General features: G+C 43.2%; 1 protein-coding gene across 1 annotated transcript; it reads right to left on the bottom strand.

The window, feature by feature from the left end:
- Positions 1-51,276: 51,276 nt before the first annotated feature.
- LOC132882751 (CD209 antigen-like protein C) lies at positions 51,277-109,165 on the bottom strand. The gene is made up of 5 exons (XM_060915856.1): positions 108,928-109,165; positions 82,230-82,406; positions 53,830-53,954; positions 53,609-53,718; positions 51,277-51,418 (listed from the first exon to the last, which is right to left on the bottom strand). Exons 1-5 carry the CDS (start codon positions 109,082-109,084, stop codon positions 51,277-51,279), a joined length of 711 nt encoding a protein of 236 aa, XP_060771839.1. The 5' UTR covers positions 109,085-109,165.
- Positions 109,166-144,179: the final 35,014 nt, after the last annotated feature.

The following is a 144,179-nucleotide window of genomic DNA, read 5'->3' as shown; positions in this document are numbered from 1 at the left end:
TTCATGCGGTGGAGCCACTGGAGAGGTGCATGATCCGAACAGAGGGTGAAAGGGCGCCCCAGCAGGGCGAGGACCGCCCACTTGATGGCCAGGCACTCCTTTTCAATGGTGCTGTACTTGCTTTCATGCATCGAGAGCTTGTGGCTGATGTACAGCACGGGACGCTCCTTGCCCTCCACCTTCTGGGACAAAACGGCTCCCAGCCCTCTGTCTGATGTGTCTGTCTGTAAAATAAAGGAAAGAGAGGAGTCAGGGGAGTGTAAAAGTGGCCCCCACACAGTGCAGCTTTTACCCTAGTGAAAGCCTGTTGGCACTGCTCCGTCCATTAGACCGGATCTGGTGCTCCCTTTTTAGTGAGATCAGTCAGCGGGCTGGTGACCACCGAATATTTAGGTATGAACCTACAATAGTAGCCAGCCAGCCCCAGGAACTTTGGTCTTGGGCCTTGGGCAGACCGCAATTGCTGCAGTCTTGTTAATTTGGGGATGCACCTGGCCATGACCCAAGTGGAAACCCAGATACTGTACTTCCACCCAGCCAATTGCACACTTTTTTGGGTTAGCTATAAGACCTGCATGCCTCAGCGACTCTAGGACGACCCTAAGGTGTTCCAGGTGCCGAGGCCAATCATTGCTATAAATGATTGTCATCGAGGTATTCGGCTGCGTAGGCAGCGTGAGGGCGGAGGATCTTGTCCATGAGCTGCTAGAACGTAGCAGGTTCCCCAAATAACCCAAAAGGAAGCGTGACAAATTGGTGTAATCCAAACAGTGTGGAAAAGACCGTTTTCTCTCAGGATAGAGGAGTCAAGGGGATCTGCCAATATCCCTTCGTTAGATCTGTGTCAAATAAAAGCGAGCAGCGCCTAACTGATCCAGCAACTCATCAGTGCGAGGCATTGGGTATGCATCAAATTTAGACACCACGTTGACTTTTCTATAGTCCACACAGAACCGGGCTGACCCGTTGGTCTTGGGAACCAGGACCACTGGGCTGCTCCAGTCACTGTGGGACTCCTTAATTATGCCCATTTTGAGCATGGCCTTGAGTTCATCCCAAAGCACCTTTTTTTTGCGTTCGGGCTACGCACCACCACCCCGGGGGCATCTCAGTGTGGTGTTCTATGAGGTGGGTGCAGACGGGAAGGGGTGAGAACACATCAGAAAATTCCTTCTGCAACTTGCCCACACTGTGAGTTGTGCCGGTAAGAGGTGGTCTCCACAAGGGACCGGAGTGGTTTGAGATATTACTTTTTCTACCTTTGGCCCCAGCTCTGCCTTCTTTGGAACTACCGACACCAATGCCACGGGGACCCCCTCATTCCAACGTTTTAACAGGTTGAGGTGGTAAATTTGCAGTGCCCCACCCCTATCCATTCGCCTCACCTTATAGTCGACATCCCCGACTCACTGTGTGACCTCAAAGAGCCCTTGCCACTTGGCGATTAATTTGGAGCTCGATGTGGGCAATAATATGAGCACTTTTTCTCCCGGTGTGAACTCTCTATGGTGCATGCCTCTGTCATACAGCCGGATTTGACATTCTTGTGCCTGCCATAAATTTTCCTGGGTTAAGTGTGTGAGGGTGTGTAGTTTTACATGCAGATTGAGAATGTATTGAATTTCATTTTTGCTAGGCGAAGGTCCCTCCTCCCAATTTTCTCGTAGCACATCCAAAATGCCACACAGCTTACGCCCATATAATAACTCAAACGGTGAGAAACCTGTGGTGGCTTGCGGGACCTCTTGTACTGCAAATAACAGGGGCTTGAGCCATTTATCCGAATTACGTGCATCCTCACTTACAAATTTCCGAATTAAGTTTTTGAGTGTTTGATTAAACTGTTCCACTAAGCCATCCATTTGTGGGTGACAGACACTGGTGCGGAAATACTTAATTCTCAATAACCCACCCAGTTCATGCAGTGTGTGTGACATAAATGTAGTGCCTTGGACTGTCAGGATTTCTTTCAGAATCCCGATCCAGGAGATAATACGGAAGAGCGCTTCTGCAATACTGCGAGCAGAGATATTGCGGAGAGGCACTGCTTCCGGATATCACATTGCATAGTCCACCAGAACTAAAATAAAGTGATATCCCTGTGCTGACAGATCTAATGGCCCAACGAGATCCATACCAATTCTCTCAAAAGGGATCTTGATTAGAGGGAGAGGGTACAAAGGTGCTTTGGGGGTGGCCGTGGGATTTACTAATTGGCATTCACAGCATGCTGCACACCACTAACGGACATCCCCACAAACCCCTGGCCAATAGAATTGGGCCATTATTCGGGCTAGTGTTTTATCCTCCCCCAAGTGTCTGGCCATGGGATTAAAGTGAGCCGCATGGAATACGAGTTCCCTACAGCTCTTTGGGATCAACAACTGAGTTATCTGTTCACCGGTTTGAGTGTCCTGCATCACTTGGTACAATCTATCCTTAATAATAGCGAAATATGGGAAGGCTGGAGTCACCCTTGGCTGGAGAGTTTGACCATCGATTACTCTCACTTGGTCAAACGCATGACACAGAGTCTCATCTCACGACTGCTCTAACGGGAAATCCTCAAGGGAATCCCTAAGAGAGGGAGGAGGGGCGAGCTGCTCCTCACTCTTTGTATTGCCCTGACGTGGTGCTGACGTAGATGGCTCTGTGACAGCTTCCCCAGTCAATGCCACACCGGGATCTTCCTGTGACATATTAATGTAGGACCCACCTCTCACTATATGTTCCATCAGTTCTTTCAACCCTGGCCAATCAGCCCCCAAAATCAGCAAGTGGGGGCGACGAGGATTAACTGCCGCCTGAGTTTTATGCTTTTGGCCCCGGAATAGAATACAGATGGACACTACAGGATAATTGTGAACATCCCTGTGCACACACAACACCTTCACTGCTTGTGCTGTCCCCAGTGCCTCACCTTGCACCAGGCTTTGGTGAATTGAGGTCTGACTGCAACCGGAATCCACCAACATGTGATATGTATCCCCTTGAACACTTACCGGTCTGCGATACATTCCAGCCCGATTAGGGGCAGTCTTTGGTACGTCAGGGATCCAGATCACAGCTCCCACCTCCATTGCGAGGCCCTGACTCTGGAGATGCTCCGGCCCCCCAGCCGTGCCAGCACATCAGCCCAGGCTTTCCCTCTGCACCGGCGTTATGCACGTCACTCACCTGAGGGGGAGAAGACACAGACACGGAAGAGGGAGATGGGAGGACACCACAGGTCTGACAGGCCGGCTGGGGAGGAGCCCTCCCTACTTACCCACACTGCACTGGCTCCCAAATCAAATTTAGCATTGATGATAAAATACTACTATTGACCTATCAAGCACTGAATGTTCTTGTGCCACAGTACCTAGGACCCATTACACCTACTTGGAGCAAGAGGTGCAGGCTATTTGTTGATACCTCAAATGGTGAAGGATACAGCAGGGGTCAGAGTTCTCTCTTATAGAGCCCCACACCTATGGAACAGTCTTCCAAGTAGTGTTCAGGATTCAGACACAATCTCACTGTTTAAGACTGAAAACATATTTGTTTAGTCAAGCCTTTTGTTAATAGCTTTTTATTGGGTAAAGGAGTAGATCTGGAGGGTCCTCAGGCATAGAGTGTTTTGATAATCTGGGATGTATGGATGCTGTTGCCCCCCACTCTCACGTGTTCACACAGGTTTGTTGACAGTGAAGTGGCTGGCTGTTTTATGTCCCAGGGCTCCCTCATGTCTGTGTTACCTTCTGGCTCTTCCTTTTAGTTATGTTGTCATAGTTAGTTTTACCAGAGTCCCTGCTTGCACTCAGCACACAATGTACAATGTTCCTAACTATTAAGTGACAACAGGCATACCTGATCTGTGTTTTTTCTCTCTTTTGAGTTACATGTCAATCCTGAGACACTCTCCTGTTCTTCAGACGTGCCTGATACATCCTAATGCTCTACTTCTGGCTGAGGTTCTCATCACTTCACTTTTGTGGAGGATGGCTCCATGTGGACAGCCTAAAGATACACTTAGAAGATGGCTCTGGACACTTACATTTTTTCTACAGTGGCTGAGGACTACAATCACCATGACAACTTTAGGAGGGCAGTTGACATGAACAGTTTTGCACTCTATTCTCCATCAATGGACAGTTGATAACTTCACCAAAATAGACTTCATGTTAAAACTACAGTATAATGAATTTCCTGGTTAAACAATTGCATTTTTTGACTATATATATATATATATAACACACTTAGAGAAGCAAGTTATTTATAATCATGTTATCTGTTATCACCCAAATGATGATGGGCTCTCTTTTAAGTCAAGGTTTCTTCCTCATGTCATCTCAGGTTTGCTCATTAGGGATACATTTATTCATTCATATGTTTAAAATCTTTTTCTGTAAAGCTATTTTGCGACAATGTCTATTGTTAAAAGCACTATACAAAGAAATTGACTTGACTTATACAGATACTAAACTCAAATATTTCTTTTTGTAACACAAAATATGATATGGCTGTTAATGCTAGACCAGGTTACTGTCCAGTTCCGGTGATATTGTGCCCATTGCAGCCTCACAGTCAGTGTTCTTTGCTGACAGGAGTGTAACTTGCTGCTGTTGTAGCCCAAAGTATCATCCATTCTGAGATGCTTTTCTGTTAACCATGGTTGCAAAGAATGTTTATTATTTAGTTAATTTTTTGTTTGTTTGTTTGTTTCCACACCATTCTATGCAAAGTCTAGAAACTGTTGTGTGGAAAATCCAAGAAGATTTCTGAAATCAGTAAATCAGCCCATCTGGCACTAACAACTGTGTCACTGAGACACCGCAATGTTTTTACATTTCACAATCGAGCCATTTAATTTTTTTACGTGGCAGATAGTTTGAGCCATAATAACATATAGTTAAGGCAGAATCCTATCACCAAGCCATCAAAGATTAACCACTCGACAGTCACTCAAATTGTTTTTAATTAATTAATTAATTAATTAATTAATTAGCTGCAGTTCTGGGATTTTGAACTCACAACTGTACCACAGCCAATTGATCTACAAAAGCTTTTTAAAGTAAATGTATTCCTCTACCACATCTTTATGTCCTAAACAGCAATAGCATCTGACATGGAAAATGCCTTCAGAAGAGTTATGTGAGTTACTCAAGGGTGTAATAGTGGCATCCGTTAGCTAACACCAAACCCCTTGACCAATCTGATTGTGGATGTGCCCTGATTTGTGGTTGGAGGATGTAGTTTCTATGTTTATCATAGACTCAGGAAGTGCTAGTGTGAATGCTCCACTTCTGCTTGGAGTTTCTGCACTTGTGTTGCTGTGGTCTTACTTCGATGGATAATCTTCAGAGTGGTAACAGTAATTTTGTTGTTCCTATATCAGCGCACCCTCAAGTGTTTTACTTCCTTACTTTATTTTTACCTTGATTCCTGATTAAGATACATGCAATGATAAGCTGTTATCTTATAAAATACTATAGTATTCAGGCACCGCAAATTACAGACATTAGTCCTTTGTGGCAAAGCTGTTATTCACGATTATGTAATTCTACTCATTTAAGCACTGTGGTCAAATTTTGGCTCATTCCTCTTGGCAAATTGTCCCCTAAAGGTCCCAGTAATGGACTCAGAATTTCAAAGCCCTCCATAAATCGAGCATAGCATAGTTCTGGCAGGCCACAAAGTCAAGCTCAGCCTTCAATCCCAGCTACATTAGCTGACTGCAGCTGATCTCAAGCCAGCCCACATCAGCTGTCAGCTCAGCTGATTCCCTTCTACGCATTCTATTGGTAAATCTCTCATCGAGCACCTTATATAAGTTGCTTTAACCTGCCTACCTTTGCTGCTTCCTCTGCAAGCCATTTTGCAAGCGAGCACCATTTCCATTCACTGGAACTCTCGTTTTCAAATAGAAATCCTCTGCTCCCAGGATTAACGAGTGGCCTGCACTGAAGCGCCTGGAAATCATGTTAATAATTAGCTTCGCAGCTCCAGTCGGCGCTTCCCTCGAGGAACTGTTTGCATTGCCGCGGGGGCATCCGCATTGAGCCCCCAGCTGCAGATATTTTCAGCTCTTCTGCTCCTAGGGAAGCTGTCAAAAATGAAAACACTGCCCACACCTACGCGCAGTCCCAGCTCCGGTTGCTCCACTGCCCGAGAGCCTAAGCCCCAGCAGCCACACCAATGGACCCAAATAATTCCTTGTCAGACTTGTCCAGCATGCAGCAGCACTTGCCACCATGAACTCCAGAATCCAAGTGCTGGAGTCTGGTCAAATCCTTCTACAAGTTCACGTTTCCTGGTCACAGAGGATGTTTACATCCTCCATGCTCCCAAATTAGCTGCGTCGCAGAACAATGATGTCACCACCCAACTACTCAATTAACTCGTGTTAATCCTATGAGATAGCTCCCTGTACATATTTTGGAGGGAGAGAAAAAGCCTAATAATCAATTAATCTGCTCTTCGTATTGATGAAGCTCAGAGCATCAATGAACAGTTGATAATTTCAAAAAACAGACCTCATGTTAAAACTATTATGATTTTCGTGGTTACACGGTTATACTTGTGACTACATAAGACACCATTATAGAAATAAATTATTTATAGTCATGTTGCCTGTTATCACCCAAATGAGGATGGGTTCCTTTTTGAGTCCAGTTCCTCTCAAGGTTTCTTCCTCATGTCATCTGAGGGAGTTTTTCCTTGCCACCGTCACCATATCAGGGATAAATTACAGATAAAATTAGTTCACGTTTAAAGTCTTTAATTTTTTGTGGGCTGCTTGCGACAATGTCTGTTGTTAAAAACACCATACAAATAAACTGACTTGACTATAGAATTACTAGGCATCACCTTAGCAACCAGATGCAAGCTTCACTGCTCCTTGAAAATCAAATTGTTTCAGAGAGGTCATAAGAAGTGGAGAAGGCAATCACAATTTCAAAAGGGAATTGTTCCTATCTTTGGACATCTTAATTATATAATGTGCATTATTCCCCAGGGATGCTCCTTTGTATCCAAGCTTTGACCTCTCTAAATCTGGGGAGAACTCAATGATAGGGTGAGCATGGATACAGGCTGCAGATTTGAATGCCAGTTCTCATCTCCTTCTTTTGGGTAAATGGAACAGTATGCCATTGTTCTATAATGAAAACCTGGAATCTCCATTTGCAATTAAGTTGCTCACAGACACAACCCCTTCCATTGTTGGGGGGGGGGGGGGGGGGGGGGGGGTTTAATAATCAGCAGTTTGCTTTTGCATGGCCAAAAGAATTGTCATCCTTGTCAGCTGACACTTCTTCCACTACTCTAATGGAATCTCCCCAATTGGGTAGCTTGTCTTCTGTGGGATAAACACTGGTCAAAAGCAAATCCTGTTTTATGACAATGAGGCAGCAGCTGTAAACATAATAAACAAGGGCAATCCTCAGTTCTGTTATTAATAGATTCATGATGCACCTCACATGGTCCTGTGCATTGGATAATTTCATCATTTGAACAGCCCATATTCCAGGCTTGGACAACCATGGCGGATTCTTGTCTCGCTTTGAATTTCAGAATTTTGCCAACTGTGCCCAGAGCCAGTGCCATCCAGCCTGACATGCCCCATTCATTCAAACTGCGCTAGATTAAACAATAATGTTATTGCATAGTTACTCAGGCCCTCTGTATAAACGTACTAGCTATATTACCCCAACAGCAATCTGCCAAGCTTTAGCTCACCTCATCGTATTTCATCTCACTTTAACTTGCTTCCTACTTAGTAGTTCAGTGAACTCCTCCTGCTGGCTCTTCCATGAATGCATGGAAGGCCAGGGAGGTCTGCTGGCATGGTGCTTTTGGGGGTTTTGCTGTGGCTCTCCCTGCCTTAGCCTTTCCATATGCCAGGCACATGGTAGGGCAGGGAAGCATGCTTTCCCTGCCCCAAGGCTTTCCACATATGCACATGGAAGGGCAGGGAGGTCCCAAAACAGAGCCACCTGCCAAATACAACTTGTTGCAAATATTGCAATGTAAATAATGTTCCTTGATGAAGTCATTCTGACAGAAATAAAGTCAGGAGATTGGCGAGGCCATGCAAGAATATTCACCTACTTTTTTAGAAACAAGTCTTGAGTCATTTTGGGTGCATGTTTGGGGTTGTTTTCTTGATGAAACATCCATCTTCCTCCCTGGTTCAGTTTCTTGTCTGAGGAATTTAACTTGGGGTGGCACGGTGGTATAGTGATTAGCACTGTCACCTCGCAGCAAGAAGGTTCTGGGTTCGAGCCCAGTAGCCAATGGGGGACTTTCTGTGTGGAGTTTGCATGTTCTCCCCGTGTCTGTGTGGGTTTCCTCTGGGTGCTCTGGTTTCCCCCACAGTCCAAAGATATGCAAGTTAGACTAATTGGTGGCTCTAAATTGACGGTAGGTGTCAATGGGAGTGTGAATTGTTGTTTGTCTTTATGTGTCAGCCCTGCAATGATCTGGCTACTTGTCCAGGGTATACCCCGCCTCTCGTCCATAGTCAGCTGGGATAGGCTTCAACTTGCCCATGACCCTGCACAGGATAAGTGGTTATGGATAATGGATGGAATTTAACTTCGCCTCTAATATGTCCTTTTACAGCTCTCCATTCATGTTTCCTTCAATGATGTCTAATACCCCAGTACCCTTTGCAGAGAAGCAGCCCCAGATCATGAAGCTCACACTTCATACTTCTCTATGGGTATGGTAGTATGGTGGATCATACGCATGGTGGATCATACCCTTCCTTATTAGATTAGATTAGATTAGATTAGATTAGATTAGATTAGATTAGATTAGATTAGATTAGATTAGATAAAACTTTATTGATCCCTTTGGGAGGGTTCCCTCAGGGAAATTAAGATTCCAGCAGCATCATTACAGATAAACAGAGAAAAGAAATAGAGAAAACTTCTAGATAAATTAAAATAAATTAAGTATTTACATATACAAATATAAAAAGAATAAGATATGGGGAAGAGAGGAAGGGGAGGGGGAAGGAGGGGGAAAAAGGTGGGGAGAAGGGGGGGCGGCGGCAGGAGAGATATTGCACTTTATATTGCACATTTACCGTATATTGCACATTGTCCGGTATTGCTTATTGTTAGGCTAGGCTACTGCTCCTTCCCATCCTCTGTCCTCCTGTTACCCCTAAGCCCCCCAGAGAGGAGTTGTACAGTCTGATGGCGTAAAGGACAAAGGAGTTTTTAAGTCTGTTCGTCCTGCACTTGGGAAGGAGCATTCTGTCACTGAACAGGCTCCTCTGGTTGCTGATGACGGTGTGCAGAGGGTGACTGGCATCGTCCATGATGTTCAATAGTTTGTCCATAGACCTCTTCTCTGCCACCGTCACCAGAGAGTCCAGCTTCATGCTGACCACAGAGCCGGCCCGCCTGATCAGTTTGTCCAGCCTGGATGTGTCCTTCTTGGATGTGCTGCCCCCCCAGCACACCACGGTGTAAAACAGGACACTGGCGACCACAGACTGATAGAACATCCACAGGAGTTTTCTGCAGATGCTAAAGGACTGCAGCCTCCTAAGGAAGTATAGCCTGCTCTGTCCCTTCCTGTATAAGTGTTTGGTGTTGCAAGTCCAGTCCAACTTGCTGTCCAGCCACAGCACTTGTAGGAATCCACAGCCTCCACCTCGACTCACTCGATCAGAACTGGTCATGACCTTGGTCTGGACCTCCCAAAGTCAATGACCAGCTCCTTGGTCTTCGAGGTGTTGAGCTGCAGATGGTTCCTGTTGCAACACACAGCAAAGTCCCTCACCAGGCTCCTATACTCCTCCTCTCTGTCGTCACTGATACACCCAACAATGGCTGTGTCATCGGCAAACTTCTGAATGTGACACAGCTCCTAGTTGTAGCAGAAGTCCGCGGTGTACAGGGTGAAGAGAAGAGGGGCCAGCACCGTGCCCTCAGGTGCTCCGGTGCTACTAATCACAGTGTCAGATGTGATGTCCTTCAGCCTGACATACTGCGGCCTGTCAGTGAGGTAGCTGGAGATCCAGGTGACCAGGCAGGGGTCCACTCGCATCCTGTTCAGTTTGTTCTGAAGCAATAGGGGTTGGATGGTGTTGAAGGCACTCGAGAAGTCCAAGAAGAGGATCCTCACTGTGCCATTTCCCTTATCCAGATGTGAGTGGGCTCGGTGTAGCAGGTAGAGGATGGCGTCTTCCACACCGACACCTGCCCGGTATGCAAACTGAAGACAGTCCTGGGCATGTTGTACCTGGGGTCTGAGGAGGCTGAGGAAGAGCCGCTCCAACATCTTCATCAGATGTGAAGTGAGTGCCACCGGTCAGAAGTCGTTCAGCTCGCTGGGCCGATTCTTTTTGGGAACTGGAATGATACATGATGTCTTCCAGAGGGTGGGCACTCTCCCCAGCTGCAGGCTAAGGTTGAAGATGCGTTGGAGTGGTTCATCCAGTTCAGCAGCACAGGTCTTCAGTAGTCGGGGACACACCTTGTCCAGGCCTGCTGCTTTCCTGGGGTGAAGCTTCCTCAGTTGACCTCTGACCCCTTTGAACCAGGGGGGTACTTCGGCTGTAGAAGAACCAGGTTGTGGTCAGACCTCCCTAGTGGGGGGAGGGGTGTGACTCTGTATGCATCCCTCACATTAGCATACAGCAAGTCAATTGTCCTGTTGTTCCTTGTTGGACAATCCACAGCCTGGTAAAAAGCAGCCAAAGTAGAGTCCAAATTAGCGTGATTAAAGTCCCCAGAAATGATGATAAATGCCTCAGGGTGCTGTGTCTACAGCCTTGCTGTGACAGAGTGAATCTTCAATTCTTTTCAATTCAATTGAATTGTCAATTCTTTTCAAATATTCAATTCAATTCAGAGTGAAATTCTTCAAAGATGACAGGCAGAATTATCTTCAAATTACTGTGCATCTCTGTGCCTCTTGGAATTTTGCATGAGGTGCAGGAACTTTGATGATTGTAGTGCAATTAATTGAGTAGGGGAGAGTGGGGTAAGATGAGCCAGAGGGTAAGATGAGCCACCCCCTGTTTCTAAGAAACAGTAAACAAATGTGACCATGTGACCACATTCAAAGGGGGGCGGGACCATTTACTTACACTTGTGGAGAGGAGCACCACATGTCAAACTAGGTGAGGGAGATATTTATAAAAATGTGTTTTTGTGCTTTCTAAGTCAATTCCATGTTTGTCCACAGTGAAGATAATTTAGAGAAGACAAAAGTAGAATAATATTTAGACACATTAGGGTTAAGTTAGTGGCTTTCTAAGCTATGATATGAATGCTAATAAAAATAATTTTGATTAGCCTAATCCCCTTTATTAGCATTTTTCTACAAAATGGTGGCCACGGGGTAAGACGAGCCATTAGATGTGGGGCAAGTTGAGCCACTGGCTCAACTTACCCCATTGGTGGCTGAGCTTACCCAATATGGATGACACTTAAGTTTTCACATTTACTGGTCATATATGACAACAACATATATATATGACATCAGATGAGGAAGACCAGTTGTTAGATGTGGGGGATTATGTTGTGGCAAAATTCACGGGGAAGAAGAAAGTGCATTTCTTCATTGGCCAGATAATCAAATTGGATGTCTTCGAAATAGAGGCAAGATTTGTCAAAAGAAGCCGGTCATGCCATGGCTCTGCAAGAAAGCCGACCTTTGTCTTCAAAGAGAAAGATAAGGCTGTCCTGTCAAGACAGGATATTGTGAAAAAATTGCCCCACCCCTTTACTGTTGGGGGGACAGCACGGAGGGAGAGGCAAATGGTGTTCCCTTGCAATTTGAATGCTTGGAACATTGAATAATGATGAAATGATTGATGGAATGATTGCTGCATGTTTTAGCAATGTTTTAACCTACTGAAAGAAATAAGATTTTTTGGCACTGTTCTACTGTTTTAGTAATTTCTATAATATAGTATATCTCTCATTCCCTCTCTAACCATCCCTCTTTCTATCTATCTATGCATATCTCTCTCTCTATCCATCTATCTATCCCTCCCTATCCCATCTCGTTCTATCACCTCTCTCTTCATCTCCCCTTCTCTATGCAACGGCCCTATCCCCCACTTGCTTGACTTGACTTGATTCACTGATTGCATTTCTAATAATAAAAGTTGTTTACTTTGTTAACCTAACATGTTTTGTGTTGGCTCAATTTACCCCACACAGTGGCTCATCTTACCCCGTGCATGGGGTAAGTTGAGCCACTTGACATTTTTTTTTCAAGAGGTAATATCACTCTAACCATAAGAGCTTATCAATTATTTTTTGCTCAGATAGTAACAGTACACTTTGAAATTTGGTATGGTGTGTAGACTGGAAGCAAAAATGGCTTTAACATGTAGTTATGATGAAAAATGTAAAAAGTGGCTCATCTTACCCCGCTCTCCCCTATTGTGTTCTGTATAACTGCTGTTCCTGCTGCTTTCAGGTTCTCCTGCAACTCTTTTCAATTGACTGCTGGCTTCTCTTGCTCCTTCTTTATCATTAGTCAGAGAGTGTGGAGTGAAATCTTCCTGTTTTGAGTTGATTATTGGAGGTTCCATGAACTTTCCACCTGCATATTATCAAACTAATTGTAGTGAAAAGTCTTTTCTATGACTCTGTTTTGCTCTTTCTATTTGAGTGTTGTTGATGAGAGAGAGTTAATGCTGTTCCTAGAACTTTAGCAAGCTCCTTCACCTTCAGTAGCATTGCTGTGTGTTGTGTGAAATCTTCCCAAACAATGGTAATGACTTTTCTAATAACACAAGGTGCAGTTTGTCTGAGAATTTTTGCAACTTTGTCATGTAACCTTTGCAATTTGTACTTTGCAAATTGATGTTTCAAAGATTCTTCCTCATAGTGTGTCAGGACTTTTCTCACTTAAAGTATACAATGAAGACTTCATATCTCCTTTCAAAATGACTGTACTAGGGCAACACTGAGCATGGAAGAAACTCTCAGTCCTTCTTCCTTCTCCTGCTTGCTGTTTCCTCCCATTTTAAAGTGAAAAACATTAGCTTCAATCAGTGAGTCTTGCTCACCATTTGGTAAGTGAGATGAAGCACTTTTCTGGCTACTTCAGTAATTAACAATTACATTAACATTAACAACAACAAAAAGATCACATGACCAACATAGCTCTTCTTACCCTTCTATTGATTCATGGTTGGCCTTTCATGTCATATTTTGCAGGTTCTTTTGGGTGTGTTTTTTTAATCAGTTGATGGTGTGTATTAGAGAGGGTCTAATATCAGAAATAACCCAAAGTATGCAGTTTTTTTAAATACAGTAAATGGGAAATTGACCTTCCCTAAGGGCTTATAGATCAGTATCTGTGTGTTGGAATGGAAGCTCTCTTGACCTTAAAGTAAAACCAGAATTGCTTAGCAACTTGCGAGCAAATTGAAGTTGTGGGTTGCGCTAATGGCAGCACACTCAGACCTCAACCAGATTTCAAAAGAACAGCTTGATGTTGCTTTTACAATAAGAAACTGCACTTGTACGAGAGGACAGTAGATACCAAAAAGCTTTGGGGAATATATGGTTTTAAAAACAAACAATGCAGCAATTTGGAGTTCAATTAGAATTGAATCATAATTTTAGCTTTCAAACTGACATTTGTTGAGACCCTTAACTACCAAGCTAAATGCATGGATGAGATTATTCCTCACTTGTAACTTGCTTTGGATGAAATTGCCTGCCAGAAAGATGGCAGTTAGAGCATAAACGCTATGGTTGTCATGCAACAGTAACCAAGTGAGGAGACTTTTTTAATTCTAGCAGCAAAAAAAAAAAAAGATTTGTGCAAAACTACCCCACAGGTAAAAACATACTGCAGGTCTAGAAAATGCTATGTTCAAAATTAATAGTAAGAACTGTATCAGATGCAAGAGAGTGTTTTAATGTGCATTTTGGGTTTAGGGAATAAAACACTTGAGGGCAGGCTGCTATAGGAAAATAAATCCTAATGGGTTTTATTCCTCTTATACCACAGCAATATGCCAAAGGTTACAATCTTTAATTTATTAAAGTAATGAATATTTTATCTACTTATAATTACTTTTTTTTAGAAGTCATTGACTGTCTATAAAACAAATGACTTACACTATAACAGCTATAAACAGTCAGCCGACCAAGAAACTGCAAACTGTTCTATCCTGAAGACAGTTCTCCATGTCCATGATACACTTGGGTTGTTGTTGTTCAGTTTATATCATGTATCCACCACAAAAGTCCCTGTGAACAAGCTACACTAAAGACTATTATTATACATCTCATCTCATCATCTGTAGCCGCTTTATCCTGTTCTACAGGGTCACAGGCAAGCTGAAGCCTATCCCAGCTGACTACGGGCGAAAGGCAGGGTACACCCCGGACAAGTCGCCAGGTCATCACAGGGCTGACACATAGACACAGACAACCATTCACACTCACATTCACACCTACGGTCAATTTAGAGTCACCAGTTAACCTAACCTGCATGTCTTTGGACTGTGGGGGAAACCGGAGCACCCGGAGGAAACCCACGCGGACACGGGGAGAACATGCAAACTCCGCACAGAAAGGCCCTCGCCGGCCACGGGGCTTGAACCCGGACCTTCTTGCTGTGAGGCGACAGCGCTAACCACTACACCACCGTGCCGCCTATTATTATACACACAGGGCACTTTTTTGATAGAATAAAAGCACATATTCTATTCCGTTCTAGCAGGATCCATTCATTTGGTTTGATAGCATGCAATATTGTTAACATATTGCTTATCCTATGTGTATTACATTACTCTACCCAGTGGAGAATGACCGTTGAATGTGGTTTATGATATTGCATGGTTGTCAAGACAACATGGCGTTACACGTCGGAGATGTAAAACTCCTGCGCTAGTGAGTGACTGTGACAGTTTGTAAACAAACATAGCCGCTAGGTTTGCTTCGTTAAATATGGAATATTTTGAGAGAATTTTGAAAGAGAAAGATATGTTGAACACCCGAAAGGAATGTATATGACTACTATTACTACTACTACTACTACTAATAATAATAATGATAAGATAAACCTTTCTTGTCTCCAAAGTGGAGAAATTCATCTTGGGCAAACGAGAGTCTGACATGAATACACATAAAATCAAAAAACACATTTACACGCTACAAAAAAAAAAACACACACATACACACCAGTTCTTCCAATACATTCACCCCCCCCCCCAACCCCCTACCCTCTCACCAGTTCTTGTTAAGTAACTTAATCAATAGATGGACCACAGAGAATTTAAATCTATTAGTTTTACAGTTAGGGACCCTATACCTTCTGCCGGAGGGCAACAGCTCATACTAATAGTGAAGCATGTGCTTCTGGTCTTCTACAATTTTCACACCCTACTTTCGCACCATGTCTTCAAAAATGTCTTGCAGTGTGGAAGGGGGTGACATACGTACCTATTATCTTCCCAGCCCTTCTAATGAGTATATACAATTGCGTTCTAAGCTTCACCGATAGATTCCCAAATCATATTGTTATCCCATACTGAATGATGGACTCTATGGCAGCCCTACAAAAAGTCAGCATAATATCTTTCTCCACCCCAAAGACCCTTAGCCTTCTCAAGAAGTGCAGGCGCTGGCTTATTTTAACATAGACAGATTCAACATGCTGGGCCCACTTCAGCTGACAATCGAAGTGGACACCTAGATATCTACCGTATATGAAGTGACCTGTTCCACTCTCTCTCCCTTAATCAGTACTGAATCATGATTCCCAATAGATCTGGGGTCAAAAATAATTTCCTTTGTCTTATTTATATTTAATACTAGATTGTTACTCCCACACCACTGCACCATAAGGTCTACCTCTGATTGGTAGGGGCTGATGTCCAGTGAGTCAGATGTTAATACACTCAGAATGGCTGTGTCATCTGAAAATTTAATGATATAGTTATTTGTATAGTGACATCTACATTCATTTGTATAGAGTGTAAAAAGAAGAGGGGAACTTATGCAGCCTTGAGGAACTCCAGTGTTAATAGTTAGAATGTCAGAAAATGTAGAATTAACCTTAATTTGTTGTGTTCTATCTATAAGAAACGCCTGATACCATCTGATTATATAAGGGTTTACCTCCATCTTTTTTAGCTTCTCTAATAACGTTTGTGGCAGTATAGTATTAAACACCGAACTAAAATCCATGAAGAGTAACCTGGCATATGCCTTTGAGTTCTCTAAATGCTTCAAAATGAGGTGTAATGTTGTGCTTAAAGCGTCATCGGTACTTCTGCCATCTCTATAGGCAAACTGGTAGGGGTCTAGAAGATGTTGAACCTGTTTACGTACAATTCCTATCATAATGTGTTCGAATGATTTCATAACTACTTATGTTAACGCCACAGGTCTAAAATCATTATTAACCTGTGGGTATGGCTTTTTTGGAACAGGAATTATAGTTGCTTTTTTCCACAGGAAGGGTATACTGTGTGTGTTTACTGAGAGCTGAAATAAGGGACACCAGACTGGTGCAAGTTCATGTGCAAATGTGTGTAGAAGGAGTGGGGAGATCCCATCAGGCCCACTGGCCTTCCTAATTTGCAACACCCTGAACACCCTTGTAACCATACCAGGATCTATTAATATTTTATCCCTTGGATCACATGTGCCCAATACACACCCATTCCCCTCAGAAGGCATATCAAACCGTAAATAAAAGGAGTTAAGCTCATAATATTGGCTGGCTTTTTTTCGTGGTATACCAGATACATTCCATTCAGCTTGCATGATATTGAACTTGTCTTCGACTCGTCCAGTATCATGCTAGCTGAATGGGATATATCTGATATACCATGCAAAAAAAGCCAGCAATATTATTTAAATGTTAGATCAATGCTGGTTTCATCGTCAAAATGGCTGGCAAGGACTCCATTTCTTAGCAACCTCACAAATCACATGACTCTATGTCATGGCTTGTAAGCATTCGCACCTGTTTTGTGTTTGCCTAATAAGTTCTGGTTTCTGTGTCTTTAGTTGTCAAGCTTTAACTATTATGACTATTAACTCAGATGTCCAGCAGTTGTCCCATCTTTCTAATGTTTTAGAATGTAAAAATACCAAAATAATAATAATAATACTGCATAACCCTAACAATAACAGCTTGGAACATGTACATAGGATGCTGGAATGTTTTGCTGGATGCATAATGGTTGGTTTCCATTAACCTAGCAGGCACAGCAATACAATAAAAGGTTATTATGAGCAGAAAAAAGAGCAGAATCATCACCATTTCAATAAACATGCCAGAGAGAGAGAGAGTTGTTTATAAGAGATGTTTATGAAGATTCTGTGTGGGGTTTTGTGCCTGTGCTTATCTTCCTAGAATCGATACAATCCATTTACTTAAAGCCCCAGATCCATTGATCAATACACACACAGATGAGAGAGGAAGAGCAAGAGACCCAGAATGCAGTGCAATGGAAGTCTGGACAGAGAGATAGATAAGCTACAGGAGAATGAATGTCTGTGAAAATGAACCAGATACATCAGAAAGAGACAAATCAACAAAGTACCAACAGTAAACACACACACACGTATCCATCCATCCATCCTTTATCTGTAGCCGCTTATCCTGTCCTACAGGGTTGCAGGCAAGCTGGAGCCTATCCCAGCTGACTATGGGTGAGAGGCAGGGTACACCCTGGACAAGTCACCAGGTCATCACAGGGCTGACACATAGAGACAAACAACCATTCACACCTACGGTCAATTTAGAGCCACCAGTTAACCTAACCTGCATGTCTTTGGACTGTGGGGGAAACCGGAGCACCCAGAGGAAACCCACGCAGACACGGGGAGAACATGCAAATGCCACATAGAAAGGCCCTCACCGGCCACTGGGCTCGAACTAAGGACCTTCTTGCTGTGAGGCGCCAGTGCTAACCACTACACCACCATGCCGCCTCCACACACATTTGTGTATTTTCCACCCAAACATGTATAAGCTACTTACAGTCTTGGAATAAAGTTCCTCTTTACTTCCTAATAGGGTTTCTTAATATCAGAAACTGTCTATAATAGTGCCATTAAAACCTCGATCGACTCTACAACTATTGGCACACACCATGAAAATTTGAACTGCTTACATTTTGTACTGTTACAAAAATGGACCTAATTGGGATTATATGCCATGCATCTCCACAAAACAAACATATATTTGTGGCCAAAAGTTTATGGACACCTGACCATCACAACTATGTGTGCTTGTTGAACATCCCATTCCAGATGTATTCCCCATTTCCTGTTATAATAAGCTCCACTCTTCTTTGAAGGCTGGGGAAGGCCCTCATTTGATCCAGATACTTTTGGCCATACAATGTATTTACACTTGGCTGAAACTGAAGACTGCTAATCACCCTGGTAACACCTTTCTGCACTGAAGCATGGTGGTGGTAGCATTGTGTTAAGAGTGACCGAAGAGTTGAACTCTTGGTTGCTTTTCTGACTGATGCCCTGCACTTTTGATGGCATCATGGTTGTCATATTCTTTCCATTTTTTTAAATAAAAGATTTGAATGCGGGAGTACAAGTGACATACATTTTGCATGGTTTAAATGAAAGAGCTGGGTAACAAAATGTGCAATTTGTGTTTACTGTGTTTCAAACATCGTTTTATTTACTCACTTGACCTAAATATAGCAAATAGTGTGTGTGTGTGTTCCATAATGGTTTCATGACAATGATAAGACCCTGCACTATAAAGCTCAACCATCACAGTTTCATAATAGTAATATTATTTGCAATAATAGAATGGGGTTTTATTGTAAAAATTGTATTTTCTATAATTATGTCCATGTCCAATTTAAATTACTGCATTTCATATTTATTGTACACAATCATTTTTGTTTATTATTAAGGATGCCAATAATTCTGGAGCTGTCCACAGGCACACATCCATTTGTAGCTTATGTGCTGTCACCTGGTGGCTATTTACCGTCATACACCTATTTACAGTTTAAGTGACATTAAAAGTTCCATATATTAAAACAAGGAAAACGCTTAAAATGTCAGTGTCAAATAAAAAAATGATATTGACTTTGAAAGTTTATTTGGGTGCTGCAAATACCAATGGTGAGAAAATGCAGAAGTTTGTACACCATTAACATACAGTGTCTTGCAAAGTATTCATCCCACTTGGTGTTTGTCCTGTTTTGTTGTATTACAAGATGGAATTAAAATGGATTTTTGGATGGTTAGCACCATTTGACTGACACAACATGCCTACCACTTTAAAGGTGCAAACTGTTGTTTTATTGGGACACAAACAATAATTTAGATGAAAAAACAGAAACCTGGAGTGTGCATAGGTATTCATCCACAAAGTCAATACTTTGTAAATACTTTGCTGTAGGTACTTTGTCAATACTTTTTCTGCAATGATAGCTGCAAGTCTGTTGGGGTATGTCTCTATTAGCTTAGCACATCTAGCCACTGGGATTTTTGCCCATTGCTCAAGGCAAAACTGCTGCAACTCCTTCAAGCTAGATGGATTGTGTTGGTGTACAGCAATCTTCAAGTTATGCCACAGATTCTCAATTGGATTGAGGTCTAGGCTTTGATTAGGCCATTCCAAGGCATTTAAATGCTGCCCTTTAAACCACTCCAGTGTAGCTTTAGCAGTATGTATAGGGTTATTGTCCTGCTGGAACGTGAACCTTTGTCCCAGTCTCAAACCTTTGGCTGACTTAAACAGGTTTTCCTCCAGTATTGCCCTGTATTTAGGGCCACCCATCTTTCCTTCAGTCCTGACCAGCTTTCCTGTGCCTACAGATGAAAAATATCCCCACAGCATGATGCTGCCACCACCATGCTTCACTGTAGGAATAGTGTTCTCAGGGTGTTGGGTTTGTGCCACACATGGCATTTCCCATGATGGCCAAAAAGATCAATTTTAGTCTCATTTGATCAGAGAATCTTCTTCCATGTGTTTGGGGAGTCTGCCACATGCTGCTGGGCAAACTCCAAATGTATTTTCTTAAGCAATGACTTTTTTCTGGCCACTCTTCCATAAAGCCCCACTCTGTGGAGTGTATGGCTTAAAGTGGTCCTATGGACAGATACTCCCATCTCTGCTCTAGATCTTTGCAGCTCCTTCAGTGTTATCTTTGGTGTCTTTGTTGCATCTCTGATTATTTGCCTCCTTGCCCGGTCTGTGAGTTTTGGTGGGTGGCCTTCTCTTGTTATGTTTGTAGTGGTGCCATATGCTTTCCATTTTGCTATAATGGATTTAATGGTGCTCCCTGGGATATTCAAAGTGTGGGATATTTTTTATAATCCAACTCTGATCTATACTTCTTCACAACTTTGTCTCTGACCTGTTTGGATGCTCCTTGGTTTTCATGTTGCTTGCTTAGTAGTGTAGCAGAGTCAGGGTCCTTCCAGAACAGGTTGATTTATACAGATGTCATGTGACAGATCATGTGACACTTTGATTGCAGACAGGTGGATCTTAATCAACTAATTGTGTGACTTATGAAGTGAATTGGTTGGACCAGCTCTTATTTAGGGGTTTCATACCTATGCACACTCCAAATTTTTGCTTTTTCATCTTAATTATTGTTTGTGTCACAATAAAGCAACAATTTGCACCTTTGAAGTGGTAGGCCTGTTGTGTAAATTAAATGGTGCTAACCTCCAAAAATCCATTTTAATTCCAGCTTGTAATGTAACAAAACAGGACAAACAACAAGGGGGATGAATACTTTTGCAAGACACTGTATCTCACATATAAGAAGTAACAGTTTATCAAATATTGTATGGAAGATATTACTATTATTTCCTGACATCTGTTCTAACTTTGCTAAATCACTTGGAAAATTGTTGCATCCTTCTTCTTGACATATCTCTGATAACTCGATGTCATACACCAATTTCTTCACATCAGGTCTGGAGACACAGCGGGTTGCTGCAAAACCTGTTTTCAATTTATATTTCTGTTGATTTTTCCATATGTTTTAGATTTTTGTGCTGCTTCTACTGCTGCTGAGGTCATTGGGGAGAAAAAGATAAAATGTAAAACAGGTGTATACATGTTTATACATATACTGTATATTCCATTCAAAAATCATGGGGTGAAAACTTGGGGCACTCAACTGTAGATAAATGGATCCATGTGTGGCTCCTGAGTGTAGGGGAGAGCGGGGAGATTTAGGAGGGACAGTTTGTATTCCTATGAATTAATTTCAACCTCCTAGGTTTTAGATGACATCAGAAGTTTGATGATGCCCTTCAGAGTAACCTACTTCCTTTGGAGACACAAAGCTGGACACTGCAGTAAGGTCTGTGCAGTTCAATATTTTATCAACCAAAACTTGTATTTTCTACTTCGCCTCCACCTCCATTCTATGGTGTAAAGTACGCTGGTGAATTGAGGATTTGTTAGGAAATAAAATCTTTAGCTTATAGTTACCATATATAGTATTATTTAGTAAACTTAAATTCGAGGGGTGGGGTTAAGGATTTTTTTTTTTTTCAAAATGGCCAGATGGGGAGAGTTGGGACAGTTCATCATGTTATAGGTTTTCTCTTGTGGTTTACAAATATAAAATTGTTTAAAAACTTTTTGTTAAAAATGTGGCTGTGTCCCTGCATGAGGATGAAGCTTACTTCATCCCTTCTTGAGAATGGAACTGTTTTGTCAAGTCAGGTTTTGGGTAAACTGACTTTTTTTTTTAAAATCACTGTACCATCATTGTGTGCTCATACAGTTCATATGGTACAAGTTTTGATAATAAATAAAAATGTAAAATAGGCTTAAGCAAGGCGGCACGGTGGTGTAGCGGTTAGTGCTGTCGCCTCACAGCAAGAAGGTCCGGGTTCGAGCCCCATGGCCGGCGAGGGCCTTTCTGTGTGGAGTTTGCATGTTCTCCCCGTGTCCGCGTGGGTTTCCTCCGGGTGCTCTGGTTTCCTCCACAGTCCAAAGACATGCAGGTTAGGTTAACTGGTGACTCTAAATTGACCGTAGGTGTGAGTGTGAATGGTTGTCTATGTCTATGTGTCAGCCCTGTGATGACCTGGCGACTTGTCCAGGGTGTACCCTGCCTTTCGCCCGTAGTCAGCTGGGATAGGCTCCAGCTTGCCTGCGACCCTGTAGAACAGGATAAAGCGGCTACAGATAATGAGATGAGATGAGGCTTAAGCAAGGTATTTTATTTTTATCCGAAGTCTCCCAACATAATGTCTCATGTTTCCCTGCAAAAAATAATGACAGAAAAAGTGAAGCCTGAAGGCCACTATATGTGACAAGCTGAGAAACTAATGTTGTGGTAAGAGGGTATAGTAAATACTCTCTAATGCAATATGAATGTGACACAATCTGCAAACAATTTTACACAATCTACAAAAGCTGAAAACTTCTTCCAAGTCTCCCCGCTTTTCCCTAATCCTCATTGTAAAAATCGACATCATATACACAAGACTATAGAAACATAATATTAAAGAATGCCATTATGCCGCCTTCCTGTACATCCATCCATCCATTATCTGTAGCCACTTATCCTGTACAGGGTTGCAGGCAAGCTGGAGCCTATCCCAGCTGACTATGGGCAAGAGGTGGGGTACACCCTGGACAAGTCGCCAGGTTATTGCAAGGCTGACACAGAGACAACCATTCACACTCACACCTACGGTCAATTTAGAGCCACCAGTTAACCTAACCTGCATGTCTTTGGACTGTGGGAGAAACCGGAGCACCTGGAGGAAACCCACACAGGCACAGGGAGAACATGCAAACTCCACATAGAAAGGCTGGGCTCGAACCCAGGACCTTCTTGCTGTGATGCGACAGTGCTAACCACTACACTGTGCCACCTCCTTACTGTGCGTTATTATACAATATAATTAAACATGACTGTTGGATGTGTATCTGAATACAGATCATAATATAATCTCATGTTCTATATGTAAATTCAAATTGTTTGCAAACAATTCTTAAGTAATATTTTTGCTAACTAAATGTGAGCTACATGTACATGGCTAAAATGTTTCCATTTGCTTCTGAACAACCACAGGTCACAATAAAGTGTCAGAAGACTGATTCGGTTTACTGCTTGCTAAACGAAAAACCTTCACTTCAGTATGAAGATTTTATTTCGAAATATAAATATCTGCTAGCTGAACTTCAGTCCCTTGTACACTGGAAGTTTCAGTTTGCTAAGTAAATTTTATGTTGCTGTTATTGGTATGTTTTACCAATGTTCGCTACTAGCTACATTATTAGCTTTCTGCTACTGTGTCATGTTTAGCTAATCTAAGAGAAACAAGGTTCAATTGTACTAGACCATACATTATCCCTCTCACTCAATAGCTCACGATGCACACCCACACCAAGCCACACCCCCACATTCGACAAAAAAGAATTGAAGAAATCCCAGTTTCTATATTTAATTTTTCAGAATTTATCCCCTTTCTATATAAAGCAGGAAGTAAGAAGGGCTAAACTTATAACCTTCATGCTTACCAATCACAAGGTGGAGGTTGCTTGTCCTCCTACATCATTTTTTTCTTTAATCAAAACTGTTTTTTATGCTATACATGATTATAAACACTCTCTTTGATCCTCAACATCCTAGTGCATAAAAGCTAACTAGTGAGCAACAGCTAACCTGCCATTTTCGGATTTGCTGTTGCATTTTCTGATTCATTGCATTTTTGGTTTTATTCTCACACTTTCTGATTTTCAGTTGTTGTTTTTTTATTTTGTTTTCTGAGCTGCTGTATTTTGTTTGTGTTTTTCCCCCTTGATATTCTTTTGGCTTCGGGGTGGCATGGTGGTGTAGTGGTTAGTACCATACTATCGCCTCACACCAAGAAGATTCTGGGTTTGAGCCCAGTGGCTGATGGGGGCCTTTCTGTGTGGAGTTTGCATGTTCTCCCCATGTCTGTGTGGGTTTCCTCTGGGTGCCCCGATTTCCCCCAAAGCCCAAAGACATGCAGGTTAGGTTAATTGGTGGCTCCAAATTGACTGTAGGTGTGAATGTGAATTGTTGTGTGTCAGCCCTGTGATGATTTGGCGACTTGTCCAGGGTGTACCCTGCCTCTTGCCCATAGTGAGCTGGGATAGGCTCCAGCTTGCCCATGACCCTGCTTTTATTGATTTACTTGAACTGACTTTCAAAATTCTTGGGTATGACAATGTTGCTGCATTTGTTTTAGCTAGGTGTACCTACTAAACTGAAAATTGAATTTATGCATTTAAATTAACTGTAATTTAAATCGAGTAACTGTGAAGCATTTTTGACCTGTTCTTTGAGGAAAGCTCTGTTGGATGTACGTTAGGTTGGCTTGCTTCCTATTTGTTTCTCTCTCTCTCACCAGTGAATGTGGCAGTGTAAAGGGTGTTCCGTAGCTGTTGCAAGTATGTCTGAACTACTTAACCATTACAAACTCAAACGTCCACATTTTGGATGCACTATTTGCTATCCACATACATATTCAAAATCCCCATGCACATTTAAGACATGGGATGCTTTAATTGTACATCAAAGTAGAGTGCATTCCACACAAGTTAGTCAGACTCAAAAAGAGTTGTCTACTTTCAGCTTTCACTTATGTAAATGCAAAAATTTATGGAATGAAAGGGATTACTTTGTTTGTAACACACATCTGAGGAGAAATGAAAATGTCTCTTGCATATTTGTTGACTGTAATTTTCAAACAAGTATTTGTGGAACCTTTAAAGTTCATATCACGGGTAAATTCAGGAGCAAGATCAATGTAATTCTCCTATTTTATATTAAACTTTGGTCAAATATCTGGCACATTTTGCATTTTGTGCAAATTTTTTTACATTGCGCAATACCAGAAAAATTCAGTTGAAATCAAGCCATTTGAGGCGAATTGGTCCACCTCTGAAAAAACTTGGCATTTGGATTTCCCGGCAAACATTGACTTTCGTGACGTCACGTGTGGGACACCTCCTTCTGAATCCTACGTCAGCGCTGGTTTGTTTATGAGAAAACGACCTGGTGGTTTTCTGCAAATTTCTTCAACGTTATCGCGTAATTATTAAAACGGTTAACAGATGTATCGTAGGAGGGTGTAGCAACACCAATCTTGATGGGATTAGGACTCATCGTTTCCCAAAAGACCGGACAATAAGAGAGAAATGGGAGCGCTTGGTCTACACAGGCTGTGCACTGAAACCGTGCAAGCTCTCGCAGCCTGCTGGCGATTCCGCAGGTAACATCACAAATCTGGCTACAGATTCCCTTGGGATTTTTCCAGACGCGTTTTGTTATTTTATTTTTTTCTGCTGTAGACAGATGGCCTTGTGCAAAATTACCCTTCTGGATGAGTGTGTAAAGGGACATACTTTCATATTTAAAAAAAAAAAACGAAATTGGTCCAGGATATGCACTTGAAGTCTCATAAGAGTAGCCGGCACACACCTCACACCCTAACTGAATTTATACCTACATTAGAACTACATTAGCATCACCATCATTACATGATTCTGTTGCTGATTGCCAGGACGAAGAGTGTGTAGAAGAAGAAGTTTTTGGTACATCCCTAGATTGGAAAAGTCAACACAGGGCACTCCCAAGTATAATTGAGCAGAAGCTTGCAGCAACCTTGTTGAAGTTGGAGTATTTACTGCATGTGCCAGGTACAGCTATTGGTGAATTTTTAAAATAACTTTACTACTTTCTAAGCTCTGCATCAGTCCCACTATCAAGAGGTTTTGTAAGTGAGATCCTTGAGCATCACAGCCTCCAAGTTGATGACTCCTGTTAGTGAAATCACCACAGCCGTTTGCTCATCTAATCCAGTGCATAGAGCAATTGAAAAAGGCAGCCCTCTTAGCACTTCGTATCAACATAAACAATATTACAAGGAAAAATTCAGTGATGTGGAACCAGTTATCTGCATACAGTGGTGCTTGAAAGTTTGTGAACCCTTTAGAATTTTCTATATTTCTGCATAAATATGACCTAAAATATCATCAGATTTTCACACAAGTCTGAAAAGTAGATAAAGAGAACCCAGTTAAACAAATGAGACAAAAATATTATACTTAGTCTTTTATTTCTTGAGGAAAATTATCCAATATTACATATCTGTGAGTGCCAAAAGTATGTGAACCTCGAGGATTAGCAGTTAATTTGAAGGTGAAATTAGAGTCAGGTGTTTGCAATCAATGGGATGACAATCAGGTGTGAGTGGGCACCCTGTTTTATTTAAAGAGCAGGGATCTATCAAAGTCTGATTTTCACAACACATGTTTGTGGAAGTGTATCATGGCACGAACAAAGGAGATTTCTGAGGATCTCAGAAAAAGCATTGTTGATGCTCATCAGGCTGGAAAAGGTTACAAAACCATCTCTAAAGAGTTCGGACTCCACCAATCCACAGTCAGACAGATTGTGTACAAATGGAGGAAATTCAAGACCATTGTTACCCTCCCCAGGAGTGGTCGACCAACAAAGATCACTCCAAGAGCAAGGTGTACAATAGTCGGTGAGGTCACAAAGGACCCCAGGGTAACTTCTAAGCAACCGAAGGCGCCTCTCACATTGGCTAATGTTAATGTTCATGAGTCCACCATCAGGAGAACACTGAACAACAATGGTGTGTATGGCAGGGTTGCAAGGAGAAAGCCACTGCTCTCCAAAAAGAATGTTGCTGCTCATCTGCAGTTTGCTAAAGATCACGTGGACAAGCCAGAAGGCTATTGGAAAAATTTTTTGTGGGTGGATGAGACCAAAATAGAACTTTTGGGTTTAAATCAGAAGTGTTACGTTTGGAGAAAGGAAAACACTGCATTCCAGCATAAGAAACTTATCCCATCTGTGAAATATGGTGGTGGTAGTATCATGGTTTGGGCCTGTTTTGCTGCATCTGGGCCAGGACGGCTTGGCATCATTGATGGAACAATGAATTCTGAATTATACCAGTGAATTCTAAAGGAAAATACCAGGACATCTGTCCATGAACTGAATCTCAAGAGAAGGTGGGTCATGCAGCAAGACAACGACCCTAAGCACACAAGTTGTTCTACCAAAGAATGGTTAAAGAAGAATAAAGTTCATGTTTTGGAATGGCCAAGTCAAAGTCCTGAGCTTGATCCAATCAAAATGTTGTGGAAGGACCTGAAGCGAGCAGTTCATGTGAGGAAACCCACCAACATCCCAGAGTTTAAGCTGTTCTGTATGGAAGAATGGGCTAAAATTCCTCCAAGCCGGTGTGCAGGACTGATCAACAGTTACCGGAAACATTTAGTTGCAGTTATTTCTGCACAAGGGGGTCACACCAGATACTGAAAGCAAAGGTTCACATACTTTTGCCACTCACAGATATGTAATATTGGATCATTTTCTCAATAAATAAATGACCAAGTATAATATTTTTGTCTCATTTGTTTAACTGGGTTCTTTTTATCTACTTTCAGGACTTGCGTGAAAATCTGATGATGTTTTAGGCCATATTTATGCAGAAATATAGACAATTCTCAAGGGTTCAGAAACTTTCAAGCACCACTGTAAGTAGGCATGGCAGGCCATAAAGGACCAGAAGTTCGCTCAAGTACTGTGTCGCAAGACCATTCAGTGCTTTAAAGGTCAATAGTAGTATTTTATAAACAATACAGAATTTAACAAAACAATACAGTGTTGGAAAATTCTTGAAGCTTAGAAAGGAGAAAATTTGCTTTCCCAATATACTCTGAACAGATACCAGGAAATCAGGGTGAAGTGGTACAATATTGAAAACTGCCATGAGTTAGCCTTGGCCACAGAGGTTGTGCTCCTGGTGTGTTTCATGAGATGAAGAGTGCAATCCACTGTCATTAGCTGAATTAAAATTTAGAGCTGGGGGCTACGGTGTTGATGGGGGGGAAAAAACTTTAAAGACATAACTGCACATAATCCATGTTCTCTGTTAGACTCAGAGCAGTTCGTGTCCATAGCTCTATTAAAACCACTGAGGATATTTAAAGCATATATTCACCCAAATTAGTCATCTGATTTTGAAATTCATCTTTATGCTTCTGCAACTGGTCTTTCTCTTTAGTCAGGGTGTTGTACCTGGTCTGTAACTGGTCTTTCTCTTTAGTCAGCGTGTTGTAACTGGTCTGTAACTGGTCTGTCTCTTTATTCAGGGTTTTGTAACTGGTCTGTAACTGGTCTTTCTTTTTAGTCAGTGTGTTGTAACTGGTCTGTAACTGGTCTTTTTCTGTATTAAGGTTGTTGAATTTGATCCACAACACTGTGACGGCAATCAGTAGTAGAACACACAGCAACACCACACACACTGCAGTCAGATCTGTAGCATTTCATCCCTGCAGGGTTGATACCTGTAACTAGAGAGAAATTAATGCAATATTTTTTATTTTTTATTTTTGTACATCTATTGTTCAGGAGTTAATCTGAGAAGAGTCATGATGCTACACCATGGTGTAAGTTAAAGCTCTTGGTAAAATATATAGATTATATAATTTAGTGAAATATTGCCACCCTTTAAGTAATAGGGTAAAAGGAAATACATATTAAACAAATGCACTCCCTAATGCTCGGTGTGTTTGCCCAGATACCAGCTTAGACAATGCATTCACTCGCTGAGAGGATGGAAAGGCTCCTTCCATAATTTAAGGGACCCAAGGCTCAGCACTCCCACCACTTGGGAACTTCCACACTGCCTCACCTCACTGGGATGGCTTAAATTCCACTGACTGGCTCATTACACAACATCCTCACAAACCCCATGATTGTAATTAACTTTTATTCCACGACTATCAAATCATGCTGGCTGTACGAAAACAAACTGTGTAAATGCAACTCAGTTCATTTATACAGAACCAGCATTTAAATCATGGATATTCAATGTATGTTTCTTCCTGTAATTTCATAATGGAGACTAATTTTGGGATTTACTGGTTGTAGTGATGACATCACGGCCCCAAACGATCGTGGTGAATTAATCTTTGCAATGTATAACTGATTTCTGAGTCACCTTTGCAAGTGATAGGCAATAATTTGAAAATTGTATAGCACTGAAAAAAAAATTACAGATGCATACATCCATAGATGATCTTCCCACAAGATTATAATGTAATTTAATTTAATCTGGTGTGTGACAACTTTTTTGGATCTCAACAAATGCATGCATTTGAGGAAAGGAGGTTTTGAGTGAGATCTGAATGAGGAAGGCAGAAGCTTCATGGTCGACTTTTAGCACTTGACTAGCTTTTGCTAATACTTATGTCCAAACCTCCTTTCCTGTATCTGTATGTTTATCAGGGCTATGCAATTTCCAAATTATTGCTCATCACCTGAGAAGAAGACTCAGAAATCTGCAACTGTACTGTCATGGATACTCTCATGATAATGTCCAGGCATACCGTGTTTTGATAAGAAATGAAATATTTTACAAAAATAGATGAAGATAAATATAAATAAGTTCGCACCCATCGCACCAACTAGTCAGGTCGATAGGTTAACTTCCATTAATGCACTGTGTACCTGCGTCTCTATTTCTGTAGATCTGTAATTTCATAGCAGAGATTAATTTAAGGATGTAATGATTGAACTGATATCACAATCCCAAACAACCATTTTTATAGCCAAACAAATAACACTGTCACCCATGAGATCGCTCTTATACCAGGTTGGTTGTTCTTAATCTTGCACAGTATGGTGTCAACCTGGCAACCCTACTGCTGCCATGTTTACTCTGTGAAGTACATTCTGAAGGGGCGTGGCCAATTAGCATATGGACAAACAGCTATATTGATATTTAGATATGACACTTGCATTTGGATATAAAACGTACATTATGAAGTTACATATAAAACACATTATTTACAATGACAAATAATGAATAATTTTGAAATTATTTTTCATGGAAAATAATGTGAGGAAATGGAGCACTGTTTTTTTTTTTAATTTTGTTTTTTTAATGAATTTATGTCTTAATGTATGAAAATTATGGTAAATGATAAAAAAGACACCCCCAAAAAAGAATAAACTATTTTTACAAATGGCACCTAATATTAAATTGCCCTTTTAGCTCTCGCTTTCATGAGAGAGAGAGAGAGAGAGAGTCAGCTAAAGATGCAAGAGGTAATACTAACATTAGCAGTTTTTTTTTTCCACCAGAACTCACTTCTCTACACATCAGCTAGTCAAAGACAATAATAGATGGAACGGTTTACTTTGTTGGCAAGCACATGCATTTCTCCAGTGGTATAGAAAATCGTGGATTCATACACATGATAGCTACAGTAACTCCTACATTTGCATAAATCTCCTCACTCATCTCCATTCTTCTCTTTGCAGTAATCCTGAGCTTTCAATGAGCAGATGCAGTTTTACGGGTGTTTAATTGTCTAAACGACACTCAAAGTGGCTGTCTGAAGGAGCACTGTCTACATGAGTGGGTCTATTGCTATTATGTTGAAAGCCTATTTCCTGTTTAAGGCAATTTCCTTAAACGTGCATCAAGCAACACTTGTGGTCAGTGGGTTATTTTCGGGCGTGACACTGACATTCTGAAGACAGTATAAGCTGGAAGGCCTTAATGCATCAGAGACATGTCACTACACTATCATGTGACTACCAGACTCCCTTCTGAGGAGTTCACTGAACATTTTATTCATATGAAGTTAATGATGGATGATGCTTGTATAGGTTTTTCACTGACATGCATGGATTTCTTGGTCCTAAATTGAAGCAGCTCCACCCCATACTATCCTGCTGCATCATCATCTATTCATAAAGTAAAGTAAAAACAGATAGTGGTTAGTTCTACGTTCCGCATTACTGTGTTCAGAGAAGTAATGAACATTTTTTGGTTACATTTTGTCAGGAACATTTAAAAACAAATCATACTACTATATGGTGCAGAAAAAAAGTATAGTCTCTGTCAGGCAAAATCATAATGAATGAATCACTGTTGAATTCTCGAATATGTTTGATCAGAAGATACTGACTAATTTTCGAAAACAGCAGATCTGACAGTAGTTCTATATTAATGCACTCCTTCTTGTAAGTTATAGTTGCTATAGTGTTCTGTTGTTTTCACACTTTGACCCCAGGAAGCTATTGCAGTTAGGCCACTCCCTTTCTGGCAGCCGAGCAATTAATAGTCTTTTTCTGCATACGAAGCTGATCATTATTAGGAAACTTTACAAGACTAGACTATGATGGCAGCACAAGATCACAGTCTTTGATCACTAATGTACACATATTTGTAAAATGATTTCATGAACTGTTCCTTGTAATTTCTTAAATTACATAAAAAAAACCTGACTATCCACATGGAAGAACCCAATTTAAAACAGTGCTTTATACTCGCACACAAACTGTTTTACAATTTTTATTATTATTTTACAACCAACTTAAGTTCATTGAGAATATTATGCTGGTGGTTTAATCAGCCTACCCAGTCATGACCTCTTGACCTCATCTTCCTTTATGGACATTGTTGCAGGTATTTTCACAGGTGACTGAACTGAAATGTCATTCTGTGCAGGTTGACTCTTTTCTGAAGCAACGTCTTCCAGATGTGGTGAGCGTGGTGGTGGAAAAGTCATCTCACTGGTTTTCAGCAAGTGCCATTGGTTCCTTCTGAAAATGTTTCCATCAAGTGTTTTGATCACAAAGGACCTGGGTTTTTCATGACTTTCCAAAACAATTGCTGGTTACCTGTTGTTTTTGACTCTTACTTGCACCTTCTGTCCTTCTCCAAGAGACAATAGATGTTTTGCTCAACAGTCAAAGTAACTTAGTAAAAACAACAAAAAAAACCCAAAGTAAAAGCTCTGTCTGGAATGTCTTGGTAGATCAGTGGTTATTACACCTGAACATGTTACAAATTGCACACTTTAACACAACATCCTCAATCTCCTTTGCCATCTCGGGCCAGTACATGACATCTCTTCCCCTCTCTTTACATTTCACGATGCCTAGATGAGATTCATGAACTCTCTCCAGTTGTATATGGTGTTATCCCGGCACACATCCTAGGCCAGTGAACAAGTCTTTGTATTCACTTCGAATGTCATCTTCATTTTCAACTTTGAACACTCTTCTGATGATCCCTAGTTTCATGCGTGCATCTCTGCCTAAAATTGCTGGTGAGTTGCCTTCTACAATTTGGAATTCTAACTGAAATTCCAACAAGAAATTCCAACAAGAAAAAGACATGTTCTCCAGCAGGCTAGAAAAATCATCAATGAACATGGCTGATGTAACTCCATTCTTGTTTGAAGAAGGAGGTCTGTAAATTGATATAAGGTGAAGAGGTTTGTTCCCAGCATTGAGATTGATGTCGAGACACTCCATGGCAGTGTATCTGCATGTTGGTTCATTTTCAGTAATAGTGAGGCCTTTCCATATTGATATTGCAATTCCACCACTAGTTCTGTTTAATCTCGACTGATGAGTAATCACATGAGTAGATGGCGCATTTGAAAAATCAGCAATAGTCCGTTCATCCCGTCTGTCACCATTCAGCCAGATCTCAGTTCTAATCATATCAATTTGGCGAGAAATTATAAAGTCACATACACCGGCTGACTTGTTCTTAATGGAACGGGTGTTAGGGTTTTGCTGGGATTCGAACCTGGTTCGTTGGTGTGATAATCCAGCAAACCCCCACTAGGCCACCAGGGGGATGACTCAAATGCAGAGGCGTGAGGCGGAAGTAGAAAAAGAATCAAAAGGTTTATTTAAACTATATACACTATATACAGGGCAAAACAAAAGATAAAAAAAAAACCAAAGAGTATAATCCAAAAGAAAAGCAAAGTGCAAAAATACAAAAGCTAAGAAGATCAAAAAACACAGTACAAAGGAAACTGGAGATAAACATAACAGCACAAAGACTCCGTGACAAGAGGACTGAACTCAGGGGTATAAATAGACAAACTAATTAAGGACACAGGTGAAGATAATTAGGCAATTAACACAAACACAAAACACAGGAACAGTGGCGGCCTCTAGAGGCCAAAATAAACACGACATGAAAAGGAAATAACAGCGGCCTCTAGAGGCCAAAACAGTCCTAGTCCTAACAGGACCCCCCCCTCTAGGAGCGTCTCCTGACGTTCCCAGGGCGATCCGGATGGGCCGAATGGAAGTCCCGACATAGTTCTTTATCAAGGACATCCCGAGCAGGAACCCAGCAGCGCTCCTCAGGACCATAGCCCTCCCAGTCCACCAGATATTGCAACCCGCCGCGGACCCGGCGGGAGTCAAGCAGGCGATTCACAGTGAACACAGTCTGCCCCTGGAAGATGCGGGGGGGTGGGGGGTTCCTAGGGGCAGGGGCATACGTAGATGTCAGTACGGGCCGTAACAGGGAAACATGGAAAGTGGGGTTGATCCTCAGAGTCCGGGGCAACTGGAGCCGGTAGGAGACAGGGTTCACCCTGCGCACCACCTTGAAGGGGCCAATGTAGCGAGGAGCAAGCTTGCGGTTCTCCACCCGCAGTGGAAGGTCCTTAGTGGACAGCCAAACACGCTGCCCAGGGCGGAAAGCGTGTGCAGGTCTTCTATGGCGGTTGGCCTGAGTCTGGTTGGTTCTGGAGGTCTGTATGAGGGTCTTCCTGACCTTGCTCCAGGTCTTGCGACACCGTCTCACATATTGGTTGACCGAGGGCACCCCCGCGTCCTCCTCCTGGTCCGGGAACAGAGGTGGCTGGAACCCGAATTGGCACTGGAATGGCGACAGCTTGGTGGCCGATGACTGCAGGGTGTTGTGGGCGTACTCCGCCCATGGCAGCCAGGTGCTCCACGATGTCGGGTTATCCATAGCCAGGCCTTGCAGGGTGGTTTCCAGGTCCTGGTTGAGCCTCTCCGTCTGACCATTGGACTGTGGGTGAAACCCAGAGGAGAGGCTGGCAGTGGCTCCGATGACCTTGCAGAACCCGTGCCACACTCGGGAGGAGAACTGGGGCCCTCGGTCTGAGACGATGTCCTGTGGAAGACCAAAGACTCGGAAGACATGATTAAACAAAAGTTTCGCAGTTTCAAGAGCAGAGGGGAGTTTGCACAGTGGTATGAAGCGGCAGGCCTTGGAGAATCTGTCAACTAAGACCAAAATGACCGTGTTACCTTGTGACTCAGGGAGACCCGTGATAAAGTCGACTGCCACGTGGGACCAGGGACGCCGGGGAATGGTCAGAGGATGCAGGAGACCCTGGGGACGCTGTCGTGGGTTCTTGGTTCTGGTGCAAACCTCACAGGACAGGACAAATGACCTTACTTCCTTCTCCATGTTAGGCCACCAGAAGCGTCTTTTCAGGAAGTCCAGGGTCCTCCGAGCTCCCGGGTGGGCGGTGAGAGGGGAAGAGTGACCCCACTGGAGAACCTTGGCCCGGGCTTGATGTGGGACGTACAAGAGGCCTGGTGGCCCCGTCCCAGGACCGGGGTCCTGGCGTTGGGCTCGTCGGACAGCCTCCTCAATACCCCAGCGGACAGGGGCCACAATCCGGGACACAGGGATAATAGGCCCGACTTCATTCTCCCTGTTAGTGGCAGAGAACAGTCTGGACAGTGCGTCAGGTTTGGTGTTCTTGGAGCCGGGGCGGTATGAGAGGGTGAAGTCAAACCGACTGAAAAACAGGGCCCACCTAGCCTGTCGAGGGTTCAGTCTCTTGGCTTGCTGGAGGTACTCCAGGTTCTTGTGGTCAGTCCAAACCAGGAATGGATGTTGTGCTCCCTCCAGCCAGTGCCTCCACTCCTCAAGGGCCAGTTTGACCGCTAGCAGTTCTCGATCCCCCACATCGTACCGGGACTCAGCAGGACTCAGGCGGTGGGAGAAGTAAGCGCAGGGGTGCAGCTTTCCTTCCGAACGTTGAGAGAGCACCGCGCCGACACCACTGTCCGAGGCGTCCACCTCCACGATGAATGGTTGGGAGGTGTCCGGGAGAACCAGAATGGGTGCCGTGCAGAAGCGGTCCTTGAGGTCTTTGAACGCCTTTTCTGCCTGAGGAGACCAGCCATAAGATCCACCTGTCCCTTTGGTGAGGTCTGACATGGGTGCTGCCACAGAACTGAAGTTCCTGATGAACTTGCGGTAGAAGTTAGCGAATCCTAAGAACCGCTGAACCTCCTTAACGGACTTGGGAGTAGGCCAATCCCGGACGGCCAGGGTCTTGGCAGGGTCCATTTGGAGTTGGCCTGTCCGTACAATAAATCCCAGAAAGGAGACCTCGGGAACATGAAATTCGCATTTCTGGGCCTTGGCGAACAGATTGTTCTGTAGCAGCCTCTGGAGAACCTGGCGGACATGGTGGCGGTGCTCCTGCACGGTCTTGGAAAAGATAAGGATGTCGTCGAGGTAGACAAAAACGTATAGGTTAATCATGTCCCTTAAGACGTCGTTGATTAGGGCCTGAAAAACAGCTGGTGCGTTGGTGAGTCCGAAGGGCATCACCTGGTATTCGTAGTGCCCAGACGGGGTGTTAAAGGCAGTCTTCCACTCGTCTCCCTGTCGGATACGGATGAGGTGGTATGCGTTCCGTAGGTCCAACTTGGTGAAGACGGTGGCGCCTTGGAGCAGGTCGAAAGCTGTGGACATCAGCGGAAGGGGATATCGGTTGCGCACAGTGATCTTATTCAGGCCCCTGTAATCAATACATGGTCGGAGCCCCCCATCCTTCTTGCCGACAAAGAAGAAGCCGGCTCCAGCAGGTGAAGTGGAGGGTCGAATAAACCCAGAGACCAGGGCATCTTTGAGGTATTCCTCCATGGCCTTGCGTTCTGGCTGAGAGAGTGAAAACAGTCTGCCACGAGGAGGGGTAGTCCCAGGGAGCAAGTCGATGGCACAGTCGTAGGCCCGGTGCGGAGGAAGAACGACAGCCCTGCTCTTGCTGAATACCTCCTTGAGATCCCAGTACTCTGTGGGAACTTGAGATAACTCGGTGAGATCAGGGGGCTTGGCAGGAGACACAGGAGAGCTAGAGAGCAGACAAGAGGCATGGCATGCAGGGCCCCATTCCACAACCTGGCTTGTTACCCAGTCTATGCGAGGGTTGTGGTGAGTAAGCCAAGGAAGGCCTAGAATAACTGGGAACTCAGGTGAAGGAATCAGGTGCAGGGATATTTCTTCCTTGTGACCTTGAGACTGGAGGAAAACTGGAGAAGTAACTTGGGTGACTCTTCCATCACCTAACGCTTGGCCATCGAGGGCAGACACAGACAGTGGGACTTCAAGAGGTGCAGTCGGAATATTGATGCTTTGGGCGAAGTGAATATCCATAAAGTTCCCAGCCGCCCCTGAGTCTATCAAAGCTTGACAAGAGTGGACAGACTCACCCCAGGAGATGGAGACCGGGATGTAGATTCCTTGGCCAGGGAGTCCGGGAGAGAGGGTAGGCCCCGTCACAACCCTCCCTCGGCTGGACGGGGCGGTCCTTTTCCCAAGAGTTCGGGACATGATGCTCGGAAGTGACCAGGCTTGCCACAGTAGATGCAGCACTTGTCCCTCCTTCTGCGCTCCCTCTCAGATGCGGAGAGGCGAGTACGACCCACTTGCATGGGTTCTGGACAGTCACTGAAGGAGGTAGACGGTCTCCAGGTAGAGGTAGGGAGGCTGGGGGGGCTCAAGGCTTGGTGGCGTTCTCTCATCCTGTTGTCCAGACGAATAGCATGTGAGATGAGGGTTTCGAGGTCACTTGGGCATCCAATAGAGGCCAGACCGTCCTTGATGGGGTCAGACAGACCATGGTGGAAGGCTGACACCAGGGCAGTCTCGTTCCATCCACTTACTGCTGCGAGTGTTCGGAACGAGATGGCATAATCTGCGACGCTTCCTCCTTGCCGGATGGACATGAGCTTTCGGGCTGCGTCGGTACTGATGTCTGCCTGATCGAAGACCCGAAGCATCTCTTCAGAAAACAGCTGGAAATCAAAGCACTCAGGTCCCTGTCTTTGCCAGATAGCAGTAGCCCAGGCTCGCGCCTTACCAGCTAATAAGGTGATCACAAAGGCAATCTTGCGGCGATCCGTAGTGTAGGTGGTAGGCTGAAGCTCAAAGGTGAGTTGACACTGGGTAAGGAACTCTCGGCACTCACTGTGCTTGCCGTCATACCTCTGTGGTGCAGGAAGGCTGGGTTCGCGAGGTGAAGAAGGCAGCATTGCAGGAGGCACTGGAGCGGGAGCTGGATCAGGAGCAGGAACTGGATCAGGAGCAGGAGATGCAGGCAGAGATGTCAGCTGTGCCAGGGTTTTCCCAATTTGCTGAAGCAGTTCCTCGTGGCAAGCGAGGGCCTCACGTTGGCTGGTGAGCGTACGTCCATGAGCGTCCATGGTCGCTCCGAAGCATGTCAAAGCTGCCATAATTCCCTGAAGGTTGGCCGGGTAGACAGTTGAAGCAGCCTCTGCTGAGTCGGTCATGACGGAGTCTTTCTGTTAGGGTTTTGCTGGGATTCGAACCTGGTTCGTTGGTGTGATAATCCAGCAAACCCCCACTAGGCCACCAGGGGGATGACTCAAATGCAGAGGCGTGAGGCGGAAGTAGAAAAAGAATCAAAAGGTTTATTTAAACTATATACACTATATACAGGGCAAAACAAAAGATAAAAAAAAAACCAAAGAGTATAATCCAAAAGAAAAGCAAAGTGCAAAAATACAAAAGCTAAGAAGATCAAAAAACACAGTACAAAGGAAACTGGAGATAAACATAACAGCACAAAGACTCCGTGACAAGAGGACTGAACTCAGGGGTATAAATAGACAAACTAATTAAGGACACAGGTGAAGATAATTAGGCAATTAACACAAACACAAAACACAGGAACAGTGGCGGCCTCTAGAGGCCAAAATAAACACGACATGAAAAGGAAATAACAGCGGCCTCTAGAGGCCAAAACAGTCCTAGTCCTAACAACGGGCATTCCAAAGAGCAAAACAAACTTTAGGACTGTACAAAGTTGGGATGATTTTAGAAATGTTTACATTTATCCTTCTTTAGATGATTTATCTTGATCCAAAGTAACAGAAGTAGTAGATGAATATTGATGTCACTTTTTGGATTATGCAATATAATAACACAAGCTTGTAAAGGCATTGATGATGCAATGTTTTCATAATTGTGCTTCATTGATTCTGGGAAAATTTGGATAAAGGTGGCCAGAAACCATTTTCTGAATTTGAACTTAGATTCAAATTCATAAAACATGGAACAAAACTTCGGTATTTACCATAACCCAGTACTGTTATAATGGGCCTTTGCAATGCAGCCGGTGAGGCGCGAAACAACTTCCGGTTTATTATTACTTAACGGGTCATTCCATGCCAAATCAACAAGAGGTTATGCTCGACCATCTCAGATTTCAATGAAATTTGGAGGGCTTAGAGATACTACTAAAAGAAGTTAATCCCCAAAATTTGAGCTTCCTATCTCCAACGGTTTCAGAGATACAGGCATTTGAATTTTTCGATTTTTTTGTTTTTTGCTCAAAACATACATATTTCAAAGTGCAATATAATCTTTATTATGCAAGATAAAAACCTAAAATTTTGCACAGAGAGACTCAATGTCTTGTACTACAAGCTTCAACTTAGAATTTCAATGGTCATTGTATATTAGATGGTGATTTTAACAAGGAAATTAAAAAGACAAATTTGCATTTTTAACTCATTCTGGAAGCTTGCCTGTGGCAGTAATGCTTAAACTAAGAATGTTATTCAAATCTACACAGAAATATCTACCAATTTCAGTTTTACCAAGTCTCCACTATTCCTAGTTTGTCTGTAATAGGGTTTTGAAATTCGCCGATTTCTAAAACATGCCATTTTCAGTAGCAAGAAATCCAATGTGGGATAGCAGTTAGGAACTTGTAAATTTTTTTCAGTAATCCCCAAGACCCATATTTTATATTTCCAAATTTTTGTTCTGTGTCTCTCAAGTATTTTTAAACTACAGGGGTTTAAAAAATCCATTTTCACCAAATTCAAATTTTTGATATATTTTCATATAACTGATATTTGAGGGTTAATAAATGCTTCAATAAGGCTCAAGTAGGTTAGGAGACATGTTTCTTCCTCAATTTTAAATAAAATTTCAATTAATGGTCAGTATTAATTATTTGTAAATTGATTTTAATCTAAGACTGTGTAACATTAGCAATCAATGACCAGCTATTGTGTACCAGTCAACAGCCAGCCTTATCAATATCAACACAGCACAATAGGTGACCTTTGATACCAGAACAGGTGGCTCATATCTTATAGTTTTAGAGTCTGTAAACTGCATACTTGTTCAGATAACATTATATTGCTTGGATTATATTAAATACATTGTAATACAGAGCACTGAGAAAATTTACCAGTGTTATTAACTGAATGTGTTTCTTTGCAAGGATTGGATATTTTGAATAGTTGACTAGGGAATTTAATTGTAGTTGCTTTCAATTTGAGATCAGTATAAATGAGTTTGTTCTTAGACATCTAGAAATGGCTGAACTTCCTCCCTGTTCTATAGACCCCTTCGCATGTTTGTAAACAAACCGACAGTTGCCAGGATGCGCGCGCAGCCTGGACCCAGAAACAATGGCGCTGCCCATAGACCGGCATTATGAGCTGTCAGATTATGTAAAACAATTGTCGTTACAAGATCGAGAATGCGACATAAATAAGTTAACTAACAAGTGGACATCGCCTACTGGATCCGTATTTAATTAAAGAGTGGACGGACGATGTTAGTAAGTTCCCTGGTATACAATGGACAGATATATACTCGTACCTTATTGACAAGACTTCAGTGTACACCCACGAAAAACTTCGTACCTACAAGTCTTTAGACGCATATGATTATGTTATGTGCGGGCATGTACAACTTGATTAACAATGGGACATTCATATTCATTTTGTTTTAATCAAATTATGCCAGTGATGTGATGGCAATGTGGCTTTAGCTACAACAGCAAATACCAACACTAAACAGCAATTTGCAGGAGGTAATGGCATGAAAGGAATGATAGTGTAAAGAGTGCAGCTAAGAGAAATCAGAGCTGCGTAAAAAGTGAGAGGCAGAGACCAGAAATGAAACTGAACGGGGCGGGAGCTAGGTTAGAGCAGTCAACGTAAGTTGGCATTTAGAGTGGCATCTCACAGACCCAGTACCCACTCAAACCAGAAGCAATCGCAGGTATAAAACCGGTCTTTGATTCGTTGCTGAAGGCAGATGTAATTGTCCCTTGCCAGGACTCTCCAGTGCACACTCCTATTTTTTCCAGTTAAGAAGGCAAGAAAACTGTCTCAGCCCAGTGAGTGGAGGTTTGTCCAAGATCTGCAAGCAGTCAATGATGCAGCTGTCCCGCACGCACCTGACGTCCCTAAAGAGCGCTCTGCAGACCACACCCACTCTGGGACTGCCTGACCCCAATAAACCATTTTGTTCAAAGTGTAGATGAAAAGAAGGGTTTTTATTACCTCTGTTCTTTTGCAGAAACACGGGGATAGATTGAGACCTGTAGCCTACTTCTCCAGCAGGCTGGATCCAGTGGCAGCTGGACTTTCTGTTTGCCTGCGTGCAGTTGCTGCAGCTGAAAAGGCGGTAACTGCTTCCAGAAATATTGTGGGGTATTCTAACCTCACCCTTTTGGTCCCACATGCTATCTCCCTGCTTCTGTTGGAGAAAAAGACATCACATTTGTCAGCACAGAGATGATTGAGCTATAACACTGTCATACTTGATATGCCTAACATCATTGTGAAACGTTGTTCTGTTCTGAATTCTGCCTCTCTTCTCCCTACAGAGGACGATGGAGAGCCACATGACTGTGTTGCTCTCACTAACGATTTTTGTTTCCCCAGGGCAGACTTAAAGAGCGACCCTTTGAAAAATCCAGACATGGTCCTCTATGTGGATGGTTCAGTCTCCAGAGACCCAGAGACGGGAAAGAACAAAGTAGGTTTTGCCGTAGTCTTAGATCACGAGGTCCTCAAGGCGTCATGTCTGCCCTCAAACCTGTCGGCGCAGGCAGCAGAGCTCTGTGCCCTTATCGAGGCATGCAAATTGGCTGCAGGGTGATCCGTCAATATTTTTACGGACAGCAGGTATGCATTTGGCGTTGTGCATGATTTTGGCACCATCTGGAACGCAGAAATTTTCTCACTAGCACAGGATCTCCCATTGCACATCATAAACTAGTCTCTGAGTTGTTGGATGCTATTCTACTCCCTAGAGCCATTGCTGTGTGTAAGTGTGCTGCCCATACTAACAATACTGATCTTGTGTCTCAAGGGAATGCCAGGGTGGACGTGGCAGCAAAGTGTGCAGCCTTAACTTCCAGTTCACCCTCTAACCTTGCTTTTCCTCAGGTTTCTACCCCCTGTTTACAGCTAGCGGACCTTCAGAGCACTGCCACTCAGGACAAGAGACGAGTCTGGAAACAGGCTGGCTGTATCTTTGCAAACTTGGTCTAGGTTTGTCCCTCGGGCCGTCCCTGTCTACCAAAACACATGCTCCCTTTCTATGCAAAATTGGCACATGGGCTCACCCATGTGTCAAAAGGTGGGATGGTAGCAGAAGTAACAAAGAGATGGTTTACAAAGGGGCTTTCAAATTATGCTGCGAAATTTTGCAAGCAATGCTTGATATGTGCACAAAATAATGCAGGTCAAGGTATCAAACTAACTCAAGCAGCACACCCAATACCAGACAAACCATTTGATCATCTCCAAATGGACTTCATTGAACTGACACCTCATCTCATCTCATTATCTCAAGCCGCTGTATCCTTCTACAGGGTCGCAGGCAAGCTGGAGCCTATCCCAGCTGACTACGGGTGAAAGGCGGGGTACACCCTGGACAAGTCGCCAGGTCATCACAGGGCTGACACATAGACACAGACAACCATTCACACCTACGGTCAATTTAGAGTCACCAGTTAACCTAACCTGCATGTCTTTGGACTGTGGGGGAAACCGGAGCACCCGGAGGAAACCCACGCGGACACGGGGAGAACATGCAAACTCCACACAGAAAGGCCCTCGCCGGCCCCGGGGCTCGAACCCAGGACCTTCTTGCTGTGAGGCGACAGCGCTAACCACTACACCACCGTGCCGCCCCGAACTGACACCTAGTGAAGGGAAAATATATTGCCTGGTAATAGTTGACATGTTTTCAAAATGGGTTGAAGTATTCCCCACAGCTAAACAAGACTCAGAGGCAGTAGTCAAAGCACTCCTGAGAGATATAATTCCTAGGTGGGGTATACCTAGCAAAATCTCAAGTGACAATGGAACACCCTTTGTTAATGCAGCCCTAAAGAAAATAGGAGCATTCCTAGGGATAGACCTGAAACAACATTGTGCCTACCATCCTGCCAGTGCGGGAGCAGTAGAGAGGGAAAATGGGTCCCTTAAAAATAAATCAAATCAAATCAAATTTATTTGTACAGCGCTTTTAACAATAAACATTGTCGCAAAGCAGCTTTACAGAAGTTGAACGACTTAAAACATGAGCTAATTTTATCCCTAATCTATCCCCAATGAGCAAGCCTGTGGCGACGGTGGCAAGGAAAAACTCCCTCAGACAACATGAGGAAGAAACCTCGAGAGGAACCAGACTCAAAAGGGAACCCATCCTCATTTGGGCAACAACAGACAGCCTGACTATAATATTGACAGTTTTAACAGGTATAACCCTCAACTGTCCTCATGGGGCCGTCCTTCACAGGAGCGGTGCGATAAAACTCCGACCAGACACAGGGCACCAGGATGGATCAAGCAGGTCCGAGGGGCAGAAGAGGCCAGCATCTCAATCCCAGGATCAACATGTAACTCAGAGGGACAGATGGGGGGGGAGAGAGAAAGAAAACACGTTGTTAGGTATGCCCTAAAAATGACAAGTATTAAATCTGTGTGGTAGGCTCGCAGAGACGAGAGTCTTTACATCAGGCATAACACACAATGGCATGTGTATATGGTAAAATATATCATGACCTGCTCTGGCTGGATGCTTGATTGGGTGATGGGAGCACACTCCCATCACCCAATCCTGTGCTATAGAGAAGCAGGCAGCTATAGACCCTTTTCAGTCACGTGACCTTCGTAAACGTGACCGCCATTTTGGACATGTAGTGGACTTCGGCTCGAATCAGTTTGAATGCGAGGAAGGCGACAAACGAAAAACATAAAAGAAAAAGGAGCGAGATGCAGAAAACACCTTCACTATCCAACGACGTAGGGCATTTACAGGGCGAGCAGAGGGAGAGGTATTTGCAAAAATTGAGGTTAGCAGGCTTGGAGAACGACGTTTACCTGCTTCCACCAGGATTGTTCACTGACGTACGGAAGTACACGAAGCCCTCGTCTTTACCTGACTTCGGCCCACATGATCTGTATACCTATGTCGTTAAAAACCCATCGCCATGCACAGGTATTGATCTGAAAGCGTATAAGAGTTTGGATGCCTACAAATATTTTGTGTCAGGCTGGGTAACATGCCTACATCAGTGGGTCGTCCCTGGAGCCGGTGGTCGCCATCTTATTACACCTAAGGTTTGTTCACATTTTCATTTACTTTCGGTCCTCAGGATAAACAAAACGTTATTAAATGTCATTGAAATAACTTCTTAGTCTGTTGAGACATGGCCCGTTATAAATTTGCTGTTACCAGGCAATGATGAAGAACTGTATTATTAGGGTCGGTGTCTGTGTTGTAACAGTGTACTAGCAGCTAGCTGTTAGCACTAGCTAATGTCAACAACATAGTAGCTAGCATGTTACTGTAGCAATGTTTACGTTCAGTCATTTGAATGACTGTTAAAACCTTTCAGTCTCAAGTTTTTCCCTTTACTGTATTTACTAGTTTACTGTAATTATGATCCGGCAGCTATTTACACCGGATCCAGTGTAAATAGCTGCCGGAGCCAACGTCCGAGGTTCCGGAGCACGCTCCGGCTTGCTCCCCTCAAATTAAGCCCTGTACAGGTAAATAGCTGCCGGAGCCAACGTCCGAGGTTCTGGAGCGCACTCCGGAACCTCGGACGTCGGCTCCGGCAGCTATTTACACTGGATCCGGTGTAAATAGCTGCCGGATCATAATTACAGTAAACTAGTAAATACAGTAAAGGAAAAACTTGAGACTGAAAGGTTTTAACAGTCATCCAAATGACTGAACGTAAACATTGCTACAGTAACATGCTAGCTACTATGTTGTTGACATTAGCTAGTCAACAATAGCTACTACAGAAGAACAAAGAGGTTACAATGGGTTATTTTAACCTATTTGGTTACACACTCGCTGCCACAGAATGTTAACAGCAATGTAATGCCTTTTCTGGCTAATTTTATTCGTCTTACCTCCAACAAAGTGGTCACTACACAAGCGTTGGTATGCCGAGGGCTGCCAATCTTTCCTGTTAATGGCCGCTATCCATCTTCTCCGTTGGGATCCGATAAAATGATAAACCTTGCCTTGTTTGTTGATGGTTACTACATCCAGGTGCACAACAATATAGTGGCATGATGGAAGTCTTGCTGAAAGTAAAAACTTTCTTTGCTGCCGTTCCTCAATGTTGGCTTCTTCTTCTTCTTTTAATTGGCGGTTGGCAAACAACTTTTTGGAAGCATTACCGCCACCTACCGAAATGGAGTGTGAGTCTGGGTGTAAACTACCTCTACTATAAACAAAATAATAATTAAATAATATATATATATATATATATTATTATAATAATAAAGAAAAAAAAGGGTAAAGAAAGAGTGAAAGAAATGAAAGAGAGAAGCTATTATATTCTTCTAATCAATCCAGTGACTTCCATAAAGTGAAATAGATGCTTAAAGCACATCTCGCTTGAGTTCTTCTGCAAAATTGCTTTTACATTAAAAGGCACACTTTCTGACTGTAATCCAAGGATGAGGTGCTGCCTCTCCTGGTCAAACTTGACACAATGTTCAATTGCATGTTCCACTGTCTCAATCTCAATGTTGGCTGTGGTAAACTACTGGTAGTACATGTCCAAAATGGCGGCCACGTTTGTCGTGACGTCACGTGAAAAGGGTCTATAGCACAGTACTGTGTGACTTCCTGCTTCCTGAGTTGTTCGCGCCGAGTCCTTTTTCCCGCGAGTGTCGGCGTTAATTACTAATCCTTTTTTAACTTTTTTTCTACAAATAAATTTCCAGTATCCTCTTCATTTTTATTGTACTGTCGCTTTCATTTTTGTACTTTTCACTTTCGCTTTCCTTTTTCCGTTTTTTTTCCCGTTTTTTTCTCTTTCTTTTTTCGGAAGAACGCCGAGACCGGAAGCTTTCTTTTTCTCTCCTCCTGTGTAAAGTCCACAAGTGGAGGCCATCTGATCTGCTTTAATATCAACAGATCTTCATTTAAGGTACGTGAATCTTTTCATCATGGCACACCTTCAGCCTGTTCAGTGTGCTGAGTGCAGGATGTTTAGTCATTCTTCCTCCGTCACTAGCGATAGCTCTATTAGCTTTACTTGTGATAAGTGCAGATTAGTTAGCTCTCTGACGGAGAAGATTGCAGTGCTAGAAGCGCGTGTCCAGGCTTTAGAGCAGGTTAGTGAGCGTGAGAACAGTAGTTTCTGTTAGGGAAAGTCTGGACGCCCTAGGTGGAGTTAGTAATCCCCCAACTCCGGCATTAGAGCCCTTACAGCGGGGCGAATGGGTGACGGCTCGGCGGCATAAGCGTAGAGCCAAAGCTACCGCTGAGGCTCGCCCACGGGAGCACCACTCCTCTCCGCGTCACGTGTCGAACAGGTTTGCTCTCCTTAGTGATGCACCCACTGAGAAACCTGAAAGAGCTCTGGTTATAGGGGACTCTATCATACGGCACGTGAAATTAGCTCAGCCTTTAGGGGCACCAGCAGCTTTAGTCAGGTGTATACCGGGAGCCAGGGCGCCGGACATAGCAGGTAATCTTAGGGTCCTAGGCAAGCACAGGTTCTCAAAGATAGTTATCCATGCAGGAGCTAATGATATACGCCTTCGTCAGTCTGAGGTTACTAAGAGTAACTTTGTAGAGGTGCTTAAATTAGCGAAGGCGATGTCCGATGCTGTAGTATGCTCTGGCCCCATCCCAATGCGGCGTGGCGATGTAGCTTACAGCAGGTTATGGTCGCTGAACTGCTGGCTGTCCAGGTGGTGCTCTGAAAACAGTGTGGGCTTTATAGATAATTGGGCTAATTTTGAGGGCACTGCTGGCCTGTTAGGGCGGGACGGTATCCATCCCACTCGGGAAGGTGCTGCTCTCATTTCCTGCAGCATAGGTCATAGTCTCAGAACAGGCCTAGTTAATTTCTGACAATCCAGAGCCAAGGCCAGGGAGCAGACGAACAGGCTAAACCGACTGTCTGCTAGCTGCACAGAGTCGTCACTCAGGGCCCACTACATCGAGACTGTGTCTGTTCCCCGAGCTCAACAAAAAGGTAGAAATTTTCAGAGAGTTTGTTCTAGTAACCTAATCAAGATAAAATTAGATCATACTGACTGTACAGCTGCTGCCAGCACCTTTGATCTAAAGGTGGGGCTATTAAATATTAGATCTCTTACATCTAAAGCGCTAATGGTTAATGAACTCATTACTGATCAGGAGTTTAATGTACTGTGTTTAACAGAAACATGGATTAAGCCAAATGAATATATAGCATTAAATGAAGCGAGTCCTCCTGGATACAGTTATATACACCAGCCTCGTCTAACTGGCAGAGGAGGAGGCGTCGCGGTTATTTATAATGATTATCTAGGTGTAACACAAAAACCTGGTTATAAATTTAATACATTTGAAGTTCTTCATACTCATATAATGTATGTAGCCTCGAAAAATAAGTCTACCCAGTTAATTCCATTGCTTATTATTTACAGGCCCCCGGGGCCATATTCTGAGTTTCTTTCTGAATTTGCAGATTTTATCTCAGATCTGGTTATTTCCTTAGACAAAGCTTTAGTTGTCGGAGATTTTAATATTCACTTCGATAACCCAGAAGACCCTTTAAAAACAGCGTTTGTGTCCATCTTAGATTCAGTCGGGATTAAGCAGAATGTCATAGGACCGACCCATAATGGTGGTCACACCCTTGATCTAATACTAACATTCAGATTAAACGTAGACAATATAGTCATACTTCCACAGTCTGAAGTTATCTCAGATCATTGTCTCATCTCATTCAAAATATGTCTGAGTAATAATATACCGTATGCACCTCACCATGCTACTGTATTAAACGTACTTTCACGTCAACTACTGCACAGAGCTTTATAAATGATCTCCCAGAGTTATCAACTTTGACTGGGTCACTGTCAGCCCCTGCAGAACTTGATCAGGCAACTGAATGCTTAGAGTCAACATTCCGCCATACTTTAGATAATGTAGCTCCTCTAAAAAGGAAAATGGTCAGAGACAAAAAATTAGCACCCTGGTATAATGATGACACTCGCACATTAAAACAGACCACTCGAAAATTGGAACGTAAATGGCGTCAAACAAAATTGGTAGTGTTCAAATTAGCTTGGAAGGAGAGCTTCCTGAAGTATAGAAAAGCTCTTAGTGCTGCGAGATCAACATATTTCTCCTCCCTAATAGAAGATAACAAAAATAATCCTAGCTTCCTATTTAATACTGTAGCAAAATTAAACAGGAATAAGTCCACTATCAACACATGCACACCTGCAGTATGTAGTAGCAACGACTTCATGAATTTTTTTAATGACAAAATTGAGAATATCCGACAAAAAATTCAAACTACTAATTTAAGGTTAGACAATGAAAGTGACCTTGTAGTTAACAATATAACTGTATCAGATCATCAGTTAGAATGTTTTACTCCCCTAAAAGAAACTGAATTACTTTCATTAATCTCTACATCAAAAGCCTCAACTTGCGTACTAGATCCCTTACCGACACATCTATTCAAGCAGATAATGCCTGGAGTAATTGAACCACTTCTAAAAATAATAAATTCTTCTCTTATGATTGGCTATGTACCCAAATCCTTTAAACTAGCAGTTATCAAACCCCTGATTAAAAAACCTGACCTTGATCCCTGTCAGCTGTCCAATTATCGGCCAATATCAAACCTCCCCTTTATCTCCAAGATCCTTGAAAAAGCTGTGGCACAGCAGTTATGCTCATATTTACATAGGAATAACATCCATGAAATGTATCAGTCAGGATTTAGACCTCATCATAGCACAGAGACAGCACTGGTTAAAGTAGTAAACGACCTACTGTTGGCATCTGATCAGGGCTGTGTCTCGCTACTTGTGTTGCTTGACCTTAGTGCAGCATTTGATACCATTGATCATTCCATTCTTCTGGACAGACTAGAAAATGTTGTGGGAGTTAAGGGAATGGCCCTCTCCTGGCTCAGGTCTTATCTAACTGATCGTTATCAGTATGTTGATATAAATGGTGATATTTCTAGACATACCGAGGTAAAGTTTGGTGTTCCACAAGGTTCTGTCTTGGGTCCACTGCTTTTTTTCTCTATATATGTTACCTCTGGGTGATATTATTCGTAAACATTGTATTAGTTTCCACTGTTATGCTGATAAAACACAGTTGTATGTCTCTGCAAAAATAAACTAAGCAAAGCTTGTGCAGAAACAGGGCTAGGATGGACAAAGGTGCTCCCTGTAGTACTCACACAAATGAGGATGCAAACTAGACCTAAACATGGGTTAAGCCCATTTTGAAATTCTATTTGGACGAGTACCCAACACGGGGATAGGGCCAGTTCAAGGAACACTGCCGGACACCAGACTGTGTGATGATGCAATGTTGAATTACTGTGCAACGTTGTCCTCTGCTTTGAAATTTATCCACAAACAGGAAAAAGAAGCACTTCCCAAACCCGCTGAGGGATCTACAACCAGGGGATTGGATAGTGGTGAAGGACTTCCGATGAACCAAGTGGAACAGGCCACGGTGGAATGGCCCATTCCAGGTCCTGCTCGCAACCCCAATGGCAGTGAAGGTCACAGGCAGAGTGACATGGATCCACGCTAGCCACTGCAGGAGGGTTCCTGAACCGGCTGAGCAGGAGGAAAAGAAGGCCTAAGTGACCCAGACGCTGACTAAAGCTCGTGAGGAAGAAAGGCATCACTGCATGGAACAGTGCAAGTATCACATCAATCACGTACGCACCCTCAATAGGGAAGAGTATTTCAGTGTCTAGCCGATAGACAAGTCTTAGGATTTCGAGTTTCCTCCAAGTCCCAGTGAGGTGGGATGAGGGCTGATAGGGCGTGCCCGCCCTCTGAGCACCAATACACATCAAGAAGGGCAAGGGTTAACTCGGTAACATTACTGAGGCACTGAACAAGATGTGCAAGGTTGCTCTACAATTATGAGCAGATGAACATGGAGGAGTCGAAAGCTGATGGCGTTGGTTTAGTGGATGGAAGACTTAATTCTATCCACCATATCAGTCCTGGGCTTAGTGATTGTGATGCTATGTTTGCTCCTTGTTTTCTGTCAATGTTGTATGTCTGTGTTTCAGAGGCAGCTGACAAACATTGGTTACAAGATGGGAAAATAGACTCAGACAACTTACCTGACTGGCCTCCAAAACCCACACGAAGACCACAACATGCCGTTCGATGACATCAGCACAGTTGACATGAAATTAGCCTGAACTTAAAACATTTTCATTTGTGGTTGTTTCCTGTTCTATTGTTTCCTGATCTATGTATGTAGCTTGCTAGCGTTAACTTAAGATGTCTATGTCTTATAAAAAACAGCCCTAGCATTATCCCTGTACACTCAATGACGTGTTAAGTCGAATCTCTCCGAGAACTCATCACTGAAACTGTGTACAGTTCTTTTCTTTCTTTAGCAATTATTATCCTGTAGGATAAAAAGGGGGGAGAATGTGAGGGAAATTTAGTGGATGAACATTCCTATTCTCTGTGTTTCTGTGTATTGAGCTCAAGTGGCCTAATATACTGAAAAAGATGTTTTTTCCAATGTTGTAATCACTTTTCTGTGGCCTTGGTGGTAATGAGCAGGGTGCTTGAGTTCGTCCTAACTATGCATCTTCTCATGATGTAACCACCCTTCCTGACCTCAGTGGTGATAAGCAGGGAGCTTGAGCTCTCCCTAACTTGCATCTGCCTGCACGTACCAAAGTATGCCAGGTGCACTCATTAGTAAAGCTTCATAGAAAATCTTGAGCCAATCACATGAAGACACAAGCAGTGAGCAAATTCCTTCAGAGTATAATAGATAATATTCCTAAAACACAACTCAGAGTGCGCGTACTCTCGGCATCACTGAAGTGGTGTCTTCTACTCTTCTTCTATTCTTCTCTTTCCTTTCCTATTTTATATATCTTTATATGATCTACTATAATAAATAACTGAAAAGACAACTGCTAAGCATTCTGAAGTGTTTATTAGAAATTTCCATTACACATGAAGTGACTTAATTAATAAAAATAAAGAAAAAAAAACATTGAATTAGAAGTTGTGTCCAAACTTTTGACTGATACTGTACTTATTCATTGATACTTCAGTTGCACACACAATGTCTTTATATCACATTAATAAACAAAAAAAAAACTTTCCATTTCTCATGACAGAAAGAAAGAGCACAACCTTTCAACAGGAGAGCCTGTGGTCCAAACTGTTGCCATGGCAATTGTTGGAATCGATCAGTGATTCCTGATACTATCATCAGTCGCCCCAAGCCTAATTTGTTTCTTGCTTTCTGCATGACAAAGTTATTGGTTTTGACACTTGTCTGTGCTCATAGATTACTCTGATTTCTTGCTGCCCGCCTGTGCTATGACCCCACTATGGACTCTGACTGTGATTATGCAAAATAAATTCAACTCTGATCTCACACCTGTGTGTCTTACAGTACCTCATCAGCTCACACATTAGACTCTGCTAATATGGATTCTACACAGCATATAAAAATCGACAATGGGAGCATTACTTGTGAACATCACTTGCAGAGATCCTTATTAATGTTATTCCGGTAATTGTGGTTAAATTTAAACTTAATTAGCAAGCTATTACATTTGAGCTAAGATGAAAAGGGTGGATTAAAAAAAAGCAGGCAATTCCTTGAAAACAAATTATTATAAATGCAATATAGAACATAAAATTTTCACAACACAAAGTCTTCGTGATCACACCCTTAGTTTTACATGATAGGACCAGAGAATACAAGAAGAGTGCTGAGGCTAATATAGTTACAACTATATTTCTGTATTTCCAGAATTGTGTAAAGCTGCCTTCTGGCGATCGTTTTAAGCATTACATATGATTAAAAAATGAACTCAATCACTCCATAAATTCAGCTTGATTTGTGAATATTTTACTGGACTGTTCCCTAATTATGAAAAAACCCTTTTCTCACAGATCCATAATTGAATTTTTGAGCATGGCAAGTCATTCCAGCTCTTCCAAACTGAACTACCCAAAATCTCAACACAGTCCTCATCACGATCATCATTCGGTTCCCCATCAAACCAGTACCTGAAAAGCAGAGAAATACATAGAAACAGATCAGTGTTCATTTAAATTCAATTCCACACATTTAAGTAAATCAACTGATTAGCCCATGTTAACTGAGATTCTTAACGATCACAGCAGTAATATTGTTGTGATAAGAATATAAAAGGGAATTAAAGCCGCTAGCGGCCTTGATGGGCCCTCGCACGTGTGGTTCCGCAACCCAGGACATCCCGCCACCCAACAAAACATGAACATGTCATATATTCATCAAATGTTCAAAGGTGATGCGCATGTTGCAAATGCCATGACTGCTTGACGGATGAGAGATAGACAGACAAAGACTAAATGTGTGTGTGTGTGTGTGTGTGTGTGTGTGTGTGTGTTTCTGTAGTGTGAAAATGTACATTTATATATGTACAAAACTATACATGTGTCTTCTCCTTATCTCTATCTCACGCTGTAATCTTAAGTCATCTTAGCTTTCCTGTGTCTGCAGTGTGTGCACACACATGCAGAGTTTTCAGATGTCTGCAACAAAATGCACAATGATGGCAGGTCACTAATATATCGATTTAGGCACTGCCTAAAAGCGGAGCTCCTATCTGTTTCTGGGTTGTTGAATTTTCTTATATCCTAGCCAGTCTCTTTTGTTTTATTTTTTTACTGGCTAGCACTGGCCACTAGGCGGTGTGTATGACTGGTGGTACACGTACAAACCACAAAACATCGACTCGATGGGTTTACCATTTTTTCTTAGGTATGGTGCTCCGCTGGAGCTCCACTATTATTGTGTGTGTGTGTGTGTGTGTGTGTGTCAGAGGGGGAGAGAAAGTGTGTGTGTGTGTGTGTGTGTGTGTGTGTGTGTGTGTGTGTAAAAGAGAGTGTGCTCATAGATGTTGCGTGTGCATACTTGTGAGTGCATGTGTGTATGCACAAATATGTATATGACAGTGTGTGTATGAGTGTGCACAGAATTGTATATCATCAGACTCATGATATCCAATATTTTGTAAAGTTTCCGATCAATCCATCAATGAATTGAACATTTTTCCCCATTTCCTACTTGGCCAGATGGTCCCGCTGTGCTAGGCATCTGAATTACACGTGAATATCATCACAATCATAATACACAATATTTTGTAAAGTGTCAGATCAATCAGTTAAGGCATTGCCAATTTCTGGCACATTTCCTGCTTGGCCAGGTGGTGGCGCTATAACAGGCAGGCCCATTGGGCATCAGGTTATCATAATAATCATAATATCTATTGAAGTAAGAAGTGTCTGACCATACAGTCAATGCACTGTGGCTTTCTGACACGTTTCCTATTTATGTGGCAAGATATTAAAATCATAAGGCCATTTCAACATATTACAAGATATCAAAAATCCCTTCGCAATTTAATATCAGCGACATCTTGGCATCACGTATAACAAATTTCAAATTAATCTCATGAACCGTCTAGGAGGAGTATGTTAAAATTCATCATATGTCAAAACACACATATTCAAAACCCTATTCTTTCCTTGGCCAGTTGGTGGCACTATACCAGACAGGCCCATAACGGCTAAAGAGGATCAGAATCAGAATCGTACTACAAGATATCAAGTTCAACATTCAGCAATATCTTGGCATATTATAGGTTATAATATTTCAACATATCAAAAATCCCTTAGCAATTCAACTTCAGCAATATCTTGGCATCATGTTTGCCAAGTTTGACATGAATTTGATGAACCGTCTAGGAGTATGTTAGAAATGACCATGTGTAATTTCACTCCAAATGGCCTTATGACATCATTCCAAAGTTCTACCCATTCATTTCAATGGGAAATGGAAAAAGGGGCGCTATGAAGAAGTCCCTGGGCCATGCCCGGGGCCAAAAGTCTGTGGCTGAGTAGCGATGACAATGACTGATGTGTGTATCGAATTTCATGAGTTTTTGTGCATGGGAAATGCCTCAAATAAGGCCAAACACGGCAGAATAATAATAATCCTTCGAAAAACAATAGGGTCTCACACCGAACGGTGCTCAGGCCCTAATTATATTATCTCAGCATTTAGTTTAATATAGTATCAAATTATCAATCAGCAGATGATCACCTTGTCATGTTATGACTGTGATTAAATGCAGTAGATGGCCTCATAGTAGTAGCACTCTGCAAAATGGGAAGATATTTTGGAATATATACAGATAAATACAAGTCTCTTACACAGTGGTCAGTGGTGTACCATCCACCCATTTCCACTCTCCCTCTGTGTCTCTGTCACTCAGACCAATCCAAGCCCTTCTGCTGCTGCCCAGCAAGTTCAGGATAAACTCCTGTGATGGAGAGAACAATATCAAAGTATTTCTCTCTACATGTGATCTGCTATATTTATAATAGCACAATATGAATACAGATACTGTTCTCATTTGTATTCTCTCTCTCACCTGTTCCTCTCCGCTCTTTATGATCACCAGGTCTGCTCCTTGCTCTCTGCAGTCCTGTCTGCTCGCAGTCCAGCTCTTCTTTATTTGCGAGATGTAGTACAAACTGGAACTGAAATAAGTCCATCCTGGACCCAGACCATTTTAATGAAAAAAGGGAGAATAATTCTCAAAATTATTTAAGCTTCAATATTGATGACATTGTATTGCCCTCAGTACATATTTTCACCTCAATAGAGATGTAGTAAATACTGTAGTTGAAATATCTCGCTTTGAAACATTAAACTGATCACAGAAAAATACATTTAAGGCTGTGTTCAGAGTTGGGTAACATTTTAATACAGAAATTGTGCATGTCAGCGTTCAGACCTTAGATGTACAGAAACTACAGACTCAGGCACTATTTAGAAGTTACAGGTGAGTTGCATCTGTGAGGTTCAGTAAAGGGAGTAAATTTAAAGAAAAAATTAAGTAAAATTTCAAGTTTTTAGTAGATTTTAGCTTGAAGTAGACTTTAAGCTTCTCCATAACGTCAGTGAGAACAGACAGAAACACTGACAGAAAATTGGAGGTAATAGTTTTTGAGCATTAGGACTTAAAAAAAAAAAAACCCTGAGAATTCACTTTTAATTAGTAGAGGGACATTTTTTCCTGTTGCACAATCATGCTGGGCTTGAAGGTAAACATTATTGTGTCTTAATTGAGGAGGATGAGATCAGAGAGGTTTGGATGGTATATTCAACCAACATTTTTTATGATGTATATTCAAAATATCTCAGAAGTTGAAATTACAGAAACTGCTGTGGAAAAGGCTGAATGTATTGTTTGTAGTTATCAGACGAGGATGTCAGTGATAATCTTTGTGTGGCCCAGGATGTGAGCGAGCAAAGGAAGGACATAATGTTCAGGATTTTTACTCTCCTTTATTAAAAATGTGTATGATGGCCAAGCTATCAGAGTAAATCAAAATTACATTCCCTGTCCATTCATGCCCTTTGATGAGGGAGGAGATTATTATGGGATAAAGTTCCCACAGGTTGGAAGATTCATTGTGTAAGTGAATAAATTCAACAAGCCATGGAGAAGCAAACCAATGAGCTCTATATTCCGACCAAAGCCAGTGATTGGACGAGCCTCTGTGTGTGGACTTGCAATTTTTTGGCCTACAAAACCTCATCCTGATAAAAGAAGGAAAAGCCATTCCAGTTTTCTATGAAAGAGAACTGATGAGGAGACACCAAGGAAGCAGCAAATGATAGGGTTCACCAGCGATATAATGTCTATTGTGTAGTTAAGGTAGTTCAAAGAAGTTGAAGTTTGGTAAAATGTGGAAAGTTAACAAATTCAGACAGGGCAGGAATGACATGGTTGTGCTGACTTGTGGGAGGGAGATGTGGAAGGATGTTATGTCTAAACCTATACAGAGAAAGTCTGAAGAGTTGGAGGGTTGTAAAATTGCTTTGTATGAGAATGCCAAACTTGCTGAAGGCCGAGTCAAGAATCAAGAGGCCAACAGAAGAGGAGAGCAGGGAAGGTCAGTGGTGAGAAATGATGAAGAAATGATCTATTACGTGAAGGATGAATAGTGTGTGATATACATATGTAGCCCTGTGCTATATTTTTTCTTTGGGCTTCTTCGCAGTGGAAAATATTGAGAAGTGTATTAAAAAAAAGGAAGAGTTTGCATGTACTATGCCGAAACGTATTTATTTTTCACGACCTGAAAATAATCCCTTATTTTCTATAATTTCATTGGCTGCAAAGTTTCCATGAACTATGACCCAGATCCTGTTGTAGCGGGAGAGAGAGAGTTGGAGGAGTCGGAAGACAGCGAACGGTTTGTCTGAGCTCGGATTAGAGGAAGTGAATTTACATGGTATTGACTCCATCTCTAGGACATTGGAGGGGAGTTTAATTGAAGAACGTTATCAGATAGATAACTAGAGTTTCAATGACTGTGTATGCAGAGTGACTGCGAAATCACATTATGAGTCAGTTTAGTGGCGAAGCCGTGCTTGATCGCCATTGTGGCTAACGTGCTCTCAAGTCAAGAAGCAACGCTGTTCACCTGGATAAGACAAACAGGACAGAGGAAATAGCTTGACTGCCAGCATTCACAGGTCGACGTGAGGAGCAACGCGGCTGCGTGTTCCATACAGGCGACGATACAACTTTGCTTCTCTCCAAACTTCAGGCAGGGTTTTCATTAGTAACCGATTGCCGATCGAAATCATCGGTTGCAATGACATCTGAATCAGTTGTTTTTTGGGCAAATGCAATTTTCCCGTAATTGTTCAAACTTTCTCGTTGAACTTATTTGAAAAGGAATGCCGTTACTTGTGCGCCATTTGGTTGCTGAGGCTGTGTACATGTGACTAGATAAAAGGTGGGAACTGATTGGCTAATCCTTCTTATATCGTCCAATAATTTAGCGTGTATTAAATTATAGCATATGACGTGGTTCCCACATGGTAAGATGGCGACCCTATCCTGTATGGTATGGGAGCGTTCACCAAACTAGAGCGTGATGTAATATTGCACATGACTGACACGCCTTCAATATACACAACAGAATCAATGAAAGCCTACAAGTCTCTTGATGCATACAAGTGTTAATTATTCAGTTGTTTTATTGAAATGCTCATTTATATTTGCTTTTTGTGCCTAATAATAAAAAGACAAAGATTAAATAGGCACAATATAATCTTTGAAACATAAGTTAATGTTGTTGCTTCACACGCACACACCAAAGATATACAGTACAGTACTAAACTTAAGCAAGTTCTACATTTAGAATGCACAAGTAGTGTTTTAAATCCAGGCTATGCTATTTATCTTCAAATACAGATCATGAAAAGTTCGACCAATCTTCTAATGTCAAATATTTATGGGCGTTTCTTCAACTAGGGGCACTTTTACCATTTTGAAGTTGATGAAGAAAAACTTTTTTCAAAATTTACCTAATTCAGTATCATACATTTAAATAACATACCTAGTTTTAAGATATGTAAGAGTTCAAACTTAGATTACAAGACAAATTGTTATTTTTGACATTTTATCTGACCCGCAGTGAAGAAACGTCATTTCCACCACATCTCAATCTACAACTGTAAAGTAAAAGTAGAATAAATTACACCATTTAATAATTGTTTAGGATCATGTTTGTAAGTAACTTTACCCATTTGTCCATGATATAAAACAACCATGCATTTTTAAATGAGATAAATTAACTGTCCTATGGACCAAATGCTGTATTGAACACAAAATCTCAGAAACTGTGCATATAGTTTTAATGTGTGATGAGAACTGTTTGAATATTTTCAAAAAATATGTGTGGTGATGGAAATGACATGTGGTGGTGGAAATGACCAGGTGTTGTGGAAATGACAATGAATTGACATAAAAGTATATTTATTAGAAAAATTATAAAACTCATTTCACAGTTCACAAAATAATTAAACACACCTGTTTTTAGTTTAGTGCCAAGCCAATATCTGAATTTCATCAAACAGTTTGACTTGATGTCTCAAACATGAATGAGTACAGTTCATAGGCTGCAAATAACTCATTAAACCTATGGCTTAAGGCAGAAATATTAAAAAGTGGATTCTGAAAATTTCTAATTGGTCTCTTAAATGAACACTCTGTACTTGAAACTGTAACTAACTCCTGAAATTGTATGATTTGTATCATGAAACATCATGGAACTGCCTACTAATAGAAAGATGACCTAACAGAGGGTCTTAAAAACAGGATATCAACGCCCACAATGCTGAACCTGAAGGGGGCTTAGATGGGTGTAACAGTCTAGGCCTATAAGTGTGTGTGTGAGAGTGTATGAGAGAGAGTGAGTGTATGAGCGTATGAGAGAGAGTGTATGAGAGAGAGTGTGTATGAGAGAGTGAGTGAGTGTACTGTATGAAAGAGAGAGTGACCGAGTGTATGAGAGAGAGAGTATATGAGAGAGTGTGTATGAGAGAGCGAGAGAATGAGTGAGTGTATGAGAGTATGAGAGAGTGTGTATGAGAGAGCGAGAGAATGAGTGAGTGTATGAGAGTATGAGAGAGAGTGTGTATGAGAGAGCGAGAGAATGAGTGAGTGTATGAGAGTATGAGAGAGAGTGTGTATGAGAGAGCGAGAGAATGAGTGAGTGTATGAGAGTATGAGAGAGAGTGTGTATGAGAGAGCGAGAGAATGAGTGAGTGTATGAGAGTATGAGAGAGAGAGTGTGTATGAGAGAGTGAGTGTACTGTGTGAGAGTGAGATACTGAGAGTATGAGAGAGTGAGTGTATGAGAGAGAGTATGAGAGAGAGTGAATGAGTGAGAGAGTATGAGAGAGAGAGTGAATGAGTGAGTGTATGAGAGAGAGTGAGTGTACTGTATGAGAGAAAGAGAGTGACTGAGTGTGTGAGAGTGGATGAGTGAGTGTATGAGAGAGAGTGTGTGTGTATGACAGTGGGTGAGTGTATGAGAGAGAGAGTGAATGAGTGAGTGTATGAGAGGGAGTGAGTGTACTGTATGAGAGAGAGTGTGACTGAGTGTATGAGAGAGAGTGAGTGAGAAAGTGTATGAGAGAGGGTGTGTATGAGAGAGAGTGAGAGTTTGTATCTCTGTGTGTGATTCAGGGCTTACTCTAATGTCTCACAGATTTCTTTCCAAACTGACACAATAATTTCCTTGTGGCGTTTGGTAACTGGTACCGGCTCAGGGATAAGACCTATGACATTCATGGTTTGGTACCAAATTATGTCATCCCTTTGTGGCCAATAAAAACGATTTTGACCAATCTGGCTCATAGTTTTCACAAGGGCGCCACTGTATGTATCAATGTCTTGGATGATGCCGGGATAAACATCTCCATCATATTTTACAGCACACCACTGACCAATAAGGCCCTCATGGAGGTCGTCAATGTGCTGCAGATTCTTTGGTGTGTCAGGAGGAAGTGATGTGCTAGCTGAGGGGGAAGCTTCAGTCCATGTTGGGAACGAGACCATTTCTGGGTGGAAACATGTGCAGTCATGAGGTGCAGAGCAAAAGCAACTAAGGATTCTCCACAACATTTGACTTGGGCTACCAGAGATTATCTGACAGGAGAAAAAAAATGTTAGAGCATGAACTCAGGTCACAACACTTATTTGTTAGGAGACCTCTTTCAATTATTACCTGATGGATCTTCATTGTGCCACGGATCGTTTGCAGGTCAGGTGGCATATGAGTGTCCATAGAGTCGATGTCTTCTGGCTCAACATAAAATAGCTCTATGGCTGACTTTTCCTGCTGAAGCTCCTCAAAAAGAACACGAGCATTTTGAATGTCTTTCCCTCTAGCTATGAGGTCGTCTGCTCTCCTTTTTACTGCTGCGCCAATCCCATCCGCAGGGCCTTTTCCGTGGCCAGCCTCCAGGAAGTTCCATGTCAGTTTACGCCAACCCATCTGAAATGGAATGTTGGTGAAGTAGAAGAAATTCTTCTTGGAGCGGTACTGGGTGGTTGGCCCATCACTGACCACATACAGCACTGACGTGTTGATCCTTTAGGAAAGTGAGGACTTTTGATAGATGTGCCCATATAGCACAGGGGTCATGACGAAAAGAGGAGCTGATTGAGCAGACTGAGATGACACTGTTTTTGGTGTACGCCACACCAGTGTGTAGTGAGGCCTGTTTATGTGAGTCTCCAAAATGCACTGCTTGGATTTCGCTGCTGTATTTGCAGAGAAAATTTTCTGCAAAGTCAATATGCAGGACAACCTCATCTTCATTGAGGTTTTCTTTCAGACCACGAAGAGCAGCATACTGGTGTCTAATGTTGTAGACATGTTTCCCCAGTTTTTCTCTTAGTCCCCTGGAAAAGTCTTCAAGCAAAGTATGCAGAGTACCCTCAACCTTTTCTTTCACTGTCAAATGGACTGTGAATTTTTCTTCTGTACCATCTTTCTTTTTCTTCATTCTCTCCTCAGCCTTTCCCTTCCACTCATACCAAAATGTCTGGGTCCAAGGGTCAAAGGTTGAGAGTTCCAATTCTTTATCCTTACAAATGGCACATTCCCTGTACATGCACTGCTTAGTGTAGTTTGAAGAACAGCACAAGGATTCAATCAAATCTTCAATGTTGCTGCTTTTGATGACTTTATAATAAAGCAGCTTGTTGGCCATATTCTGCAGATTGGCATGGATCTTACAGAGACATGTATCTCTATCCCTAACTGTGGGCTTTACTATCCAAAATGGACGTCTCTTGCAGAACTCACTGTAAGAAATGCTGATGCTAGGATACTCCTTCCTAAACTTATTATGGAGTTTTTCCAGAGACTCATTTAGGAACCGCTTTTGTCTTTTTGGCTACGTTCACACTGCAGGCTGAAGTGACTCAAATCCGATCTTTTCGCCCATATGTGACCTGTATCCGATCTTTTATTGACAATATGAACGACACAGATCTGATTTTTTCAAATCCGACCCAGGCCGTTTGGATATGTGGTGCTAATTCCGATTCCTATCCGCTCTTTTCATATGCGACTTCAGTCTGAACCGCCAGGTCGCATTCATCCGACTTACACGTCATCAACAAGCCACAAACGTCACTATTCTGCGCTGAAGTAGGCGGCGGGTCTCTCAAAAAAGTTACAACAACATGGCGCATAATCACAGGCGCAGATAGAGGGTGGGACGAGTCATATTTAAATTCACCTCGTTCGGTCCCCCCTACTTATAGGGAGGAAAAAACGTCTATGCTGTCTTTCTTTGCATAAGGCAAACCTCACGGAAAAATCAAAAGACTAATTACCATTCGGTTTATTGAGGTGCACAGCAGTGTATACATATAGTTGCAACAACTCACATAAAACAAAACAAAGACTGATATTCGGTTGGTTGAGCTGCGCAGACTGCACAGGTTGCGAGCTCGAGCTTGGTTGCTATGGTTACTAACAAGTTTGACAGGCATGTTGGGGTTGGTTTGCTGGCAGCTTTGCCCCCCCCCCAGTTTTTTGTCCCCCCCCCCCAGTTCAAAAAACGTATCTGCGCCCCTGCGCATGACATCAATGCGAGGGACGCTTCGGGCTGTGAAGGTTCTGAATCTTCTCAATGGAAGGACGCAGAGGTTAGGGAGCTGATTTCCATTTGGGGGGATGCAGCTATTCAAGCTAGATTGGATGAGTCATACCGCAACCGGGCGGTTTTACTTCCGTAAACACTGGCCGTGCTCACTGCGTGTGACGTCGTCGTATCCTGCAGTGCGCATGCGGAACACTTTTAGGTCGCTTTTCGTTCATACTGAGGATCACATACAAGTCGCATATATTTGTTAATGTGAACGACCTCACAAAAAAATCGGATTTCACAAAAAAATCGGAATTGAGCATTTAAGCCTTGCAGTGTGAACGTAGCGTTTGTCTTGTTCTTTGTCACAGTCTCCTTTTTTCCAGTTGATGCTCTGCTGTTCTCATCTCTTCCTAGGAATTGTTTGATTTTTTTCTTCTGTGGCTAGACTAATGCTGTTCTTTTGTTTCTTCCGCGTGTATGTAAGGGCTGTTGTACTTTTTTCATTACTTCTCATTCTTCTAGGTGAAAAGCCAAATTCCCTTTTGGCCATTTTTAGTAGTCGATACTCCTTAAGGACTTTCCCTGCCATAATCTTTGAAATGATGTGCTTGTCTCTGTCTGTTTGGAGATGTTTATATCTGTCTCTCAATTCAGTGATCAGAACGTTGTGAAAAACTAAAGTTTTTCGTAGAGTGCTAGATGGTGCAACCATTTGCCGTTTGGATTTCGCATTTGGAGAGTCAACCTGACACCTTTTTTTCATCAGTCTGTCATACCGCTGCCGGTATTTCTGTGCTGTTCGCAAAGCTTTCTCAAGTTTGGCATTACACTCATACAGTGCTACATATACTTTCTGACGGTTCCTTGCTACCCTTTTCCTTCCTCTCTGTTTTTGGGACTGAGATTGATCAGGGCGTGCTGTTTGGGGCAGGTGAACATCCTGCTCTGGCTCCAAGGTTGCATCAGGAGAATGTGGTGGTGTGGTGGAGGAAAGGTAGGCCTGCATTGTGAGATTTTTTTTTATTTTTTCTCGTCTATTTCTTTGATTGATTCTCCACTGTCTCCTCTGTTTGCGTTGTTCCCGCTTTGACAGATCTGTGATTGCCTTTACTACTCCTTTTTCTTTTTTCCTCAAGTATCTCTCCCTGTCTCGTTTAAGTCTCTCCTCATATTTTGTAGGGTCAGCTTTTATCTTGTCCCTATAGGCTTGTGACCTTTGTTTTGTTGCTTTAGGCGGCATCTTAAAAAAAGATTAAATAAAATAAATATATTAATATTGTATAATATTTAAAAATTTCTATTCTAATATTATGTAACATGTTCTATTATATTAAGTATTACATATATCTTCTTTCACAATCCATGTCACCTGAACGTTATCATCCTAAATGTCATTTCCACCACACACTGTCTTTTCCACCACAGAGAGCAGTGTGGTGGAAATGACCGTGGTGGAAATGACATTTCTACACTTTTTTGTGAAAAAATGGAAGATGGCTTCACTGATTAGCTTTGAATTAATACTTAGCATTTCATGTATGCAAGATACTCTTATTTAACTTAAAATTTTCATCTCTTTAAAAACACCCATGACAGTACAGCATGTTTGGAAATGACGTACAATAAATGTATTTACTGATCAAGCAATATTTACCTTGATTTTTCTTCAGTAGTTTTTAATGAAAATTTAAATGCCCTCCATGTTCGACATGTGCTCTGATGTCAGTGTAGATTTCCATGGTAAACACATAAACAATCTTTCTCACAAACTTTTTAAAGGGACATTACAGTGTTGTGGTGGAAATGATGCCAATACTGTGCGACAGGTATATTTTGTATAAAAAAATATATTAATGATGGACTCAAATGAAATATTATATGACATTGTATTTATGTGACTATTATTTAATACATGTACATTAATAATTACCAGCTAAGTCATATTCTTAAACTTTATTTTCAGTCTTTTAGTTTAAAAGTCTGGGTGTGCGACAAGGAGAAAACAGTGATTTTGACACCTTCCAGGAGGTTGAAAAGTATGAAAAAATCATAATAGAAAGCTAGTAATTTTTTTTTAAGTGGGTTTCATTGGTAGTGTGACAAAGAAAGTGGAATTTGTCCAAAATTATAAGTATTTTTAAAAATATGACCAAATAACATAAAAGTACCCATAGTCTAAGAATCACCCTTATACTACAAAAAGTACATAAATTTGCCGCGAGTGCGTTTGCGGAAATCGTACTCATGTGTGCTGCATACAAATCAACTTGTTCTGTTTAATATACTGCTCCTGTTTTTAGTGCTGTGAAATGCAGAGTTATAAGGTTATTTGTAGTTATCTGCTGCCATCTTCTGGCAAATGTTGGTAGTATTTCGCATTTAAGAAGTTAACTGATGATGTCATATTCTCATATCTCTAGCCGCTTTATCCTGTTCTACAGGGTCGCAGGCAAGCTGGAGCCTATCCCAGCTGACTACGGGAGAAAGGCGGGGTACACCCTGGACAAGTCGCCAGGTCATCACAGGGCTGACACAAACACAGACAACCATTCACACTCTCGGTCAATTTAGAGTCACCTGCATGTCTTTGGACTGTTGGGGAAACCAGATCACCCGGAGGAAACAGGGAGAACATGCAAACTCTGCACAGAAAGGCCCTCACCGGCCACGGGGCTCGAACCCGGACCTTCTTGCTGTGAGGCGACAGCGCTAACCACTACACCACCATGCCACCGATGTCATATTCATTGGACGGTATTCTATTTGGGAAACGGAGCATGGTGCTCGACTCTTGTTCGACAATTTTAACGTTACAAGCAACAAGTTAGTCCTTTCTTCCTGAGCTTCAAGGTTACCTTTGAAGGCATCGTCGGTAGATTTATAATTTATTAAATGCTTATGAATGATTTAGTTAACTTTTTAAGTACAAGACTGTATGTTATGTTACATTCTGGCTAAGCTAACCTAGCCTTAACTAGCGCTGTAAAATTGCATTCTGAATGGATTGTATTTTACAGTTCAGTCCATAAATATTTGGACAGACAACATTTTTCTAATTTTGGTTCTGTACATTACCACAATGAATTTTGAACAAAACAATTCAGATGCAGTTGAAGTTCAGACTTTCAGCTTTAATTCAGTGGGTTGAACAAAACTATTGCATACAAATGTGAGGAACTAAAGCATTTTTTAAACACAATCCCTTCATTTCAGGGGCTCAAAAGTAATTGGACAAATTAAATAATTGTAAATAAAATGTTCATTTCTAATACTTGGTTGAAAACCCTTTGTATGCAATGACTGCCTGAAGTCTTGAACTCATGGACATCACCAGACGCTGTGTTTCCTCCTTTTTAATGCGCCGCCAGGCCTTTACTGCAGCAGTTTTCAGTTGCTGTTTGTTTGTGGGCCTTTCTGTCTGAAGTTTAGTCTTTAACAAGTGAAATGCATGCTCAATTGGGTTGAGATCAGGTGACTGACTTGGCCATTCAAGAATATTCCACTTCTTTGCTTGAATAAACTCCTGGGTTGCTTTGGCTTTATGTTTTGGGTCATTGTCCATCTGTATTATGAAACGCCGACCAATCAGTTTGGCTGCATTTGGCTGGATTTGAGCACACAGTATGTCTCTGAATACCTCAGAATTCATCCGGCTGCTTCTGTCCTGTGTCACATCATCAATAAACACTAGTGACCCAGTGCCACTGGCAGCCATGCATGCCCAAGCCATCACACTGCCTCCGCCGTGTTTTACAGATGATGTGGTATGCTTTGGATCATAAGCTGTACCACACTTTCGCCATACTTTTTTCTTTCCATCGTTCTGGAAGAGGTTGATCTTGGTTTCATCCATCCAAAGAATATGTTCTTCCAGAACTGTGCTGGCTTTTTAAGATGTTTTTTAGCAAAGTCCAATCTAGCCTTTTTATTCTTGAGGCTTATGAGTGGCTTGCACCATGCAGTGAACTCTCTGTATTTACTTTCATGCAGTCTTCTCTTTATGGTAGATTTGGATATTGATATGCCTACCTTCTGGAGAGTGTTGTTCACTTGGTTGGCTGTTGTGAAGGGGTTTCTCTTCACCATGGAAATTATTCTGCGATCATCCACCACTGTTGTCTTCTGTGGGCATCCAGGTCTTTTTGCATCGAGTTCACCAGTGCTTTTTCTTTCTTTCTCAGGATGTACCAAATTGTAGATTTTGCCACTCCTAATATTGTAGCAATTTCTCAGATGGGTTTTTTCTGTTTTCGCAGCTTAAGGATGGCTTGTTTCACCTGCATGGAGAGCTCCTTTGACCGCATGTTTTCTTCACAGCAAAATCTTCCAAATGCAAGCACCACACCTCAAATCAACTCCAGGTCTTTTATCTGCTTCATTGAGAATGACATAACGAAGGAATTGCCCACACCTGCCCATGAAATAGCCTTTGAGTCAATTGTCCAATTACTTTTGGTCCCTTTAAAAACAGGGTGGCACATGTTATGGAGCTGAAACTCCTAAACCCTTCATCCAATTTTAATGTGGATACCCTCAAATGAAAGCTGAAAGTCTGGACTTTATGTCCATTATATAACTATAACTTGAATATGTTTCAGTAAACAGGTAAAAAAACAAAATTTGTGTCAGTGTCCAAATATATATGGACCTAACTATTTCTTAGTTTTACCCTACTTCAACGACCATAAAGAGTAAATTGGAATTTGTCGTCTGTGTGGTTTGTTGGAGAGGAGTTAACTAGCTGTTGACCCTGGCAAGGCGTTGGGGCAGAACAGTACAGTAAAACGACGTCTTCTGGCGGGCTAATCTTCGTGCCTGGAGGATAGAACAACACTGTGGGAGCAACGTACCCAACAGAATCACCATAGCCGGATTATCTTCTCAAGTGAGCACGGTAAGATCGATGTCAAGATGTCGGCAAAGGTTTCGACCATAGGATCCATTAAAACCAGATCCAATGCGTCTTGTTCATCTAAAAGGTCTTCAAGCTCCTCCGCTAACAAAATAGCTGCTGCTCAAGCACAGGCAGAAGCAGAGGTGGCAAAGACTGAAGCAGCATTCACTGCAAAAGAGAACGAACTGAAATTAAAACAAGCAGAATTAGAGTTAGAAAATAAGCGTTTGGAAATGAAGCTGGATAAAGTTTGCCTTGATAAACGAGCTGCAGCTATGGCAGCCAAAGCAGAAGTTTTAGAGGCAGCAGCGCAACAGGAATTTGAGCAGGATTTCAGTGACATTGATGTGCCAACTGATGACTCGGAAGCACGCACCAAAGACTATGTTGAAGGAGTAGCTAAATGCACTCCAGCCGTGCACATACAGAGTGCTTCTGCTAGCATTCCAGACATGCAGACTTCTGAATATGCACACACTGTTGCTTCTTACCACACTGTAAATAAATTACCCCCTCAGCAGAACTGTGCACCGCATTACACACAGCATGCCCAAACCACAACTTTGCCTATAGACCTAGTGCAAGAACAGTGTGAGACACAATTACAGCAAACTGACTGCGTGCCTATAATGACACCCCACCCTGAGATGGTGCATCAGCTTTTAGGAAATGGCTACGGTAACACTGCATATAACAAATCATTAGACAATCCCCATTCACTACCTAGCGCTGCTTACCAGCAGAGAAGCCCTGTGCATGCCAAGTTTAATGAAAGCAGAGGAATGTAAGACTTATGGCCCGGCGTGAGCTTCTCCACTGGGCTTATGCAGTTCAATGATCACCCTGAATGCTTTAGAGCTTGGAGAGCATCCTTCACGAACTCTATCAGAGACCTTAACCTATCAGCTTGTGAGCAGCTTGAGCTTCTTGTGAAATGGTTAGGCAAGGACTCAGCCAAACATACTAGGCGCATAAGGACTGTTTATGTGAATCATCCAGAATATGGACTCACGGCTGTGTGGGATCGGCTCTATGAGTAGGGGAGAGCGGGGTAAGATGAGCCACTTTTTACATTTTTCATCATAACTACATGTTAAAGCCATTTTTGCTTCCAGTCTACACATCATACCAAATTTCAAAGTGTACTGTTACTATCTGAGCAAAACATAATTGATAAGCTCTTATGGTTAGAGTGATATTACCTCTTGAAAAAAAAATGTCAAGTGGCTCAACTTACCCCATGCACGGGGTAAGATGAGCCACTGTGTGGGGTAAATTGAGCCAACACAAAACACGTTAGGTTAACAAAGTAAACAACTTTTATTATTAGAAATGCAATCAGTGAATCAAGTCAAGTCAATCAAGTGGGGGATAGGGCCGTTGGATAGAGAAGGGGAGATGAAGAGAGAGGTGATAGAACGAGATGGGATAGGGAGGGATAGATAGATGGATAGAGAGAGAGATATGCATAGATAGATAGAAAGAGGGATGGTTAGAGAGGGAATGAGAGATATACTATATTATAGAAATTACTAAAACAGTAGAACAGTGCCAAAAAATCTTATTTCTTTCAGTAGGTTGAAACATTGCTAAAACATGCAGCAATCATTCCATCATTCATTTCATCATTATTCAATGTTCCAAGCGTTCAAATTGCAAGGGAACACCATTTGCCTCTCCCTCCGTGCTGTCCCCCCAACAGTAAAGGGGCGGGGCAATTTTTTCACAATATCCTGTCTTGACAGGACAGCCTCATCTTTCTCTTTGAAGACAAAGGTTGGCTTTCTTGCAGAGCCATGGCATGACCGGCTTCTTTTGAGAAATCTTGCCTCTATTTCGAAGACATCCAATTTGATTATCTGGCCAATGAAGAAATGCACTTTCTTCTTCCCCGTGAATTTTGCCACAACATAATCCCCCACATCTAAAAACTGGTCTTCCTCATCTGATGTCATATATATATGTTGTTGTCATATATGACCAGTAAATGTGAAAACTTAAGTGTCATCCATATTGGGTAAGCTCAGCCACCAATGGGGTAAGTTGAGCCAGTGGCTCAACTTGCCCCACATCTAATGGCTCATCTTACCCCGTGGCCACCATTTTGTAGAAAAATGCTAATAAAGGGGATTAGGCTAATCAAAATTATTTTTATTAGCATTCATATCATAGCTTAGAAAGCCACTAACTTAACCCTAATGTGTCTAAATATTATTCTACTTTTGTCTTCTCTAAATCATCTTCACTGTGGACAAACATGGAATTGACTTAGAAAGCACAAAAACACATTTTTATAAATATCTCCCTCACCTAGTTTGACATGTGGTGCTCCTCTCCACAAGTGTAAGTAAATGGTCCCGCCCCCCTTTGAATGTGGTCACATGGTCACATTTGTTTACTGTTTCTTAGAAACAGGGGGTGGCTCATCTTACCCCCTGGCTCATCTTACCCCGTTCTCCCCTACTATGGGGCACCAGAGGTCATCGAAAGCTCCTTGTTCAAGAGGCTTGAGAGCTTCCCCAAGGTACAGAACAAAGATGGGTGCAAACTAAGAGAACTGGGGGATTTATTAATGGAAATACAGGCTGCCAAAGCTGATGGGGACCTGTTTGGCCTTAGCTATCTAGATACACCCCGCGGGGTTAATCCTATCGTGCAGAAACTGCCATTCTACCTGCAGGAAAAGTGGCTCACGCAAGGGTTCAATTATAAGGAACAACATAGGGCTCCCTACCCCCCATTTAGCTTCTTTGTGAACTTTGTGTGCCAACAGGCGAGAATGCGTAATGACCCCGGCTTTATGCTGGCTGCGCCCAACAATGAACAGCATGGTCATATCAAGCCGGCGTTAGAGAGTCAGAGGGCAGTAGCTGTTCTCAAGACTGGGGTGTCTCCTAATGACCTATATACACCTGCTGATTCCCCATCTGCAAGTAAGTCCACCAGCAGAGAGGACCCAGCAAAACATTGTCTCTTGCACAACAAACCCCACCCCCTACATAAATGCCATGGGTTTAGAGATAAGTCTATAGAGGAAAGAAAGGCACTTTTAAAGAAACATGGAGTGTGCTATAAGTGTTGCAAAGCCATACACTTGGCAAAGAACTGTAATGACGAGGTAAGCTGCACAGAGTGTGGAAGCAACATGCATGTTGCAGCGCTACACCCCAGCTCAGCACTGAAAGCCAATAGCTCGGCAGACCCTGCACTGGAGGATGGCAGGGAGGCTGCTATCTCAGCTTCATGCACCAAGGTGTCTGTAAAGGACATCTCAGGACATTCCTGTTCGAAAATATGCCTTGTAAAGGTGTACCCAGACACTCACTCTGATGCGGCAGTCCGTATGTATGCCATATTAGATGACCAAAGTAACCAATTGCTTGCTCGGTCTGAGTTCTTCAGTGTTTTCAACATCTTAGGATGTCCCTCACCATACTCCCTGAAAACATGTGCAGGAACGATAGAGACTGAAGGCAGACAAGCACGCGGCTTCATGGTAAAACCTGTAGATGGCAGCGATGTACTCTCACTGCCACCGCTGATCGAATGTAATGAAATCCCCAGCAATCGGACAGAAATTCCCACACCTGAGCTTGCCTCCAGCCACACCCACTTAAAAACACCTGTCAAAGCACATCCCAGATATTGATCCACAAGCTCCCATCTTACTCTTGTTGGGTCGAGACATTATTAGAGCCCACAAAGTGCGACGACAGGTGAACGGCCCACACAATGCACCCTATGCCCAGAAGCTGGACCTGGGTTGGGTGATTGTGGGTGATGTGTGCATTGGGGGCATGCATAAGCCGCTCCTTGTCCATTCCTACTACACCAACGTGCTGAGAAACGGGCGCCCTTCTCTCTTTCAGCCATGCCCAAACAGCTACACAGTGAAGGAGAGATACTGTGACACTGAACCCATCTCACACTCCCTCCTGCACGGAGACAGACAGACAGTCATGCAAAAGGAATACAGAACACCTTAGACAATGACGTGTTTCAAACAACCGAGGATGACGAAACAGAGGCCCCATCCATTGAGGACTTGCAGTTTCTGGGCATTATGGACCATGGAGTCTATAAGGACGAGGGGAACAACTGGGTGGCTCCCCTGCCTTTCAGAGCTAACCGGTCACAGCTGCCTGACAATTGCACACAAGCACTGGAATGCCTCAACTCATTGCAGCACTCTTTTAAAAGAAAGCCTAAAATGAGAGAACAGTTTGTCACATTCATGGAAAAGATATTTCAGAATGGACACGCTGAAGAAGCCCCTCTACTGAAACCTGAAGAGGAGCACTGGTATCTACCGTGCTTCGGGGTTTATCATCCAAAAAAGCCCTCTCAGATAAGAGTTGTGTTTGACTCCAGTGCACAATACAAAGGATTGTCTCTGAACCAAGTGCTCTTAACTGGGCCAGATCTTAACAACAGCCTCATCGGCGTCCTCCTTCGTTTCAGAAAAGAACAGATTGCCTTCTCTGTGGACATACAACAAATGTTCCACTGCTTCAAGGTTAAGCCTGAGGACCATAATTTTCTCAGATTCATGTGGTTTAAAGATAATGATTCAGATAAAGAGGTTGCAGAATATCGCATGAATGTCCATGTGTTCGGAAATAGTCCTTCCCCAGCCGTGGCTATTTACTGTCTCAGACGTGCAGCTCAGGAAGGCCAGAGTGAGTATGGAGAAGACGCACAGCGGTTTGTGAGCAGAAATTATGTGGATGATGGGCTGAAATCCCTTCCTACAATTGAACAGGTGATCAGTCTACAACCCCGATTCCAAAAAAGTTGGGACAAAGTACAAATTGTAAATAAAAATGGAATGCAATGATGTGGAAGTTTCAAAATTCCATATTTTATTCAGAATAGAACATAGATGACATATCAAATGTTTAAACTGAGAAAATGCATCATTTAAAGAGAAAAATTAGGTGATTTTAAATTTCATGACAACAACACATCTCAAAAAAGTTGGGACAACACCATGTTTACCACTGTGAGACATCCCCTTTTCTCTTTACAACAGTCTGTAAACGTCTGGGGACTGAGGAGACAAGTTGCTCAAGTTTAGGGATAGGAATGTTAACCCATTCTTGTCTAATGTAGGATTCTAGTTGCTCAACTGTCTTAGGTCTTTTTTGTCGTATCTTCCGTTTTATGATGCGCCAAACGTTTTCTACGGGTGAAAGATCTGGATTGCAGGCTGGCCAGTTCAGTACCTGGACCCTTCTTCTACACAGCCATGATGCTGTAATTGATGCAGTATGTGGTTTGGTATTGTCATATTGGAAAATGCAAGGTCTTCCCTGAAAGAGACGTTGTCTGGATGGGAGCATATGTTGCTCTAGAACCTGGATATACCTTTCAGCATTGATGGTGTCTTTCCAGATGTGTAAGCTGCCCATGCCACACGCACTAATGCAACCCCGTACCATCAGAGATGCAGGCTTCTGAACTGAGCGCTGATAACAACTTGGGTCGTCCTTCTCCTCTTTAGTCCGAATGACATGGCGCCCCTGATTTCCATAAAGAACTTCAAATTTTGATTTGTCTGACCACAGAACAGTTTTCCACTTTGCCACAGTCCATTTTAAATGAGCCTTGGCCCAGAGAAGACGTCTGCGCTTCTGGATCATGTTTAGGTACAGCTTCTTCTTTGAACTATAGAGTTTTAGCTGGCAACGGCAGATGGCACGGTGAATTGTGTTCACAGATAATGTTCTCTGGAAATATTCCTAAGCCCATTTTGAGATTTCCAATACAGAAGCATGCATGTATGTGATGCAGTGCCGTCTAAGAGCCCGAAGATCACGGGCACCCAGTATGGTTTTCCGGCCTTGACCCTTACGCACAGAGATTCTTCCAGATTCTCTGAATCTTTTGATAATATTATGCACTGTGGATGATGATATGTTCAAACTCTTTGCAATTTTACACTGTCGAACTCCTTTCTGATACTGCTCCATTATTTGTCGGCGCAGAATTAGGGGGATTGGTGATCCTCTTCCCATCTTTACTTCTGAGAGCCGCTGCCACTCCAAGATGCTCTTTTTATACCCAGTCACGTTAATGACCTATTGCCAATTGACCTAATGAGTTGCAATTTGGTCCTCCAGCTTTTCTTTTTTTTTGTACCTTTAACTTTTCCAGCCTCTTATTGCCCCTGTCCCAACTTTTTTGAGATGTGTTGCTGTCATGAAATTTCAAATGAGCCAATATTTGGCATGAAATTTCAAAATGTCTCACTTTCAACATTTGATATGTTGTCTATGTTCTATTGTGAATACAATATCAGTTTTTGAGATTTGTAAATTATTGCATTCCGTTTTTATTTACAATTTGTACTTTGTCCCAACTTTTTTGGAATCGGGGTTGTACTTAAAAGGACTCAAAGCATGCTGGCCTGCTCCAATCTCAGACTGCACAAGTTGGCCTCGAACAAAAAAGAGGTCATGGAGGCCTTCCCCTGTGAAGATCGTGCCACTGACCTAAAGGACCTTGACCTGGCTGCCGACAGTCTACCAGTGCAAAGGAGCCTCGGGCTACACTGGGACCTGGAGGCAGACTGTTTCACTTACCGTGTGGAGGATGAGAGAAAGCCATTCACTTGATGAGGAGTACTCTCCACAGTGAACAGCCTGTATGATCCTCTTGGATTCGTTTCTCCTGTGACGGTTCAAGGGAAGGTACTCCTTCACGAACTCACCGCTGACTCTCCTGACTGGGACACTCCGCTGCCTGCAGAAAAAGAGAAATTGTGGGATGGTTGGAGAGATTCTCTTCAAGAACTGGAAAAATTAAGGATCCCCCGAGCCTATACGTGCATGTCTTTTTCTGCAGCTGAGCGAATAGAGTTTTGCGTCTTTTCAGATGCATCAGAAAGGGCAGTCGCTTCCGCTGCCTATTTAAGAACTGTAGACATGGATGGACAATGCCACACAGGACTGATTTCAAGCAAAGCTAGACTCGCGTCACGCCCAGAACACACCATACTCCGTCTGGAGCTGTGCGGGGCAGTCATGGCAGTGAACCTGGCTGAAGCCATCATGTCTGAAATTGACATCATGTTTGATGCAGTTACATTCTACACAGACAGCAGAATTGTACTTGGGTACATTTTCAACGAGAAAAGAAGATTCTATGTGTACGTGAACAATCGAGTTAAACGAATCAGACGAAGCACACTGCCACAACAGTGGAGGTATGTGCACACACAACATAATCCTGCAGATATCGCAACACGGTCAATCCCAGCAGACCACCTGAAGGACACCATGTGGTTTACTGGGCCGGCATTTTTGTCTCAGCCTATTGACATACTGCCTGGTGAACAGACCTTTGAACTCTTACAGCTGGAACAGGATCCTGAAATCCAACCACATGTGACCACGCTGTCTACAACAGTGCTGAAACATCTTGGCTCGCAGTGCTTTAGCCGCTTCTCATGCTGGAGTTCTCTCATAAGGGCTGTTGGTGTGCTGATTCGCATCATTCAGTGCTTTAAAAAAAGACAATAATGAACAGTGCCAAAAATGGCATCTTCACTGCACACCGGTAACAGTGGACGTTGTTGATCAGAGTGTAATAGTCATTATTGGAACAGTCCAACATTATTGGAACAGCCTTTGAGAAAGAACTAGAGTGCCTCTCATCTAACAAACATTCCAAAGAGTAGTCCACTCTGGTCTTTGGATTATTTTCTTAACCAAGCAGGTCTGCTGAGAGTGGGGGGACGTCTCGCAGCTGCTGACTTAGGACTCAATGAAAAGAGACCACTGATCTTGCCTGGACACCATCATGTAGCCACCCTCATTGTGCGCCACTTTCATGAACAGATACAACATCAAGGGCGCTACTTTACTGAGGGTGCCATCCGTTCTGCCGGCTACTGGATACTGGGTGGCAAGAGATGTGTCAACAGAGTGATTTTTGAATGCATTGTCTGCCACAAACTTAGAGGAAAATGTGAAGTTCGAAAAATGGCCGACCTGCCACCAGACAGACTCAGCGTTGATCCACCCTTTACTAACGTTGGCATTGATGTGTTCGGGCCCTGGGCCGTTGCTGCACAACGCACGAGGGGAGGACACGCTGAGAGTAAGAGGTGGGCAGTTCTCTTTACTTGCTTATCTGTTCGAGCCATTCACATCGAGGTCATCGAGTCGATGGACTCTTCCAGCTTTATTAATGCATTCAGAAGGTTGCAGGCGATCCGAGGGCCAGTGAAACACCTACGCTCTGACAGGGGCACAAATTTCATTGGGGCTTCCAAAGACCTAGAAATCCCCTCCAATGCTTATGGGAAAGCAGTAGAGAGATTCCTCTTTGAGCAGGGCTGTATGTGGACTTTCAATGCTCCACACTCCTCCCATATGGGAGGGGTTTGTGAAAGAATGATTGGTGTCATACGCCGTATCCTAGATTCAATGCTCATGCAGATGGGATCATCCAAACTCTCACAAGAGGTGCTCACAACCTTCTTAGCTGAGGTTACAGCCATTGTGAATAATCGCCCACTTGTGCCTGTGTCCACTGACCAGACAGATCCTTTCATCCTTACACCCGCATCACTGCTGACTCAAAAGGTAGGCCCTTGTCCACCTCCAGCTGGCAAATTTGACCACAAAGACTTATACAAACAGCAGTGGCGCAGAGTTCAAAGCCTGTCTAACACATTCTGGGACAGATGGTGCAAGCAGTACCTGGCTACACTGCAGCCTCGCAGGAAGTGGTCATCCGACGAACCAAATCTCAAAGAAGGAAGTGTGGTGCTTCTCAAGGACACTTAATGCAAAAGGAACGACTGGCCTCTTGGCATCATCACAGATGTGTACCCCAGCAAAGATGGACAGGTACGCAAAGTCCAGCTGAGAATTGCTAGGAAGGACGGAACTAAACTGCTTCTCAGAACTGTGAATGAATTGGTCTTGCTCATTTCCCCAGATAAATAAGTGTGTGATGTTTTAAAATGTTTAAGGTCAATTGAATTATAATTGAGTTTAATGAGTTTATTTTGATATTCAGGGCAAGAAATGTAATAGGGAAGAAGTGTGAAACCCTTTGGGTATCAGGCAGGGAGTGTTCTGTTTAATACTGCTCCTGTTTTTAGTGCTGTGAAATGCAGTTATAAGGTTATTTGCAGTCCTCTGCTGCCATCTACTGGCAAATGTTGGTAGTATTTCGCATTTAAGAAGTTAACTGATGTCATTCATTGGACGGTATTCTATTTAGGAAACGGAGGATGGTGCTCGACTCTTGTTCGACAATTTTAACGTTACAAGCAACAAGTTATAAGTTTGTCCTTTCTTCCTGAGCTTCAAGGTTACCTTTGAAGGCATCGTTGGTAGATTTATAATTTATTAAATGCTTATGAATGATTGAGTTAACTTTTTAGTACAAGACTGTAGGTTATGTTACATTCTGGCTAAGCTAATCGAGCCTTAACTAGCACTGTTAAATTGCATTCTGAATGGATTGTATTTTATTTCTTAGTTTTACCCTACTTCAACGACCATAAAGAGTAAATTGGAATGTGTCGTCTGTGAGGTTTGTTGGAGAGGAGTTAACTAACTATTCAAACCCTCCAGGATTTCGTGATGTTGCGATTTGCAACTTCAACGCAAATTCAACCAATCCCCGCGAATTCAGGACGGTGTTGCAATTATATCCAATCACCGCAACTTTCCCGCAAATTTGACCAATCGTTGGCGTCAGCTTGAGGTGACGTTGACAAACTATCTTCTGCCTTACTTCCAGTGTTGCCAGATTGGGCGGTTTCCTGCCCAATTGGGCGGTTTCTGAACATATTTTGGGCTGGAAAACGTCAGCAGTATCTGGCAACACTGCTTACTTCCATGTTCAAGAGAAGCAGCATGTGCGAGTCAGTGTTTATATAGGCTTAAATTCTGTTACTGAAAGTGTGTCATGTTTACAGTGAAGGACTGTGTGCACTTTACATTATTTTTTACTTAATACAAGAAATTAATGGATGCCAACATTTTTGCCAAAATGGTATTTTATTTTCCATTGTTTAGGCAGCTTCAGCATCATACTGTGAGATTCTGTTCAAATTAGGGCTGCTCGATATTGGAAAAAATCAATATCACGATTTTTTCAGTAAATATTGATATCGCGATTTTTAAAACGATATTTATACACCTTTTTTTAAAGCCCCAATCATCAACACCCGAGGCACCGGGCCACATTTTTATAGTACAGGCCTCATAGGCTACCTGTCAACCCTTCCCGTTGTACCCTGAAACGCCTTTTACTTAAACTATTTACCGTGCAAGCGCGTACTTTGCATAGGTCCTATCGCCTGCACAAGGCTCACATTCTCCTCACTCAACATTTCCGATCACAGAGGATGGAGCCAGCGCTGGTATTACCAGTGATTACTGCGTAACGTCCACACTGGCTCGTAGCCAGCCAAGGATAAAATCTCTCTCTCACACACACACACACACACACACACACTACAACGTAAGCTTGTGTGTTGTTAAGACACCAACATTAAACACGCACACACACGGACTGGCCATTGGGAGTAGCGGGAGTTTTCCCGGTGGTTCAGTGTGGGCCGGCGGAGAAAAAAAAAAAAAAAAACAGTTGCGCGCTGGCCTTTAATATGATAAGCAATGTTAACAGTTTCTTTAAGAAACTGTTAACATTGCTTATCATATTAAAGGCCAGCGTGCAACTGTAATAAGCAATGTTAACAGTTTCTTAAAGAAACTGTTAACATTGCTTATCATATTAAAGGCCAGCGCGCAACTGTTTTTTTTTTTTTCTCCGCCAGCCCACGCTGAACCACCGGGAAAACTCCTGCTACTCCCGATGGCCAGTCCGTGTGTGAACACGCACAATATAGAGACAAGTCCTTAAGAATTAACATACATGAAAATAGCTCAGCGGCATGTAAACATTCCCTGAAAGTGTAGGTGGCACTGCGGCTAGATGCTACGTGAAATGGCACAAGGCAAACACCATGCTTCGCTCAGTCAACAGACAAAATCCACGAACCCAGTAGTCCTCCTACTACTGTGGGTTAGTGTTCTGTGGCCAAAAACACCCTATGCACAGTCATTCCAAAACATCCCCACTAGTTGCAGGTTATGTCTCAAATACAGATATGCGTTGTGGATTAAGCGATCTATTTTCAAGCATCAGGCTTCTCTTCCTTCATCTTCCAAATGTGGACTCCGCTATCTTTTTGGCATGTCAGCATTGAAATACCATTTGCAGAGATATTTCACTCGAAAAGTAAAAGCAACACATGATTAGGGCTACATGATTAGCAGGGGGACACCGTTTTAAGCGCACGGAATTTTAAAAACAATGTAATTACATCCGAGTCCGTCTACATCGCGCAATAAACCCGTCCTTAGCAGAACCTACTTCAAAGCATGATGCTAGCTGCAGATGCACAAGTCAAAATCAAATGAACCCAAGTAAACATGCCGCGGCGGGCAACATTAATAACCAAATTGCCTTACCGTAAAACGCTGCCTTGACCACAGGACGACTCGCAATTATTCCACACGGTTTAACACATCTAACACAGCTAGCAAGCTGGATATGTACTAATATTGTTGTGCTTGTTTTCTTCCGTAGATGCCATTTTTACATTACCCAGTCCCACATCCAAAAATATGACGTAAATATATGTTAATTGTATTATTATAACTATTAGCAAGCAAATCAAACAACATATTAACAAATCAATATATCAAAATCACCCGACACGTATGAAAACAGAAGAACTGATTTTTTACTGTTGCGGAGATATCGCGGGAGTAGAATGGATGACGTATACAAGGCTACGGTGTGCCTTAGGGGACAGAAGGGTTCGTTTTACCTTACAAATGACAAAAAATCGTTTCATATCGATATTATGAATTTTGATATCGTTTGACACCAATATCGATATCGTGATAAAAATACGATATATTGCACAGCTCTAGTTCAAATTGTTTTTTTTTTTCTTCTATGAAGCCTGAGCCATTTATTTTATTAGTTTATAATTAGTTTAGGGGCAGCACGGTGGTGTAGTGGTTAGCGCTGTCGCCTCACAGCAAGAAGGTCCGGGTTCGAGCCCTGTGGCTGGCGAGGGCCTTTCTGTGCAGAGTTTGCATGTTCTCCCCGTGTCCGCGTGGGTTTCCTCCGGGTGCTCCGGTTTCCCCCACAGTCCAAAGACATGCAGGTTAGGTTAACTGGTGACTCTAAATTGACCGTAGGTGTGAATGTGAGTGTGAATGGTTGTCTGTGTCTATGTGTCAGCCCTGTGATGACCTGGTGACTTGTCCAGGGTGTACCCTGCCTTTTGCCCGTAGTCAGCTGGGATAGGCTCCAGCTTGCCTGCGACCCTGTAGAACAGGATAAAGCGGCTAGAGATAATGAGATGAGATAATTAGTTTAGTCTTCAAGAGAGACTGCCTGCACACAGTACTAGTATTAATATTTTTTTTTCTTACATGAAAGCTGAGGCATTTATATTATATTTTAAGGTAACTTCATGTTGCGCGGTGAGGTTCTATGCACTTTAACTTTTGAACCAACAGGTGCATTTGGATAAGTAAAGCCTATTGTTCTGCATTTTTGTAGTCCTGGTAATCTTTTATATTGGTAAAGTTGTTTATAGGACCATTTCTCAGTGTCTTGTTTTTTAATCAATAGTTTATCAGTAATAACATAATATTTAACATATCACTCAATTTTAAATCACAAAAAGAGAAAATCGCAACAATTCCTTGGAACTTTCACTTCCTCCCGCAATGTAATCGCAACAAAAACCTAAAACACACCGCAACTTTCATCGCAATTTTTTGGAAAACCTCCCGCAACATCAGACATTTTAGCCTACAACAATCACAAAAAAGGCCCACGAAATCCTGGGGGGACTGAGTATTGACCCTGGTAAGGCGTTGGGGCAGAACAGTACACAGCTGTTCGTGCGTTTTTACTCATCTTTTGGTTGATATCTAAGCAATGTCACAGCACAACAAATTATTTCTGATGAGGAAATTTTATCTAACAATATTAAAATGCAAAACAAAATAATAAAAAAAATCATGTGCCTTACCAGTTATAGTGTCGAAAGCAAACACAGTCGTTGTCAGTAGGTTCCCACTTGTCACGCTTAATTGCTGTGATCCAAAGCTTTCAGCGAGCTTCAGTTTTTTTTTGGAATACGGTAAAAGCTCTTGGGATCATTCTTGCCAAATCTGCATGTGCAGCCGATAACACAACGCTACCATAATTAATTAATGACCCAATAACTCCGATCGGCCATTTATAAATAGCCTCTTGCCAACCAAAACATCACGTGACCATTTCGTGACGTCACAGCGAACACTCCCATAGCATGATGGTGACCACGAAAAAAACGAAAGCAATTATGTCTGTGAAGATTCTCTGTCATCCAGGCACATAGTAATCTGTGGTTGGTAGAAGAGAGCAACTGGACTTGCTTGAAGATTCTTGAAAACGTTTCACCTCTCATCCGAAAGGCTTCCTCAGTTCTGTCTGACTAATAGGGAGTATCAAGTATTTATCCTCTCATGGATCATCATAGAATCCGAATCAGAATTCTGATGGCTGCATTGTAGGTGGCTGATAAAAGATGTCTTAGACACCCACCTCTGTTCAGTGATGGTCATTCCAGGTTGACAAAAATGAACCATTTTGAACCATCAGAATTCTGATTTGGATTCTATGATGATCCATGAGAGGATAAATACTTGATACTCCCTATTAGTCAGACAGAACTGAGGAAGCCTTTCGGATGAGAGGTGAAACGTTTTCAAGAATCTTCAAGCAACTCCAGTTGCTCTCTTCTACCAACCACAGATTACTATGTACCTGGATGACAGAGAACCTTCACAGACATGTTTCTACGCACTTTGGGATGAGATCCCTTCAACTGGTGCGGGAGTATGAGAGGACTTCCAGAAAACTGGCAGACATCTTAGCCAGAGAGGATCGTTCATTTTTGTCAACCTGGAACGACCATCACTGAACAGAGGTGGGTGTCTAAGACATCTTTTATCAGCCACCTACCGTACAATGCAGCCATCAGAATTCTGATTCGGATTCTATGATGATCCATGAGAGGATAAATACTTGATACTCCCGATTAGTCAGACAGAACTGAGGAAGCCTTTCGGATGAGAGGTGAAACGTTTTCAAGAATCTTCAAGCCAGTCCAGTTGCTCTCTTCTACCAACCACAGAAAGCAATTATACATTTGTTTTCTTCAAATCGTTATACATTCAATTTCTTTGTTTTGCAAGTGTTCGTGTTATGTTCTGATTTCCCAAATCTTGATTGGGCTTTGTGGCATACGAACTCAGTGTTCTCCACGGGCGCTTTTAAAGTGGTGCACCGCCACATTATAATTCTGGCCCGCCACCCTTCCCGTGGCCAAAAAATAATAATAAATAAACGCAACTTCATCAGAATGCACCAAATAAATCATAAAGTATTTATGATTGGAGGGGTTTCACCCAATTAACATTATGTGTATTGTAAAAAAAAAGAATGCATTTATTGTAATTGGGTATTTTGTTTATGCATGTAAGTTCATTTATTTTTCACACACAGGAAAAAATATAATTAATTCAGGGATGTGCAACAGGCGCATTAGTCTCAACTGAAATGTCAGATGAGTCACATTGACAGTAAAGATGATATGTACAGTAAGAATGTGTTAATTTTTTGTAAAATGATTTAAACAACGGTTTAGCATTTCCTATCCATTTATTGGCCAGTTTCACTGTCAAAAAAAGCCCAAAGTCTGTCAGCTACAGGGACACTTCGTCCCCCTGGCCCCCCACCGGTCAGACACCGATACAACAGACTCTGAATTCTAATCAGTAAAGGTTTGTAAGGTTAAGAAATTACTTGATGTGTAATTTGTTATATTGATTTTTCTATAAATATATTTCAGATGGACCATGGAGAGCTAACGATTGGCTGTTAGAAATTGCAAAATTCGTTTTCAGCCGGGGGGCTTCGCCTCCCTGGTCCCCCCACCAGGGTGTTGCCCTGAACCCCCGGCCTAATCTGCTACTTTTCACATTTCATCTGTTGTTTTCCATACTAATGAAAACCCTGTTCAGGTACTGACGTGTCACCTTTTTATTTCTTGCTCTATTGAGTGAAGCGGCCATTTCGTTTCTGGTCACACCGAACCCAAGCGACACAACAGGCCTGCATCAAGGGTGACGTTTAAGTTTAGTGTGGTTGTAATGCCGGCATAGGACATTTTCTACACTTTGAGTTAAATAGTGAACTGGAAACTTTTATATCTGTTACATTCAATTTTTGTACAGTTTGCTACAGCATGTTTTTTGGTATAGCATTAAGTGTATGAGTGCTGAACAGTTGAATGGGCTGTGAGTAGAAGTTAAAGGAGATCTCTAACATTATTTGTGTTTAATATTACTGTACCAGAGATTATTTTCTTTAAACTGAAGTAGAGTTTCACAATGAATCATTTGATTTATGGCAAAATTTGGTTTAAAAGAAATTTAACCCTTTGGTGACTGACCCCTTGAAAATGGTTCCTCCAGGAACTATGACTTTTCAGTTGTCAAGACAACAGAAGAACTAAAATACAAAAACAGAAAGATACGTCACAATGCTCTTGTGCACAAAACAAAATGCTCTTGTATTTTAGTTTTTCCGTTGTCTTGACGACTGAAACGTCATCGTTCCTGGAGGAACCATGTTCAAGGGGTCAGTCACCAAAGGGTTAAAGGTTGAAAAGTGATTTGACAGCATCTTTAATACACAGAATTATCATGGAAGACAAATTAGAGGGCTTAATAGATATATATTTAAATTTCTTTTATATTATGGAAAGTAAAGAGATTTCTATTTTCATTATTTACAGAGTTATTGATTATTTCACAAGGGATTTCCTGAGTTAATACCAGGTCATATGAGCTCAAACACACACTTCAAACCCTAAAACAATGATACAATTTCCATATAGCTTAAAAGAACTCAGGGCGCCCCACGGAGAGATTCTGGCTAATCTAAGGTGTCATGTCCATCGCAGTGGCATGGGGGCGCTACACATACATGAAAGAGGATCCAGTATAGAGCTTGATCTAGAGTGTTGGAAAACTCTTGAAGCTTAGAATGAAGAAAATTTGCTTTCCCAATATACTCTGAACAGATACCAGGAAATCAGGGTGAAGTGGTACAATATTGAAAGCTGCCATGAGTCAGCCTTGGCCATCCAGGTTGTGCTCCTAGTGTGTTTAATGAGATGAAGAGTGTAATGCACTGTCACTCACTGAATGAAAATTTAGACCTACGGACTAAGGTGTTCATAGAAACAAACCTTTAAAGACATAATTGTACATAATCCATGTTCTCTGTCAGACTCAAAGCAGTTCGTATCCATAGATCTGTTACAACTACTGAGCATATTTAAAGCATATACTCACCCATATATTGTTTTTGAAATTCATCTTTTTGCTTCTGTAACTGGTCTCTCTCTTTAGTCAGGGTGTTGAATTTGATCCACAACACTGTGACAGCAATCAGCAGTAGAACACACAGCAACACCACACACACTGCAGTCAGTCTGTAACATTTCATCCATGCGGGGTTGATTCCTGTAACTAGAGATAAATTAAGTAATGTAATTTTTTTTTAAATATTTGTACATCTATTGTTCAGGAGTTAATCTAAGAAGAGTCATGAGTTTACACCATGGTGCAAGTTATAGCTCTTGGTAAAATATATAGGTTATATCATGGCGTGAACTACATAAATATTGCCACCCTTTAGGTAATAGGGTAAAAGGAAACACACATTAAACAAATGCACTCCCTAATGTTTTGTGGGTTTGCCCAGATACCAGCTTAGACAAGGCACTCAATTGCTGGGAGGATGGAAAGGCTCCTTCCACAATTTAAGGGACCCAAGGCTCAGCACTCCCACCACTTGGGAACTTCCACACTGCCTCACCTCACGAGGACGGCTTAAATTCCACTGACTGGCTCAATCCAAAACATCCTCACAAACCCCATGATTGTGATTAATTTTTATTCCACGACTATCAAATCATGCTGGTTGTATGAAAAACTGTGGAAATGCAAAGCAGGTCATTTACACAGAACCAATGTGCACATTTAAATCATGTATATTCATTGTATGTTTCTCCCTGTAATTTCATAATGGAGACTAATTTCGGAATTTACTGGTTGTAGTGATATCATGGCCCCAAAAGACTGTGGTGAATTAGTTTTTGCAATGTATATCTGATTTCTGAGTTGCCTTTGCAAGTGATGGGCAATAATTTGAAAATTGTATTGCACTGAAAGAAATGACAGATGCATACATCCATAGATGATCTTCCCACAAGATTTTAATGTATTTTAATTTAATCTGGTGTGTGACAACTTTTTTGGATCTCGACAAATGCATGCATTTGAGGAAAGGAGGTTTGGAGTGAGATCTGAATGAGGAAGGCAGAAGCTTCAAGGTCTTTCTTTTCACATTTGACTAGCTTTTGCTAATACTTATGTCCAAACCTCCTTTCCTGTATCTGTATGTTTATCAGGGCTATGCAATTTCCAAATTATTGCTCATCACCTGAGAAGACGACTCAGTAATCTGCAACTGTACTGTCATGGATACTCTCGTGATACTGCCCAGACATACCTTGTTTTGATAAGAAATGAAATATTTTCCAAAAATAGATGAAGGTAAATATAAATAAGGTTGCACCCATAGCACCAACTAGTCAGGTAGACAGATTAACTTCCATTAATCAGGGTTTTTATTAGTAACCGATTGCCGATCGAAATCATTGGTTGTAATGATGTCTGAATCTGTTGTTTTTCATTCAAATGCAATTTTTCCCGTAATTGTTCGAACTTTCTTGTTGGACTTATTTGATAAGGAACGCTGTTTGGTTGCTGAGGCTGTGTACATGTGACTAGATAAAAGGTGGGAACCGATTGGCTAATCCTTCTTATATTGTCCAATCATTTAGGGCGTATTAAATTATAGCATATCACGTAGTTCCCACATGGTGAGATGGCAACCCTATCCTGTATGGTATAGTGTGATGGCGACCATGAAAAAACAAAAGCTATTATACATTCATTTTCTTTGAATTGTAATACATTCGATTTCTTTGTTCTGCAAGCGTTCATGTTATGTTCTGATTTCCCAAATCTTGATCGGGCTTTGTGGCATACGAACTCCGTGTTCTCCACGGGTGCTTTTAAAGTGGTGCACCACCACGTTATAATTCTGGCCTGCCACCCTTCCCATGGCCAAAAAAAAAAAACAAACGTAACTTCATCAGTAGACACCAAATAAATTGTAAAGCAGTGGCGGCTCCTGAATTTTTTTTCAGGGGGGGCAATTTTCCCCCGTTATGTCTACACAGACCGTAAATGTCCACAGGACTGAAGTAAATTGACCTAGGTAGCAAATCAATTGGCCGAACTTGTTTTTGCCTGGTAAATTCAGATATCAATACAGACAATATCTCTTCTCTCCACTAGGTGGCAACACTGAACAAGTTAAAGGTGGCAAACTAAGGTAGCCTAGTAAACTAGACCCACCCGCCTAGCGCCAAAAATATTTTTGCCTACAAGTGGCAAATATTCACATTTAGTCTGGCTTGCCAGGCTAAAACTAAGGAAGATTCATTGTGAAGCCTTCAAAGCAAAACATCACAATCAATTAATATTACGTTACTCATTTATTTTCTCATATTATGCCAGTATTCTATAATAAGTAGACACAAATTCTTAACTATAAACATATTCTAATTTCTTCAATTCTAAAGAATGCAATTAAAGTGGCAGGATATAAATCCAAAACAAGTGTTTATTTAAGTTTTGAAAAAGATGAAAAGCATAACCATCAAACAAACGTGTGCAGCTTAAATTATGTGTTTTTTATATGGAATTGCACCATTTTAACAACAAATAATTCTAAATAAATTCTGCAGTGGGGCGGCACGGTGGTGTAGTGGTTAGCGCTGTTGCCTCACAGCAAGAAGGTCCTGGGTTCGAGCCCCGGGGCCAGCGGGGGCCTTTCTGTGTGGAGTTTGCATGTTCTCCCCGTGTCCGCGTGGGTTTCCTCCGGGTGCTCCGGTTTCCCCCGGGTGCTCCGGTTTCCCCCACAGTCCAAAGACATGCAGGTTAGGTTAACTGGTGACTCTAAATTGACCGTAGGTGTGAATGTGAGTGTGAATGGTTGTCTGTGTCTATGTGTCAGCCCTGTGATGACCTGGCGACTTGTCCAGGGTGTACCCCGCCTTTCGCCCGTAGTCAGCTGGGATAGGCTCCAGCTTGCCTGCGACCCTGTAGAAGGATAAAGCGGCTAGAGATAATGAGATGAGAGATTCTGCAGTTTTTTTTCCCAAGAATTCCTACAGAAAGCCATGCCTTAAAAGGAAATTTAAAGTATTACAAGCACGTCAATGAACACAAAAGGCTTTAGTTATTTAGCTATATACACACACACACACACACAAGGTTACACAAGGTTTTGTAGTCAGTGCAACTTGGCTTAACAAGTTGGAAAAAAGGTAAGGTGCTGCTGGCTCCAATGAACACATATACTGTACAATATATAAAAACTGAAAATATGCTTAATTTACACCAAGTCAGAGAGAACTTGAGGCTACTGAAATATTCCAAGCATGGCAATGTTAAACTGCCACTGGTAAAACACACACACAAAAACAACTTTTGCCTAGTAAATTCAAATATCAGATATCACTGTACCGTCTGCTGTGCTACTTCCAGGGTGGAAGAGAGCGCAAGGGTAGCAAAAACGAGCACTGACTACATCACAGTCAGCTAACCAAGTTTTCCGGTGGCACCAGTTCTTGTTAAAACCTCTTGAGTCGGTCTTCTCCCCCTTCGTAGACACTTGCATGATGTTTAAATTTGGTCCAGGAGGTCCTAGCTGTTTGATTGCCGTTTTCTCCTCATTGGTACGACGACTAAAGGGAACTTCTTTCAGAGACGCTATCGTATTGTTGCACTCAACACTCGCCATCTTCTTCATAGAATGTTCACACATTTCCCACGCAAGTTGCGTTTTCCAGCCCAAAATTATGTTCAAAACCCGCCAAAATGCACTTAAAACCAATCTGGCAACACTTGCGCGGCGCAACAGGCGTATGACGTAAGCACGCTGCTTGTGCGAGCACATAAAACCTAATAGAAAATGCATTGGGAGCAGGATTTTCGAAAAAAACGTACGTACCATTAGTGTCAATGGGAGATTTCGGGGCAAATCTGAACCTGACAGAAATCGCCCCAAAAGGGCGTGGCTACACCAGGCGCGACCTTAGCCTGATTGGACAATGACATTACTGTTGGTAGTAGGAGTAGATAAAAAAAAAAAAATCTCCCTCCCTGTTTGGGAGTGCGTCGCCCAAATCGCCCCTATTAACGAGCCGCCAGTGTTGTAAAGTATTCACTTTATTATACTTTTTTAACTATTTAACATGAAGACCATTAAAAGAATGCATACGAGGCTACCTGAAGTGCCCACGCGATTGCAATAGAAAACCATCTGGCCGGCTGCATACAGATTGTGACCCAGAGCTCTGCAGATTGAGGTCTATCCCTGTGTTATGCTACACTGCACCACATTACACTAGACTGACACATAGTAACGCTTGAAGCTACAAGCTAGTCAGCAGCTAAATAACTTTGCGGGTGTTTGTAGTGTTATTGTGCAACGGTTACGCTTATCTATCGTCTTTTCTGTCCATACACAGTTACAGTAATCATATAACAGCACACACACACACACACACATTAAAATATATAATTAATTCAGGCATGCGCAACAGGCGCATCAGTCTCAGCTGAAATGTCAAATGAGTCTCACATTGACAATCAAGATATGTACAGTAAGAATGTGTTAATTTTTTGTAAAATGATTTTAACAATGATTTAGCATTTCCTATCCATTTATCAGGCCCTCTGCCACCTTTTATTTTTGAAAAGTGGAGAACCCTGGAACTGTAATTGCCATGAGACCCAGGAATGAAACCTACAGTACCATTAATACAGCAGTGTAGGTTTCTGAACTGATTTGGATGATCACAGAAATCACCACAGCACATTGCATACACAGATACTCTCATTGAAACTCGGCCCATTGAAGTGAAGCAGCATCAAAATTACTCGACAGGCAGATTGTCAAGATTTCATTGTTAACATTTTCAATCGTTGTGTTTTTTTTTGTTTTTTGTTTGTTTTTCTAGTTCTTTTACTGTTTGTTTGAAGTTCCAGAGTTCGGTGCTTGATGGTTGTGTTTGTTTTACTGAAAAAAATAATTTGGAAGAAGGTATTTTTTTTTCTATTTAAGAATTCATATGCTTGTCTCATCTCGTCTTCTTCCACATATCCAGGGCCGGGTCGCGGAGGCAGCAGTCTGAGCATGGAAGCCCAAACTTCCCTTTCCCCAGACACCTTGGCCAGCTCCTCAGGAAGAACACCAAGGCGTTCCCAGGCCAGCCAAGAGACATAGTCCCTCCAGCGTGTCCTGGGTCTTCCCCGGGGCCTCCTCCCGGGGGGACATGCTTGGAACACCTCCCCAGGGAGGCGTCCAGGAGGCATCCGAAAGAGATGCCCGAGCCACCTCAGCTGATTCCTCTCGATGTGGAGGAGCAGCGACTCTACTCCGAGCTCCTCCCAAGTGACTGTGCTTCTCACCCTCTCTCTAAGGGAGCGCCCAGCCACCCTGCGAAGGAAACTCATTTCAGCTGCTTGTATCCGCGATCTTGTTCTTTCGGTCATTACCCAAAGCTCATGACCATAGATGAAAGTCGGAACGTAGATTGAGTGCTTCGCCTTTTGGCTCAGCTCCTTCACCACAATGGACTGGTAAAGCAACTGCATCACTGCAGAGGCTGCACCGATCCGCCTGTCGACTTCACGCTCTATCCTTCCCTCACTCATGAACAAGATCCCGAGATACTTAAACTCCTCCACTTGAGGCAGGACTTCTCCACCAACCTGGAGAGGGCAAGCCACCCTTTTCCGGTCAAGAACCATGGCCTCGGATTTGGAGGTGCTGATTCTCATCCCGGCTGCAAACCGCCCCAGTGCATGCTGAAGGTCCTGGTTTGAAGAAGCCAACAGGGCAACATCATCCACAAAAAGCAGAGATGAAATCCTGTGGTTCCCAAATAGGATTCCTTCCGGCCCCTGGCTGCGCCTAGAAATTCTGTCCATAAAAATTATGAACAGAACCGGTGACAAAGGGCAGCCCTGCCAGAGTCCAACATGCACTGGGAACGTGTCTGACCCACTGCCGGCAATGTGAACCAGACTCCTGCTCCGTTCATACAGGGACCGGACAGCCCTTAGCAAAGAGCCCCAAACCCCATACTCCCGAAGCACCCCCCACAGAATACCACGAGGGACATGGTTGAATGCCTTCTCCAGATCCACAAAGCACATGTGGACTGGTTGGGCAAACTCTCATGAACCCTCAAGCACCCTATGAAGGGTATAGAGCTGGTCCAGTGTTCCGCAACCAGGACGAAAACTGCATTGTTCCTCCTGGATCCGAGGTTCGATTATTGGCCAAATTCTCCTCTCCAATACCCTGGAGTAAACCTTCCCTGGGAGGCTGAGAAGTGTGATTCCCCTATAATTGGAGCACACTCTTCAGTCCCCTTTCTTAAAAAGAGGGACCACCACCCCAGTCTGCCACTCCAGAGGCACTGTCCCCGACTGCCACGTGATGTTGCAGAGGCATGTCAGCCAAGACAGCCCCACAACATCCAGAGACTTGAGATACTCAGGGCGGATCTCATCCACCCCTGGTGCCTTGCCACTGAGGAGCTTACAAACCACCTCAGTGACTTCGGCTTGGGTAATGGACGAGTCCACCTCTGAGTCATCAGCCTCCACCTCCTCAATGGAAGACATGATGGTGGGATTGAGGAGAGCCTCAAAGTATTCCTTCCACTGCCCAACAATGTCCCCAGTCGAGGTCAACAGCTCCCCACCCGCACTGTAAACAGTGTTGGCAGAGTACTGCTTCCCCCCCTGAGGCTCCAGATGGTTTGCCAGAATTTCTTCGAGGCTGACCGATAGTCTGTCTCCATGGCCTCCCCGAACTCCTCCCAGTTCCGAGTTTTTGCCTCCGCAACTGCCCGAGCTGTGGCACGCCTGGCCTGCCGATACCCATCAGCTGCCTCAGGAGTCCTGGAGGTCAACATCGCCCGATAGGACTCCTTCAGCTTGACGGCATCCCTTACTTCCAGCGTCCACCACCGGGTTCGGGGATTGCCACCACGACAGGCACCGGAGACCTTGCGGCCACAGCTCCGAACAGCTGCATCTACAATGGAGGTAGAGAACATGGTCCACTCAGACTCAATGTCCCCCGCCTCCCTCGGAAGCTGGGAGAAGCTCTCCCGGAGGTGGGAGTTAAAGACCTCCCTGACAGAGTGCTCAGCCAGATGTTCCCAGCAGACCCTCACCATATGTTTGGGCCTGCCAGGGCTGTCCGGCTTCCTCCTCCGCCAGCGGATCCAACTCACCACCAGGTGGTGATCAGTTGACAGCTCAGCCCCTCTCTTCACCCGAGTGTCCAAGACATAGGGCCAGAGATCAGATGAAACGACAACAAAGTCGATCATCGACCTCCGACCTAAGGTGTCCTGGTGCCCATTGCACTTATGGACACCCCTATGCTCGAACATGGTGTTAGTTATGGACAAACCGTGACTAGCACAGAAGTCCAATAACAAAACACCACTCGGGTTCAGATCGGGGAGGCCGTTCCTCCCAACCACGCCCCTCCAGGTGTCACTGTTGTTGCTCACATGAGCATTGAAGTCCCCAGTAGAACAATGGAGTCCCCAGTCTGAGCACCCCTCAGTACCTCTCCCAGGGACTCCAAGAAGGCCGGATACTCTATACTGCTATTCGGCCCGTAGGCACAAACAACAGCAAGAGCCCTCTCCCCAGTCCAAAGGTGCAGAGAGGTGATCCTCTCGTTCACTGGGGTAAACTCCAACACATGGCAGCTGAGCTGGGGAGCTATAAGCAAGCCCACACCAGCCCGCCACCGCTCACCATGGGCGACTCCAGAGAAGTGGAGAGTCCAGCCCCTCTCGAGGAGCTGGGTTCCAGAGCCCAAGCTGTGCATGGAGGTGAGCCCGACTATCTCTAGCCAGTACCTCTCAGCCTCCCGCACAAGCTCAGGCTCTTTCCACCCCAGCAAAGTGACATTCCATGTCCCAACAGCTAGCCGCTGTGTTCGGGGATCAGGTCATTGAGACCCCTGCCTTCGACTGCCGCCCAATCCACACTGCACCAGCCCCCTACGGCTACCTCTGTGGGTGGTGAACCCACAGGAGGTCGGGCCCACGTCACCGTTTCGGGCTGAGCCCGACCGGGCCCCGTGGGCAAAGGCCTGGCCACCAAGCGCTTGCATACAAGCCCCAACCCCAGGCCTGGCTCCAGGGTGGGGCCCCGGCTGCGCCATACCGGGTGACGTCACGGTCCTTGATCGATTATTCTCCATAAGGGTTTTGGTGAACTGCTCTTGGTCTGGCCTGTCACCTAGGACCTGTCTGCCTTGGGAGACCCTAACAGGGGCGTAATGCCCCCAACAACATAGCGCCGAGGATCATTCAAGCACACAAACCCCTCCACCACAATAAGGTGGCAGTTCTAGGAGGGGGAATTCATATTGTAATAGTAAATGATGGATAACAGTAATTTATTATTCTTTAAATGAGAAATATGATGTTAGGTCTTATTTACTCAGCACTCTGTATTCAGAATTTTTGTGATCTGCAAAACTTATTCCAGTCATGCTCTGCCCCAGACATCCACTCTGGAGCTTATGGATCTTCCACATCAGCGCTGATCCAGATCTGGGACAGGAATTCCATCCTGCCTGCTTCCCCGTTCAACGAGCGCTCACCTGGATTCACTTCCTGGTTTTCACCGCTGCCTTTATAAACGCCATTCTCAGATCAGACTTTGCCAGCCCGTCAATCCTCCAATCCGCATCAGCAGAGCATGCGAGCGCTGCGCTGCTCCGATTCACGAACACTTTACGGCAGAAACGGTGCGCACGAGATTTACACGAGACGGGCGAGACCTACAGGGAGGGTGAGGTGTGATCCGGGATTTGCAGGAAGTGAGGTAAATCCAGGAAGTGAGTGAGATGGAGGAGATTGAGGAGGCAGATGAAGGCGATGATCTAGCATCAAGTGACTACAATGAGAGAAATACATACTCAGGAGAATGGCAGAGGATCAATCGAGGAAGTAAGAAAAGGAAAGAACTAGAACCCGATGAAGAGAGGAAGGAAAAAGAAATGAAATAAAAATTATCCTTAGATTCCAATCCCCGTGTACTCTAAATCCTTTAAAAAGTTAGCGAGGCAGTATACAAGCTAGTAGGTGAAGTACAAACAGTCAAAACTTTAAGAGATGGCAATTTGATGGTTGTGTGTAGGGGTTAATGATGTGTAAGACACTACTGGGGAAAGTGATAAAGCCGCAAGTGTGGGAGGAAAAGGGAAAGTGTATGGGTATGATATCTGGAGTATCTACTGAGTTGGCAGAGGAACAGATCCAAGTTAACATGAAAGGGGTTAGAGTAACCAAGGTGAAACATTTGCCTATTACAAGAGATGGAGTTACAAGTCCTAGTTTGTCAGTTATGATAGCTCTGGATGAAGAGCGATTACTGGAAAGAGTTAAGATTGGGTATGTTAGTTATGCAGTATGATCATACGGTACATTCCTCCACCAACAAGGTGTTTTAAATGCCAAAGGTTTGGGCATATTGCTGCAGCCTGTAGGGCTAAAGCCAGGTGTGCTAAGTGTGTGTGTGTGTGTGGGGGGGGGCATGAATATGGCAATTGTGCTGTAGGAACTAAAATAAAGTGTTGTAACTGTGGAGGGGAGCACAGCACTGCTTATAAAGGATGTGAGGCCCATAAAAGAGCAGTACAGATTCAAACCGTAAGGGTGAAGGAGAAACTTACCTATGCTGATGCAATCAAAAAGGTAGATAGCAAAGTACGATCTGATGCTAAAGCAGTGTCTGTGTCTCAACCTCCTACTCAAAGAGCTGCACAACCTTTGAATTACAAAATTTCTGAAGACACCTTGATTGTGGAGAAGAAAAGGTTTGTTGCCTTCATAGTGGAAGTTATCAATTGCTCAGCACAGACAGATAGCAGAACAGAGAGAATAAAGATTATCACAAGAGCAGCAGAAAAGTACCTTGATATAGGGGAATTATCCTTTGAGTCTATAAATGCAGTATTAGCAACCGGAGTTTCTGAAAGTCAGCAATCATGTGGTGGTGGTTTTTAATGGTACTGTCCATATTACAGTGGAATGCCAGGAGTTTAATTGCGAATGGGCAAGACATTTTATTGAAGAACAGCAGGTTAAACCAAATATAATTTGTATCCAAGAAACATGGTTAAAGCCATCACTTGACTTTATAATCTATGGATATGTAGCAGTATGCAAAGATAGAAGCCTAGGAACAGGTGGGGGAGTAGCCACATTTATTCAACAGGGACTTAATTACAAAGCACAAAATATAAATAAAGAAATTGAAGCAGTATCAGTGGAAGTATGGGTGGGTAGAACCAAGTTTAAAATAATTAACTTCTATAACCCTTGCCAAAAGATTAGAAGAGATTTTTTTAGATAGTTTTCGTGTGGAGGGAGATTGTAGAAATATTTTATGTGGAGACTTCAATGCTTATAACACATTATGGGGAAGCATAAGAACAGATGATAATGGGAGTACTATTGAGGAGTTTATGGATGACCACAATCTAGTCTGTTTAAATGATGGAACAGGCAATAGGTTTGATCTAGTACATGGAACAGAATCAGCGCTTGACCTTAGTTTACTTTCAGAACGAATAGCAGGAGTCAGTCAGTGGGAAGTTCTTAATAATAACAACCCATTAGGAAGTCATCATTACCCAATTTGGACCAAGATACAAGAGCAGAATGTTAATTTGGAAGAAAACTGGTACCCAAGATGGAAAATGAGAGAGGCTAATTGGGGGCTATATAGCATGAAGGCAAGTGGCAAACTTATGGAGAACATGTCAAACTTAAGCGATGATGATGAATTAGTAAATTCCATAATCACAAATATATTACATGAGTCAGCAGAAGAGGTTCTGGGTGAGTCTTCTGGAATAAGGGAAAAGAAAATGGTGCCATGGTGGTCAGATGAATGTAAAAAAAGCAGTCAAAGCCAGAAATAAAGCATTTAGAATGGTGAAATCAAATAATTCTTTCAATAATTTAATACTATATAAAAAGGCACAGTCTCAAGCTAAAAGAGTAATAAGGGAAACTAAGAGGAATTACTGGAGGAATTTCTGTAATACTATTGGATCAGAAGTTAAGGTCACTGAGGTATGGGGAATGATTAGAAAGATGGGAGGAATAAGAAGGGATTTCTCTTTACCAGTAATTAATTAAAGATAGTGATGGTGAAGCAGTAACTAATGATGAAAAAGCAGAGATGCTTGCTAGGGCCTTTGTTAAAGTGCATAGCTCTAAAAACTTATCAAATGAAGAGTGTGAGGGACCAGGTGGCCACCTCACTCGCAGGATGCCGATATGGTTGGAAGTCAGGGGTACAAGGAGTAAAACAAGGTGTCCAAAATCGCAAAAATAGGTTTCAAAAATAGGCACTTTTTTTTATTTTATTTATAAATGCACCTTCCACCAGCAAACCAAAATGTCCAAAAATAATAAAGCTCAGGAAGTATTTAAAATAACAATACAAAAATACTAAACACAAAATCAAATTACTAGGCTTCAAAATCACTTGCCGACAAGACTACACAGCTCTCTCCAGTAAACAGCTCCTTCCTACACACCCCCAGCTGCAAAATGAGCAAAGTTTAAATACACCCATCCATTCCCTCAAAATTGGACCAATCGTTGAGTAATAGGATGATTGGCCCATACCACTCTAACTGACAGGTAAATACACTCATGCGCCGTTTACACATACCCGGGTATTTTTAAAAACGCATATTTTCTAAACTCCATTTTCCAAAATAACTTCATGCACACAGCTGCAGTTTTTTTTTAAATTACATTTATATTGATCCACATAAATACGCTGTCAAGAGCTGTTAAACTACGCCAAGACTGTCAGTGGCAGTGTTAGAAGAATGACAATTCCACACAAGCCAATCAGAAGCCTCATCGAGAACCGCCGACACGAACATCTTCCTGTTCCTTTCAAAGAAGAAAACATGGCGCCAGGGTCGTTTGTTTGGACTGACAGCGAAGTGGAGTTACTTCTTAAAGTTGCGCAGGACTACAAGGCTACTAAAGCACAACAAAATATTGATTGGGAGTCCTGTAAAGCGAAATACTCTAACATTTTGTCAAAGCTTTATGAGCTTTATTCTCAAAAGCAAACAGGCGAATATAGCTCTTAATAACAGAAATGCTGCTACTCCAAACTAAGAGGACTTATGTCAAAAAATGATCTGGAAAAACTGATACATGCCTTCATCTCTAGTAGGGTTGATTACTGCAATGGCCTTTTCACAGGCCTGCCAAAAAAGACCATCAAACGACTTCAGCTGGTTCAAAATGCAGCGGCTAGGGTTCTCACACGAACAAAAAGAACAGAGCACATTACTCCAATTCTAAGGTCCCTTCACTGGCTTCCAGTAAGCTACAGAATTGACTTTAAAGCATTGCTGCTAGTGTACAAATCTCTAAATGGTACAGGGCCCAATTACCTCTCTGATATGTTGCAGCAGCTTAACCCAATCAGATCTACCAGATCGCAACAGAAAAATTTACTATTAAAACCTGTTTTTAAAACAAAGTGTGGTGAAGCAGCTTTTAGCTACTATGCAGTGCAGCTATGGAACCAACTGCCAGAGGACATTAAAAATGCTCCTGCTGTTGGCAGCTTCAAATCTAGGTTAAAGACCAAGCTGTTTTCAGATGCTTTCTGTTAAATAATTAATATTGTCTTCTTTACATGTTTTATAATCTTTACTTTTACAGTCTCTGCATGTTTCAAATTTTACTTAACTTTTATTCTATTTTATTCTGCTGTTTTTTTTCTTTCCCCCCCCATTTGAACTTCTACTTCATTTTATTATTTTATTTCTACTATTGTTTAATTCTTATTATATTTTTTCCCATTTATTTTATGTAATTTTATTCTCTATTGTTTACTGTTTTGCTTTTACTTCTGTAAAGCACATTGAACTGCCACTGTGTATGAAATGTGCTATATAAATAAACTTGCCTTGCCTTGCCTTACTCTGAGTGTTTCCATGCTTGTCATATGTACAATGGTCGCTCTTTTGTGGCGCAAAGATTGCCTAAAACTCCGTTTTGGTCTCTTTACACACAAACGCAAACGGGGTTTTTAGAAAGAATCGTTTTCAAAGGAAAAAACTCAGTTTGTGTATAAACAAAAGGCACAAACGAAGGCAAAGGTCTGCGTTTTTAAAAATACCCGGGTATGTGTAAACGGCGCCTCAATTAAACAAAATCTAACACATACAAAACAATACCATATAACCCAAACATAAACCACACACATTATAAACACTATTTACAAACGGGATACATATTTTGACACACCAGAAAAGACTGCAAACACAGCATGCACTTTCACACCCCCTTCACAAACATTTCCCCCCTTACCCAAAGTCACGATGATTGGAGAAATACTACCAATGTGGCGCGCGCTTCTGTTTGGCAGTACAGCTATGGTGACAGAGCATGGAGGAAACATGAGGCGAGTATGGCGTTTGTGCACATGAATGAACCGGAGATTTAGACGGCTATATGGGTGTAAAGTGTTGCATGAGAGTGGGTACCTCACCTTAATGCCGGAGATGTTAAACTAAATGCTTGGCACGGAAATATCTGTGTTATGGCTGGTTTGTTTGTTAGCGTGACAAGCGCTAATTGTTTTTAATGATGGGGATAACGCAACATAATGAACAATGAATTTGGGAGCACATACCTGAGGGCTGTAGGTCAACTGGAGACAACTTTCATGCTGCAAATAGTGTAGGCAAACTTTAAAGGCTGTGTGTATGTGGGTAGCATGTGTGTAGTGTGCGTGTGTATGGACCCTTTTCACGTGACGTCACGACAAACGCGGCTGCCATTTTGGACATGTACTACCAGTAGTTTACCACAGCCAACATTGAGGAACGGCAGCAAAGAAAGTGTTTATTTTCAGCAAGACTTCCATCATGCCACTATATTGTTGTGCACCTGGATGTAGTAACCATCAACAAACAAGGCAAGGGTTATCATTTTATCGGATCCCGGTAGATGCTGACCGACGGAGAAGATGGATAGCGGCATACCAACGCTTGTGTAGTGACCACTTTGTTGGAGGTAAGATGAATAAAATTAGCCAGAAAAGGCATTACATTGCTGTTAACATTCCATTCTAGTTTACTGTAATTATGATCTGGCAGCTATTTACACCGGATCCAGTGTAAAAAGCTGCCGGAGCCAACGTCCGAGGTTCCGGAGCGCGCTAGCTCGCGGCCGGCCAGAGCGTGCTCCGGCAAGCTCGGACGTTGGCTCCGGCAGCTATTTACACTGGATCTGGTGTAAATAGCTGCCAGATCATAATTACAGTAAACTAGTAAATACAGTTTTCTGCATCTCGCTCCTTTTTCTTTTATGTTTGTCGCCTTCCTCGCATTCAAACCGATTCGAGCCGAAGTCCACTACATGTCCAAAATGGCGGTCGCGTTTACGAAGGTCACGTGACTGAAAAGGGTCTATACATGCGTGCAGGTGCTCAATGTATCTCGTAGCCCCTCCTTGTCTCGCGGTGCTACCGTGATACAGTTAATCAAAGAAGGGAAAAGTCCACAAATGTCCATAATTCATATATAAACACCATAAAATCTATAAAACACTACACTCGTGAGAAGGGCAGAGCTGCCTTCTCACAAAGAGTTACTATGGAGAACAAAAATGATCGAAGATAATGGAAACTTATTAGGAAAGAAAGATACAAGTGAGAGTGCACTTGATAAGAATTTTACATTATTTGAACTGAAAAGAGCATTAGTGGGTGTTAAAAATACATCTCCAGGTAAAGATAGAATTTGTTATAAAATGATTGAACAATTATCTGATGTGGCTAAAAGTGTGATTTTAAAGTTATATAATAAAATTTGGGAGCAAGGTAAGCTGCCCTCTAGTTGGAAACATTCAGTAGTGGTACCTATAGCTAAACCAGGTAAAGATAAAGCAGAGGTCAAAAGCTATAGGCCTATAGCACTAACATCCAATCTTTGCAAGTTGATGGAAAGGATGATAACTAAGAGGTTAGTATATGAGATTGAAAAAAAAGAAGTCTTTTCTTTCCACATCAAAGTGGTTTTAGAAATGGTCGTACTACTATGGATCCAATAATCTGCCTAGAAAATGAAATTAGGAAAGCTCAAGTAAACAAGGAGTCAGTCTTCGCAACGTTCTTTGATATTGAAAAAACATATGCTCTGGAAAGAGGGTCTTTTACTTAAAGGACATGGGACATGAAACATAAATGCATGCTATATCAGTTTCTTTCCATTAAAAATATGAATTAATTGCATCAACAAATACAAAATCATCTATTAAATTCAGCAAAATCGTTATATTCGTGATGATTATATGGCATTTCTGCTCGAGCTCCGATATGCATATTTTACAACCGGAAGAGCCGCTGTCACGTGATCATACGTAACAAAAACTTTCGGGCACAGCACAAGAGGGTAGATGAATGGAGAAGTGAATGACAAGAAAATTGTTTTTATAGTCTTTAACGTACATTGAACATCATGGTGTATTGTGCTGCTTATGGTTGCAATAATTCCAATGGGAAATGCCCTGGAGTAAGTTTTTTTGCATTCCCCAAGGACCCGAAGCTGAGGAAAGTGTGGGCTCACTACTGCCGTAGAAAAAACTTTGCACCTACTGTTTCCCACAAACTGTGTTCGGACCATTTCACTGAGGATTCTTTCAACATTAATACTCAGGTACTGAGTGATATTAATTGCCAAGCCAAATTTAAGAGGCCGTATAGCCGGGTTCAGGGAGGCAGTGATAGCGCCATAATATACAGGGCCTAACATTCCTACAACTGTAGAGACCGTCAAGAAATCCTGTAACATTAATGGACATTTAAATAGGAACAGTCCACCGTACTTCCATAATGAAATATGCTCTTATCTGAATTGAGACGAGCTGCTCCGTACCTCTCCGAGCTTTGCGTGACCTCCCAGTCAGTCAGACGCGCTGTCACTCCTGTTAGCAATGTAGCTAGGCTCAGCATGGCCAATGGTATTTTTTGGGGCTGTAGTTAGATGCGACCAAACTCTTCCGCGTTTTTCTTGTTTACATAGGTTTATATGACCAGTGACATGAAACAAGTTCATATCTCATTATCTCTAGCCGCTTTATCCTGTTCAGGGTCGCAGGCAAGCTGGAGCCTATCCCAGCTGACTACGGGTGAAAGGCGGGGTACACCCTGGACAAGTCGCCAGGTCATCACAGGGCTGACACATAGACACAGACAACCATTCACACTCACATTCACACCTACGGTCAATTTAGAGTCGCCAGTTAACCTAACCTGCATGTCTTTGGACTGTGGGGGAAACCGGAGCACCCGGAGGAAACCCACGCGGACACGGGGAGAACATGCAAACTCCACACAGAAAGGCCCTCGCCGGCCACGGGGCTCGAACCTGGACCTTCTTGCTGTGAGGCGACAGCGCTAACCACTACACCACCGTGCCACCCCATGAAACAAGTTCAGTTACACAAATTGAAACGTAGCGATTTTCTATGCTATGGAAAGTCCGCACTATAATGACAGGCGTACTAATACCTTCTGTGCGCTTCGACAGCGCATTGATACCTTCACTCGGAGTTGTACCATTATTTTTTAGACAGGGTGGACGGACCAGGGCAGTCGCCCGCCTGGCCGTGCCCGACGAGGAGCGCTCTCAGCCGGCTTGGGAGGCAGACGGCAGCCCCTCCTGGAAGTGTGGTTTTACCATGGGCCTCATGCGGAAAAATGCCGAGGTGCATTCGCTAAAGGCCCGGTCCCACTGCACTTACGGATGCAAAGAGGATGTAAAACGTAAAAAAATCTTTGCCATCCGTTGGAAAACGCTATGCATCCGTTGTGTACTCATTGCATACGTGCTTCATACGCTCTATCCATCGAGCATCCGTCCACTGTGATTTCATCCGCGCAAAAAGTTTTGAGCTGCACAAAACTTTTAGAACGGATGAACTTTCCGCCGTGTACGATGTAAATCCGCGACATATACGAGCAACAAATGTTCTATGTCCGTTATCATCCGTTAAACGTCTGCTGTATCCTCTCTGCATCCTCTGGGCATCCTCGCAACTCACATCCGCTGCAGCTGAAAACGGAAAGAGGGAGGAAAGATAAGGTACATGAAACGTCTATTCATCGTTAGTAGCACGGAAATAGAAAGGATGTAAGCGTATGCATCTCGTATATAAAGTATTCAAAACGGACAAAGCGTTTATATCTGGGATGTATCTCGTATATTTAGGATGTCTGGAGTATGTCTAGAGTATGTAGAAGGACACCTAGCGCAGTGAACGGTCTGCATCCGATATACATCCGCGCAACATCCCCTTTGTTTCCGTTAGGCGTACGTGATGCATCCCCTTCACCCGCTATGCATCCGCTCTTTCTGCTATGCGTCCGCTTCTCAGTTATCACCGGTAACCCCTTCGGAGCTGTCATCCACTTCCATCCGCTTTCATCCGCTAGGCTTCCTATGAACATGCGTTTAACATCCCCGCTATATACTACCCACGTCCGTTCTTTTCCGTTCTGTTTTCGCCAATTTTGTCCATTTCTGGAGCGGATGAAAACGGATAGAGCCACCCCCGAAATTTTGCTCGTCCGCTGTGTCCTTTTTGCATATGTTTTGTGTCCATCGGCCAGTGGGACCGGGCCTTAAGCGACTGAAAGCCGAGGTAAGGATTAGTATTATAATTTTGGGTGCATCAATTATTGATTATCATAATTCTGACTCGTTTCGCCATTTTGAATGTTTTCATCTTGGACTCTGGAAGCATTGTATCTCAATCAATCTCGAAAAATATCAGCAAAAAAAAAAAAAACTAGCTTGCAACGGACTTTAGCTAGATCTATGATGAACTCTCAATGTATGATACAAAAATAATACTTCTTTCAACAGATCATTAGCCTTTGAGCAGAATTGTTTTTAACTTACCAGGATGTGTTATCGAGCCGACTGCTTTCAGTTTCATGGGGATTGAATGAACTCTCACTCTCAGAATCATCTGACCTGTCAGAGTAAAGACAAGATCTATGTTCATGTGAATTTCCAGCTATCGGTTCGAATTGATAGGGTCTAACTTCACATCTCTGTGAAACATCGGGAATGTCACTGTCGATGGTGTCTATTTCGGTAACCTGTTTACATTAGATTCCCAAGCGCTGGCTCCTTGGAAAGTTTTTTGACGTCACGGGTCACATGACCACCTAGCTAATTAACGAATCATTGTTTTACGCTGATGTATAAAAAAGTTGAATAATGTGATGATTTTCACATTTTTGACGCCCTGCAGTGATTTAGATGGCATTTCTTATGTCCTTTATACATAATTATACCCAGAAAAAAATCCATGTCCCATGTCCTTTAAGTTGAATAAAATGGGAATAGAAGGTAAAATGTTCAATTGGATTAGAGATTTTTTTAAGGAATAGAACTATAGAGGTAAGAGTTGGAGTGAGCCATTCAAATATCTACTCTATAGAAAATGGTACCCTACAGGGTAGAGTCTGCAGCCCAATTCTATTTAATATAATGATTAATGAGGGCGGCACGGTGGTGTAGTGGTTAGCGCTGTCGCCTCACAGCAAGAAGGTCCTGGGTTCGAGCCCCGGGGCCGGCGAGGGCCTTTCTGTGCGGAGTTTGCATGTTCTCCCCGTGTCCGCGTGGGTTTCCTCCGGGTGCTCCGGTTTCCCCCACAGTCCAAAGACATGCAGGTTAGGTTAACTGGTGACTCTAAATTGACCGTAGGTGTGAATGTGAATGGTTGTCTGTGTCTATGTGTCAGCCCTGTGATGACCTGGTGACTTGTCCAGGGTGTACCCCGCCTTTCGCCCGTAGTCAGCTGGGATAGGCTCCAGCTTGCCTGCGATCCTGTAGAAGGATAAAGCGGCTAGAGATAATGAGATGAGATAATGATTAATGATGTTTTTAACAATATTGACTCCAGAATCAGTAGAGCACTTTATGCAGATGATGGGGCACTGTGGGTGAGAGGCCGAAATTCTGATAGTCTGAGGAACAGAATGCAAATAGCTATAAATGAGGTTGAAAGATGCTCACATGAGTGGGGGTTTCATTTATCTGTTGAAAAGACACAAATTATATGTTTCTCAAAGAAAAGGGTTAACCCTACAGTGGACCTAAGGTTGTATGGGCAGCCACTCAAGCAAACGGATAATTTAAGATACCTTGGTGTATGGTTCGATATCAAACTTTCTTTTAAAGTTCATATTCAAAAGGTTATAGACAAATGTAAAAAGGGAATTAATATTCTGAAATGCTTAGCAGGGAATGACTGGGGGGCATCAAGCACATCCTTGAAAAGAATTTATAATGCCCTAATCTGACCAGTATTGGATTATGGATGCATAGCATATAATTCAGCAGCCAAGTCTTCCTTGTTAGAGCTAAACAGGATACAAGCCAAAGCCCTCCGTATATGCTGTGGTGCCTTCAGGACCTCTCCAGTCCCAGCACTTCAGGTGGAAGCAGGGGAGATGCCACTGGACCTCAGGCGACTGAAATTATCAGTGTCATGCTGGCTAAACCTACAGGGTCATGAAGATAATCACCCAACCAAACAGGTATTAAGGGAATGCTGGGAGTATGGCTGACCCATACGCAGTTTTGGGTGGGATGGTACTCAGCAGGCAGATCAACTGGGGATCAGTGACACTCCTCTTTGCAAAACAATTACAAGGTCAATCAGTCCCCCTTGGTTATTTTATTTCCCTATTGTAAATTTGGAAACTAAGGAGATTGCAAAATCCAGAGGTTTTTATCAGAATGTACAGCAGTATGTAGAAGTACAGTAATGTATGATGATACGACACAGATATATACAGCTGCTTCTAAAGACGAAACTGGTAAGACGGGAGCAGCAGTATTCATCCCCAGCTACAATATAAGTATTGGGAAAAGGACATCAGATCACTTGTCAATTTTTTTCAGCAGAAATGATGGCTATTATACTGGCCCTGCAGTGGGTGGAGGAGGTGAAGCCTAGTAAGGCAGTTATTTGTTCAGATTCTGTGTCTTCCTTAAATAGTATCCAGAGTGGAAAATCTACAGTGGTGCTTGAAAGTTTGTGAACCCTTTAGAATTTTCTATATTTCTGTATAAATATGACCTAAAACATCATCAGATTTTCACACAAGTCCTAAAAGTAGATAAAGAGAACCCAGTTAAACAAATTAAACAAAAATATTATACTTGGTCATTTATTTATTGAGGAAAATGATCCAATATTACATATCTGTGAGTGGCAAAAGTATGTGAACCTCTAGGATTAACAGTTAATTTGAAGGTGAAATTAGAGTCAGGTGTTTTCAATCAATGGGATGACAATCAGGTGTGAGTGGGCACCCTGGTTTATTTAAAGAACAGGGATCTATCAAAGTCTGATCTTCACAACATATGTTTGTGGAAGTGTATCATGGCACAAACAAGGAGATTTCTGAGGACCTCAGAAAAAGCGTTGTTAATGCTTATCAGGCTGGAAAAGGTTACAAAACCATCTCTAAAGAGTTTGGACTCCACCAATCCACAGTCAGACAGATTGTGTACAAATGGAGGAAATTCAAGACCATTGTTACCCTCCCCAGGAGTGGTCGACCAACAAAGATCACTCCAAGAGCAAGGCGTGTAATAGTCGGTGAGGTCACAAAGGACCCCAGGGTAACTTCTAAGCAACTGAAGGCCTCTCTCACATTAGCTAATGTTAATGTTCATGAATCCACCATCAGAAGAACACTGAACAACAATGGTGTGCATGGCAGGGTTGCAAGGAGAAAGCCACTGTTCTCCAAAAAGAACATTGCTGCTTGTCTGCAGTTTGCTAAAGATCACGTGGACAAGCCAGAAGGCTATTGGAAAAATGTTTTGTGGACAGATGAGACCAAAATAGAACTTTTTGGTTTAAATGAGAAGCGTTATGTTTGGAGAAAGGAAAACACTGCATTCCAGCATAAGAACCTTATCCCATCTGTGAAACATGGTGGTGGTAGTATCATGGTTTGGGCCTGTTTTGCTGCATCTGTGCCTGGACAGCTTGCCATCACAATTAATTCTCAATTATACCAGTGAATTCTAAAGGAAAATGTCAGGACATCTGTCCATGAACTGAATCTCAAGAGAAGGTGGGTCATGCAGCAAGACAACGACCCTAAGCACACAAGTCATTCTACCAAAGAATGGTTAAAGAAGAATAAAGTTAATGTTTTGGAATGGCCAAGTCAAAGTCCTGACCATAGTTCAATCAAAATGTTGTGGAAGGACCTGAAGCGAGCAGTTCATGTGAGGAAACCCACCAACATCCCAGGGTTGAAGCTGTTCTGTACAGAGGAATGGGCTAAAATCCCTCCAAGCTGGTGTGCAGTACTGATCAACAGTTACTGGAAATGTTTAGTTGCAGTTATTGCTGCACAAGGGGGTCACACCAGATACTGAAAGCAAAGGTGCACATACTTTTGCCACTCACAGATGTGTAATATTGGATCATTTTCCTCAATAAATAAATGACCAAGTATAATATTTTTGTCTCATTTGTTTAATTGGGTTCTCTTTACCTAATTTTAGGGCTTGTGTGGAAATCTGATGATGTTTTAGGTCATATTTATGCAGAAATATAGAAAATTCTAAAGGGTTCACAAACTTTCAAGCACCACTGTACATGCCGACAAGACCTCTTAGATGAAATTAATCACCTCATATTTAAGATAAATCAACATAAAACTTTTATTCAGTTCACATGGGTTCCAGCTCATAAGGGGGTTGAGGGTAACGAAAGAGTGGATAAAATGGTCAAAGAGGCCATCAAGGCAAATGAGGTTGAGTTAGAAGCCCCATTAAGCAAGGCAGAAATTAAAGTAATAATTAAAGGCAACATCAACAAAATGTGGCAGGAGAAATGGAATACAGAGGAGAAAGGAAGGCATCTATATAATTTACAAAAGGAGGTGGTGTTTAGAAGGGGTGGTGAACTGAAACGATAGGAGGAGGTTTGGTTGACTAGGCTGAGGATAGGACACACAAGTCTAAATAGTGGGTTGTATACTATAGGGAAACATCAGTCTGGGGCCTGTGCATACAGTACTGTGGAGAAATAGAAAAGGTTGAGCATGTTCTTATACACTGTAAACAGTATTCCAGTGAAAGAGAGAAGATGGGGAGGGCATTGAGAACCTGTAACTATAGACAACTTATTAAGTCAGCCATTCACACAATCAGCAGTAACAGCTCTAACACAGTATTTAAAGGACACTCAACTAGCAAACAGAATTTATTTATTTATTTATTTATTTATTTATTTATTTTTTGTTATCAGTTTGCAATTTAATATCCCTTGAGATCACACTTCAGCCCGGTAGATGGCGGTAATACACGTCGATTGTTAACCGCCAATAAATCGACAGAAGGGGCGGCACGGTGGTGTAGTGGTTAGCGCTGTTGCCTCACAGCAAGAAGGTCTGGGTTCGAGCCCCATGGCCGGCGAGGGCCTTTCTGTGCGGAGTTTACATGTTCTCCCCGTGCAGTGTTGTGCATGAACGCGTTCACTGAACACGCTTGTTTTTCCATGAACTTTGAACTGAACGCAACAACTTTGTAATGAAAGAACTTGAACGTGAATTTGTTCAAATTATGCGACATGAACGACAAACATGAAGATGAACGAAACATGAAACCTGATGAATCGAGTGGCACGTCTACTTGCAAGATATTTTACGTTCTACTACTTCACTGTCAGTCTGATGTTGTTGTCACTCACTGCCCTGAGGTGCCGCGTGTGTGCAATGCATCATGGATAACGTAGTGTGAAGCCGGAGATAGTGGATGGCTCTATGATTTGGCTCCATACTATGTTACCCATGATGCAGCAGAGCAGAGTAGGCGTAACCCAGCGTTCCCTAGCTACAGGCAGCAGACAGCGCGCACACCACAGCCAGCGCACACTCACAGCAACATGGCCAGTGAAAGTTCAAGTAGCGGCACGGAGAACACAGATGAGTACAATGCCAAATAATTTTAGAAATTTGATTGTTGTGTGGCGGCACGGTGGTGTAGTGGTTAGCGCTGTCGCCTCACAGCAAGAAGGTCCTGGGTTCGAGCCCCGGGGCCGGCGAGGGCCTTTCTGTGCGGAGTTTGCATGTTGTCCGCGTGGGTTTCCTCCGGGTGCTCCGGTTTCCCCCACAGTCCAAAGACATGCAGGTTAGGTTAACTGGTGACTCTAAATTGACCGTAGGTGTGAAAGTGAGTGTGAATGGTTGTCTGTGTCTATGTGTCAGCCCTGTGATGACCTGGCGACTTGTCCAGGGTGTACCCCGCCTTTCGCCTGTAGTCAGCTGGGATAGGCTCCAGCTTGCCTGCGACCCTGTAGAAGGATAAAGCGGCTAGAGATGAATGAATGAATGAATGATTGTTGTGTGCATACACAGATGTGTACTGAAGAATGAGGCTATCTGAAGTTTTCCTGTTTTGTATTTTGAGAAATAAAAAGCCCTTGAGCATGCATCCCTCTGTCTGATCAATATGGTTGATATGGTCAATGCTGTTGATATGGATCTTAAAATAGCACTCCTTCAGTGTATATACATATTGGCAGTCATCTTTTTAGAAACACACACATTTATGAGGAAGTCTAGTTGTCGTTTATTAGAAGTTACTGTTAGTTGAAACTGAAAGCATTTGTTTGAAGTCACGTGTAACGTTTTGGTTGCAGTGGTTGAGTCAGTGAAGAAATCAAAATATTTTGTCCTTTTTTCCATATATAGTATGTACAATAACTTCCATTTTGTGTGATAGAATATAATATCTATAATATGTGAGTAGTTTTGAGCTAGAATGTAGCATATGATTTTAGTCTTTATTTTCATATCCCACCTAAAAGTAAAATGAACTGAACTTTGAACTAGTTCAGAATTAAAACTGTGAACTATGAACGTGACCAGTTCACTTTTAACATGTTTGAACTGAACTTGAACTAGTTCAAAAAAAGTGTGAACTTGCACAACACTGGTTAGTTGAAACTGAAAGCATTTGTTTGAAGTCACGTATAACGTTTTGGTAGCAGTGGTTGAGTCAGTGAAGAAATCAAAATATTTTGTCCTTTTTTCCATATATAGTATGTACAATAACTTCCATTTTGTGTGATAGAATATAATATCTATAATATGTGAGTAGTTTTGAGCTAGAATGTAGCATATGATTTTAGTCTTTATTTTCATATCCCACCTAAAAGTAAAATGAACTGAACTTTGAACTAGTTCAGAATTAAAACTGTGAACTATGAACGTGACCAGTTCACTTTTAACATGTTTGAACTGAACTTGAACTAGTTCAAAAAAAGTGTGAACTTGCACAACACTGGTTAGTTGAAACTGAAAGCATTTGTTTGAAGTCACGTATAACGTTTTGGTAGCAGTGGTTGAGTCAGTGAAGAAATCAAAATATTTTGTCCTTTTTTCCATATATAGTATGTACAATAACTTCCATTTTGTGTGATAGAATATAATATCTATAATATGTGAGTAGTTTTGAGCTAGAATGTAGCATATGATTTTAGTCTTTATTTTCATATCCCACCTAAAAGTAAAATGAACTGAACTTTGAACTAGTTCAGAATTAAAACTATGAACGTGAACAGTTCACTTTTAACATGTTTGAACTGAACTTGAACTAGTTCAAAAAAAGTGTGAACTTGCACAACACTGTCCCCGTGTCCGCGTGGGTTTCCTCCGAGTGTGCCGGTTTCCCCCACAGTCCAAAGACATGCAGGTTATTAACTGGTGACTCTAAATTGACCGTAGGTGTGAGTGTGAATGGTTGTCTGTGTCTATGTGTCAGCCCTGTGATGACCTGGCGACTTGTCCAGGGTGTACCCCGCCTTTCGCCTGTAATCAGCTGGGATAGGCTGCGACCCTGTAGAACAGGATAAAGCGGCTAGAGATAATGAGATGAGATGAGAAATCGACAGAAGAAGAAGAAGAAGAAGAAGAAGAGACTTTGCCAGAAGGGCTCGTTAGTTTATCCTGGCCATTTCTGTGCCTTTAATGCTTTTCATGGGTTTTCTCTCTAGCATTTTGTTTCTTGTTCATGGGTTTTTGTGCACTAGCGGTTTTCTTGTCCTTGTCTGCCTTGTTTTTTGTCTCCTTTTTTTACATGGACTATTTTTGCTATTTGTTTTTTCATCCTGTTTGTTGGCCTTTTTGCCACGCCCTTTCCTTGGATTAAACCCACTTTATTTATTGGATTACTGTCTGTGTCGTGTTCTGCTTCTGGATCCCAATTTCACCCCATATCCAGCACCCATAACTATTACACAGGGATTGAAAAATTAGAGATGAGCATTTAGGAAAATACTAAAGCAAGACAGTATTTTGCTGAGATGGCAAATTGATCCATTTCAAATGGTGCATGCTTCAAAATTGACATGATTTGAATCGTGGAGGAATAGATTCCACATGTCTAATTGTACAGATAATTGTTAATTTAGAGATGTTTGCAGTTTACATATGCATGTTTGTGAAGAGAATTGTTTTATATATGCTTTTTCCTCAAGCTGAACATGTTTGCAATAGTTAGAATTCAAGAAGATTTGCTGTTTGTCATATTACTTGTCCTAATCCTATATTTATAGAAAAATCTATTTCAGATGGACTATGGAGAGCTAACGATTGGCTGTTAGAAATTGTAAAATTCGCTTCCCCTGGTCCCCCCACCAGGGCATTGCCATGGGCCCACATGTGCCCCAGCCTAATCTGTTACTTTCACATTTCATCTGTCTTCCATACTAATGAAAACCCTGCTAATGCACTGTGGACCTGCTTCTCTATTTCTGTAGATCTGTAATTTCATAGCGGAGACAAATTTAAGGATGTAATGATTGAACTGATATCACAATCCCAAACAAGCATTTTCATAGCCAAACAAATAACACTGTCACCCGTGAAATTGCTCTTACACTGGGTTGGCTATGCTTAATCTCGCCTAGTATGGTGTCAACCTGGCAACCCTACTGCAGCCATGTTTACCCAGTGAAGTACATTCTGAAGGGACGCGATCAATTAGCATATGGACAAACAGCTATACTTAGATTTTGATATGACACTTGCATTTGGATATAAAACTTTATTTACAATGACAAAAATTTTGAAGTTATTTTACATGGAAAAATGTGAGGAAAGGGAGTACTGGTTTTGTTTATGAATGTCTTAATGTATGAAAATTGTGGTAAATGATAGACACCCCAAACAAGATTAAACTCTCTTTACAAATGGCACCTCATATTAAATTGCCGTTTTAGAGTGTGAGAGAGTCAGCTAAAGATGCAAGAAGTAATACTAACGTCAGCAGTTTTTTTTCTTCCACCAGAGCTCACTACTCTACATCTTCTAGTCAAAGACAGTAATGCAATGATTTACTTTATTGGCAAGCACATGCACTTCTACCGTGGTATAGAAAATGGTGGATTCACACACATGATAGCTACAGTAAAGCATAACCGGATTGTATAAGACCAGTACTGAATTGGAGTGCAGCAAATCTTTACTGATTTAAATTTATTGTTCTTGTATAATACACTATGCATAATTATGTGTATAGCATCTTGTGAAATGGGGAGATTTATACCCCTAGTGTGAATGTGATGGGAGCTAGTCAGTATTAGCCATATGCTCTGTGTGTGTCAATTTTACAGATTTTCTTTTATTTCATGAAATTTTACACAAGGTAATTAAATTAAGATTAGTGGATTAGTACATACACTTATGAGTGAGTGTATTTCACCTGAGCTCTCGGATTGCTTGAAGCTTCTGGCCCTCTGGGTCTCCGCTTTGTCCTCATTCACATAAATATCTTCATGTGAGTTCTGACTGTCACTGGAATCCACTTGATTGTCTTCTGTAACTTCTACATTTGCATAAATCTCCTCACTCATCTCCATTCTTCTCTTTGCAGTAATCCTGAGCTTTCAATGAGCAGACAGTTTTACGGGTGTTTAATTGTCTAAACGACATTCAAAGTGGCTGTCTGAAGGAGCACTGCCTATGTGACTGGGTCTATTGCTATTTGTCTGTGAAGATTCTCAGTCATCCAGGTCATAGTAAACTGTGGGTGGTAAAAGAGAGCAACTGGACTTGGGCTCTTACACATGTATAGTCAATTTGGTTTTAAATATAATTTAAAAAATTATAAGGAACAGTTCATGAAATAATTTTACAAATGTGTACATTAGTGATCAAAGTGTGCAACCTTGTGCTGCCATCATAGTCTAGTCTTGTAAGGTTTCCTAATAATGATCAGCTTCGTATGCAGAAAAAGACTATTAATTGCTCGGCTTCCAGAAAGGAAGTGGCCTAACTGCAGTAGCTTCCTGGGGTCAAAGTGTGAAAACCACAGAACACTATAGCAACTATAACTTCCTAGAAGCAGTGCATTAATCCAGAGCTACTCTCAGATCTGCTGTTTTTGAAAATTTCTTTCAGCAAGTCCAGTTGCTCTCTTTTACCACCCACAGTCTATTGCTATTATGTTGAATGCCTATTTCCTGTTTAAGGCAATTTCTTTAAACAGGCATCAAGCAACGTATGTGGTCATTGTGTTATTTTCAGGCGTGAAACTGACATTCTGAAGACAATATAAGCTGGAAGGCCTTAATCCATCAGTGACATGTCACGACACTGATGTGACTACCAGACTCCCTTCTGAGTTCACTGAACGTTTTATTCATATGAAGTTAATTATGGATGATGCTTGTATAGGTGTTTCACTGACATGCATGGATTTCTTGTTTCTGAATTGAAGCAGCTCCACCGCATACCATCCTGCTGCAACATCTGTTCATAAAGTAAAAACAGATAGTGGTTAGTTCCGCATTCTGCATTACTGTGTTCAGGGAAGTAATGAACATTTTTTTTGGTTATGTTTTGTCAGGAACATTTTCAAAACAGATCATACTACTACATGGTGCAGAAAAAAAGTATAGTCTCTGTCAAGCAAAATCATGATGAATGAATACAATTTCTTTCAGCACTGCTGAATTCTTGAATGTTTTTGTTCAGAAGGTACTGACTAATTTTCGAAAACAGCAGATCTGAGAGTAGCTCTGGATTAATGCACTGCTTCTAGGAAGTTATAGTTGCTATATTGTTCTGTGGTTTTCACACTTTGACGCCAGGAAGCTACTGCAGTTAGGCCACTTCCTTTCTGGCAGCCGAGCAATTAATAGTCTTTTTCTGCATACGAAGCTGATCATTATTAGGAAACCTTACAAGACTAGACTATGATGGCAGAACAAGGTTGCACACTTTGATCACTAATGTACACATTTGTAAAATGATTTCATGAGCTGTTCCTTGTAATTTTTTAAATTATATTTAAAACCAAATTGACTATACATGTGTAAGAGCCCAGCTTGGGGCTGCATTTCTGACCACCAGAGGGACTGGTTTGAAGTAATCAGGAGCAATGAGCAACGCCTGTCTTCCTAGATACTTAAGAGTTGCATACAGGCTTTCATTTGCTCAGTCTTTGTTTCGGAGTCCTGGGAAAAGACTTGACCGGTAATCTCTGTTTTTTGAAAACTAGAGCTATACTCCAGTCTTTCCTCTGGTTTCTGTCTCTGTAGTATTCCGGAGATTCGGAGCACTGCAGGGTGGCCTTGTTTGAAGACTGTCGTGCATTCTGGTTATTGGAGTCTTGCATGTAAATGGGAGCAGACGTGACACTCCAAACTAAAGTGTTGTCAGATTGCCTGTAAAAAACAACTTCAAAAGTTTTTCAAGGAACAGTCAGTTCACTGCATAGCCGAGACACTTTACAGTGGGAGATGGAGAGCCAGAACCATCCTGAGTCACTTACATTTTATTTAACTTCACTTTTTTCAGTATGTTGAAAGTTGGAATAAAGCAGAATTAGCTGCTGCTTGAATTCACACCTGAACTACAAACTGATCTCCTGCAAACAGAGCTGTGTGACATGTCAACACACTTAACTGGTTTTCGTAAGTTCATGTACATCTACATAAAGGGTCAAACTTCCCCATCTGCAGAGACTCAGATTGTTTTGCAGGTCAAGGGGCCCACAGGGCCCCTCCTGGGAAAAAACAGGGGCCCATTTCTACAATGGGAGCCCAGTGATTATCCTTCAGTTGAAGCGAACCTAGTGAGCGAAGCGAGCCCAATGAACAGCTGGGGCAGCCCAGGGGCTGTTTTTTTTCTTCTCAATTCTGTTTTTTTTTTTGGTATTAGAAGCCATATGAAGCAATGTAGATGACAAAACTCAATGCTTCAACCAAATATATTGAGATATTGTTTAATCAGTGGCAATATTTTGGAATTCAACCACAGGCCACTATCACATCTATATTATCTCCTCCTTGTAAATTATAATTTATTTTATTAACTTGTTTTCAGTTTGGTGTAGGTCTATAGTAGTAGTAGTAGTCAGTAGTGGTAGTCACCAGTGGTAGTAGTAGTCACCAGTGGTAGTGGTAGTAGTAGTCACTAGTGGTAGTGGTAGTCACTAGTGGTAGTAGTAGTCACCAGTTGTAGTGGTAGTAGTAGTCACCAGTGGTAGTGGTGGCAGTAGTAGTAGTCGTCACCAGTAGTAGTAGTAGTAGTAGTGGTTGCTGTTGTAGTAGTTGATGTTGCAGTAGTAGTTGTTGTAAATCTAGTATGACTAATTACCTTGGGTATCAGGGGTATCAGTTTTTTCAGGTGAATGTACTCTTTCTGCCGAAGAATGACAAAATAGATGTATTTTTCTTTTTTTTCTTATCCATGTTTTCTTGTCTCTTTCGAATATTCGTACATAGACCGTAAGATGCCACCTAGCGAAAGACTTGGATCAGGTTTTACTCGCTTGGGACGCTACAAATGGGGCGGCGTAAATACACGAACGGGTCCGACATATATTCAATATGGCGGCGGTCAAAACAAATTCATCCGATGCTGAAATCTGTTGAATATCCAGATAATTATGTTGGAAGTTGCATATCTGTGCAAGATTTTCGATATTGAGACCATGAAGTCAAGTAATATCAGTCCCCCCAGGATTTCGTGGGCCTTTTTTGTGATTGTTGCAGGCTAAAATGTCTGATGTTGCGGGGTTTTCCAAAAAATTGCGATGAAAGTTGCGGTGTTTTTTAGGTTTTTGTTGCGATTACATTGCGGGAGGAAGTGAAAGTTGCGAGAAATTGTTGCAATTTTTTCTTTTTGTGATTAAAATTGAGTGATATGTTAAATATTAAGTTATGACTGAAAAACTATTGATTAAAAAAACAAAGACACTGAGAAATGGTCCTATAAACAACTTTACCAATATAAAAGATTACCAGGACTACAAAAATGCAGAAAAATAGGCTTTACTTATCCAAATGCACCTGTTGGTTCAAAAGTTAAAGTGCATAGAACCTCACAGCACAACATGAAGTTACCTTTAAATATAATATAAATGCCTCAGCTTTCATGTAAGAAAAAAAAAACTATTAATACTAGTACTGTGTGCAGGCAGTCTCTCCTGAAGACCAAATTAAACAATAATTATAAACTAATAAAATAAATGGCTCAGGCTTCATAGAAGAAAAAAAACAATTTGAACAGAATCTCACAGTATGATGCTGAAGCTGCCTAAACAATGGAAAATAAAATACCATTTTGGCAAAAATGTTGGCATCCATTAATTCCTTGTATTAAGTAAAAAAAAAAAAATGTAAAGTGCACACAGTCCTTCACTGTAAACATACACTTTCAGTAACAGAATTTAAGCCTATATAAACACTGGCTTGCACATGCTGCTTCTCTTGAACGGAAACATGGAAGTAAGCAGTGTTGCCAGATACTGCTGATGTTTTCCAGCCCAAAATATGTTCAAAACCTGCCAAAATGCACTTGAAACCCCCCAACTGGGAGGTAAACCGCCCAATCTGGCAACACTGGAAGTAAGGCGGAAGGTAGTTTGTCGACGTCACCTCAAGACGACGCCAACGATTGGTCAAATTTGCGGGAAAGTTGCAGTGATCGGATATAATTGCAACACCGTCCTGACGTCACCTCAAGACGATGCCAATGATTGGTCAAATTTGCGGGAAAGTTGCGGTGATTGGATATAATTGCAACACTGCCCTGAATTTGCGGGGATTGGTTGAATTTGCATTGAAGCAACCATAGACACATACATAGAAGACTAGATGTCTCGTCCCCGTTGCCCGTCAATGAAGTCGAACGTCCGCACATGGCGGCCATCTTACCTCAGACAGCTGGCTTACCCATTACATTGTGTTGGTAGCGATATGTACTTTTCAGATGACCGTAACTTCCTCAAATTTCAATCGATATTCGAACGGTTTGGTTTGTTATATATTAAAAAAAAACCGGAAGTATGTATTTATGATATTAATGATGAATAATAATTTTATGTTTTAAAAAAAATGCATGCTGAAATTCCTATGCTGTGAGAAGCCTAACACTGCATACTTATGGATAACTGCGGCCTTAGGACAAATAACCATACAATTTATTTCCAATTTTTAGTGAAAATATTTTTACATGTGATAGGGCCGTAGGGGAAGCTAAAGTTAAATAAACAGCTTACTCACTTCTGAAACTTCAGAAATACTTCATCCACCTCAAAAACCTAATGCACTCACAGCATAGCATAATAACAAATGTAAACTCATCGTAGCATAATAACAAATGTAAACTCACATCATAGCATAATAACAAATGTAAACTCACATCATAGCATAATAACAAATGCACTGCCCGAGTAAGTAATAGTATAAAACAGTGACAGCGACTCACGGTAGTTTGTGACAAAAAAAGCCCGGCTGCTCATATCAGGAACTGTATTGGACATTATTTCACTAAGTAAATAACGCTACCGATTATCCTTAAAAAAATGATGTATTATCTTACTGGTGAAAGGTGATCCCGCGTGCCCTACTTTCCAGACATCGCCGGTTCGAGCAACCGAAAGCCATGCAGAAGTCTGGCATCTCGTCACAGTCAGTAATTTAATTTCCTCTAGAAATCATAATGTAAGTTGTTTTAAATTAACCAACCCGAAAATGAAAACCATGTGCAAGTGCAACTTCAGTTATTGAAAATATTATCTCATGACCTTCCATGTAAAATTACTTGGTGCTACGAGCTAGCCTAGCATGAAACACAACTTTGACAAAGCTGCAGTAAGTCGTTTTTGAAGAGAAAAGGTACGATTTTAGCATGTTCAAGCACCCAGAATTACAACCACATTAATAATGTTTTAAGAAATCAAACCATTTGTATATATGTCAAAATTTCAGCGAGATAAGAGTATAAACATTTAAGCATCTCAATGGTCTTACCTCAGTGTACCGCAAATTCTGTGGAAAAGCTTGCCTGTGGTAAGATGGCCGCCCTGTGCAGACGTTCTGGAATACACGGTGAGGCATCTAGTCTTCTATGTATATCTATGCATAGACATACAAACATAGACGCCACATTGAGCGTAGAATCATATGTCACCCTCGCCACCATATTGGATGTGGCAAAGTAGCCGAGAATAAAGATGCCTCACTCATGTGCTGCGTTTAACTGTACCAACAGGTTTACCGTCCAAACGAGATCACATGGGATTGCCTTTCACAGGTGAGACTGGAAAAATACTTTTCATTGTATTTGGTCATTATAACGTAATTTTATGAACAGATTTTTCTGACTTTGTGGCTAATATGAAGTCTCACGCATAATAGCCGCTCGGTGAAACCTGTCTCCAAACAACGAAGTATTTCCTTTCCACTCTTTTCTACGGGTATAATTTATTTCATAGCCCACCCAACCAATTTCACCACCAGCTGTCAGATGGTGATGGCACACTCAAAAATAGAAGAGATTGGAAGCATGTCAGACTGTGAAGCAATCATATGGAGCAATCCCATTGTAATATGGTTTAATTGATTTTTTTTTCCATATAGCACTGTATATTGCAAAAATTGTTTTTGGAGACATTTTATAGCCTATCTGCACAGCATTTAATGAAAGTGATGCGGAGACGGCACGGCATGGCTTCAGCAGCGTAAGCACAGCACATTATTCTACACGATCCCCGCTGAGCTCCAAAACATGCCTTGATGTGTAGATATCGTTAGTAGCCTACGATAGTAGCAGTGGAATAAAAAAAAAAACAAGTTTCCAATAGTTTGATTCCGGTATAGGCCTGCTGCATGTTGAGGAAATTTAGGTCACACCTCCCACGGAATATTGACGGGTATTTCGCACACTATTTATAACCATCACATTAAAAGTTATATATGTTGTTTTGATGCCTGTTTGTTTCCCAAATATATACGTGTGTGTGTGTGTGTGTGTCTTAATGGGTGAATAAAAGGCATCGAGTTAAATATTATTGTAGAAAGGGGCTTTATGAAGTTCAGTCCATTTACTTGCATTGGTTTACGGGGAAGAGAGAGAGAGAGAGAGAGAGAGAGTGAGTGTACTTTATTGTCCCCAGGGGAGAAATTTGTGTTAGGCTTAAACAGTCACTGCAACACATACAACATTCATACGGTACATTGAGACAATACATGAAATACATAAAAACATAGACCTATACATAAAAAACATAAAACTATACATAAAAAAAACATAAAAACTATGTACTGCATAGCATGGCTGCTATCTGTCATTGAGCATTTTGATGGCAGTTGGTAGAAAAGAGTTTTTATATTTGTTCAGTCTGCAATGTGGTGTTCTAAAATGTCTCCCTGAGGGTAGCAGAGTGAATTCCTGGTACAATATATGGGTGGGGTCATCTAAAATCTTCAGTGCCTCCCTGAGCACTGACTTTTCATAGAGAGATTGCATATAACCTTGATCTGTGTGACCAACAATTTTAAGTGCAGTTTTGACCAGACGCCCCAACTTTGCTTTCAGCTGGACAGTCAGATTCCCATACCAGGTTTCCATGCTATACTGTATCACACTTTCTAAAACCATTTGAAAAAATAAAAACAGAAGCCTGCTACTAACACCATACAGTCTTAGTCATCTTAAAAAATACATCCTCTGCTGGAGTTTAGTGCATAGACTGTCAATGTGAACATGCCATGTAAATGAGCTGTCCATGAGTACACCCAGGTATTTATAGGAGCAGACCTGACTGATGGGGGTGTTGTGGATGCATACTGGGCTTGAATCAGAAACTGCTCTGGGGTCAAATATAATTTCTTCCGTTTTCTTTACATTGACAACCAGGTGATGGGCATCACACCAGTCTACAAACTGCTTAATTTCTAGGTGGTATGGTGCTGCATCCTGGCCTTTATGTAAAAGGCCCAAAATGGCAGTGTCATCAGAAAATTTAACAATGTAGTTGTGTGAGTGTTTACTCACACATTCATTCATATGGATGATGAAGAGTACAGGGGAACTCACACAACCTTGAGGAGCCCCTGTACTTATGGATTTAGATTGTGAGGTTGCTTTATGGACTCTTACATACTGCATCCTGTTTGTTAAAAATGAATAATACCATTTAATGATAAAAGTGCTGACACCCATGTTCTTCAGTGTATCTAGTAGTAAAAAGGGCTGAATTGTGTTAAAAGCAGAGCTAAAATCAATAAAAAGTAAACATAAAAGATTTGCCACATCAAATATGGTGGACACTCTGACGTATCCCAGCAACGGGGCCACCAGCTCAATGCGGCGTCTATGTTTGTATGTCTATGGAAGCAACATCGCGAAATCCTGGAGGGTCTGTAATACACCATGAAACGTTCCAAATAGGGTATAAAATGCTCGCGTCCATATTGGCCCTTGCCCCTCTCGACAATGCGTTCATTATTTGAAATAGTGCATCTTAGACGCGGGCGCGCCAACAATCTGAGTCTCTGCATCTGTCACTATAGACAGAGTTCTCTATTCTGATTGTTCAGAAGGTGTTGATTAATTTTCTTGAACAGTACCTTTGAACCTAATGCCAGCTGTAATTCAAATCATAGTGTAAAAGCTCGCTGCTCCAACATGCTGAACACAGACACAGACCCAAGAGAATAAACTAGAATATGCACTTTATTTAGAATAAATGTTGAAGTTAAGGTGGAGCCATTGCAGCGGCGTGTGATCAGTGATGAGCATGAACTGATGACCTGCTAGATCGGACGAGCAGACTCTACTACTCCTTCACCATTCAAGCTACTTCCTCTTCAGTAGCATAATGGCAGGCCTCTGGGAAGCAGTATGGGCACCGGAGGGGTTGCTATCATGTTAAATCAGGTAAGTGTGCTGGGATAGCTCTGTTTCTCTGCTGTATCAGCACCTGTGTTGGTACCTGAGTCCCCTGGCTCTTTCTGGTGTTACTTGCTGCTGCTGGAGGCTGGACTAAAGTAGGTGCTGAAGAAGAGGTTCCATCTTGCTGCTGTAGTGTGTAGAGGGTAGTGCTGTTTTGAGACCCGCATGCTCCACCACTGTAGCAACTCATTGCTAAACACAGACCCAAGGGGAATGTTCTCTTTTATTTAGAATAAACGTTGAAGGGAATGGGGGGGGGGGGGGGGGGGGGTATAAGTGTAATGCTCAGTGTCAATCAGGTGCTTGGTTGCAGGCGGACCATGAGGTGTAGGCCAAGATCCCTGGAGCCCAGTAGTCTCGGTGATGCAGGGGAAATCGAGGAGGGCAGCTCTTGTAGGGAGCATGCTATCTTCTCCGTCATCTTCAGCGTCGGCTGAGCTTCCTGGAAGCAGAAGAGAGACGTATTAGTGACTATGCTGCACTGTAACTCAACTGACTTGTGGTGGTGGCAGCACCTGTTTATACTCTTCTGATCTCTGGAGGAGGGTGAGGAGAGGTGCCACTTAATCAGGTAAGGCTGGTTTGTCTGCACCTCCCTGTCATCATGTGTTCCCTGACTGTCCAAAGCAGGAGTGTTGACCTGGAGCTACCCGTTCAGGACCTGAGGAGCAGGAGTGTAAAGAGCGATGAACCATTTGTGTGGAGGGATTTTAGAGCCGCCATTACAACAGGTTGTAATATATTAGTGTTTCTATAGGAACAGCTAATTTAAAAGGACTTGCATGATGGACACGAAATGTTATCTCAGACTAATAATCAAACAAATATGTGTAAATAACAAAGAAAAACACAAACATTGCTGTAGTGAGCACTTTTTGTTCCAAAAAATGTATTGAACATTTTGGGAAGGAGCATCCAACATCAAGTTTTGCAAGTTTTCAACCACAAAAAAGAATTCAGGGCTGAAGATTTTACAATTTCCTGTTTTTTTATTTGTCTTATTATCTTAACAAGCAAGGAAAATGAGAGAAGGGAGTGAATGACAGTTTATACCTGTTGTAATTTTATTCATTTATTTTATTTTTATTTTAAATTGATAGTAAAATTGCTGTTGCATGAAAGGAATAAAACAGTTCAAGACGAGTTGTGACATGAAAATAATCTACTTTGGGGTGATTGCAGTAACTCTGCTTTACATCCAACTACATCACATGACCTCATTGTTGATTAAGTGTTTTATGCCTGACTCATTGTTTTTGCTTATAGGTTCAGCAATACATCAACAATAACAGCTCAACACCCCAATCAGAGACCTGATTAACACCCCCCCCCCCCCCCCCCCCCCCACACACACACACACACCCCACACACAGTCACTTCTAGCCTGAGAAAGAAACACAGACCTTGACTGCAGTCAGGACTGATTTGCTGTAATTTCAGGCTGATTTGTAAAAGCTGTTCAGTGCAAGATCAGGATTAGTGATGAGTTCAGAATGGAGATGAGTCAGGAAGTATACGAAAATGCAGGAGTTACTGCACAGAAAACATCTCACTCAGATGAAGGCACTTATGAGGATGAGTTGAACTTGAAGACTCCTGCAATGGACATTTCGCAATATTCAATCACACACACATTCATTCATTTGTTCATTTATTAATTTATTCATTTTACACATAACTTGGTAGCAAGTCAAGTCAGGGGAATTCACCCCAAATGGGATAACAGTCCCATTTGAAAATATCTTTACATATTTTATTGAAAATATCTTTATTCGGTGTAGTATGAAAGTTTTACCTTCGCAACATGTAACAGCAAAGGAAAAAAATATTACACACCACAAATATTACAATGTAGAAGTACTTCTTACTTTGCTATTAAAAAAGGAGGACGGAGAGGGAGAGAGGAAGAGAAAGACAATACTTTAGTCTCATAGTTTCATCAGCAGATTTTTCTTCATTTGATTTTCTCCAAGACTCATTCAGTCTATTTAATTACCTGTGTCGAGGTCACAGCTGCAAAGCTGCTCTGGAAAGGGTCATCTGCCAAATGTTGTAAATGTAAAGTTGACTTTTAAAAGTCCAAATATCAAAAACGTACTGCCTCTAATTTCAGTAAACTCTGGCCTGTACGGCTTGTCTGCAAGTCTGCAGTTATGTCTGAAGATTGAATAACAATGTGCACAATTCTGCTTTTAACTCCTCACTCAAATAAATGTGTGTCTGTGTCCGTTACCTTCCATAGGACCCAACACTGCATGGAGCAGATGGTACAGACTGACTGTAGTGTGTGTGATGCTGCTGTGTGTTCTCCTGCTGAGTGCCGTCACGGTGCTGTCGATCAAATTCAACAACCTGAATACAAAAAACAACCAGCTGCAAACCAGTTACACCAGCCTGACAGAGAGAGACCAGTTACAGACCAGTTACACCAACCTAACTACAGGGAGAGACCAGTTACTGTGGGGGAAATTTGGACTAAACAGTGTACTTCATCGACTTGGTAAGTGAATATTAAACATATGTTGAATGTTGAAAACTAGCATGTACTGTACACTCACATCTGAAGCATTATGAATAAATCATGCTGTGTTGTGTATTAATATTTATGTCAATACTCTATACAAGGATGCAGAGTTTTTGGATCAAGCATTTACTACATTGCTACTGAAAGGAAGAACTGGACTGAGAGCAGACAGGACTGCACAGAGCGAGGAGCAGACCTGGTGATCATAAACAACAGAGAGGAACAGGTGAGAATAAATGAGTATCTAAACACATCATCCACTATAATAGGAACACCTGTACATTTATGCAGTTATCCAATCAGTGCCAGTGATAGCCAAGAACAAGAATGTGAGGTTGGTGGGGTGGAACCTGAAGTGGTCTTCTGCTATTGGAGCCCATCCACCTCAAGATGTGATGTGTTGTGTGTTCTGAAATGCTTTTCTGCTCACCACAATTGTAAAGAGTCTGTATCTGTATGATTGTGGCAGTGGTGCAATGCAAACATGGTTGGCTAATTAGATAACTGCATGAATGTGCAGGTGTTTCTAATAAAGTGGAAGGTGAATGTATATTCATATTGTGCGATTACAGTTACAGGGGTTCATCAGTAAATACTTTAGCAGTACTGAAGCTTGGATTGGTCTGACTGACAGTAAGAGAGAGGGGGATTTTAAATGGGTAGATGGTTCACCACTGACCACTCAGTAAGTCATCACTGAACTGAATTTTACTCATCATGCAGATTTTCTCTCAGTTTGAAGCTTTAAATGTGAAATAGACATTCTTTCTCTCTGTGTTTTCAGGTTCTGGTTGCCTGGAGGACCCAGTGATGCTGGAATTGGAGAGGATTGTTATAACAAGCTTTAGAGCTGCTAAATCCACCTTGTTGACCTGGGTTGATTATCCCTGTGGCTTAGATGTAGCTTGGATTTCTGAGATGAAGATGTTCTCATCTCAGGTGGTTGATACAGCTGTTGCACAAGCTGTGTACCAATTGTTTCAACTGCACTGACTGTGAAGGTGTGTAACTCCCCAAGAGTATTTTTGTTTGTTTGTTTCTTTACTTGTTTGTTTTTAAGTCTGGGTGTCAACAATGATTAAATGGACATGTTTTTATATATATATATATATATATATATATATATATATATATATATATATATATATATATATATATTGGGTGTGATTTGCTGGGGGGGATGGTGGGGATCATCCCCCCCCCTCTGGTTTTTATCTCTGCTGAAAAAAAATCCTCGGGGACAACCCCGTCAATAAAACAAACAAACCAAAAAAAAAAAAAGTTGACATGACAGGCATGTTGTGACACAGTTTTCTATGGTCTACACCCACGTGCAATGAACCGGTGCTACAGGTGCTCTAGCCCCTGCCCCTTTTCTGTTTGCTGTCCAAAGTGCCCTTTTCATAGGGACTGTTTTTTTTTTTTTAAATATTTGTAAAAGATAAGTTAGCTCCAACATCAATATTCTCTACAATTTGACAGTAATATATGAAATTATAGATTTATAAAATAACGTTTTTCTATGTAAATGCGGGCATCAATCCGTGACGTCATGCATTCAGTGAACCTCCGTGCAGAAAGCGCATGCAGGCGGTTGACAGTGGGAGACAGTGAGAGGAACGGCATGGTAAGGTCACACTGAAAGTCTCCTTTCATTTCTATCTGAACATGCATTGTGCAGCTTAGAACACAACAGTAAATGCGTAGGGTTGTTTATCATTTAATGAAGCCGCCTAGGCTATATTTGAACCGTTTGCTCCATCCATTTCATTAACGTGGCAGATTCGGAAACTTTAGTTTGAACGACGGCGTTAATAACATATTCTAGCAGCTTCGAAAACTTAAGGCTGAATGACGACGTCCACAACATATTCTATCAAGACTATTATGTTATAGTAGCTTAGGTTAGTTGAGTTAAAACATAGGGAAACATTTTCTAAATAAGTGAAAGCCTGCATTATGCAAAGATGCCAAGGAAAGAGAGGATAAAGAAGCAGAAAGGGAAGGAGCTGCGGGAGGCAGCAAAAGGCAGTGGATCTCTGTCAGGTTGGGTCAGAAAGAAAACTACAGGTCAGACTAATCTTCACTCAGTGAAGATATCCATATTGAATACAGTGTTGTCATAGACATTTTCAAGAACATGGCAAACTGAAGACTGCTGCTTTGAAGAATACTGCAGCATTTAGATGGATCACACACACACACACACACACACACAGAATGTTCAGTTGCAATTGAAATTTAGTTTTGAATAAAGTTAACTTGTGTGAAAAATTTGTTCCAAGTGCCCTTTTTTGAATGTTGAGCCCCTGCCCCTCCAAAGGTCTTTGCACGGCCCTGATGGTCTACATTGCACTCACTTTCAAAATGACCCGAAGTGGCAGCTTTGATGTTCACGAACGTCCCCAGCAAATAGATACATTGTGGATAATAACAATATCTTTGCGTTCTATGCAGGGATGCAAACAGCTCGCCTTTTGGCGGATGCTGCCTTTTTCACGGCCGATTTTTTTTTTTTTTAGGGGGGGCGTTGGAGTGTCTGATTATAATTTCAAAGTAAATTCTGTATTAAAATTACTAAATAAGCAAATCCGTTACAGTCCATGGAACAGGAAGTATAAGGATGAGAAAAAAAACAGTTTAAATCGGAAAGCTGCGCACAATGTGAACTGCGCCATCAGAGCAAACTGTTCATTTAATATTCATGTATTTTAGTGATTTTCGAGTCACTGTCCATTTAATCCGGAGGGAGAGAAACATCACAGCAATGCGACAAGCAATGCGAACTTTGTTGTGTGTTAGTGTTCGTGTATTTAGTCAGAGAGATAGGAAGATGAATTTACTGTACTATCTCTGGTTTAGTGATCGTTTTCATTTAGTGTTATTCATTTGATATCATCGGATGTTTTTGAGCTGTTAGCCTATTGTTACCTTAATTTTGTGACGTTTCATGATAAAAAAAAAATCCCCCCTTCTGTTTTTTTGACAAATCGCACCCTGTGTGTGTGTATATATATATATATATATATATATATATATATATAAATTTTTCTTAATGAGGGATTTATTTTTTTCTCTGAATAAATTCCTTTCCATTTTTTTCAGTGTGAGATGAACTTTTTTTTTTCATTTCGGTTGGACACCACCCAAACTGATGATCACATCATCAGCTTTTCTTTGGTTAATCAGACACAAGGTACTCCACCAGGGCGGCACGGTGGTGTAGTGGTTAGCGCTGTCACCTCACAGCAAGAAGGTCCGGGTTCGAGCCCTGTGGCCAGTGAGGGCCTTTCTGTGCGGAGTTTGCATGTTCTCCCCGTGTCCGCGTGGGTTTCCTCCGGGTGCTCTGGTTTCCCCCACAGTCCAAAGACATGCAGGTTAGGTTAACTGGTGACTCTAAATTGACCGTAGGTGTGAATGTGAGTGTGAATGGTTGTCTGTGTCTATGTGTCAGCCCTGTGATGACCTGGCGACTTGTCCAGGGTGTACCCCGCCTTTCGCCCGTAGTCAGCTGGGATAGGCTCCAGCTTGCCTGCGACCCTGCAGAACAGGATAAAGCAGCTAGAGATAATGAGATGAGAATGAGGTACTCCACCACTCTTGCTGGAGCAGTTGGGTGTTAGGTGCCTTGCTCAAGGGCACTTCAGCCAGTTCTGCTGGTCCAGAGAATTGAACCAGTGACCTTTTGGTCCAAAAATTGCTTCTCTAACCATTAGGCCATGGCTTCCCCAATGAATGGGGCAAGGATCACTCATGGAGTAGTCCGTTACTGGTCAGCCTGTAACATTTTGGCATCCCAGTTTGGCCTCCCCATATCCAGCGGCATGTGATATGCAACATATGGCATTCCAACAAGCAGCCGCTCCATCTAGCCTATCACATGCCGAAGACTGTCTGCAGTGGCTCCATGCACCGCCCCTGGTTTCATCATGCAGAACGTGCCGGATCTAGGGGAGTAAACCCCGATAAAAAAATCAGGGTCAGTCCCTGCTTGGGTGCCCAACTGACCCTTGTTCAGTTTGCCTCTCCTGTTTCGCCACAGTGATATGCATAACGTTTCCACTCCACAGCAATGCAGTCAGAGGAACGCAAGCATGGAAGAGGGCAGCCTGCTTGCCCATGGCACAGGGCCAGCAACCCTTTGCTGTGGAACGTATTACCCACTGTGGCAGCGGGGGCGTGGTCAAGTGCCGGTCTGTGACAGGAGGGCGGAGTCAGGGAAGGTGAGTGGCAGAATCACTACACCTGAGATCAATTAACCTGTGTTTGTGTGTCTTCCCAGTGACCGCGCCCTATATAAGGAGGGAGAGCAGAGAGCAGAGGAGCTCTTCCCGGAACCGACACCCGTTGTGTGTGTGTGTGTATGTCTGTCTGAGTAAAGGTTATACTGAAAAGTGTGACAATAAATACTAAATTGGAACCTGATCCGGGTGCTCCGGTTTCCCCCACAGTCCAAAGACATGCAGGTTAGGTTAACTGGTGACTCTAAATTGACCGTAGGTGTGAATGTGAGCGTGAATGGTTGTCTGTGTCTATGTGTCAGCCCTGTGATGACCTGGCGACTTGTCCAGGGTGTACCCCGCCTTTCGCCCGTAGTCAGCTGGGATAGGCTCCAGCTTGCCTGCGACCCTGTAGAAGGATAAAGCGGCTAGAGATAATGAGATGAGATGGAACCTGATCTCTGTCCTGCCATCCTCTGTGCTCCACCCACCTGCTCCGAACTGCCACAGTGGTGCCGAAACCCGGGATCTGGAGCACAGCAGCCTCACAGCCCCATGGAGTCCTCCCCGTTTGCTGAACTGGTCCACGCCCTCGCCATGGCCCAGCAAAGCCAGCACCAGGCACTACTCACCCTCCGAAAGGAGCAAGAAGAGCGGTTCAAGGCCCTGGTGTTGGCCCAACAAGAAGATCGACAGGTGTTCCGGCACCTCCTCGCGTCGGCGGGGCCCACCAGTGCTCCTACCGCAGGCCCGTCTCCCCTCACTGTCACCAAGATGGGCCCGCAGGACGACCCCGAGGCGTTCATCACGCTCTTTGAGCAAGTCGCCGAAGCCTCAGGGTGGCCGATGGAGCAGCGCGCGGCGCGCCTCCTCCCCCTGCTCACGGGAGAAGCACAGCTGGCCGCGCTACAGCTCCCCGCCGACCGCCGGCTGGCCTACGCGGACCTCCACCGGGCCGTCCTCCAGCGCGTGGGGTGCACTCCAAAACAGCAGCGCCAGCGCTTCCGCGCGCTGCACTTGGAGGAAGTCGGCCGGCCGTTCGCGTTTGGCCAGCAGCTCCGGGATGCCTGCTGGCGGTGGCTGAGGGCCAACAACCGCGACGCCGAAGGAATCCTCGACCAGGTGGTGCTGGAACAGTTCGTCGCTCGCTTGCCAGCAGGAACTGCGGAGTTGGTCCGGTGCCACCGCCCGGCGTCGCTGGATCAGGCAGTTGAGCTGGCGGAGGACCATTTGGCGGCTGTCCCGGTGGCAGGACAGCAGATGGCATCTTCTCTTCTCTCCTCCTCTCTCTCTCTCTCTCTCTCTCTCCTCCTGTGTCCCGTCCTCGCCCCATTCCCCCTCCATGGAGGCGGGGGCCGGCACCACCCCAGCCAGCACCCGCGGTGCCCTCCCGTTTCTCCCTTCTGTGTCTGTCTCTCCCCCACCTCAGGTGAGTGAGCCCCAGATCACCGGTGCAGAGGGAAAGCCCGGGCCGGTTTGCTGGCGCTGCGGGGAGCCGGGCCACCTTCAACAGCAGTGCACGACAATGGAAGTGGGCACGGTGGTTCGGATCCCCGATGCGCCAGAGGCCGCCCTCGATCGGGCCAGAGCGTATCGCATACCAGTGAGTATCCAAGGGGCTACATATCAGGCGTTGGTGGATTCTGTTTGTAATCAGAACTCAATTCGCCAAAGCCTGGTTCAAAACGAGGCATTGGGGGGAGCACAAGGGGTGAAGGTGTTGTGTGTGCATGGGGATGTTCACCGCTACCCTTTGGTGTCGGTCCACATTATTTTCAGAGGGGAAAAATTTATAGTGAAGGCGGCGGTGAATCCCCGCCTTACCCACTCTCGAATTTTGGGGACTGATTGGCCGGGATTTCGGGGTTTAATGACATGCCTAATAAAGAGTGGGTCCTGCCATTTAACAGGGGGAGGTCATCTCTCCCCGACCCAACTCACGGAGGACGCCCAGTTGCAGGCCGAGTTTTCGGATGTGTTCTCGCCCCTGCCCGGTCGCACTAACCTCATGGAGCACCACATCGAGACGCCCCCGGGGGTGGTAGTGCGTAGCTGCCCTTACAGGCTACCCGAACACAAAAAAAAGGTGGTTCGGGAAGAACTTCAGACCATGCTCAAAATGGGCATCGTCGAGTAGTCCCACAGTGACTGGAGCAGCCCGGTGGTCTTGGTACCCAAGGCCGACGGGTCGGTCCGGTTCTGTGTGGACTATAGAAAAGTCAACGCGGTGTCTAAATTTGACGCGTACCCAATGCCTCATTGTGGCAGCGGGGGCATGGTCAAGCGCCGGTCTGTGACAGGAGGGCGGAGTTGGGGAAGGTAAGTGGCAGAATCACTTCACCTGAGTGTAATTAACCTGTGTTTTGTGTGTGTTCTCCCCAGTAAACCGCCCTACTTAAGGAGGGAAAGGGAGAGTGGAAGGGAGCTTCTTCGCCGGCAGAGCCGACAGTGTGTGTGTGTCTCTGCCTGCTTACTTTAAAATATTGTTAGACTGAAAAGTTCGGCAATAAAGCCTTGTGAGAACCTTGATCTCTGTCCTGCCGTCCTCTGTGCTCCACCCACACGCTATTCTCGCTACAGTGGTGCCGAAACCCGGGAAACGGTGGAGCATCAGTCCTGCAGCCCCATGGAATCCTCCCCGTTCGCGGACTTGGTCCACGCCCTCGCCACGGCTCAGCAGAGCCAGCACCAGGCACTCGTCACGCTTCGGAAGGAGCAGGAGCGCCGCTTCGAAGCCCTGGTGCTGGCTCAACAGGAAGATCGAGAGGCGTTCCGGCGTCTCCTCGCGTCGGCGGGGTCCACCAGCGCCCCGGCCGCGGGCCCGTCTCCCCTCACCTTAACTAAGATGGGCCCGCAGGACGACCCCGAGGCTTTCATCACGTTGTTCAAACAGGTCGCAGAAGCCTCGGGGTGGCCGATGGAGCAGCGCGCGGCGTGCCTCCTCCCCCTCCTGATGGGAGAGGTGCAGCTGGCCGCACTACAGCTCCCCGCCGATCGCCGGCTGGCCTACGCCGACCTTCGCCGGGCTGTCCTCCAGCGCGTGGGGCGCACGCCGGAGCAGCAGCGCCAGCACTTCCGCGCGCTGCGGATGGAGGAAGTCGGCAGCCCGTTCGCGTTCGGCCAGCAGCTCCGGGACGCCTGCTGGCGGTGGCTGAGGGCCGAAGATCGCGACGACGAGGGAATCATTGACCAGGTGGTGCTGGAACAGTTCATCGCCCGCTTACCAGCCGGAACCGCGGAGTGGGTCCAGTGCCACCGCCCGGTGTCGCTGGATCAGGCCGTGGGACTGGCGGAGGATCATCTGGCGGCTGTTCCGGCGGCAGGACAACCACCGACATCGTCTTCTCTCTCCTCTTCTCTCTCTCTTTCTCTCCCCCCTCCTCCCGTGTCCCGTCCTCGCCCCATTCCCCCACCACGGAGGCGAGGGCTGGCTCCACCCCAGCCGGCCCGCCGCACCCGTGGTGCCCTCCCGTTTCTTCCTTCTGTGTCTGTCTCTCCCCCCCCTCAGGTGAGTGAGCCTCAGAACACAGCTACAGAGGGAAGGCCTGGGCCAGTTTGCTGGCGCTGCGGGGAACCGGGCCACCTGCAGCAACAGTGTGCAGCGATGGAGGTGGGGGTGGTGGTGCGGATCCCCGACGCGCCAGAGGCTGCCCTCGATCGGGCTGGAGCGTATCGCATACCGGTAAGTGTACAAGGGGCTACATATCAGGCGTTGGTGGATTCAGGCTGCAATCAGACCTCAATCCGCCAAAGCCTGGTGCAAGACGAGGCATTGGGGGGAGCACAAGGGGTGAAGGTGTTATGTGTGCACGGGGATATTCACAGATACCCGTTGGTGTCGGTCCACATATATTTCAGAGGGGAAAAATCAATAGTGAAGGCGGCGGTTAATCCTCGCCTTACCCACTCTTTGATCTTGGGGACTGATTGGCCGGGATTTCGGGGTTTGATGGCACGCCTAGTAAAGAGTGGGTCCTGCCGGTTGATGGGGGAGGGTCCCGGTGTTGCTTTGGCTGGAGCGGCGGTCGCAGAGCCGTCTACGTCATCTCCGCGACAGAGTGAGGAGCCACCGGCCCCTCCTCTTTCTATTGGGGAATCCCTCGCGGATTTCCCACTGGAACAATCGCGAGACGAGACTCTGCGACACGTGTTTGACCAAGTGAGAGTAATCGATGGTCAAACACTCCAGCCGAACGCCACCCCGCCCTTCCCCTATTTTTCTATTTTGAAGGATAGGTTATACCGAGTGACGCAGGACACTCAGACGAAAGAGCGGGTCACCCAGTTGTTAATTCCAAAGAGCCGCCGGGAATTGGTATTCCAGGCGGCTCACTTTAATCCCATGGCTGGACACCTCGGGCAGGATAAGACACTCGCCCGGATAATGGCCCGATTCTATTGGCCGGGGATTCGCGGCGACGTCCGTAAGTGGTGTACGGCGTGCCGCGAATGCCAGTTAGTAAATCCAGCGGCCATTCCAAAAGCGCCCTTGCGCCCCCTACCATTAATCGAGACCCCGTTCGAAAGAATTGGAATGGATCTCGACGGGCCATTAGACCGGTCAACACGTGGGTACCGCTTTATATTGGTTCTGGTGGACTATGCAACGCGATACCCGGAAGCGGTGCCTCTTCGCAATATCTCAGCACGCAGTATTGCAGAGGCCCTCTTCCACGTCATCTCCCGGGTTGGAATCCCGAAAGAGATTCTGACTGACCAGGGCACCTCGTTTATGTCACGAACACTGAGCGAACTGTATGGGCTACTGGGTATTAAGCCGATCCGCACCAGCGTTTATCACCCACAGACGGACGGTTTAGTTGAACGGTTCAATCGCACCCTCAAGAATATTATCAAAAACTTCGTAAGTGAGGACGCACGTAACTGGGATAAGTGGCTCGAACCCTTGCTGTTTGCAGTGCAAGAGGTCCCCCAAGCCTCCACGGGGTTCTCCCCATTTGAATTATTATATGGGCGTAAGCCGCATGGCATCTTGGATGTACTGCGGGAAAATTGGGAGGAGGGACCTTCACAAAGCAAAAACGAAATTCAGTACATTATGGATCTGCGCGCAAAACTCCACACGCTCACCCACCTAACTCAGGAGAATTTGCGCCAGGCCCAGGAACGGCAAACCCGCCTGTACAACAAGGGCACACGCCTTAGAGAGTTCACTCCGGGAGATAAGGTACTCGTCCTGTTGCCCACGTCGAGCTCCAAATTAATCGCCAAGTGGCAAGGACCCTTTGAGGTCACACGGCGAGTCGGGGACGTCGACTATGAGGTTAGGCGAACGGACAGGGAGGGGGCGCTACAGATCTACCACCTCAATCTGTTAAAACTCTGGAAAGAGGAGGTCCCCGTGGCGTTGGTGTCGGTAGTTCCGGAGAAGGCGGAGCTGGGGCCTGAGGTCCAAAAAGGGACATTGGCATCTCGTACCTCTCCGGTCCCCTGTGGAGACCAACTCTCCCCGACCCAACTCACGGAGGTCGCCCAGGTGCAGGCCGAGTTTTCGGATGTATTCTCGCCCCTGCCCGGTCGCACTAACCTCATAGAACACCACATAGAGACACCCCCGGGGGTGGTAGTGCGGAGCCGTCCTTATAGATTACCCGAACACAAAAAAAAGGTAGTTCGGGAAGAACTTCAGGCCATGCTCGAAATGGGCATCGTCGAGGAGTCCCACAGTGACTGGAGCAGCCCGGTGGTCTTAGTTCCTAAGGCCGACGGCTCGGTCCGGTTCTGTGTGGACTATAGAAAAGTCAACGCGGTGTCTAAATTCGACGCGTACCCAATGCCTCGTATTGATGAGCTGCTCGATCGACTAGGCACGGCTCGCTTTTACTCGACACTGGATTTGACGAAGGGATATTGGCAGATCCCCTTGACTCCATTATCCCGGGAGAAAATGGCCTTTTCCACACCGTTCGGCTTACACCAGTTCGTCACACTTCCGTTTGGGCTGTTTGGGGCGCCCGCTACGTTTCAGCGGCTGATGGACCAGGTCCTCCGGCCCCACGCCACCTACGCGGCTGCGTACCTAGACGACATCATTATTTATAGTAATGACTGGCAGCGGCACCTGCAACACCTGAGGGCCATCCTTAGGTCGCTGAGGCGGGCGGGGCTCACTGCCAACCCGAAGAAGTGTGCGATTGGGCGGGTGGAAGTACGGTATCTGGGCTTCCACTTGGGCAACGGGCAGGTGCGTCCCCAAATTAATAAGACAGCAGCGATTGCGGCCTGCCCGAGACCCAAGACCAAAAAGGGGGTGAGACAGTTCCTGGGGCTGGCTGGCTATTATCGTAGGTTTATACCTAATTATTCGGACATCACCAGCCCGCTGACTGACCTCACTAAAAAGGGGGCGCCAGATCCGGTCCAGTGGACGGAGCAGTGCCAGCGGGCTTTCTCTGAGGTAAAGGCTGCACTGTGTGGGGGGCCACTTTTGCACTCCCCTGACTTCTCTCTCCCTTTTTTGTTACAGATGGATGCGTCGGACGGAGGGCTGGGGGCCGTTTTGTCCCAGCAGGTGGGGGGAGAGGACCGCCCAGTGTTATACATCAGCCGGAAGCTGTCAGTGCGTGAGGGGCGCTACAGCACTATCGAGAAAGAGTGCCTGGCCATCAAGTGGGCGGTCCTCGCTCTCCGTTACTACCTGCTGGGGCGCTCTTTCACCCTCTGTTCGGACCACGCGCCCCTCCAGTGGCTCCACCGCATGAAGGATGCCAACGCGCGGATCACCCGTTGGTATCTGGTGCTCCAACCTTTCAACTTCAAGGTGGTCCACAGGCCGGGGGCGCAGATGGTCGTGGCAGATTTCCTCTCCCGTCAAGGGGGGGGGAGTCGGCTGCGGGCCGGACGGGCGCCCGGCCTGAGTCGGGCGGTGGGGGTATATGGCAGCGGGGGCGTGGTCAAGCGCCGGTCTGTGACAGGAGGGCGGAGTTGGGGAAGGTAAGTGGCAGAATCGCTTCACCTGAGTGTAATTAACCTGTGTTTTGTGTGTGTTCTCCCCAGTAAACCGCCCTACTTAAGGAGGGAAAGGGAGAGCAGAGGGAGCTTCTTCGCCGGCAGAGCCGACAGTGTGTGTGTGTCTCTGCCTGCTTACTTTAAAATATTATTAGACTGAAAAGTTCGGCAATAAAGCCTTGTGAGAACCTTGATCTCTGTCCTGCCGTCCTCTGTGCTCCACCCACACGCTATTCTCGCTACACTCATATTGACGAGCTGCTCGATCGACTAGGCATGGCTCGCTTTTACTCGACACTGGATTTGATGAAGGGATATTGGCAGATCCCCTTGACTCCACTATCCCGAGAAAAAACGGCCTTTCCCACACCGTTTGGGTTACACCAATTCGTCACACTTCCGTTTGGGCTGTTTGGGGTGCCCGCTACGTTTCAGCGGCTGATGGACCGGGTCCTCCGCCCCCACACCACCTATGCGGCCGCCTATCTTGATGACATCATCATATATAGTAATGACTGGCCGAGGCACTTGGAACACCTAAGGGCCGTCCTTAGGTCGCTGAGGCGAGCGGGTCTCACAGCCAACCCAAAGAAGTGTGCGATTGGGCGGGTGGAAGTACGGTATCTGGGCTTCCACTTGGGCAACGGGCAGGTGCGTCCCCAAATTAACAAGACCGCAGCAATTGCGGCCTGCCCGAGGCCCAAGATCAAAAAGGGGGTGAGACAGTTCCTGGGGCTGGCTGGCTGGCTATTATCGTAGGTTTATACCTAATTATTCGGACGTCACCAGCCCGCTGACTGATCTCACTAAAAAGGGGGCACCAGATCCGGTTCAGTGGACGGAGCAATGCCAGTGGGCTTTTTCAGAGGTAAAGGCTGCACTGTGTGGGGGGCCACTTCTACACTCCCCTGACTTTTCTCTCCCCTTTATGTTGCAGACCGATGCGTCGGACAGAGGGCTGGGGGCGGTTTTGTCCCAGGAGGTGGAGGGGGAGGACCGCCCCATCCTGTATATCAGCAGGAAGCTGTCGGTGCGTGAGGGGCGCTACAGCACCATAGAGAAAGAGTGTCTGGCCATCAAGTGGGTGGTCCTTGCCCTCCGGTACTACCTGCTGGGGCACCCTTTCACCCTCTGTTCGGACCACGCGCCCCTCCAGTGGCTCTACCGCATGAAAGATGCCAACGTGCGGATCACCCGTTGGTATCTGGCACTCCAACCCTTTAATTTCAAGGTGGTCCACAGGCCGGGGGCGCAGATGGTCATGGCGGACTTCCTCTCCCGTCAAGGGGGGGGGAGTCGGCTGCAGGCCGGATGGCCGCCCGGCCAGAGTCGGGCGGTGGGGGTATGTGGCAGCGGGGGCGTGGTCAAGTGCCGGTCTGCGACAGGAGGGCGGAGTCAGGGAAGGTGAGTGGCAGAATCACTACACCTGAGAGCAATTAACCTGTGTTTGTGTGTCTTCCCAGTGACCGCGCCCTATATAAGGAGGGAGAGCAGAGAGCAGAGGAGCTCTTCCCGGAACCGACACCCATTGTGTGTGTGTGTGTGTGTTTGTGTGTGTGTGTGTGTCTGTCTGAGTAAAGGTTATACTGAAAAGTGTGACAATAAATACTAAATTGGAACCTGATCTCTGTCCTGCCGTCCTCTGTGCTCCACCCACCTGCTCCGAACTGCCACACCCACTAAAGACCCTTTATTGATCAAGCACAAATAACACCCATGTCGTATATCTGAGCAGCATAACAGCACTCATAACGTGCCTCGGGTAAAGCCTTGTGGACCCCACGATCCTGATCCCCCCAGATTTGCTCATAAACAACCAAAACAACTCAAGATAGCTTCTTGAAATGCTTAGACCCTGTCAGATACTCCATCATCCAAGCAAAAGACCCCTGAACGTAGATCTGCCTTAGTATCGTCCGAACTGAAGTGCTTCAACATTGACATTGCCTGTCTAAGTGAATGCCAGATACCAGATGAAGGTGATTTTGTAGAAGGAAACTATACCTTTCTCCACTCAGGAAGACCATCCAACCAACCAAAGCTTGAAGGAGTCACCATTGTAGTCAAGTCCACCCTTTGCCCCAACGTGATCAGCTGGAAGGGGACTAGCTCAAGGGTAATGAGCATGAGGATCAAGCTGAAGAAGTTCACTGCCACCTTGATAGGTATCTATGCACCAAACTTCAAACGCCCCCCAGAAGAGAAATCTCTGTTCTATGACCAGCTATCTTCAGTATTAGCAGCAACCCCCAGACTCGACCGTCTTTTCTTGTTCTGTGACTTCAGCGCCCACGTTGGAACCGACACAAAAGCCTGGCCCAATGTTATTGGCCCACATGGTCTCTGCAATTGTAACGAGCAGGGTACTATACTGCTAGAGCTCTGCATGTGCTTTGACCTGTGCATCACCAGAATACCCTTCTCCCATGCTGATATCCATAAGGGACCCTGGCAGCACCCAAGGTCTAAGAGATGGCACCTTATCAATTACATTATTGTGAGGCAGCACCATAACAGCAACATCCTTGACTCTAGAGTATGTCGTAGATTGCTGGACTGATCACAAAATGGTCTGTGCTCAGCTGCGACTGCGGTACCATATATCTACCCAGAAACGAAGAGGACATGGCCTGAAGTGGTTAAATGTCAAGCTTTTAAAAGACCCAATCATAGCACAGAAGATGTAGGACTCACTCAGCAGCACTCTATCCAACAATTGTTATGCTAATCACACCGTCAAACAGCAGTGGGAGAGCATCCCTGATGTTATTTATACCTGTGCCAAGAATGCCGCAGGTCTTCAGGAGTGCATCCATCGTGACTGGTTTGATGAAAACAATACAACCATTATGGAACTCCTGCAGAAGAAGCATGATACTTTCCAAGCCATCCTCAGCACTGACACTCCAGCTAACCAGGCCAGATACCATCAGGCCAGGAACATCTGCCAAAGAGAGCTTCGCTGCCTGCAAAACATACGTCAACCTATACGGAATGTCCATATTTTATACGGATTTGATTCAATAAACGTAGTATACGGGCGTACAAATAAAGTTATATGGATTCTTTAAAAAAAACTTCAATATTTATTTAGAGCTATAATCAATTCCCACGATGATAAAAGAGCGCATAACATTTACAAACGTACTGTACATCACAGAAAGCACAGACAGCCTGTAAAGAGTCTTATGAAATCGCACGTTATCTTGTGGTAGCGAGACTTCGTTCCACTTTTGATCATGCGCACACCGCATTGCGAGAATCTCGCCAACCGGGAAGTAACATTTTGTTTGAAATGCGTATTTCCACCTGAGCGACTTTCAATAGCGACTGAAAAGGTTCTGAATGGGCACTCTGGCAAGATCAACACAGACACTTGCTGTGACATGCAGCCTAGTGAAGTACTGGTGCAGACTGCTAAAAAACCTGTCATGGAGTACAATTCAGAACATTAGAGTGACACTTTGTGTTTTTTGTCAAACATTGGAGCTTTGTATTCATTCTGAAGGTTTATTGTTATTAATACTGAATAAAAAGTAACTTGGATATATCATTGTTAATTATCATTCAAATTTTAGGTAAATTATTTTAATTTGCATCTTATACGGATTTTATAAGGGAAATACGGATTTTGGAGGTTGGTTATACAGGTTTGATTGACCAAAGGTTGACATGTATGGCAAAACCAGTGGTGGCTAGACCGCGTCAAAGAAATCAAACAGCACGCTGACAGGCATGACTCCAGGTCATTCTTCCAGGTCATTAAATTTGTCTTCCAGTGGTGTCAGAGTGGTATCAGCTCTATAATTGATGACCAGCGCATCAGACTAATGGAAAAAGAGGACATCCTAGCTCGCTGGAATGACACTTCAGTGTCCTTTTTGAACCTGCCAGGGACAGCTGATCCAAGTGTCATAGATGACCTACCACAAAGTGAGATATTCCAGGAGCTTGAAAATCCCCAACTGTTGAAGAGGTTCAATCAGCGCTGGGCCATTTGGCAGATAACAAGGCCCAGGGTCCTGACTGCATTCCAGCAGAGGCTCTTAAAGCAGGAGGACCAGCTCTCCTGACTGAGCTCCATAAGCTCCTCCTCTCCATCTGGGAGGCTCAACGAGTCCCACAAGACATGAAAAACAGCCGCATTATCACCATCTTCAATAAACATTGCCGGTTCTCCTGTGACAACTACCGTAGTATTACACTTCTCTCTATCATAGGCAAGCTATTTGCCTGAGTTATTTTGAACCGAGTATGGCCCCATGTTGAGAAATACCTGCCTGAATTGCAGTGCAGCTTTCGGAGTGGTTGTTCCACCAGCAATATGATGTTCTCTATCCATCAGTTTATAGAGAAATGCAGAGAGCAACATCAGGAATTACATATTGTTTTTTTTTTTAATCTGGTCAAGGCGTTTGATTCAGTTAGCAGACCTCTCATGTAGTCAGTGCTTCAGAAGATTGGAATCCCACCCAAAGTAGTCAATATCATCAAGAGCTTTCATGATGGCATGGAAGCTAGAGTACTAATCAGTGGAGAGTTTACAGAATGCTTTGAAGTAATCAATGGCCTGCGACAAGGATTTATCCTAGCCCCAATGCTGTTTATCTTCTTCTTCAGCTTCGTCCTCCGCAACGCCCATGAATCTATGCTGGAGTTTGGAGTGGAAATAAAACACAAGCTGGATGGAAGACTTTTCAGCCTCCAGAGGTTAAGGGCAAACTCAATGCCAACAACCAAGCTTGATGACTTCCTCCATGCCGATGCCGCCGCCCTGGTAACTACGTACCGTACATCTCCTGAATCCCTACAGGAAGGTGTCAGAGCACTAAAGTCTGCCTGCAACACCTGGGGGCTGACCATCAGCTGGAACAGGAGAGGCCTTAGTCTGTCAACTAAGTTGACCATTTACAAGGCGATAGTCCTACCATCTCTCCTCTATGGTTCCGAAATGTGGCCGACCTTAGTCCATCACCTCTGTTGTCTGGAAGTTTACCACCAGAGATCACTCCAACAGATAATGAACATTAAGTGGTGGCAGCGTAAGACCAATGCTGAGATCCTCCACCACGCTGATTCTACTACCATCGAGACCATGCTTCGAAACAACAGACTACACTGGCTCAGCCATGTGGCACAAATGGATGATTCTTGAACACCAAAGCAACTGCTGTTCAGTGAACTTAAGCAGGGCAAGCGCGATAAGGGTCATCCACGTAAGCGTTGGAAAGACTGTGCCAAGGAGAACCCGCAGCTCTTCAGCACAAATGCTGACTGGTACCAGATTGCGCTGAACCGCAGTGCCTGGTGGGCCGCTCTCTCCTCGGGAAAGGAGTTCTGTGAGGACTGCATCCAGACGAAGGCAGCGGAAAGATGCGAGCATCAATGACTGAGGGCATCCAAGGGTCCCCCATCATCATAATATGATGGGGACCATAAGTAAGTAAGTAGTAAGATTTAAAGGAATTTTTCATGAGTGAGGTGATAGTCAGGGGCGGACTGGCCATCGGGAGTAGCGGGAGTTTTCCCGGTGGGCCGGTGGTTCAGTGTGGGCTGGCGTAGAAAAAAAAAATACAGTTGCACTGGCCTTTAATATGATAAGCAATGTTAACAGTTTCTCTAGTGTCTGGATAATCAGCATTGGCTTACATGGGCGTCAGTCATGGGGCTGTTGGCCAATCACAGCCGAGCCAAAGGCCGAGGGTTTCGGTCCGGCCCCCTTCTCCCTCTTCATCTGTCAATCAATTAATCAGCCATGCAAAAATGGAGAAGAAACGCAAGGGAGGAGCACAAAATTAAGAGAAAAGAAAAGGCACGCACTACAAGCAGATGTGGCCAAGTGTCAGAAACTGACAAATATATTTTCTGCTGCTGCATCATCTGCACCATCCTCAGCGGCACCTGCAGCTCTCACGGCGTCGCCATCTGGAGGACAACATGACCCGGAGGGGGCTGCTACTCAGATGGGCGGCTGTAATGTTATAACATTATTTAGCTGGCTTGCTAACTTTTAGCACAACACATTTAGGCTAGCTTGGCTGTAAAAGCGTCATTATTATGTATGGACTACACTAGTACTGCTAGGCCTAGTATACTAACAACATAACATTTTTTTAACCATCTTAGCCCTATTATAAAAAATATATCTCATCTCATCTCATTATCTCTAGCCGCTTTATCCTTCTACAGGGTCGCAGGCAAGCTGGAGCCTATCCCAGCTGACTACGGGCGAAAGGCGGGGTACACCCTGGACAAGTCGCCAGGTCATCACAGGGCTGACACATAGACACAGACAACCATTCACACTCACATTCACACCTACGGTCAATTTAGAGTCACCAGTTAACCTAACCTGCATGTCTTTGGACTGTGGGGGAAACCGAAGCACCCGGAGGAAACCCACGCGGACACGGGGAGAACATGCAAACTCCGCACAGAAAGGCCCTCGCCGGCCCCGGGGCTCGAACCCAGGACCTTCTTGCTGTGAGGCGACAGCGCTAACCACTACACCACCGTGCCGCCCTAAAAAAAAAAAAAATATATATATATATATATATATATATATACGTATGTATATATATATATATTTTTTTTTACTGATAGTATTGTTTTAGTAAACCACTAAACCAAACTAACAGTACTAATCTCTTATTTAGACTGAAGATGATCCAGTTACTGCTAGAGGAAGCCAAGCCCAGGAAGTCAGTGCTCTCTCTTCAAAAGTTGATTTTTTACAAGGCCAAAACCAGAGGACTTAGATTATTTCTTGAGTCATCATCCCCAGCAGAAGGCAGAGAAGGCTATAGTGCAGAGAGCTTTTTCTTGCAAAGATGGCACAAATAGGAAATTGCTTTCATACAGTGAAGACAGACAAGCACTCCTGCTTCCTTTGTATGGCATTTGCTAAGGCTACAGATATCAGTTTGTTCATCACTGGTATGACAGACCAGAAACACATACATCAGAGAGTGGGAGAGCATGAGAGGAGCAATCTACACAGAGGTTGTGCAGAAGCATATTTCCTTAGGTCCTCAAAACCCAATGTTGAGAACCTTCTCATGGGACATCAGATGTCTCTTTGTAAAGTGCAGGTGCGCAAGAGGCGGCAAGTGTTGGAGCGCATCATAGATGTGGTGAAGCTCATTGGAAAAAGAGGTTTGAGCTACAGAGGGTCACAGTCGGAGACAGTGCTTGATGATGATACAGTGGATCATGGCAACTTCTTGGAAATTATTGTGTTGCTTTCAAAACATGATGTTTGCCTCAAGGAACACCTCACTCTTTGCATAGAAAAGAGTAAGAAAATACACCAGTCTGGATCCAGAGGTGGTAGAGGTTCTCTAGTTACTTTCCTGTCCAAAACTACCATCAACAACATCATTACAACCATCCAACACATAATGAAGGCCACCATTGTAAAACAAATCCAGGAATCTGGTATGTTCTCTGTCCAGATTGATACCACACAGGACATCACAGCCCAAGATCAGTGCTCTGTCGTCATAAAATATGTAACAGACATTGTTCATGAGAGACTTGTTGCTTTAATTAAATGTGAGGCATCCACTGGGCAGTACTTTGTCAAAGTTGTGAGTGAGGTGCTGGCAAACATGAACCTGGATATGAAGCAGTGCATTGGAAACTCAACGGATGGGGCCACCAACATGCAGGGCCAATATAAAGGCTTCTCCGCACTTCTCTCAGAAAGGTCCCCTCATCAAATCCATGTGTGGTGTTATTCACACATCCTCAACCTTGTTTTAGCAGACACAACACAGTCTGTCTTAGAAAGTGGCTTTCTTTTTTCTCTCATCAATAACATTGCTGTTTTTGTCAGAGAGTCCTACCAGAAGATGTCCATTTGGGAGAAGGAGAGGAAGGACCCTAAACACAGACGTCTTGCTCCAATTGGAAAGACACGCTGGTGGGCAAAAGACAGTGCTTTGACCAAGGTATTTGGAGCTTTTGGAAAGCCAGATGGAGTCCTGTATGCTGATGTCCTTCACACTCTTTCAGCCATCCAAGATGAACAGAACATTAACACCACTACTAGGGTCGATGCACATGGCTTCATTGCAAGGCTGCTGAAGTATGAAACAGTACTCACAGCTCAGCTCTTCCTCCAAACTTTTCAGGTCACCTCACCAGTCTCAAAATATCTACAGACAAGTGGCATGGACATCCTGACAGCTCATCAGATGATTGTGTCTGCAGAAACCCAGCTGAAAGAAATGGCCAGAGGTTTTCAGAAAGTGAAAACAGCGGCCGACACATTCGTCCAGTGGGCCAACAATGAGCTACTTGAAGAGAACGAAGAAACAGAGCTGGAGGTTGAGGCTGCTCTGCCACCAAAAAGGGGTCGAAGAAAGAAATCCATGCCTGGAGAGATGTCCCAAGATGAGACTGTGTTTGACACAGAGGCATTGTACAGAATCAATGTCCACAATCGCATCATGGATACAGTCATTGAGAGCATGCACCAGCGATTCCTCAAAAATGGCACCTTGTACTGTATGCTAATTTGGCTCCTCTGGACCCAAAAAACTTCAGCCAGGCAAAATCATATTCAAGTGGTTTCCCAGAGACAGCACTCAAAGATATGAGCAAATGTTTACTACCATTTGATGACGCACTGAAAAAAGTAACCTATAGAATTTACCCAATAAATCTGAGGTAACAATTTGCATTGACTTGTTTGGGGTAGATTTAATTCCATATATTGAGTATAAAATAACTGAAATAAAAAGCTATGAAACACTTAAATAAATTGGGTAAAATTTACCTCACATATATGTATCTATTCAACAGCTACTTTCTCATTGAAATTGGGTAAAATTTTCTCTTGTTTGCTAGTAGGTAATACCTGATAATTACTAATCAAAGGTAATTAATATCACTTAGTAACCATTACTTATTCGGAGAAGGTAAGATGGTACTTTCAGATGGTTCATCTCAATTTTTTTAATCCATAAAATCATAAAAAAACCCAGAATAAAGTGCAGTACAACAGCTTCACACAACATTTCAAATAATTAACCTGTTTTATAACTCACTAACTAACAGCTTCAAATGTTGTTTCTGGACTGACCAAATCTGCAGTCCAGGTGCATTTATACAACAAATAACTGAACCGCCTTGTTTATGTGCAGGAATGATGCACCAAATGATCAAAAAACACAAAATAAAGTGCAGTACAACAGCTTCACACAACATTTCAAGTAATGAACCTGTTTTATAACTCACTAAACTAACAGCCAGAGAGAGGAAGATGGCAGTCCGAGAGTTCCCTGTCCCGCTCACTCAAACGCGCAGTCTGACGCATGCGCGATTTGGAGCACAGGACTCACTGCTTTGGGGTATATTTCACCGTATTTTTCCATGTAACAGTTGTTACTGTTAACGAATAGGTAGCATATGTATAATTTACAACCCCGATTCCAAAAAAGTTGGGACAAAGTACAAATTGTAAATAAAAACGGAATGCAATAATTTACAAATCTCAAAAACTGATATTGTATTCACAATAGAACATAGACAACATATCAAATGTCGAAAGTGAGACATTTTGAAATTTCATGCCAAATATTGGCTCATTTGAAATGTCATGACAGCAACACATCTCAAAAAAGTTGGGACAGGGGCAATAAGAGGCTGGAAAAGTTAAAGGTACAAAAAAGGAACAGCTGGAGGACCAAATTGCAACTCATTAGGTCAATTGGCAATAGGTCATTAACATGACTGGGTATAAAAAGAGCATCTTGGAGTGGCAGCGGCTCTCAGAAGTAAAGATGGGAAGAGGATCATCAATCCCCCTAATTCTGTGCCGACAAATAGTGGAGCAATATCAGAAAGGAGTTCGACAGTGTAAAATTGCAAAGAGTTTGAACATATCATCATCTACAGTGCATAATATCATCAAAAGATTCAGAGAATCTGGAAGAATCTCTGTGCGTAAGGGTCAAGGCCGGAAAACCATACTGGGTGCCCGTGATCTTCGGGCCCTTAGACGGCACTGCATCACATACAGGCATGCTTCTGTATTGGAAATCACAAAATGGGCTCAGGAATATTTCCAGAGAACATTATCTGTGAACACAATTCACCGTGCCATCCGCCGTTGCCAGCTAAAACTCTATAGTTCAAAGAAGAAGCCGTATCTAAACATGATCCAGAAGCGCAGACGTCTTCTCTGGGCCAAGGCTCATTTAAAATGGACTGTGGCAAAGTGGAAAACTGTTCTGTGGTCAAACGAATCAAAATTTGAAATTCTTTATGGAAATCAGGGACACCGTGTCACTCGGACTAAAGAGGAGAAGGACGACCCAAGTTGTTATCAGCGCTCAGTTCAGAAGCCTGCATCTCTGATGGTATGGGGTTGCATTAGTGCGTGTGGCATGGGCAGCTTACACATCTGGAAAGACACCATCAATGCTGAAAGGTATATCCAGGTTCTAGAGCAACATATGCTCCCATCCAGACGACGTCTCTTTCAGGGAAGACCTTGCATTTTCCAACATGACAATGCCAAACCACATACTGCATCAATTACAGCATCATGGCTGCGTAGAAGAAGGGTCCGGGTACTGAACTGGCCAGCCTGCAGTCCAGATCTCTCACCCATAGAAAACATTTGGCGCATCATAAAACGGAAGATACGACAAAAAATATCTAAGACAGTTGAGCAACTAGAATCCTACATTAGACAAGAATGGGTTAACATTCCTATCCCTAAACTTGAGCAACTTGTCTCCTCAGTCCCCAGACGTTTACAGACTGTTGTAAAGAGAAAAGGGGATGTCTCACAGTGGGAAACATGGCCTTGTCCCAACTTTTTTGAGATGTGTTGTTGTCATGAAATGTAAAATCACCTAATTTTTCTCTTTAAATGATACATTTTCTCAGTTTAAACATTTGATGTGTCATCTATGTTCTATTCTGAATAAAATATGGAATTTTGAAACTTCCACATCATTGCATTCCGTTTTTATTTACAATTTGTACTTTGTCCCAACTTTTTTGGAATCGGGGTTGTACTCATTACTTTATAATTCCTTGGCTGACTGCAATAATCGAGTGAATTTTATCTGGTTTGCATAGATTATATTTACCACTCTCCAAAATCACTTCTTACAGTGCAGGGCAACGGTCACCAGTTTACAGAGTGAGCTCCTCAGTCTGGCAGGACAGTGGGATAAGTTGAAGGCCTCAATATTTGAGGAATACACAACCAAGACAGCAAAAGAGGTTGGGTCAGAGGATGCTGAAAATGAGATGGAGATGGTGAACACAAAGTGCTCCTCTTGTAAGGACTGCCCAATGTGTTGCTACCGTATGCTGAGGAAGTACAACCTCCTGACAGATGCATACCACATAATCGGCCTTGCATACAAGTTCCTGCTTACTCTGTCAGTCACACAGGTAGCATGCGAGCGCAGTGTTTCAACACTAAAATTCATCAAGGACAGGCTCAGGAGCACTCTCTCAGCAGCACCTGGAGGCATTTATGCTCATGGCCACTCAGCAAGATGTTCTTAAGATGCTGGATAGCGAGGACATCATAGATGGTGTTACAGAGAAAAGTGTGCTGCTGCAGAAATTGCTACTTCAGTAAGGTGATATGTTAACTATTATGGTATGATCATTATTAGTGTGACTTACATGTTCACCAATCTTCACACTATTAAGCAACTATTGCAGACCATTTTAAGTAACTATAAAAACTATTATATATTTGTTCTAATCAAGGCCTCAGGTTAAATGATGTGTCATTATCCCTTCAATAATGTTTACATGCATTTTTTTTTGTCTCCCACATATGAACATATTTGTTCCACCGCCAGCATCCACCACCATCATCCGCCTCCAGCATCCACCACCATCATCTGCCTCCAGCATCCGCCACATCATCCACCTCCAGCGTCCACCACCAGCATCCGCCTCCAGCATCCACCACCATCATCCACCTCCAGCATCTGCCACATTATCCGCTTCCAGCATCCGCTGCCATCATCTGCCGCCCTGGCCCCTGAGTGGGCCAGTCAGGTACTAAATTCCCAGGCCACTTTTTTGCCCCAGTCCACCCCTGGTGACAGTCACAATTATTTTATTGTTTGTAAATATATTTTTATTTTTATTTTATTGTTTGTAAAAATATCATCTCATCTCATCATCTCTAGCCGCTTTATCCTTCTACAGGGTCGCAGGCAAGCTGGAGCCTATCCCAGCTGACTATGGGCGAAAGGTGGGGTACACCCTGGACAAGTCACCAGATCATCACAGGGCTGACACATAGACACAGACAACCATTCACACTCACGGTCAATTTAGAGTCACCAGTTAACCTAACCTGCATGTCTTTGGACTGTGGGGGAAACCGGAGCACCTGGAGGAAACCCACGCAGACACGGGGAGAACATGCAAACTCCACACAGAAAGGCCCTCGCCGGCCACAAGGCTCGAACCCGGACCTTCTTGCTGTGAGGCAACAGCGCTAACCACTACACCACCGTGCCGCCCCGTTTGTAAAAATATTTTTATTATTATTTTATTGTTTGTAAATATATCTTGATTTTTTTTTGTATTATTTGTAAAGCTATTTTGATTAAAGATGATGCTTCAATTTTTTATAGTGTTTTATATTACATTTGCATCATGTGCAATGCATTTTATAAATACAGTAAGTCCACATTTTAGGTCTAACTGTAGCCTATTTGTCCTTGTTTTTTTTTTTCTTCTTTTAACTGCATACATTGGCAATCTATTCTTAAAACAATATGCAAGTTGAACAGAGTTTTTAAAGGCATTTTTTAATATTTTAAACTTAGCTAGCGAGTTGTACAGCCATGTTTTCCAAAGCCAATTCTCAAACAACACGGCCATAAATCCCCAAACATGGCCTATAAATTTTATACTAACCCATGTTAACCAAAGTTTGTGAAATTTTGTCGTTTTGTGAAGTAATTTTGTGCATTTCTCTGGACATTTTCATCAACGATCAGAGGTTTCCCGGTGCGTGCCCGGTGCACGTGCTTTCCACATATGGAAGTTAAATCG

This window comes from Neoarius graeffei, chromosome 3, assembly GCF_027579695.1.
Source record: "Neoarius graeffei isolate fNeoGra1 chromosome 3, fNeoGra1.pri, whole genome shotgun sequence".
NCBI classification, from domain to species: domain Eukaryota; kingdom Metazoa; phylum Chordata; class Actinopteri; order Siluriformes; family Ariidae; genus Neoarius; species Neoarius graeffei.
The sequence above is the reverse complement of the archived record's forward strand: the minus strand, read 5'-3'. Positions and strand labels throughout refer to the sequence as shown.

Coding starts and splice junctions, on each gene's coding strand:
- LOC132882751 (XM_060915856.1), bottom strand. CDS start 109,084: ATGGAGATGAGTGAGGAGATTTATGCAAATGTAGAAGTTACAGAAGAC. Junction 82,407..108,927: donor CAAGCAATCCGAGAGCTCAG/GTGAAATACACT, acceptor ATTTATCTCTAG/TTACAGGAATCAACCCCGCA. Junction 51,419..53,608: donor GGTACACCACTGACCACTGT/GTAAGAGACTTG, acceptor TCTGCTTTTCAG/GTACTGGTTTGATGGGGAAC.